The 144,179-nt window shown below is 31.1% G+C and overlaps 6 protein-coding genes and 1 long non-coding RNA gene across 21 annotated transcripts; 3 read left to right on the forward strand and 4 right to left on the reverse strand.

The window, feature by feature from the left end:
- Positions 1–68,750: 68,750 nt before the first annotated feature.
- On the forward strand, positions 68,751–69,531 carry LOC112295810 (low temperature-induced protein lt101.2). The gene is made up of 2 exons (XM_024547783.3): positions 68,751–68,913; positions 69,060–69,531. The coding sequence occupies exons 1-2, from the start codon at positions 68,833–68,835 to the stop codon at positions 69,141–69,143; spliced, it is 165 nt and encodes a 54-aa protein (XP_024403551.1). The 5' UTR covers positions 68,751–68,832; the 3' UTR covers positions 69,144–69,531.
- A 5,342-nt stretch (positions 69,532–74,873) lies between these two features.
- LOC112272758 (uncharacterized) lies at positions 74,874–75,887 on the reverse strand. The gene is made up of 2 exons (XR_002966788.3): positions 75,598–75,887; positions 74,874–75,302 (listed from the first exon to the last, which is right to left on the reverse strand). It is a non-coding gene; the product is annotated as an uncharacterized LOC112272758 (long non-coding RNA).
- A 1,124-nt stretch (positions 75,888–77,011) lies between these two features.
- Positions 77,012–80,795, forward strand: LOC112296120 (metal tolerance protein C2). Its single transcript, XM_024548310.2, has 10 exons — positions 77,012–77,918; positions 78,050–78,158; positions 78,430–78,469; positions 78,782–78,858; positions 78,985–79,073; positions 79,337–79,406; positions 79,699–79,737; positions 79,986–80,136; positions 80,389–80,478; positions 80,590–80,795. The coding sequence occupies exons 1-10, from the start codon at positions 77,207–77,209 to the stop codon at positions 80,692–80,694; spliced, it is 1,482 nt and encodes a 493-aa protein (XP_024404078.1). The 5' UTR covers positions 77,012–77,206; the 3' UTR covers positions 80,695–80,795.
- Positions 80,796–81,302: 507 nt separating this feature from the next.
- On the reverse strand, positions 81,303–88,658 carry LOC112296118 (4-hydroxy-3-methylbut-2-en-1-yl diphosphate synthase (ferredoxin), chloroplastic). The gene is made up of 19 exons (XM_024548307.3): positions 88,129–88,658; positions 87,230–87,387; positions 86,983–87,089; positions 86,689–86,789; positions 86,264–86,340; positions 86,017–86,136; positions 85,437–85,667; positions 85,133–85,249; positions 84,736–84,810; positions 84,387–84,464; positions 84,131–84,190; positions 83,875–83,937; positions 83,593–83,737; positions 83,272–83,410; positions 82,950–83,027; positions 82,619–82,778; positions 82,179–82,277; positions 81,846–81,950; positions 81,303–81,752 (listed from the first exon to the last, which is right to left on the reverse strand). The coding sequence occupies exons 1-19, from the start codon at positions 88,364–88,366 to the stop codon at positions 81,648–81,650; spliced, it is 2,256 nt and encodes a 751-aa protein (XP_024404075.1). The 5' UTR covers positions 88,367–88,658; the 3' UTR covers positions 81,303–81,647.
- Positions 88,659–92,610: 3,952 nt separating this feature from the next.
- On the reverse strand, positions 92,611–96,127 carry LOC112296119 (putative monogalactosyldiacylglycerol synthase, chloroplastic). Its single transcript, XM_024548308.3, has 8 exons — positions 95,185–96,127; positions 94,678–94,850; positions 94,364–94,525; positions 94,044–94,185; positions 93,700–93,924; positions 93,384–93,446; positions 93,084–93,158; positions 92,611–92,945 (listed from the first exon to the last, which is right to left on the reverse strand). Exons 1-8 carry the CDS (start codon positions 95,764–95,766, stop codon positions 92,694–92,696), a joined length of 1,674 nt encoding a protein of 557 aa, XP_024404076.1. The 5' UTR covers positions 95,767–96,127; the 3' UTR covers positions 92,611–92,693.
- Positions 96,128–109,430: 13,303 nt separating this feature from the next.
- On the forward strand, positions 109,431–112,771 carry LOC112296115 (uncharacterized). Of its 13 annotated transcripts, none has more exons than XM_024548296.3 (4): positions 109,477–109,695; positions 110,257–110,376; positions 110,745–110,800; positions 110,915–112,771. In XM_024548296.3, the coding sequence occupies exon 4, from the start codon at positions 110,938–110,940 to the stop codon at positions 112,246–112,248; it is 1,311 nt and encodes a 436-aa protein (XP_024404064.1). In that variant the 5' UTR covers positions 109,477–109,695; positions 110,257–110,376; positions 110,745–110,800; positions 110,915–110,937; the 3' UTR covers positions 112,249–112,771. The 13 variants fall into 13 exon arrangements, with proteins under 13 accessions (XP_073385095.1, XP_024404064.1, XP_024404067.1 ...); XM_024548299.3 differs by having other exon boundaries at positions 109,485–109,559; XM_090244567.1 differs by having other exon boundaries at positions 109,487–109,559; positions 110,247–110,376.
- A 300-nt stretch (positions 112,772–113,071) lies between these two features.
- On the reverse strand, positions 113,072–116,334 carry LOC112296116 (histone acetyltransferase MCC1). 3 transcript variants are annotated; one of them, XM_024548304.3, is made up of 6 exons: positions 115,853–116,334; positions 114,748–115,010; positions 114,423–114,567; positions 114,124–114,223; positions 113,625–113,850; positions 113,072–113,471 (listed from the first exon to the last, which is right to left on the reverse strand). In XM_024548304.3, the coding sequence occupies exons 1-6, from the start codon at positions 115,865–115,867 to the stop codon at positions 113,402–113,404; spliced, it is 819 nt and encodes a 272-aa protein (XP_024404072.1). In that variant the 5' UTR covers positions 115,868–116,334; the 3' UTR covers positions 113,072–113,401. The 3 variants fall into 3 exon arrangements, with proteins under 3 accessions (XP_024404072.1, XP_024404071.1, XP_024404073.1); XM_024548303.3 differs by having other exon boundaries at positions 114,748–115,013; positions 115,853–116,276; XM_024548305.3 differs by lacking the exon at positions 113,625–113,850 and having other exon boundaries at positions 114,748–115,013; positions 115,853–116,262.
- Between the last annotated feature and the right edge of the window lie 27,845 nt (positions 116,335–144,179).

Consider the following 144,179-nt stretch of genomic DNA (forward strand, 5'->3'; position numbering starts at 1 on the left):
GAATGGAAATGTGATTGGTATTATTTGAGAAGAAGAAAGATTGAATGTTGAAATCTGATTGTAGTTTAGCAGAGAGAATGAGTTTGTGTTTGTGTGAAACACCGTATTGTGAATGGTAATTCTGTGTGAAGAATTCCAGTAATTGGAATGAGAGTAATTGTGTGCTGAAAGTTGTGAGGGCGTAGTATTACAATTAGAGATTATGAGGGTGAATATATTAGTGGAAATAGCAGTTATTGATATGACTGAATTGCTGTAAAGAAGAGACTGATAAGGTGAAGGAAGAGATTATAGTTTCTTTGTGTATTCAGATATTAGAAATAGAAACAATACATTCAGGAGGTAATTGATTGTGTGACCTTAATGTGAACGCTTAAGCAACTAGTCATTCTCCGTGTTTGAATCCCCCTATACGGATTTATTCTGGGAGGTTTCTTCTGGAATAAGTAAAACGAGCAATCACATCACCTCTCTTATATTAAAAACTAGTGCCTATAAAAGAGTTAATAATGAAATTTTATTGAAGGATCCAAATGAGGCTTTGTTGTTAAGTTTGACAAAAAAGATGGATGAATTGGTTGTTAATTTGATAAAAGATAAAGAAAAGAGGCATAAATCAACCAATATGCATTCCAATATTTGATGCAATAATTGTAAAGGATAAAGCCATATGATAACAAAATATTCTTTACCACCCCAAATGATTGTGCAATGTACATTTTGTAGGGATAAGCATGCCACCACCAATTGTTAGAATTTATAAAAATAACAATAATTCAGTAATCAAACCATGATTCAACTCACTTTGTCGCATGTTAATTAAATCCAGATAGAAAATAGGTTTGGCTAGAGTGAGAATTGTTTGAATAAACAAAATAGGAATTTTTTTAATTTTTAAAATTTTGGATATAACCAAGAATATGGACCCAATTTTCAATGTATTGAGCAAAATGAGTAAGGATATCCTTAATATCCATCCATTTCAAAACAAATTTTAGATTCTACAATACCAATTGGATGGTCGAGATCATTTATCCATGCAATCTATAATTAGTCCAACTGATATATATCTGTAAAAACATCCAATATTCTTGATGGAGTTGGAAGAAGACCACTTCAATGTTATTATTACAAGTAGATAGGATATTATGCTAGTGAATGTCTCAATCCAAGGGCCAGTAATGAATATGTTTTAGTATGTGGAAATTGTAAGCAGTCGAGACATACATATCAGCACTGCAATGCTCCGTTTAATTTTAATATATGAGACTAATAAATCCAACTACATAATAAGAGAGAAGAAAATAATCATAGGCCATAAGAGTTTCTTATAAATTGGGTGGAATGCGTTCATGTAATTCTTATGAGAGGCTAGCAAAAAAAAAAAGATGCAATTTCATAATTGGATGTATCAGTTGTATAGAACTATTTCAATTCAATTATGGAAACTCCAGATCCAATACCTATACCGGAAATATTATCAATGTTGAGACTTAGTCCGTCTATGCAATCTAATAATATTCTTAGGATTGAGGTATTAGAATATTATTAGATAATCTTAAACCAATATCATTATCTGGGAAGTTTTAGAAGCCAACTTATATATTACAGGATCTTCTCATAGATAAATATTGTGACAAAGTTCATTTAGCTATTCTACATTTGAATTCCATAAAAAAAGATATATTATCTCAAGGAGTTAAATTGAGACCTGTGAAAAAGAAGAAGACTTTGGAAATCACTACCAATATAGAACAGTATGATATTTTGAAAGATTTGGATGCAATTCAGTCCTCTATTACAGTGAAGCAATTTTTGGCAATAGCCCTAGAATGTTATTTTATATTAAATTCCTCATTAATTAGATATAGATCTCGTAATAGAAAAATTTATGAAGTTAGTTTAAATCTTGATCCGAAAGTACCAACTATTGATGTATCAATTGATGGTGTTTTAATTTCTAGTTTTCAAGTAGATGGTGGCTTTAGTGTGAATCTAATGAATGTAGATACAATGGAGGACTTGGACTTAAAACAATTATTATCTATGACATTGATATTAAGAATGACAAATCATAATCGCATGAAATTTATAAATATCCTACACAATATTGTGACTATAATTATTAGAATCTTATATAAGATGGATAATATTATTTTTTGATTACAAAGTTCCACATTATCATATCCAATCTTATTGGATAGATTATGATTATATCAAGCCAAAGCTAGGAATGACTGAAACTTTAGAATGTTGATTATTAGAAAAAAGAAAGATAAGATTGTAATACAAATATAACCAGTTTAATATCATGGAGAGTCTTAAATTCTAGATTCAGAGGCAACATTTGATGATGAGGGTCAATTTGATGTAGAATATGATGAAATTATTAATACAATGCAAGTTGATGATGATCCACTTCACCTGCAAAAGCAAGGCGTGTTATACCAATATAGAGGATCTAGAGAATATTTAGTATATTTGGAGGATACAACAAACTTTGATCATACTATTACCAATTGGATGAATAATTCCGCAGTTAATGAAGTCAGTATATTGAAATCCGAATTGGATAGTTCCAATTTGTTGGATTATATGAGAGATTATGAACCAAAGAAGAACATCAAATCAGATGTTGTTGAAGAACCTATGTGCCAATCCCTCAACTTAGGCACTAATAAAATATCAAAGATTATCAAAGTATACAATGAGATTATGGATATCAAGTTGAAAAACTAAAAGGCTTTCTTCCTAAATCATAAATCTTCATTTGCATAGTCATATGTGGATTTGAAAGGCATTCCTGCTGAAGTTTGTCAATGTTGAATTATTTTGGAGGAGAATGCTACACCAGTTCATTAAAGACAACATCAACTCAATCCAAAATATTTCTTTATAGTGAAAGAAGAATTAGACAAACTTCTTGATGTGGATTTTATTTATTCAGTTCTATATAGTGAATGGATTTCATCAATTATAATGGTGCCAAAGAAGAATGAAAAAATCCAAATCTTTCAAGATTTCCATAAATTAAACGTGGCTACCAAAAAGGATTATTTTTCTTTACCTTTTATGGATAGTATCCTAAATATGATAGCCAAGCATGAATGTTATTCTTTTTTGGATGGATTTTTGGATTATAATTAAATTAATATTACAGAAAAAGATCAATTAAAGACTACTTTCACTATGGATTGAGAGACCTTTGCTTATAAAGTTATGCCATTTGGATTATGTAATGCCTCAGCCACATTTCAGAGGGTAATGATATAAGCTTTTTAGGCTCATTTATGATATTTAATGGAGATATTTTTAGATGATTTTTACACATTTAGTACAAAGGCCAATCATTTGGAATCTCTTAGTAAGTATTTGGAATGTTGTGGCCATTATGGGATCTCATTGAATTCAAAGAAATATCAATTTGGGATATCATCTGATAAATTATTAAGTCACATAGTCTCATTGGCTAGTATTGCTACTGATTCATATAAAGTTACTCGTATATTGGCTTTACCAAAGCCTGAAACAATATCAGATGTTCGTAATTTCATCAACCATGTCAGTTATTATTGATGATTTATTCATTCATTTATAATCATATATCAGCTTTTAAGTAATTTCTCAAAGAAATCCATGATGGATGGATCTAGTTCAATTTGGATTGAAGAATATATAATTACGTTTGAGGAATTGAAATAAAAATTGGTGTCTATACTAGCTTTAGTTGCACCTTGTTAGATGAAAATTTTTCATATTTATATTGATGCATCCAATATTGCTATAGGATCTGTGTTGAATCAGAAAGATGAAAAGGGTTTTGATCATCCAATATATTATTTTAATCAACAATTGGTTGCAATTAAATGAAATTATACTATGACTAAACGAGAAGCTTTGAGAATGATGTATTTTGTTCAAAATTTTTGGCATTATTTGCTTGGTTATGACTTTGTATTTGATGTCAATTATGATGCTTTTAAATATATGGTTAATAGACCTCAATTGAGTGGATGCATTACTCGATGGCTGTTACTACTTCAAGAATTTAACTTTACTATCAATATCATATTAGAAAATAAATATGCCAATGCGGATGACATGTCCCATTTATCCAATGTATTGGATAATGAGCCTATCAATGATGCCCTATATGATACGGAATTATTTGCCTTCGACACGATTACACCCGAATATAGTGAACTAATTCAGTATTTGAAATTTTAAATATTTCCACCTACTTACAGTGAGAAATTTAAGAAATGCTTAATTTAAAAAGTGTGTCATATACAATGATTATCAATGCCTTGTATAGGTAAGATTAGGATGGAATTTTACATCACTATATCTTTCAAAGTGAAATGCATACTATATTGGAAGGCTGCCATTTGGATAGTTGTGGTGGACATTTTGGAGGTAATAGTATTACTTATAAAGCTTTGATGGGTGGTTACTAGTGGCCAATAATATTTTTGGATATACACCAATATGTCTAATGTTGTGATCCTTGTCAATGAATTGATTGACCTACTAAAACTTTTGTCATATCATTGTGTAGAATAAGTAGTTATTTTCAAAATGTAGATATCTAGTGTATAGTATAAACAGAGATAGATAACTGCTGAAAAGGTGGTTCAGTAGGTAGAATGGATGAATAGTGAAGAAAAGTAATTATCATCTATAGTGTAGGAGTTGATATCTTGAGGTAGTATAAGGAGGATAGGAGAGAGGAAGAAAGTGTCAAACTGTGATAGTCATGAGCCGAGATAAGCTTGGTACTATCTCTTCTTCTTAGTTTTTTTGTTTCTTTTGTGTTAGTGTTGATTCTAGTGAAGAAAATCGATTTAAATGAATTTGATTTACGAATTTATTTATGGATCACTATTTATTAATTGTTGTGAAAGATTGATGATGTATGGAAGTTTTCAATCACTATTTATAGTAAAGTTGTGAGTTCAGTGGAGAGGAATTGTAATCAAAGAAATTATCTCGATCAGATTCTGTAGATTGGAAGTTATTCATTCCATGGTTTGGATTATGCTTGTGTGTTTGTGAATTACACAGGGTAGTGAAATTGATGTCGTGGTTGTTATCGTATTGATATGAGAGAGTAGACAGTAGGAGAAAAAGTTAAGTATTCTTCGGTATTGTAAGCATTCAACAGTAGCGGTTAATTGTGTGATCCTAACAATTAGAGCTCATATACATGGTCTTTCCTTGTATTTGAATTCTCCTATACAGATTTATTCTGGGAGGTTTCTTTTGGAATAAGTAAAATGACAATCACATTTTGGCACCACTGCCCAGGATTGACAACACTATTGAGTGTTAGGAATAAACTACCAAAGCAATAAATGAGATTAGGAAGCAAACTCAGTAGAAATAATGAAAGAGTATAGTTATTAAAAATGAGAATTTAATAGTAAAAAAAATAAAGCAATCAAAGGAAAAAAAAAAAGAGATCGCAAGCAAGAAATTTGTTGCGTAATGAGCAAGATCATAAATTAAAAAAGAAGCATCAACAAAGTTGGATTAAGCAGTGGTTGCATGCCTATTGGCATATTCAATCGTATTTAGAAGACGATCGACCTCTAATATTTAACAAGTACATACTGTTAACAAAATTACCAAGAGCACTCGCAAGGAGCGTTGCTAATAGTCCAACATACCTCTCAAAGTTGTTAACGGAAAGTGAGGAAGGCACAGAGGAATTAGGTATCCTATTGAGTATTTTCCAAATTGGAAATACATTCGATTCTAACAAGACTGGTTCTAAAGATCGGCATAAATTACTTGCCAATAAAGACCAATTCAGAGTATATCAAAACCCGTCATTTTCACCTCATATTCAATCAGTAAAATTATTTGGAGATAATAATAGTCAATCAAAAAGGCCTGGAAGTCCAAAAAAGACTTTTGCAAGAAATAGTTTTTATTTTAATAAGGAATTGAGCACAACACCGGCATCTTTAATGGTGTCGAAAGGACCAGCAGTTCTAATTGCAGTCCAAATGGGTGCGGCGGGAGATCGCACAACTAATGTGGCTCCATTACCTACTTTTAGAGGTGTATCAGGAGTCGATCCAGATCAATATTTATCACAATTCTTGACTGCATGTATAGCCAATAATGGCAGAACTGAAGATATTTGGTTAAGATGGCTGCCAACAATATTAAAAGACACAGCATTTGAATGGTATAATCGCTAGCCCGTCGGTCAATTTCCTACTTGGGAGGCATTAAAAAATACATTTTTAACCCATTTTCGACAAATTGGATTTGAAGAGCGACTTAGGGAAAGATTGATGAATAGTAGAATGGTACCAGGAGAAGCGATACAATCATATTATGGCTGAGTAGCAGATATTCTTAGTAAATGGCCAAATAATCAAATGCCTAATTCGTTTATTTTGTCCATATTAGTTAACGGACTTTATCCAGCAGAATTAAAGTTATTCATGAAGGAGGTCCAACCGACCACTGTTGCTTCCTCACTAGCACGAGTAAAGAAGTGGAAAGAATGTCACTATGACCAATTCTTAACCACTGGAGCTACAATGATTCCATTTCAAGCAAGTTATCCAATACCAACTTCGAGTGAAACTGGGAGCAGTTATCCAAGAATGCTGGATTATGGTACAAATCTTAGTGTTAATCCACAAGGAACAGTGAATGCTATTCCATTATATAACATACGACTAATAACTGCAGTTTAGTATTCTCCATACTCTCCATATCAAAAAGTAGTACTTGTAAAAGAGTTATCAAGTGAAACTGGACCAAAAGATCCAAATGAGGCTTTGTTGATAACTTTGACAAAGAAAATGGAGGAACTGGCTGTCAACTTAGCAAAAGACAAGGAAAAGAGGCATAAATCAACCAATATACATCCCAATGTCTAGTGCAGTAATTGTAAGGGGCAAGGTCATTTAGTAATAGAATGTCCTTCACCACCCCAAATGACTGTACAATGTATCTTTTGTGGGGGCAAGCATATTACTACCAATTGTTGGAATTTATGGAAGCAACAACTCAGTAGCCAGATAATGACCCAACTGACTTCGTGGGACGTTAACCAAATTCAGATAGAAAATAGGTTTGACTAGAATGGAAATCGTTCCAATAAGCCGAATAGAAATTTTTCCAAATTTCAAAATTCGGTATACAATCAGGAATATGGAACCAATGTTCAAAAAATGGTACAAAACCACTAAGGATATTCCTAATATCAACCCTTTCAGCAATCAAATTCAGATTCTGTAGTACCAACTAGACAATTGGGATCATTTACCCATCTGACCTGGAACAGGCCAAGCTTGTACATTCGAGTAGATATCCCCAATATTCTTAATGGTGTTGAAAAGAGATCACTTTGATGTTATCATTGTAGACAGATTGGACATTATGCTAGTGAATGTTCCAATTCAAGAGCAAGCGATGACTATGCTCCCATGTGTGGAAATTGTAAGCAATCAAGACATACTTATCAACAGTACAATGCTCCATTTAATTTCAATAACCAAAACCAGTAAGTTCAATTGTAGAGTAAACCAGAAGAGAATTATTGAGGTCTACAAGATTCACTGGTAAACTAGGTAAAATGCATGCATATCGTGCTTATAAGAGCCTAGCAAAAAGAAAAAAGACCCAATTCCACAATTAGAGGAATCAATTTCTAAGCGACAATTAAATTCAAATCCAATAATCGTACCTGGATCATCATCAATATTGGGACTTGAATCATCAAAACAGCCCAATGATGGTTCTAACACAAGACTATTGACCCAACATGAACTAGTTCTATTACCCTCAAAGGACAAGGAGCAGCCTTACTCACTGAAAGACCCTCTCAGGGTGAAATAGTACGAAATAGCTTATTTAGCTATTTCGATGTCAAACTTTGTGAAGCAAGATAAGCTATTGATAAGGGTTTAAGTGAAGCCCATGAAAAAAAAAAGGGCTTTGAAAATCACTACAAATATGGAACCGTATGATATATTGAAGGATTTGGATGAAATCAAACTGTCAATCTCAATGAAGCAACTATTAGCGGTTGTGCCAGAATGTTGTTCTACGTTGAATTCTTTGTTAATACAACAAAGAACTCAGTTTAAAGAAGTTTGAAAAGTCAGTTTGAACCCTGATCTAGGAACACCGATTATTGATGTATCCATCGATGGAGTTCTTATTTCTGGAGTTCAAGTGGATGGAGGCTCAAGTATAAATTTAATAATGACGAAAACAATGGAAAATCTGGGTTTAGCTCAGTTGTTACCCATGTCGTTGGTATTAAGAATGGCTGACCACAGTCGAGTCAAGCCTATGGGTATTCTTCGCAGTATTGACATTGCTATAGCAAGGATTGTGTATAAAATTGATTATATTGTTTTTAGGTTACAAAGTTCCACATTATCATATCCAATTTTATTGGGATGGCCATAGTTATACCAAGCTAAAGCTAAAAATGACTAGGCCTGTGGAACGCTAACTATCGAAAAGGAAAGAAAAATAATTGTTTTACAAATGTATCCAGTTCAATATCATGGAAAATCTCAAATTCCAAGCTCAGAAGTGACATCTGATGAGGAGGATCAATTTGAGGATAACCATGATGAAATTATTACTGCAATGCAAGTCAACAATAACCCAATTTGCATACGTAAGGAAGAATTATCCTACCAATATCGAGGACTCAAAGAATATTTTGTTCATCTGAAGGATGCAGCAAACTCCGATCATGCTATTGTCGAATGGATGAACAATCCCGCAGTCAATAGAGCTAGTACATTGAAACTAGAATTGAATAGTTTCTATATGTCGGATAATATAAGATATTGAGATCAAGAGAAGACAATTAAATTAGAGGTTGTAGAAGACCCTCTGTGTCAATCTATTACCCTGGGCACCAACAAAATGCCACAGCTAATTAAAATATATGCCGATATTATAGGTACAGAATTGGATGCTTGAAAATAATTTTTTGTCCATCACAAATCTACCTTTGCGTGGTCATATGCAGATTTGAAAGAGATTCCAGCCGATGTGTATGAGCACCAGATTATTTTGGAGGAAGGTGTTATGCCAGTTCGTCAAAGACAACACCGGCTTAACCCAAAATATTTCCTTTTAGTGAAAGAAGAATTGAATAAACTTCTCGACGTGGGTTTTATTTATCTTATTCCGCATAGTGCATGGGTGTCGCTAATCGTGATGGTATTGAAGAAGAATGGAAAAATCAAGATATGTCAAGATTTTTGAAAGTTAAATGTGGCTACTAAGAAGGACTATTTTCCGTTACCATTTACAGACATTATTTTAGACGCAGTGGCCAGATATGAATGTTACTCATTTTTGGACGGATTTTTGGGGTATAAATAATTAAAATTACCAAAGAGGACTAAGTGAAGACTATGTTTATCACAGATTGAGGTACATTCACCTATGACGTAATGCCATTTGGGTTATATAATGCCCCGGCTACTTTTCAACGAGTAATTACACAAGTGTTTCAAGATTACCTACGTTTATCAATGGAGATATTTTTGGACGATTTTTGCACCTTTAGCACAACGGCTAAACATCTAGCATGTCTTGATAACTATTTGAATCAATGCGGCAAGTTTGGGATATCTCTAAATTCGAAGAAGTGTCAATTTGGCATATCATCGGGAAAGCTATTGGGACACATTGTCTCTATTGAAGGTATCGCTATGGACTCTGATAAAGTTACTCATATATTGGATTTACCAAAGCCAGATACAGTATCGGGCGTGTGCAGTTTCATCGGCCATGTCAGCTACTATCAACATTTTATTGAATCCTTTGCGGTTATCTGTCAACCATTAATCAACTTATTAAAGAAATCCCTGTTAGACGAATCTAGCCCAACATGGACTGAAGACTGTACTTTTGCATTCAACGAATTGAAACGGTGTCGTGTTGTGGTTCGGCTACTATATGAAAATAATATAATTATGTACTTAATATATAATTTATTAAGTAACATGGTGAGAGCCATGTTAGTAGATTTTAGTTGGTTGTAGAATATAATTTGATTATTACTTTGAAAAGAGGTTGTTTAAAAAGATTACTATAGAATTTGTATAACTTTAATTTCTTTTTGATAGTGGGTTTTAAGATTGGTTTTGGTTGATAGTAACTTCTAAATATTTAGAGTCACCTTTGTTAGACATTGGTAATATTTGAAAACTTATTTTGGTTCTTTTATTTGGTGTTTAAAGCATACATTATGTAAATCTCATAAGAAAAAGGATTGAAGAAGGATTTTGGTAGCAAAAGGAGGAATTAGGACACCAATACAGATGATTGGAGATGAAAAATAAAAATCTCCATTCCTATTGGTCAAAAATCATGACCAATGGGCTTTGAGGAGGCTGCCCAAGGCCATATTAGGGATTAGGGTTAGTTTCTCAAGGCCATTCGAACTTTGAAGGCTAGGATCAGAAGGTCTAGGATAATGGTTAAGGTTTTGGTGCAAGTTTTGTATCATTTGGGGTTTTTATGAAGAAGTTATAGGCGCTCAAAGTTAAGATGTTAGTTTTAGACCTACTGTCACTCTTTTGGGCATAACGCACGCGTACGGATGGCAATTGAGGATCGGCGACTGCGACTGGAGAGAGCACTTTTGTGGCTATACTTTTCGCTTACTGGATTCTAAGTTGGGATGAAGGAGTTATTGGATTTTGAAGTCAGCACATGCAATCTAAGGGTAGTAAGTAAACCTATTTACTAGTATTTGTCTCTTGAGCAATATCTTGAGCAATTTTGTGAGGTTTTGGCTCAAAATTTCAAGGAATTTGTAATTTCATGTTAGTAAACTTTTTGCATGAGTTTTATGATATTTGGAGTTCGGGTTTTTGAGATATAAGGAAAATAGTTTTCGGATGCTTATAAATTAGGGTTTGGAGTGTATGCTAGGGTTTCTTAGATGCCAGAAGATCGGAAGTGAATTTGCGGTTGGTTTTTTTTGTAGTAAAAGTTAAGGGTAAATTCTACCTATCTTGTAAATTTGAAACAAACTGAACGGTTAGATCAATAGTTATGATTTTCTAAAGTTCGAGGCGAGAAAACCCTTCGCGGGAAAAATATGTTTTGAAGGGATTTTGTTATATTTGTAGTTTTATACAAAAATAAAGGAGTTTTGGAAGCCAAGAAAAGAATCATATAAAGGTTTAAGGTACACTCTCTACAGCTAGATACCCAATGTATTCCCAGATAGCAAATCACGCCATACGACAACGGAAATTGGTATCTGTCCCAATTCTTTTAACACCTTGTTAGACAAAACCATTTCATGTCTATGTGGACGCGTCCAATGTTGCTATTGGATCCATTCTCAGTCAAAAAGATGAAAAAGGATTAGATCATTCCATATATTATGCTAGCTGATAATTTGTTGCTGCAGAACAAAATTATAATACTACCGAGTAAGAAGCCCTCGGCATGATCTACTCTGTATAGAAATTCTGCCACTATCTACTTGGATATCCATTTGTGTTCCATGTTGATCATGATGCGCTTAAGTACATGATAAATAAACCTCAATTGAGCAAACGAATTGCTCGATAAATGTTACTTCTCCAAGAATTCAACTTTACGATTAACGTTCAACCTGGCAAGAAACATGCCAATGTGGATCAATTATCCCATTTATCTACTATACTGGGTAATGAGCTGATAAACGATACTTTTTTGGATGCACAATTATTCGTTGTAGATGTCACTACACCCGAATATGGTGAATTGATCCAATATCTAACGTTTCAGACTTTTCTAATTTCTTATAATGAAAAATTAAAAAAACGTCTGATTTTAAAAAGTGCATCATATACTATGATTGGAGATTCCTTGTACAAATAAGGGTGGGATGAAATTTTACCTGATTGCATCTTTCAAAGTGAAGTTCGTATAATTTTGGAAAGATGTCATTTGAACAGTTGTGGAGGACATTTTGCGGGTGATAGCACCACACATAAGGCTTTAATGGCTGGATATTGGTGGCCAACAATATTTTTGGATGCACACCAATATGTTTGTGATTGTGATCCTTGCCAACGAATTAGTCGCCCTATTGGAACTTCTGCAATGCCATTAGTACCAATTTTGGCACAGGTACCATTCAAAAAATGGGATATTGACTTTGTAGGACCCCATTGCTCTTGCCTCTCGAAATAGACATAAACATTATATTCTAATAGCCACCGATTATGTCACCAAATAGGCAAAGGCCATGGCAACGAAAACTGATAATGCCACTACCGTCGCAATATTTTTATATGAAAATATTATCACTCGTTTTGGCTGTCCAAAAGAATTGGTTAGTGATTACGGAACACATTTTATTAATGCAACAATTGAAGCATTAACAACGAAGTATGAGATCAAGCACTACAAAACTATACCTTATCATCCACCAATCAATGGGCAGATAGAAAAGACCAACGGTATCCTATGTAAGATCTTAACAAAGACTATTTCAGGAGTGGGAATCGATTGGGACACTAAATTTTTTGCAGCTTTATGGGCGTACCATACTGTGTATAAAGTAACTACCAATTCTACTCCATTTCAATTGGTATACGATGAAGAGGTAATTCTACCAATTGAATTGGAGGTCCAAACTTTACGAATTACGTTGGATGAACGTATGGCAGATAGAGAATCTCTTCAATATAGGTTAGTCTAATTGGAGAAATTGAATGAAGCTCGAACTATGGCTCTCTTGATCATGGAAGCTGCACAGCGCTGTAGAAAGAGTTATTACGACAATAAGTTATGGTCAAAATATTTTATACCCAATGATCTGGTGCTACTTTATGATAGTCGCTTTAACAACTTTTTTGGTAAATTTCAAGTACAATGGCATGGACCATATCAGATGGTGGAAGGTTTCTCTAATGGTTCCATTCAATTGGAAGATTTTTTGGGAATCCACTTCACAACACGCGTTAATGGGAACTGGTTACGTCTGTATTATACGTAAACCCAAGACAGATTTACTCAGTGGTGAGAGTGAGTCTCCGTAATAATGATTATCCGACAAGATTGGAAAGGTTATAATAGCTAAGAAATGATTGATGGTTAGTTTTGGATACTGAAACTGACTAGTCAAGAAATTAGACATTCTTGATTAGACGTGAGATTAAGATACATTGGATTAGACATTCTTGATTCGGACCCCGAGTAAGCAATTAGGAGTGGGGCACTCATAGAAGGTTTCATTGTTGTAAATTTCAGACATTGTGCTTTGAACTGTAAGCTTTACAATAATAATCAGCAATGGTGTAAGCGCAAGGAAGTATTGAGAGTTTGATTTTTACAATGTTGATAGAAAGAGCAAAGAGAGCACCGAAACGATTGGAAAGTCACTGCAATCTTAGGTCTAAGTGTGATCTAAGATCGCTGTCTCTTGTAGTTATCACCAATATAGAATCGATGAAGTTAGATATCCGTTGGTCATTGAAAAGGCAAAAAGATTTTAAAAATACATAATTATTTACGTTTTTGTGAGGATCAGATAAACTATCACCAATTGATATAGAATGAGTGGCAGAATATATAAAAAATTATGATCCAGAGGATGGTTCGAGTGTGGTAAGAGGAGTCTTGATTGGGATAGATGAGAATATCTTACACAAGGTCTTGCATTTACTAATCGGAGAGCTTGAGGTGAGAAGAGACGCGTCAAATGACTTCAGATCAAGAAGCTACTTCAAAGGAAGAATGTCGTCTCTTGAGCGAAATCAAGGATGGAAGGTATAGGAGGCATTTATGCCCAAACTTATAGAATGGATGCAGTTCGTTCAGAAGTGGTTAGCATTGAAATGGCATATCACCTACATGACAAAGTGATTATTATTTTCTGCGATAGGAACACTGGAAGGCATGGTATTCAATTGGACAACTTATGTGGCCACAAGGATACATATAGAAATGGAAGCTAAGTGGAAGACGGGGAAGTTTGCTTCACTATTATATTCCAATCATGTAAACTCTGTGATTGAATATACATTGAAACAGGAATCTCAACCAATAATTTCAAGTTTACAAATAGAAACAGTTAGTCTAGGGATAATAGTGTATGAAGTGGGAGAATCTAGTAGAGCGGCAGAACGGGAAGGAAGACCAATATCTATACTAGAATGAGTTCCAATTTGGTCGACTATAGAGATGACAACACCAATACCAGTTCCAAGGAAAATCAATCAATTAGGATTTCAATGAGATGTAACGGAAGGGTGGAATCTTAAGGAAGTTATATTGGGTCAAATTTTCCAGTTGCAACTTACGGTGAGTAAGCTCGAAGATGAAAGTAGCTTAAAAAGTCAAGTGGAAGCAAGTAAGAAAATAATATTGGAACAAAATTATAAAATCAGGGAACAGGAACAAGTCATCAAGGTAGAATGAGAATCCAAGATGCAAGTGAAGCATGAATGGGATGAGAAAGTGGAAAATTGGTCAAAGGAGAAACAGAGGATTCAGCAAATCCTGGAAAATAAAAAGGAAGAATTACTACAAACTTATAAATCATATAGATTGAAAGAGGAGAAGATGAATGTTCAGTTGAAGATGAAAGAAGAAAAGAAGGAGGCAATGGAGCATGAAAAGAAACAATTGGGTGACCAATATCAAAACAAAACAGATAAGCTACATGCAAAAATTGTTGTTTTGAAGAAAACAGTAATGAAATTGGAGAGTGATTTGGTCAGTATTGGTCAGTCACAGACATCTACCTCAACGGGAGTAAGAATTGGAAAATTGGAGGAGAAATTGCAACAACAGTAGCAACAACTAAAAGCTAAAGATGCTAGAATACTCCAATTGGAAGCTTAGGTTCAAAAATTGGGAGCGTATAATAAAGATTTAAGAGCTCAATTAAGGATAGAGATTCAGTACAAGTCAGAGGAAGAAGATATAGTGTTGGAACAAGACCAAATGGAGCAAGCGCTAGAAATTGAAGAGATTGAACAATCCAATTAAAAAAAAAAGAAGAAGATTGATTTTTGTTTTTCAATACTGTGTTTGCAGGGACATTGCACAGTTAGGAGTGGGGCTATGTAAAATAAGTAGTTATTTTTAAAATGTAGATATCTAGTGTATAGTATAAACAGAGATAGATAATTGCTGAAAAGGTGGTTCAGTAGGTAGAATGGATGAATAGTCAGGAAAAGTAATTAACATTCATAGTATAGAAGTTGATATCTCGGGGTAGTATAAAGAGGATAGGAGAGAGGAAGAAAGTGTCAGACTGTGATAGTCATGAGCCGAGATAAGCTTGGTACTATCTCTTCTTCTTAATTTTCTTGTTACTTTTGTGTTAGTGTTGATTCTAGTGAAGAAAATCGATTTAATGAATCAATGTTTGATTTACGAAGTTGTTTATGGATTACTGTTTATCAATTATTCTAAAAGATTGATGATGTATGGAAGTTTTTAGTCACTATTTTATTCCAAGGTTGTGAGTTCAGTAGAGAAGAATTGTAATCGTAGGAATTGTCTTGATCAAATTCTGTAGATTGGAAGTTATTCATTCCAAGGTTTGGATTATGCTTTTTTGTTTGTGAATTATATTGGGTACTAAAATTGATTTCGTAGTTGTTATCGTATTAATATGAGAGAGTAGACAATAGGATGAAAAGTTAAGTGTTCTTCGGTATTGTAAGCATTCAGCAGTAGCGGTTAATTGTGTGACCCTAACAATTGGAGCTCATATACATGGTCTTTCCTTGTCTTCAAATTCTTCTATACAAGTTTATTCTGAGAGGTTTCTTCCAGAATAAGTAAAACGACAATTACACATTAGTATCATTTTCGGTACAAGCATCATTTAAAAAATGGGATATTGATTTTGTAGGACCAATCGCTCCAGCCTCACAAAACAGATAGAAAAGATATATTTTGGTAGTGACCGACTATGTAAAAAAATGAACTAAAGCAGAGACAACAAAAATTCATAATGCCAATATAGTAGCTACATTTTTATATGAAAACATTATCACTCATTTTGGGTGTTTCAAAGAATTGATTAGTAATTGAGGCATCCATTTTATTAATTCTATAATTGCTGCATTGATGGATAAATATGACATCAAATATTAGAAAACAATCCCATATCATCCTTGAGCCAATGGACAGACTAAAAAGACCAACAATATTTTGTGCAAAATTTTAACTAAGACAATGTCTAGTGTAAGAATGGATTGGGATACTAAGTTGTTTATTACATTGTGAACGTATTGTATTGCGTATAGAGTGACTACCAATTCTACACCATTCCAATTGATGTACGGGTAAGAAAAAATAGTACTAATTAAATTAGAAGTACAGAGTTTGGTAATTGCATTGGATGAGTGTCTTGGCAATAAGGATTTACTTCAATTTTGGTTTGCAAAATTCAAAAAATTAGATGAAGTTAGGACTACAATTCTTCTGACTATAGAAGCTATATAGCATTGATGTAAGCGTTATTATGATATTAAATTATGTCTCAAAGCATTTCTATCCAATAATCTAGTCCTTCTTTATAATAGCTGATTTAACAATTTTTCTGGAAAATTTCAAGTCCGTTGGCATAGACTGTATCATATAATAGAAAGTTTTCTTAATGATTTAGTTCAATTGGAAGATCTTATGTATATCCAATTTACTACACATATCAATAGATATCAATTATAACTTTATTATATATAAAATCAAGATATATTTTAAAAATTGAATTTAAAAAAAAAAAAAAAAAAAAAAAAAACTTATTTGTTAATGATAGATTATCTTTAATCATAGATGTATAATGAATAGTAAAGATCACTGATGGTTAGTTTTGGATCTTATTATCAATTAGTAAAAAAAATCAAAAGTGGAATTACAATACACAAGATTAGGGATTCTTGATCCATACCCAGAGTAAAAAGTTAGGAGTAGGGCACATAATGGCAGTTGTCTTCAACATTTTGTATATTATGGTTTGAAGCATACCAGTTTAGAATGTAGGATTTTCTTCAATAAATAAGAACTTAGTGATAGTATGAGCATGGAGTGATAAGCAAGTATTCCATAATATCAATGGAAAGAGTAAAGAGAGCTATAGATAGAGAGGAAAGCTGCCATAATATTAGAAATAAGAGCAGTTTGAAGTTGTCGTCTCTAGTGGTTCTTACCAATATGAAACCAATGAAGTTGGAATTTTGTTGGAACTCAAAAAGACAAAGAGATTTTTGAAATGTGTAGTTATATCAATTTTTGCAATAGTCTGATGATTTGCCACCAATTTATGTAGAATTATTAGAAGAACACATAATCAATTATGATTTGGAGGATGGTTCAAGTATTGTTAAGGAAAGCATTATTGGGATCAATGAGACTACCTTACATAAGGTACTACACCTCCCAATTAGAGAGCTTATGGTGGATATTAAAGTATCCAGTAATTTCAGATCAAGAAGCTATTTCAAAGGTGGCATGTCATCATTCCAGAGGAATCAAGGTTGGCAAATGACAGAGATACTTACCCCAGAGCTTATGGAGTGGAAATATTTTGTTCATAAGTGATTAGGCTTAAATTGACATACCACGTATATGTCCAAATCGCTATTGTTTGCTACAATAGGAATATTGGAAGGTATGATGTTTAATTGGGTAGCTTTTGTAGCAACTAGAATCCATGCAAAAATGAGAGCTAAGTAGAAGACAAGAAAATTTATAGCTTTGTTTTGGTCTAATTATATATACTCTGTAATTACTTATATGTTGAGTCAAACATTACTAGTAAAGGCAAACAATATGCCCTTTCCAATGTCTCAACAAAGTGTTTGAAGTTTAACGGTACTAACAATTAGTTTTGGGGTCGTGGATATTAAATTGAAGAATCAAATAACTTGTTGAGATAAGACGCTATACTAGAGATTCTACTAGAGCAGTATCATGTTGTAACATGACTATATGGTGAAAGATGATAATATGGATCTTATTATAGAAGAGCCAAGATAAAAAAAAAAAAAGGTAGAAAAATATGGATAAAAGATAGAAAGGTAGTAAAACTTTTAGTAGTAATGTTGTCCTTTTAGAAAAAAAATAGCTTCTACTTAATTTGTAGAACCAAAAATAAAACAAAATAAAATAGATTCAAAAAATAAATGATATAGACATCTTTAGGAGAAAATTAAGAGTAAATTTTAGTAAAAATTACTTAAAAAAACTAGATGTTGATACCTAGAGAGGGCCGGTTATGAATCAGGGTCGAAATCAAACCCTGAGGCACAAAACCGAGTCTCGACGACGACTCTCGAAATCTTTGGCAAATCAAAATATGAGGTTTGATAGAAGATTGGATAGGATTTTTATGAGCATTGCTTTTGGGTGATTTAGAGTTGTTATGACTTTGTAAGAGCTTTGCAAAGTCAAGGTTTGTTTCGAATGACTTGGATTTTATGAAATAAAATAGGATTTACGTTTTGGATGATTTCAAGAGTTTTGTAATAGATCTATAAGTGAAATTTTGTAGATTTATGGTTATAGTTGTGTTTATTACGTTTTGTGAATTTGAGCTTGATCTAACAATTGAATTGAAGGATATTGAGGTTTAAGTTGGTTAAGGTCTCAGAAAGTAGAATTTTAGGTCCAATGAGGGTTTTTAAGATTTCTAGCAATCTACTAGTTGGATTGGAGTGAAAGTTATGTGAGAGGATATAAGACTTGTTTTTCTATATGTATAAGAATATTCACATCAATCAAATAGTGCAAAAGAGAGATATCACCTTAGTTAGACATTGGTGACCTTTGAAAATTTATTTTGGTTTTGTTATTTGGTATTTAGAGCATAAATTATATAAATCCTATAAGAAAAAAGGTTGAAAAAGGATTTTAGTAGCAAAGAGAGTTTAGGCATCCATATAGATGAATGGAGATGGATGATGAAAATCTCCATTTCTATTGGTCAAAAATCATGACCAATAGGCTTTGAGGAAGCTGCCTGAGGCCATATTAGAGATTAAGGTTAGTTTTTCGGGCCCATTTGAGCTTTGAAGGCTAAGGTTAGCAAGTTTAGATTTTTGACTATGATTTTGGTACAAATCTTATATGATTTGGAATTTATATGAAAGAGATATAGGCACTCAAAGTTAAGGTGTTGATTTGGGAGCTACTGTCACTAATTTTGACATAATGCACGCATACAGAGAGCAATTAACGATCGGCGATTGCAATTAGAGAGAATACTTTTGGACTATACTTTTTGTATATTGGTTGCTGGATTCTAAGTTAAAGTGAAGGAGTTATTGGATTTTGAAATCAGCACATGTAATCTAAGGATAGTAAGTGATCCAATTTACTAGTGGTTGTGTCTTGAGTTATATCTTGAGCAATTTGACAAGGTTTTGGCTCAAAATTTCAGGAAAAGTATAAATTCATGTTAATAAACTTTATACATAAGTTTGATGACATTTGAGTATTAGGTTATTGAGATATTAAGAAAATAGTGCTCGAGTGCTTGTAAATTAGGGTTTAGAGCATCTGCTAGGATTTCTTAGATGCCAAAAGTTCAAGAATAAATTTGCAGTTGGTTTTTTTTGTGGTAAAATTTAAAGATGAATTCTACCTACTTTCCAAGTTTAAGATAAATTCAAGAGTTATGAATTTCTAAAGTTCAAGAAGAAAAAATCCTTTGCGGAAAAAATATATTTTGAAGGAATTTTATTATATTTAGAGTTTTATGCAAATTAAAGGAGTTTTGGAAGCTAAGACAAGATTCATATAAGAGTTTAAGCTAAACTCTCTACAAGAAGATATCTAGTATATTTTAGATAGCAAATCATGCTATACGATAGACCTGGTGAACTTGATGTGAACTCAACGTGAAAATCTCCATTACAACTTAATCTTCCTACAACTCAAATATTTCAAGCATTTATACATTTTATGCACTAACAACAACAAGCAATGGAATGTAAGGAAGCAATGGCTACTAGAGCCTTATAATCTATTGTTGATTTATTGGATCAATTTGATGGTAGAAATATTTTCAAGTATCTTAAGTATTATTTTTAGGAGATAGAGCTCAATAAAGTGGCGGAGAAAGATATGATGCTAACATTTGAGCTTGCAGTTGTACCAGAGCTTTGTGAGTATATAAGAGAGATTATTCAAACTCATGGAGAAAAATGAGAGGATTTTATCCTTCAACTAAAAGAGGAGTATTCTTCGAAAGATGCAAAAAGAGTGATAAGAAAATTGTTTATAGAATGGGTCAATAAATCCAACAAGGGATTGGTTGCAAGAAAGTTATTCCAAGAATTTGAAAGATAATTTCTTTAATTATCTCGAGTGAAAAAGCTTACACTTGAAAATGATAAAGTAGAATTATTTCTTCAATCAGCTAGCAATGATTTACAAAGGAAGTTGGAATTACTATTTGAGGATAATACAGAAGACAATGGACTTACTATTGATTGGAAGAAAGTCTCTGAAGCTCTGGACATACTTCCTAAAAGAGAGTATTGGAGGAGTAAGATGGTAATAAAGCAAGAGACTAGACCTCTACCAACTACAATATCTTGTAGGCAACTATCAAAACCTGCTATACCAATAAGTACTATTTCAATTCTTATATCTATAGTTGTACCACAGAAAGGTGTAATTGATGAGTTGGTGAAAAGAATGAGACTTACAAATCAAACTGGCAAAGCTAGAAAAAAAAGAAAGATTACATAAAATCAAACTTGTATTAAAACAAGGATATATACAAAGATGTATTTAGTGTGATAGTATTGAGCATCCTTACAAGGAATGTGGAGATTTTGGTGATATTCTATAATAAGAAATAATTTTATGGAAAGATGGAAAAATTGTGTTGCGAGATACATGTGAGTTTCTCAAAACCAATTTTGGAAAAAGAGAGATGCAGAAGAATTTGGAAGAGCATTTATCTCAACAGGCTATGGCATCAAAAGAGGCTATTACTTATGGCATTGATGTTGTAAGAGAGAAAGAAGTTGTTTTTGATAAGGATGTAGATACATGGGATTTATAGAGCCATCCTATGATCTATATGGATAAAAAAAAACAACAAGGAAAGAATTACTCAAGACAGCCACAGTGATTAGGAATGCCACAGGATGGGATGGCCATATAGATACTATGTTTATACATGCTTATTTGGCAAAATTCCAACATGAAGCTCTAATGGAAGTAAAAAGGGGAAGAAAATTTTCAAGAGCCAACCAACAAGAAGAGATCTCAAAGGCATGCAAAAACAATACAAAATAAAGAAGTACCTATACCACAGGCTAATAGACCATCCAAGGCTTGGCCATCAACATTGTACCTTGAAAAATGTACCATTGCCAAAAGAAAAATGGAAAGAAAATATGGAGGTTAATAAAGACAAAAAGAAGAATAAACATGTTCTTTATAAACTACAATCACATATTGAGGCAGCCACAGATTTGGAAGGAATATTGGAAGAAAGAGTATTGAATGCCAAAATTGAATTTACTTTATGAGAGATTTTGAGCATTGCAAAGAGAGAGTTTTATGATGTCATCATCGACACCATTAAGTAAAAGACGCAATTGATAGGAGAATCTGTTGTATCTGATGCTTTAGATATAATATTGATTAAAGAAGAGGAACATAAATTGGTAGAATGTTGTACCAATAAAAAGATACAATTTGATTTGGATGAATACAAGGATGATGAAAAAGGCCTTGGATACTATATTAGGGGACATTAGACCAGAGCCACCAAAGAGACTTGAGTAAAAATGGAAGACTTGGTCAAACCAATAATTACTCTTATTGACCATAGATCTGAAATAAATATTATATCAAAAGAAGTCTACAAATGTAGAAGGTAGCCTATTAATATTAACCATGGTTAGGTGATTTGAGCATCAAATAATACACGAGGAAATCTTTATGGTGCTTGCCCAAATGTGAAGGTAAAAGTTAGAGATGTGACCACAGAACAAAAATTTTTTTATTCAAGATACTACTTCATACCTAGTGATTCTTGGTCAACCATATATTACAATTGTGAAGATGGAGACCAAGGTTTTGGATGACGAATCAGCATGTGTCCATATTAGAAATCAAGATGGAAAAAAAGCAATGTAATTTCTAACAGTACCTGTAATCCATGAGCGCAATCAGGATTATTTATAAAGTGATTTATTACTAAGGGTTAATGAAGAGTTTATAGATTTTTTCAGGGTACTACTATAGAGCAGAAATGTAGTGGTACATCAAAAAAGGTACTCTCGCATGAAAAAAAAATAACTTTTATATAGGTGTTGTAAAATTATCTAATAATAGATTTTTTATCTATACACAACTTAACGATCTACCAAAGTGGAAAAAAAAACTTTGCAAAGAACAAAAAAAGACCTAAAAGAAAGGGTGTGCTTGATGAAGATGATAAGATAGTAGAAGTATATATAGAGACTAGTTTAGAAGATTTTATGGAAGAAATTTTAGAGGTTGAACAAGGAAATGAAGATCAAGTGATACAAGTATATTTAAGAGAGCTCTACTCAGCTATACAAGCATTTCAAGATTATGAAGTCAAAGTTGAAACTAGGTACAAAACCTTAGAGAGAAAAATAAAACTTGTAGCTATACCATTGCCTAGTGATTCCAATCATCAAGTTCAACAAGCTTTGAAAGAGAAGGGCTTATGAGATCCTAAACAAATTGGCCACAAGTTTACTAAGATCACATTCCATGAGTTGAAAGTAGGATCTATAAATTTTCTATTACATGTTCAAAAAATAAAATTTAGAAATATGTTAAGTACACATAAAGATGCTTTTGCTTTTGAACCTTCAAAAATTAGATGTGTCTATCCAAGTGTTGTGGCAATTATGATTATATTTATAGTTCCACAAGTTCTTTGAGATTTAAGACCAATTTCGGTGCCTGAAGTACATCTATCTAAACTTATGGAGCTTTTGAAAGAAAAGATGTAAATGAAGATCCTAGAACCATCATTTGGACCATATTCTAGTCATTGGTTTATAATACCAAAAGAAAATGGAATATTATAGTTCATTCAAGATATGCAACCAGTGAATCAATTGACCATTAGAAATACCGGAGTTGGACCAATTGTTGGAGAATTTACTAAGGCATTTGCTGGTAGAGTTATTTACTCTATTAGAGATCTTTATTCTAGATATGATCAATTTTAACTAGTTGAAGGAAGCAAAGATAACAGTACTATGAGGACACCTTTAAGGTTGGTTGAGATGTGTACATTGCCATAAGAAGCAACAAACTCTGTAGCTCACATGATGAATGGAATGAATAAGGTTCTTCATGATTATATTCCAGAAAAATCTATGTCCTTCTTGGATGATATTCCAATAAAAAGATGTGTGGAAGAAGAAAAAAATGAAATAATAGATGAGAAGGGATGTCGTAAATTTGTATCTAATCATATTTCAGACTCTGATAAAATTTTATCTCGACTTGAAGAGATTCACTTGACACTATCATGAACTAAATCTACTTTTGGAATTTGAGAAGTTATTATTGTAGACCATTTGTGTGGATGGTTTGGTGACAAAGCTAATCCTAATAAAATACATGCCATACAATGGATGAAGGATATTTGTAGCTCACAAACAGAGGTACAAAGGATTTTAGGAAATTACATATTTTATTGTGTATGGATTCTTCATTATGCACATATAATTGATCCTCTTTATAGTTTGCTACAAAAAGTAAAAAGATTTAAATGGAAGAAGAAGCTTACAAAAAAAATTCAAAAGCTAAAGCAGTTATTATCTTCTTTTTATGTATTGTGAAGGACAAGTTATGAGGATGGCAAATCAGTGATACTTATAGTTGATACTAGTCCAATAGCTGTTGGTTAGGCTTTAAGACAAAACAGTGAAGAAAATAACAAGTTTGCTATTAGATTTGGAGCTAAAGTATTAAGTGAACGACAAAGAAACTATCCATAGGTGAAATGGGAGCTATGGAAAATAGTTATAGCTATGAAAAATGAAAGACATTATTTAATTGAGGCACCAATGATAGTCGAAATAGATTGTTTGCCACTATTAGAAATGATTACCAACTGTAACACCCCTGATATTGCTATGCTAAGATGGATTGCATATATTAAATCTTTGAATCTTGAATTTAGGCATATAGCAAGGAAAGATAATCTTGTAGCAGATATGCTATCCCGAGCTAGATATGAATAAGAAGAAGATTTGATTGAAGATATTGAAGATATAGGTACTACCTTCTATTCTAAGACACAACAAAGAGAGGATGAATATCTAAGACTATTTATAGAAGAATTATATAAAGAAGAATGGATTGATATTGGATGCTATTTAAGCACATTATCAAGAAAATCAAGATGGAATGATATTCATTTCAAACAGATTAGATGGAAGGCTTACAACTATCTTTTATAAGGTGATTGCCTATGGAACAATGCAAACAAGATAGTAGAATGCCACAGAGAATAGTTTGCAAGAAAGAGATGGAAGAACAATTAATCCATGAATTCCATGATAGTTTGTGGGCTAGACACAGATGTATTTATGCCACCTTTAACAAGCTCAAAGAAAAATATTGATGGCGTAATATATATAAAGATGTGGTGAAGTTTGTAGAATCATGCCACACTTGTCAAATATACTCAGAGATTCGACATAGAGATGGATTGCATCCTACATATCTACTTGTAATACATTATAAATGGGTTGTGGATCTAGTTATTATGCCTATAGAGATATGGCAAATGCGGTACTTGGCTTTGGTATGAGAAGATTTATCTAACCAAGTAGAAGGAAGAATTCTACAAATAAAATCCACTGAAAGAGTTTGTAGATTTTTACTAGAAGATGTGATTTGTAGATATGGATGTATTGAAAAAATTATCACTAATCATGGAGAATTGGATGCACATGAGGCTAGATAGTTGTTTGAGAGATGTGGAGTCAAGCTAGCACTTACTACATCTTATAATCCAGAAGGCAATGCTAAGAGTGAGCAAGGTCATCCTCCTATTATAAGGGCCATTGTTAAAGCTTGCAAAAGAAGAGTAAGAGAATGGTTAAGATTATTACCATTTACTCTTTGGACTGATCATACTACTCATACTTCAATGACAGGATATATGTCCGTAAAGTTACTGCAAGGACAAAAGCTCATTATTCCAATTGAAGAACAAATACCCACTTAGAATATCTTGCCTTGGTAAGACAATATATCTAAAAAAGAACTTCTTGTACTTCGAATTCGTCAACTATAGAGAAGCCCCGAAGATGTAAAAAAAGCAATTATAAGCCTGAGGAAGTTGTGATTGAAGAATAAAGATAGATTTGATAAGCGATACATATTGTGACCAAAAGATATTCAAGAAGGTGATTGGATTTTGATATATAACAACAGCTTGGATAACTAACATAGTCCTCTTAAAAAATTCTCTAAGCGTTGCTTTGGACCTTATGTAGTTGTATATGTTTTGGATAATGTTTTATATGCATTAAAGAAATTAGATGGAACAAGATTCAAACTTCTAATTGTAGAAAAAACGTAAAAAACTTTTCAAATAATAGGATTAAGTGCAAGTTTTTAAAGATGTTGAAGAAGAGTTTGATCTATTTAGGTATGAGGAAGAAGAATTAGATTTTAAAGAAGATATTATTTAGGAAGTAATATGATGCCAACCACAATTTGGTTCTTTTTGGTGCATACTGGAAGATGCACAAGTTTAGAGGAGGTGGATGTCATATTGTGGTTTGGCTACTATATGAAAATACTTACTATATAATTTACTAAGTAATATGATGAGAGCCATATTAGTAGATTTTAGTTGGTTGTAGAATATAATTTGATTATTACCTTGAAAAGACGTTGTTTAAAAAGTTTATTATATAATTTGTATAACTTTAATTTCTTTTGATAGTGGTTTTTAAGATCAGTTTTGATTGATAGTAACTTCTAAATATTTAGAGTCACCTTTGTTAGACATTGGTGACCTTTGAAAATTTATTTTGGTTTTGTTATTTGGTATTTAGAGCATAAATTATATAAATCCTATAAGAAAAAAGGTTAAAAAAGGATTTTAGTAGCAAAGAGAGTTTAGGCATCCATATAGATGAATGGAGATGGATGATGAAAATCTCCATTCCTATTGGTCAAAAATCATGACCAATAGGCTTTGAGGAGGCTACCTGAGGCCATATTAGAGATTAAGGTTATTTTTTCGGGCCCATTTGAGCTTTGAAGGCTAAGGTCAGTAAGTTTAGATTTTTGACTATGATTTTGGTACAAATCTTATATGATTTGGAATTTATATGAAAGAGATATAGGCGCTCAAAGTTAAGGTGTTGATTTGGGAGCTACTGTCACTAATTTTGACATAATACACGCATACAGAGAGAAATTAAGGATCGGCGATTGCAATTAGAGAGAATACTTTTGCGGCTATACTTTTTGTATATTGGTTGCTAGATTCTAAGTTAAAGTGAAGGAGTTATTGGATTTTGAAAACAGCACATGTAATCTAAGGATAGTAAGTAATCCAATTTACTAGTGGTTGTGTCTTGAGTTATATCTTGAGCAATTTGACAAGGTTTTGGCTCAAAATTTCAAGAAAAGTATAAATTCATGCTAATAAACTTTATACATAAGTTTGATGACATTTGAGTATTAGGTTATTGAGATATTAAGAAAATAGTGCTCGGGTGCTTGTAAATTAGGGTTTAGAGCATCTACTAGGATTTCTTAGATGCCAAAAGATCGGGAGTAAATTTGCAGTTGGTTTTTTTTGTGGTAAAATTTAAGGATGAATTCTACCTACTTTACAAGTTTAAGACAAATTGAACAATGAGATCAAGAGTTATGAATTTCTAAAGTTCAAGAAGAGAAAATCCTTTGCGAGAAAAATATGTTTTGAATGAATTTTGTTATATTTAGAGTTTTATGCAAATTAAAGGAATTTTGGAAGCTAAGACAAGATTCATATAAAGATTTAAGCTAAATTCTCTATAGAAAGATATCTAGTATATTTTTAGATAGCAAATCATGCTATACGATAGTAGATTCTAATTTGTTTAGAGATTGAGGTGGAAGTTGAAGTTTATGTTTCGATGGACATAAACTGGTTAGTATTTCTACAAGATAAAACACCAAAAATAGTGAATCTCAAAGATGTCATATTGGCCCAAATATCTCAATTACAGCTCACGGTGTCGAAGTAGAGAGAGTTTGCCTCAAGAAAATGCTGGGCTTCTTGTTGTTACTAATTATTCAATCAAGATTGAAAATAAGAGAAGCCCTAATTTTATATATAATTTTTCCCTTTTTGAGTAATTACACCAAATACTTAATCCTCAAGGAACCCACAACTTCCAAAATATGATAAAATCTTCTAAAACCTTGTATATTCTTATGTGGAGATTTTTCCGAACTTCAACTCCTCATATCTCTTAATCCGACCATCCAAACAAACTCAAATTTTACATAAAGTACTGATGTATTCTTATTAACTTCTATAACAATTTTCAATTGCAAATTTGTTGCAGATCTTGAGATATCTTGAAAATCCTAACAATCACTTCAAACCCTTATCTTTATACAACCGCATGCAATTTTCTTCATATCTCACAAAATATAAGCTCAAATGCCACGAAATTTGTATATATAGCTTTTTAACACAAACTTTTACATTCTCCAAAAAATTTGAGCTAAAAATTCGTCCGAAAACTCAAGTTATGGCTCCAACCATTACTACAAACAAATCCGCTTACTTACTGCTTTTGATTTGGAAGTGCCATTGTCAACTCCTTACAACTCCTTCATATGAACTCCAAAAGTAATAATTCTTTCATAAAAGATGTAGGCCTTGAAATCGCTGTTCCAGTCGCACCTTCCGATCTTCAAAAGCTATGGTAAAACTCCTCGTATCCTCAAAAGAGTAATAGTATATCTTAAATAAATACCTTAACTTCAAATGGCTATAACGTTTTCACCCTAACTCCAAATCCTCTAATTTTTGTACACAAATTGTACCTCAAATCCTAAACTTTACAATCTTAGCTTGTTATCTCCGAATGCCTTTCTTTAAAGTCTCCGAAATCCTTCTTAAGATCGCAGACAGCCTCCTCAAAGCCCATTGGGCATGGTATTCGACCAATAGAGATGAAGTTCCCCATTCCTTGCCTTCATCCGACCATGTCTTGCTTTCATCCCTCCTAATTAGCCTCCTACTAGTTTAGATTTTCATCCTTAGGTTTCCACCTTCTTCCAAGGCTTCATACTAAACATTTAGATCCTATATATATATATATATATATATATATATATATTTTAATGTCAAAATCAAAAGAAGTAAAAAAATAAAGTAAAGTTTCTTATATCAACTCCTTTTAATTTAATTTACTAGCCACTCTAATACACATCTAGATTTATCAATATATAATATATTTTAACTAATTTTTACATATTGTAAGCATTTGCAGTATGACAACGGTGAATAAATTGGATGAAAAATGACACTTAAGGCAACAATTAGAGGTGAACAGATAAGAGCTATTGGATAAAAGTTACCAAATTAAAAAACATGATCAAATTATCTAGGAAAATACGGAATCCAAGTTGATATTAGAGCATAGATTTGGGGAGAAATAAGAAGTTTGGAAAAAACAAAAAAAAAAAAAAAAAAAAAAAAATCAATATATCATAGAAGGCAAAAGGCAAGACCTAATCTAGATTCGTAGTACATCAATGTTGGAATAAGAAAAAGTGACATATTAGTTGGAAATGGAATGAGAAAAGATAGCATGACTGGAACAAGAAAAGCAGACATTGGGTGACTAATATAAAATTGAAACAAAAAAATTATGGACATAAATTAAAACCTTGAAGGCTGTAGTCACAAAATTGGAGGTTTAACTAAGAGATATGTGGCAATATTTTATAGGTCCTCCAACATGTGTTTAATTTGTAAAATATATATCTAATTTGTGAGATAAATTTCATATATGTATACTATATGGTAAGCTTATTTTATAAGCTATTAATACTTATAATATATGGGTAATTTATTAGCCAAGTTTCTAATCTATCAATCAATTACAAACATGTCTAAAGTCAAATATGTGTCTATAAAGCTTATAAGAAGCTATGCTATAAAATAATATCAAATCTATTTATACTTATCTTTTATTTAATACTTCTTATTTTGATAAATATATATATATATATATATCAATGATATTTTTTTGATAAATTTATTATTTTTTAATTAGATAATATTTTAGTCTATTCTAAGAGTACAAAAAAAATATAAACTTTATATTTTTCTTGTATTACAACAACTTAAAAATATAAGATTATATACCAAGATAAAAATATATATATTTTACACTATTTAAGTTGGTTTTTTGGAATATATTATTTTAAATAATAGACTTATAATAGATCCTAAAAACATTCAAACTTATATAGATTAGAAGATTTCAAAAATAATAAAAGATGTTTAATATTTTTTGAGATTTGGCAATTACTATCAAATCTTTATTAAGAACTTTTTTCCAATTGTAGTTTCACTTAAATATTTGATTTGTAAAGACAAACTTAAATAGAATAAAGAAGTAGAAGCAATATTTAAAGATTTAATGACAACTTTTGTTTCTGTACTAATCTTATATTACTTCAACTTTTTTAAGGCATTTTTTATAGAAATAGATGCATTAAACTTTGTCTTAGATGTTGTGTTATCATAAATAGGAGTAAATAATAAACTTCACCTTGTTTCTTTTTATTTAAGAAAATTTTTAGCACCCAAGATCAACTACGAGATGCATAATAAAAAATGGCATCATTATTAAGAAAGTACTTTCAATCCAATTATTATATATATATATTACAAAAATCTCAAGTATTTTTTATTAGCATGTATTTTGAATTGTTGCTAAACTTATTGGAATATGTCTTTGTAAAGATTCAAATTCAAAATCACTTATTAATAAAAAAAATATAAGGTTTTTAAAATATTCTTTTTAAATTATCTTATCTTCTACCAAAAGAAAGAAATGTATCTTTTGATTAAAAAAAAAAAAAAAAAAAAAAAAAAAAAAAAATCTTTTGAAGTCAAATTATTTTTATTTTTGAGCAATGAAATCAACATTAATAGCTAATTCAACTTTTTTTAAGTAAGTTCAAACAAATATGTCTTCTTATCTTCTTATTCATAATATTAAGAAAATTTCTTCAAAATTTCATGATACTTTCAAGTTTGAATTCAAAAATAATCTATTCTATTTTGAAAGATACTTACATGTTCAAAAATGAAGCACAAGTAAATATTCTTCAAGCTTATCATGACTTTTTAGAAGAAAGATATTTTAAATACAACAAGACTTTGAAGCTAATATTTAGAGATTTTTGGTAGCCCTAAATGTGGAAGGCGGTTTAAGGCTTTGTACTATAATGAGACATTTTTTCAAGATCAAAAATTCCTTATAATTAATTGTATAGACTTCTTCAATAATTACCTATTATAGAACAATCACAGTCTTTTATTTCTATGAATTTTATTACAAATCTTCTTTTCTCAAATTCTTATGATTTTATATTTGTCATAGTAAATTATTTTACCAAGATGACATATTTTGTACTATGTATAAAATCTATCATAAGTGAAGAAAAAACTAAGTTTTTTCTTAATAATATCTATTATTACCATGGATTATTTAAGAATATTATATCTAATAGGAAGACTTAATTTATATCAAGATTTTAAAATTTTCTTTTTAAAATTTTAAACATAGACATAAAACCATTTTTAGCTTTTTATCTTCAAATTAATGGACAAAATAGCATGTAAATCAAGTTTTGGAGAAGTATTTGAGATATACCATCAATTATCAACATGATAATTGGACAATTTTTTTACCATTAATAAAATTTACTTATAACAACATGGTACATTCTTCAACTTAAAAAACATCTTTCTATACTAATTATGATTATTATCTATAATTTGATACTTTTGATTTTTCAAAAGTTGATAATTTTATGGCAAAAAATTTGGAAAATTGTTTATTTGGACTACATACAACAATAAGAGTATAATTAAAGGCAGCTCAAGGATGACAAAAGATCAATGCAGATATCTATTACAAAGAAAAATCTCAATTCTACATTAGTAATAAGATATAATTATTTTGTTATAATATCAAGACCATTTGTTTTTGTGACAAGTTGGATTATCATAAATTTGAATCATTTTTTATTTGTAAATAAATCAATCTAATTATTCATTGATTACATCTATCAAAGTTTATGAAGATCCAAGTATCTCTTCAAGTATATTTCATATGTCTTTTCTTAAACCATATAAGACAGTGGATATTTTGAGAAGAAGATAAATGCCACTGCCTCCCATAGAAGTAGAAAATAATTAAAAATATAAGGTAGAAGATCTCTTAGATTGAAAGTGATGCCAACTTAGGTTAAAGTATCTTATTCATTGGCATAGATATGATATTAGTGAATGCACACGGAAGCCAATAATAATCTTGTAAATACAACAAAGAAGATCAAAGATTTTCATCAACAACATCCATTAAAATTAAGATGAAGAGTCAAGTAAATCTTTGCTATAAAAGAAAGAATGTTCTATAAAGATTGTATTTCATCTTCTATCTTTTATTATAATTTTTTTATATTACTAATTCTAAAGAGATGGATAATCAGCAATTAGGAAATTCAAGTCAAGAACTATCATTTTTTAACTTATCAGATGACACATTGTAATTGATATAGTCTTCAACATGATATAATAGAGATGAAGACTTTTAAAAATGACATTTTTTTCAAATAGATGATAACATATAATGTGTTTGATATCACAATCTTAAAAGAAAGTTTCCATGTTTGATGATTTTATTGAAAGTAAGAATGGCTCTCGATGGTATTATAAATATTTTTTTTGAAGTTAAAAAGCCCTTAATAATATCAAATATCATAGTAATCTTTCTGCCTTAGAATATAATATTATTAATGATCGAAAAGACCTATCAATTACCTTCAAAACAAAAAAAAATTAGAGTATGAAGCAAATATAATTTATCACATCTTGGAATTTTTTAACATGTGATTATTGTTGTCACAGACATACATAAGTATTCTAGTAAATAATTATATGATTAGGTAAGAATAGGTAAAAATAGATAAAAGTAGATTAATTTCATAAGACCTTTTAGAAAAGCTTTCTAGAAGCTTCATAGATGTTGCTTGACTTAACATGTATTTATAATTGATTGATAGGTTAGTAACTTGGTCAATAAGTTAATCACATGTTGATAGCTTGTGGAACAAGCTAATTATGTGGCGCACATACAGAAAACTTGCCTTGTAAGTTAAGATACATATCTTGTAAAGTCAGCAAGTTTTGGAGGTCCTATAGAACAACATCACATAGCTCCTAGTTAAGAATATATATAGAGACAAAAGTGTATCTAGGATTTTCTTTCTTTGAGATTCATATCCTTGACAATTTTTTCTTGTAGAACTTGTATTTAGAAAGGAGAGTGAATCCATAGACATATACATTTATTTTAATAATTACATAAATAATATAAATAAAAAGAAGTTAATAAGAATAGATTAATTTGGTAATATCTTATAGAAAAGTTTCTTAAAAGCTTAATAGACTCAATTTCATCTTTAAATGTATCTATAGGTGATTGATAGGTTGAATACTTGGCCAACAAATTAGCCACATGTTGCACTTATTGATAACTTGTAGTACAAGCTAATATATATATATATATATATATATATATATATATATATATATATATATATATATATATATATATATATATAACTTATCTTTCAAGTTAAGTTACATGTCTTTAAATTAGACATATATTGGAGATGCTATAAAATATTGCCACATAGCTCTAAGTGAGATGGTATATATATAAACAAGAATGAAACCTTCTTCACTTTTAATAATTCTTTTCTTACTTCTAATCTAGTTTCAAAGATCTCTAGTTTTTTTATATTTTGGACATAGCCATTTTAATTTTTTTTAAATAAATATATTTTCTTATTTTTATTTTATCTTCTTTGAAAAAAGTCTTATTTTTTTATTTACATTCATCAACTTTTTTTTCTTTATACGATTTATAAACCAATAATAATAAAATAAAATAAAACATAAAAGTATAAAAACATAAGGTGTTTAAAAATATTTTGGTAATTTTGAATAAATTTTAAAAAATCTTAAAAAATAATTCTAAATAAATCCAAAAGAAAAATTATTTAAATATAAAATAAATATTAAATAAATCCCATATAAATTCTAAAGAATTCTAAAGAGATCTAAAAAATCTAAAAACTATTTTTAAAAAATCTAACTAAAGTAATAATCATATTCTAAGTAATTACTAGAGCAATTTCAAGCCTAAATAAATTTTATATTGAGCATTCATTTTAATTCAAATTTTTTTAATTATTTTAATTTATAAGTTAAAAATGTGAATATTTTTTTAAAAGTATATAATCTAAAAATTATAAGAAATGATTCATAGTTCACTTTTATGCAACTGTCATCCTTATCCAAAGCTTAATCAAAATCTTTTTACTTAAATATTTCTTTTCTAAATTATTTATTATTTTTTTAAATTAGTAAATTATTAACATATAAAAAAATTATACTAATCTAATTAAAAGATTATTTGAAATCTAAAAAATCTTAATTAACCTTCAAAATCTAATTTCTAAAATTCAAACTTATTATAATCTCAATTAGTTTTGATATGATTGTCCAAAATAGTTCAAATTTATAATATAAATTTAGTAATAAAATATTCATAAACTCACAAGATTTTATTAATAAATTTTCTAAAAAACTTATAAATTTTACTAAAATATATTCTTCTTTTTATTCAATACAAATCTCAGTCATTCAAAATAACCTTAACTTTGTAAAGCTCGACAAAGTCAATATGCATTCAAATCACTCAAAAAAAATGCTCATAGAAATTCTATTAAGTTTTCTTTCAAAATTTACTTTCCAATTATCAAAAAATACTCTCACTTGCCATAAGCATGCAACTTTGTCCCTCAAGATCTAATATTGACCTTGATTAATAATTGGTATTCCATAAATATCAATCTAAGATTGATCTAAGTAATTTTTACTCATTACTATTCTTTACTTTTATCTAAAGATGCCCATAATATTATTTTTCTTATTTATGGCTGTACAAAATAAACAAGAATCTTTGTTATGAGAAAATGACATTAATACTTATTAGTTTTATTACTTCTTTAAATTTTATCTATTTTTTAATTAATTTATTATTATATTTTTAAAAATCCTTGTTTATATTATGATACTTTTTTTTTCTTTAATTCAATAGTTGTATTAGAACAAAACAACAATATATTTAACTTAAAGATAATCTTAGCAATATTAAGCATTCAAAATTGAGAACATAATATTGAGATGTAGATTAAGATATGAAAAAAAATAAAAATCAAAATTTCAATTAAACACGTTATATCTTGCCATCTATTTGAAGAAGTACATGTCATTGTTGACAATCTTCATCTCAAATACATCATCTTAAGGATTGTGATAATTGCAATGTCTTGTTTGATAAGTTAATAAGTGAAAGCTCTTGGCTTGATATCTTTTGGTTGTTGGTTTTTCATCTCCTTAGCATTATAAATACAAAAAAGCTATAAAGAAGGATAGAAGGTAGAATGTTATCTTCTTTGGAACTTATTTCTTTTATGGCAAAGATAAGCTATTCTTCATCTTAATTTTGATGGATGTGGTCAATGAAAAGCCTTAAGTCTCTTTGCTATATTTGCAAGATCTTTTTCTAGCTCTCATGTGCATTCACTAATATCATATTTGTGCCAATGAACAAGCTATTCTAATCTTTTTTTGGCATGGCCTTAAATCTAAAACTTCTACTACTTCAAATTCTTGATTATTATCCACTTCTATATGAAGAGGTGGCATTTGTCTTCTTCTTGAAATTTTCACTATTTTATATGGCTCAAGAAGAGACATGTTGTTGTGTTGTAATATGACTACTATGTGAAAATGATGCACATAAATATTTAATGTATAATTTATTATACAATGTGATAAGATCCACATTATTAGATTTTAATTAGTTACAAAACATAATTAGATTACTACTTTGAAGTAATTAATTTAAAAGGGCTATTATTGAAGTTTATTTTATGTTGATAATAGTTTATATATTTAGAGCCATCTTTATTAGACATTGGTGATTCTTTAAATCTTATTTTATTTCTTTTATTTGGTGTTTAAAACATATGTTATGTTAATCTTATAAAAAAAAGGAATTGAAGAGGAATTTTGATAATAAAAAGAATAATTAAGGCATCTATATGGATGAATGGAGATAGATGATAAAAACCTCCATTACTATTAACCAAAGGACATGTTCAATGAGCTTCAAGGAGGCTATCTCAAGCCTTATTAGGAATTAGGATTATTCTTTCAAAAAATTTAACTTAAGAGGCTAAAATCAAAGAGTTTAGGATTTTTTTCTATGTTTTTGGTCTAAATTTTATATGATTTGGAATTTTTATGAAAGAGATATAGGTGCTCAAAGTTAAGGTAATGGTTTTGTATCTACTATCATTCTTTTGGATATAACGTATACATGCTAAGAACAAAAAAGTATTAGAGATTAGAATTAAAGAGCACGTTTTATTAGCTATACTTTTTATATATTTTTTAATGAATTCTAAGCTAAAATGAAGGAGTTATAAGAAGTTGAAGTTAGCACTTGTAATCTAAGGGCAGTAAGTAATCCGATTTATTAGTGGTTGTGTTTTGAGTTATATCTTAAGCAATTTGACAAGATTTTGGTTAAATATTATGAATAATGTGTGTTATTATGTTAATAAACTTTATACATAAATTTTTTTATATTTAGAATTTGGATTTTTGAAATATAAAAAAAATAGTATTCAACTACTTATAAATTAGAGTTTAAAGCATCTGCTAGAATTTCTAAGATGCTAGATAATTTATAGTAAATTTATGGTATTTTTTTTTTATAGTAAAGATTAAGCATAAAGTCTAAATTATCTAAAAATTAGAAAAAAAATGAATAGTAGGATTAAGAGATATAATTTTCTAAAGTTCAATGAAAAAAATCTTTTGTGAGAGAAAAATGTTTTGAAAGGATTTTGCTACAATTTGGGCATTTTATGCAAAATAAAGGAGTTTTTGGGAGCCAAGACTTTACATATGTATTGAAAATAGAAATATGGAGCTATGGAAAATTTTTAATATAAAGATGGATTTTTGTAAGAAGATTATGGATTTTCTTTGAACTTATGGAAAATCAAACTTACTAACAAATAGTTAGTTATAATTTGGTATAACAAAAGATATTAGGGAATATCTAATTGCTTAAAAAAGCCTTATATATAAAAATCTTTAAATATTAAAGGATTTTATTAATAGAATATCTTTTAATACTATTATATTTCTTATATTTCTATAATAAGAATACATTACTTATTAGAATTTGTCCAATAAATTAAAGCTAAATTATCTATAGCTAGGTATTTGGTGTATTTTCAAATATAAAATCACACCACACAATAATGTGAAATATAGAGTGGATCTTCATAGACTCCAGTAGATATAGTCAATAAAGAACAAGATTGATTTGTTCATTAATAGAAAAAGGTCCAAGCCTATGATATTCCAACTTATCTTAAGGACAAATAGTCTTAAAATTAGGATGAAGTAATCATACCTTTTCACCCTCATTGAATTGTGGTTGTTCCTTGCAACAGGCATCTATATTAATCATTTGTTGATCTTGAACTCCATTAAACTATGCCTTCATTGTTGCATGTAGCCTTGACAAATCATTTGCTAAAACTTTTGCTAAGGGATTATTAACTTTTAAAAAGTCAAAAATATCAAGTCATAGATAATAACTGTGATTGCTTATTTTACTTATTTCAAATTAATCTAATAGAAATAAATCCATATAGGGGAATTCGAACACAAGGAAAGACCATGTATATGAGCTCCAATTGTTAGGGTCACGCAATCAATTACCTCCTGAATGTATCGTCCCTATTTTCAATATCTGAACATACAAAGAAACTATAATCTCCTTCACCTTATCGGTCTCTTCTTTACAGCAATTTAGTCATACCAATAACTGCTATTTCTACCAATATATTCACCCTCATAATCTCCAACTATAATATTGCGCCCTCACAACTTTCAGCACACAATTACCCTCATTCCAATCACTGGAATTCTTCACACAGAATTGCTATTCACATTACTGTGTTTCACACAAACATAGACTCATTCTCTTTGCTGAACTACAATTAGATTTCAACATTCAATCTTTCTTCTTCTCAAATAATACCAATCACATTTCCATTCCATAATTCACTTCACAATATTCAAAAACTCTCAATCCTCTTATTCAAAGAAAATAACAAACAAAAGAAAAGACGTAGCACCAAGCTTACCTTAGCTCAGTACTATCACAGTCTGGCAATTTCTTCCCCTCTCCTATCCTCCGTATACTACCTCGAGATATCAATTCCTATACTACAGATGATAACTACTTTTCCTGACTATTCATCCATTCTACTTGTTGAACCACCTTTTCAGTAGTTATCTATCCCTGCTTACACTATACACTAGGTATCTATATTCTAAAAATAACTACTTATTCTACATAGCCCCACTCCTAACTAAACAGCATCCCCGCAAACACAATGTTGATAAACAAAAACCAATTCTTTCTTTCTTTCCTTTTTTTTTAACTGGATTATTTAATCTCTTCGATTTCTGGCGCTAGTTCCATTTGGTCTTGTTCCAATACTACATCTTCTTCCTCCTACTCGTCCTAAATCTCTATCCTTAATTGAGCTATTAAATCTTCATTATACACTCCCAATTCTCGAACTTGAGCTTCCAATTTGAAGATTTTGGCATCTTTAACTTCCAGTTGTTGCTGCTGCTCTTGCAATTTCTCCTCCAATTTTCTACTTCTTACTCCCGTTGAGGCAGATATCTGTGACTAACCAATACTGACTAAATCACTCTCCAATTTCATTATTGTTTCCTTCAAAACAATAATTTTTGTCTGTAGCTCATCCGTTTTGTTTCGATATTGGTCACCCAATTGTTTCTTTTCAAGCTCCAATGCATCTTTCTTCTCTCGTTCCATCTTCAACTGAGCGTTCATCTTCTCTTATTCCAATCTATACAATTTGCAAATTTGTAGTAATTCTTGCTTTTGATTTTTCAGGATATGTTGAATCCTCTGTTTCTCCTTTGACTAGTTTTCTACTTTTTCATCCAATTCATGCTTCACTCATATCTTGGATTTTGATTCTACCTTGATGACTTGTTTCTGTTCCCTGATTTTATAATTTTGTTCCAATATTATTTTCTTACTCGCTTCTACTTGCCTTTTTAAGCTACCCTCATCTTTGAGCTTATTCATTGTAAGTTGCAGTTGGAAAATTTGACCCAATATAACTTTTTTAAGATTCCACCCTTCCGTTACACCTCGTTGAAATCCTAATTGGTTGCTTTTCCTTGGAACTAGTATTGGTGTCGTCATCTCTATTGTCGGCCAAATTGGAACTGGCTCTGATGTAGATATTGATCTTGCTTCCCGTTCTACTACTCTGCTGGATTCTTCCACTTCATACACCATTACCCCTGGACTAACTATTCTCATTTGTAAATTTGGAACTATTGGTTGAGATTCTTGTTTCAATGTATACTTAATCATTGAGTTTACATAATTGGAACATAATAGTGAAGTAAACTTCCCCGTCTTCCATTTAGCTCCCATTTCTGCATGTATCTTTGTGGCGACATAAGCTGTCCAATTGAATACCATGCCTTCCAGTGTTCTTATCGTAGAAAACAGTAATCTCTTTGCCATATAGGTGGTATGCCGATTCAATGCTAACTGCTTCTGAACGAACCACATCCATTCCATAAGTTTGGGTGTAAGTGCCTCCTATACCTTCCATCCTTGATTTCGCTTGAGAGATGACATTCCTCCTTTGAAGTAGCTTCCTGGCTTGAAATCATTTAACGCGTCTCTTCCCACTTCAAGCTCTCTAGTTGATAAATACAAGACCTTGTATAAGATAATCTCATCTATCCCAATCAGGACTCATCTTACCACACTCGAACCATCCTCTGGATCATAATTTTTTATATATTCTGCCATTTGTTTTACATCAATTGGTGGTAGTTTATGCGATCCTCATAAAAACGTAAATAACTGTGCATTTCTAAAATCTTTTTGCCTTTTCAATGACCAACATATATCTAACTTCATCGGCTCCATGTTGATAATAACTACAAGAGACGGTGTCGAAATGTGTGAAGTCTTGCTTGAAAATACTCCGGGCACCTAGCTGTAGAAGAAAGAATAGAAATTGTGATAACAAAATCTTAATTCTAATAGAATACTAACAATGCTCTAATTAGACTATAATAATGGTAAACAAACGTAATCAAATTCAAAACAACTCAAAGAAATTTCAAACAAACAATAAAATTCTTAAAAAAATATTAGAATGATCACAAATATTACTCAAATATATGTCAATTCAACCTTAATTTAATTCTAGTTAAAATCCTATTGAATTTTACTCAAACTTTAGACCAAACCTAATTAAAACTTAAATCCTAATAAATCCTAAACCCTAAGTCAAATCCTAAACAAATCTTAAATTAAACCCTAAATCAAACCCTATTTCAAACCCTAAAGCCTAAACCAAATCCTAAATCAACCCTAAACTCTAATCCAAACTCTAAATCCTAAACCAAAACTTAAATCAAATCCTAATCAAATCCTAATCCAAACCCTAAATCAAACCCTAACCAAATCCTAAACCCTAATCCAAACCCTAAATCAAATCCTAACCAAATCCTAAATCCTAATCAAATCCTAAACCCTAATCCAAACCCTAATCCAACCCTAAATCCTAACCAAACCCTAATCCAAATCCTAAATCAAACCCTAACCAAATCCTAAATCCTAATCTAAACCCTAATCCAATCCTAAACCCTAACCAAACCCTAAATCCTAATCCAAAACCTAATCCAAACCCTAAATCAAACCCTAACCAAACCCTAAACTCTAAATCAAATCCTAAATCGAACCCTAGCCGAACCCTAATCCAAATCCTAGTAATTCCTATGACAGATTTAAACCTCAATATCTAAAGAATAAACCGTTGATCTCAATTCAAAATTTGCACACTTCTTAAAAATCAAGTTTTAAATAAGCAAAAAAAATTTGAAAAGGATCGGAGTTACTAAATTGACAAAAACCTCAAAAATGTGTTCGCGTGTTAGCTAGCCTCCTTCTCCAATCTTGATGCCAACCTTCCAGAGCCAATTTCTCTTCTTTGCACCGTTCGATTGGTTTCAAATTTCTCATGGACATAGAAAAACAAGTCTTATACCCTCTTACATAAGTTTTATTCCAATCCAACTAGAAGATAGCATGAAATCTTAAAAACCCTCACTGTATCTAAAATTCTACTTTCTGAGACCTTGATCCACTTAAACCTCAATATCTCTCACTTTAACCGTTAGATCGAGCTCAAATTTACAACATGTATTAAATACAACTATAATCATGAATCCAAAAAATTTCACCTGTAGATCTGCAACAAAACTCTCGAAATCACTCAAAACATAAACCTATTTTATTTCATAAAATCCAAGTCATCCAAAACAAACTTCCCCTTTGCAAAGCTTTTACAAATTCATATCAACTCCAAATCACCCAAAATCAATGCCCATAGAAACCCTATCTAATCTTCTATCAAATCCTACTCTCCGATCTACCAAAGAGTCCCGGAGTCGTCGTCAAGACTCGGTTTTGTGCCCCATGGTCTGATTTCGACCCTGGTTCATAACCAGCCCTCTCCGGATATCAATATCTAGTTTTTCTAAGTAACTTTTTTCTAGAATTTACTCTTAACTTTCTTCTAAAGATTCCTATATCATTTATTTTTCCAATCTACTTTGATTTGCCTTACTTATGGTACTACAAAGTAAGTAGAAGTCACCTTTCTAAAAGGCAGCATTAGTACCTTTTAATTTTTCTACCCCTTTGACTATTAACTATATTTCTAAGATAATTTGTTCTAATACTTTGAACTAAGATCTCCTAAATTATAATAATCTCCATACTCTTTCATCTATTAATCATGTTACATCATGACAACGGCGATCCCAGATTGCACTTAGACCTCATATTGCGGCAACTTTTCGATTGTTCCTATGCTCTCTTCGCTCTTTCCATCAACATTGTGAAAATCAAACTCTCAATACTTCCTCGCACTAACACTATTACTGATTACTATCGTAAAGCTTACAGTTCAAAGCACAATGTCTGAAATTTGCAACAATGAAACCTTCTATGAGTGCCCCGCTCCTAACTACTTACTCGGGGTCCGAATCAAGAACATCTTATCCAGTGTATCTTAATCTCACGTCTAATCAAGAATGTCTAATTTCCTGACTAGTCAATTTCAGTACCCAAAATTAACCATCAATTATTTCCTAATTATCACAACCTTTCCAATCCTGTCGATAATCATTATTATGGAGACTCCCTCCTTCCACTGAGTAAACTCGTCTCGGGAACGTATAATACAGATGTAACCGGTTCCCATTAATGCATGTTGTGAAGTGGATTCCCAGAAAATCTTCCAATTAAACAGAACCATTAGGGTAACCTTCCACCACTTGATATGGCCCATGCCATCATACTTGAAATTTATCGAGAAAGTTGTTAAAGCGGCTATCATAAAGTAGCACCAGATCATTGGATATAAAATATTTCAGCCGTAACTTATTCTCGTAATAACTCTTTTTGCGGTGCTATATAGCTTCCATGATCAAGAGAGCCGTAGCCCTAGCTTCATCCAATTTCTCCAATTAGACTAACCTATATTGAAGAGATTTTTTGTCTCCCATATATTCATCCAACATAATTCATAAACTTTGGACTTCCAATTCAATTGGTAGAATTACCTCCTGATCATATATCAATTGAAATGGGATAGAATTGGTAGTTACTTTATATGCAATACGGTATGCCCACAATTTTGCAAACAATTTAGTATCTCAATCGATTCCCGCGCCCGAAATTATTTTAGATAAAATCTTACATAGAATACGATTGGTCTTTTTTGTCTATCCATTGGCCCGAAGATGATATGGTGTTGTTTTCTTGTGCTTGATTTCGTATGTATTCGTCAAGGCTGCTATGGTAGCATTTATGAAATAGGTACCGCGATTGCTAATCAATTCCTTCAGACACCCAAATCGAGTAATAATATTCTCGTATAGAAAAGTGGCCACCGTATTAGCATTATCATTGCGGGTAGTAATAGCCTCTGCCCATTTGGTTACATAGTCCGTGGCGACTAAAATATACCGCTTTTGTCTATGTCTCGATACTGGTGCAATGGATCCAACAAAATCAATTTCTCATTTCTCAAATGGTGCCTGTGCCAAGATTGGTACTAATGACATCGCTGAAGTACCCGTGGGTCGACCATTTTGTTGACAGGGATCACAACGACAAACAAATTGGTATGTATCAAAAAACATTGTGGGCTACTAATATCCGACCATTAAAGCCTTGCGAGCAGTACTGTCTCCCGCGAAATGCCCACCACAACTATCCAAATGACAACCCTCTAGTATCGATTGTACTTTACTGGGAAAGATGCAACGGCGTAGAATTCCATCCCGACCTTGCTTATATAAGGCATCTTCCATCATCGTATATGGTGCACTTTTTAAAATCAGTTGTTTTTTGAGTTTCTCACTATATGTAGGTGGGAATGTCTGAAATGTCAAATATTGAATCAATTCACTATAGTCAGTTGTAATCACTTTGACGGCAAATAACTGTGCGTCAAGAAGTGCATCATTAATAGGCTCATTATCCATGATATTGGACAATCGGGACAAGTGATCCGCATTGGCATGTTTCTTTTCTAGTCGTACATTGATAGTAAAATTAAATTCTTGAAGTAATAACACCCATCGAGCAATACGTCCACTCAATTGAGGCTTATTAATCATATATTTGAGGGCATCATGATCCACATAAAAGACAAATGGATATCCAAGTAAATAGTGCTGAAATTTTTGAACCGAGTATATCATACCCAATACTTGTCGTTCAGTAGTAGTGTAATTACGTTCGACAATCACCAATTACCGACTAGCATAATAGATAGGATGATCCAGACCTTAGTCATCCTTCTGACTAAGCACCAATCCAATAGCCACATTGGATGCATCAACATACACATGAAAGGACTCGGTCCAACGAGGGGCCACTAATATTGGTACAGAGACCAATTTTGATTTCAATGCTTCAAAGGCCATGGTACACTCCATGGTCCAGATGGGACTAGTCCCATCTGACGGAAGTTTCTTCAGTAAGTTTGTTAAAAGTTGACAAATAACTGCAAATGAAAAAATAAATCGTCGATAATAACTGACATGGCCGACGAACCCTCGAACACCGCAGACTGTCTCTGGTCTTGGCAAGTTTATTATATATGTCACTTTGTCTAGATCCATAGCAATACCACAGCTAGAGACAATATGTCCTAATAATTTTCCTGACGGAACATCGAATTGACACTTATCCGAGTTCAATGATATCCCAAACTTAGCGCACTAAGCCAAGCATTTGCCGAGACAATTAAGATGAACTTGTTTTATACTAAATGCACAGAAGTCATCTAAAAAGATCTCCATAAACAGCCGGAGATAGTCTTGGAAGGTTTGAGTCATCACTCTCTGAAACGTGGCTAGGATGTTACATAACTCAAAAGGCATCACGCGATAAGCAAATGTGCCCTAATCCATAGTAAAGGTCGTCTTGAGTTGGTCTTTCTTGCAATTTGAACTTGATTATATACAAAAAATCCATCTAAGAATGAATAACATTCATGACCTGCTACAGCGTCCAATATACTATCTGTGAATGATAACGAAAAATAGTCCTTCTTAGTAGCCGTATTTAACTTTCAAAAATCTTGACATATTCTGATTTTTTCATTCTTCTTCGGTACCATCATGATTGGTGATACCCATGCACTATGCGAAACAGGATAAATAAAATCCACGTCGAGAAGTTTATCCAATTCCTCTTTCACTAAAATGGAATATTTTGGGTTAAGCCCATGTTGTCTTTGACGAACTGGCGTAACACCCTCTTCCAGAATAATATGGTGCTCACACGTTGGCTAGAATCCCTCTCAAATCCGCATACGACCATGCAAAGGCAGATTTGTGATGGACAAAAAACTGTTTCTAAGCATCCAATTCTGTAGTGATAATACCAGCATATATTTTAATTAGCTGTGGCATTTCGTTGGTGCCCAAGTTAATAGATTGACACACAGGGTCTTCAACAACCTCTGATTTAATTGTCTTCTCTTGATCTAAATATCTTGTATTATCGGACATATGTACACCATCCAAATCTGGTTCCAATGTACTGACTCTATTGACTATGGGATTGTTCATCCATTCGGCAATAGCATGATCCGAGTTGTTCGCATCCTCTTGATGTAGTAAATATTCGCCGAGACTTTTCATTGGTAGACTCCTACCTTTGCTATTGAAGTGTTTTGTCCTACCCCAAATTGTGGTGAACATATAGCATCGTCATTTGCCTCAATCGATTGACTCTCGTTGTCCGATGTAAATTTTGATTCTGGCAATTGAGATTCTCCATGATATTGTACAGGGTACATCTGTAAAACAATCTGGTCACGACCTTTTCCAATTGTCAATGTACCTCGGTTCCAATAATTCTTAGCTTTGGCTTGATAAAGCCAAGGTTTGCCCAATAAAATAGGATACGATAATGTAGAACTCTGTAAGCGGAATACAATATAATCAATTTTGTATGTCAATTCTATGATTACGGTGGCAATATTGCATAAGATTCCCATTGGCTTTACTCGACTATGATCTGTCATTCGTAAGACCAATGTCGTAGGTAGCAATTGCTTTAGATCCAAGTCCTCCATTGTATCCACGTTCATTAAATTCACATTGGAGCCACCATCGACTTATATCCCTGGAATTAAAACGCCATCGATTGATATATCGATTATTGGTGCTCCCGGATATGGGTTTAAGTTAACTTCATGAATTTCTTTAGTGCGAGATCTTTGTCATATTAGCACTGAATTCAATATAGATCGACATTTTGGTACTACAGCCAAAAGTTGCTTCATTGTAATTGAAGGCTGAATAACATCCAAATCCTTTAGAATGTCATAGGATTCCATATTGAGAGTAATTTCTAATGCTCTTTTGCATTTCATTGGTTTCGATTTTACTCCATTTGGCAGCAATTTCTTCCTAGCGATTGGGATTGCCGCTAATAACTTTGCCAACTTTTCTACCACTAAAGGTTCCTTTAATGAGTAAGATCTTTTATTGGGTTGTACAAATATTGGTAGTTGGTCAGTTGGGATCGTTCTTGATGGTCTCGGCAAATTTGCATGTGGAACCAAATTAGGTTCCTCAATCTGTTGAGGTCTCAATATTGGGATACGTCCCAATATTGATATTGGTTTGTTTAGCCCTGTGGACAGCACTACTTGCTCTTTTTGTTGGCCTTTGTTAAGCACTGCGTTGACCACCTCGACACGATGTATTGGTGAGTCTCGTTGAACAAGACCTTTGTCCTCCGCTGGTTGGTTTGTTTGCATTTGCTGGTCCCGATTATTATAATTAAAGGGCGCATTACACTACTGATAAGTGTGACCAGACTGCTTACAATTTCTACATATTGGAGCATAGTCATCATTGGCCCTTGGATTAGGACATTCACTTGCATAATGTCTAATTTGTCTGCAACGATAGCAACAAAGTGGTCTCCTGCCAACTCCTTCAGGAATAATGGGTGTCTCTACTAGTATATAACGGCTAGGTCTGTTCCATGTCGGATGAATAAAGGGTCCTGGTTGACCCATTGTTACTGTAGAGTTTGGCATTGGCTTGGTCATGGGTGGATATTCATAGTATCCTGGTTGGTTCATCACCAATCCATGAGTATTAGATACACCTTCTTGGTCAAATTCAGAGTTTAGAAAATTAGAATAATTCTTATTTTTTTTATTCACTCAATTTCTATTCCAGCCAAACCTATTATTTGTTTGTACTTGATTGACATCCCACGAAGTTGGTTGAGTCTTTATCTGGTTACTGAGTTGTTGTTGCTTCCGTAAATTCCAACAATTGGTGGTAATATGCTTGCTTTTGTAAAAGATACATTATATAGTTATTTGGGGAGGTGAAGGACATTCTGTTACTAAATGACCTTGCCCCTTTCAATTGCTGCACAAGACATTGGAATGCACATTGGTTGATTTATACCTTTTTTTTTTTATCCTTGGCCAGATTCACAACCAATTTATCCATTTTTTTCATCAATATTAACAACAATGACTCATTGAGATCCCATGATAGTAATACATTTGACAATTCCTTCGTAGGTATTGGTTTTTGATATGCGAAATAAGGTGCATACAGTTGTGATGATGATGGTGGTACAGCTTGCAATGGAACGACATCTACTATTCCCTGTGGAATTGTACCATAATTGTTCCTTCCCAGATAACTTTCCGATGCATCATTCTAATTTGTCATTTGATAATCTCTTTGAGATGGAATCATCGTGGCTCCAACTCTTAAGTTCTAGTCATAGTGACATTCCTCCCATACTTTTGCTCACTCAAGAAATGATGCAATAGTGGCTGATTGGGCCTCCTTTACAAACATCTTCAATTCTGGTGGATGTAGTCCATTAACCAATATGGACACCACAAACGATTCCGACATTTGGTTATTTGGCCATTTTCGAAGTATATCTACTATACGACCATAATATGACTATACCGCTTTCTCTGGTACTATTCTGCTGTTCATAATTTTTTTTCTAAGATGTCCTTCAAAACCAATTGGTCAAAAATGGGCTAAAAATGCATTTTTCAATGCCTCCCAATTGATAAATTGTCCCACAGGTTGGCAGTTATACCACTCAAATGTTGTGTCTTTCAATGTCATTGGCAACCATCTTAACCAAATATCTTTAATTCTGCCATTATTAGCTATACATATCATCAAGAATTGAGACAAATGTTGATCTGGATCCGCACCTGGCAAACCCCAAAAAATAGGTAATGGCACGATGCTAGTCGTTCAATCGCCCACTGCATCCATTTGAACTGTAATCAGAACTGCTGGTCCTCCGGACATCATTAAAGATGCAGGTGTTCTGCTCAATTTCTTATTAAAATAAAAATTGTCTCCCGCAAAAGCCTTTTTCGGACTTCCAAGCCTTCCCGATTGACTATTATTATCCCCAAATAATTTTATTGGTTGAATATGAGGTGAAAACAACAGATTTTGATATACTCTGAATTGGTCTTTCTTGGCAAGTGATTTATGCCAATCTTCAAAACTAGTCTTGTTAGATTCGGACGTATTTCCAATTGAAAAAATACCCAGTGGGGTACCTAATTCCTCTGTACCTTCCTCGTTTTCCGTTAAGGACTTCGAGAGGTATGCTGGACTATTAGCAGCACTTCTTGCGAGTGTTCTTGGTAATTTCTTTAACGGTATGTATTTCTGAAATATTAGAAGTCGATCGTCTTCTGGGTACAATCAAATATGCCGACAGGCATGCAACCACGGCTTAATCTAACTTTGTCGATGCTTCTTTTTTAATTTACGATCTCGCTCATTACGTAACAAATTTCTTGCTTGTGATCGCTCTATTCTTTCTTTTGATTGCTTTATTCTCTTTGCTGTTAAATTCTCATTCTTAATAACCATACTCTTTCATTATTTCTACTGAGTTTGCTTCCTAATCTTCTTTACTGCTTTGACAGTTAATTCCTAACACTCAATAATGTTGTCAATCCCCGGTAGTGGTGCCAAAATGTGATTGCTCATTTTACTTATTCCAAATTAATCTAATGGAAATAAATCCATATAGGAGAATTCGAACACAAGGAAAGACCATGTATATGAGCTCCAATTGTTAGGATCATGCAATCAATTACCTCCTGAATGTATCATCTCTATTTCTAATATCTGAACGCACAAAGAAACTATAATCTCCTCCTTCACCTTATCGGTCTCTTCCTTACAGCAATTCAGTCATACCAATAACTGCTATTTTCACCAATATATTCACCCTCATAATCTCCAACTGTAATATTGTGCCCTCACAGCTTTAAGCATACAATTACCCTCATTCCAATCACTGGAATTCTTCACACAGAACTGCTATTTACATTACTGTGTTTCACACAAACACAAACTCATTCTCTCTACTGAACTACAATCAGATTTCAGCATTCAATCTTTCTTCTTCTCAAATAATATCAATCACATTTCCATTCCATAATTCACTTCACAATATTCAGAAACTCTCAATCCTCTTATTCAAAGAAAATAACAAACAAAAAAAAAGATGTAGCACCAAGCTTACCCCTGCTCAATACTATCGCAATCTGGCATTTTCTTCCCCTCTCCCATCCTCTTTATATTGCCTTAAGATACCAACTCCTATACTATAGATGATAACTACTTTTCCTGACTATTCATCCATTCTACTTGCTGAACCACCTTTTCAGTAGTTATCTATCCATGTTTACATTATACACTAGGTATCTACATTCTAAAAATAACTACTTATTTTATAATAACCATAATTAATAAAGAAAGGTATTTGTTGAGTAGAAGAATGTATCGAATTATTGTACACAAACTTTTTTAATGATAAAAGAATTGTGCAATCATCTTGATGATAGTTGATGGTACACCTGAAGTATTGCTCCAAAATTTTATTCATTTCTTTTATTTGCATATTAATTTGACGATAAAAATCCAAAGAGAGTTTTATATCTACCTTTAAAATCTTCAAAAGAGTTTTCTAAAGCTTAATATAAATTGAATCTTCTTATTTAATATAATATCTTTAATAATCTGTGATAGCAATAGATATTATTAAAAAAAAAACTTAGCTATTCATTCACTTGCAATAGATTTTTTATATAATAAAAAATATGATAAATATTTTTGAAACAATCTATTACCAAAAATATAGAATCATATGAATTTGAGACTAAAAGATCTATAATAAAATCAATAGAAATTGAAACCATGATTGTTCAAGAATAAATAATGGCAGAAGAAGTCTATAAGGTTGATGGTGAGGAATTTTGAATCTTGAACAAATATCACCTAATTATACAAAGTCTTTGACTTCCTTCTATATTTGAGGCTATCAAAAGTTTTTTGATATTAGCTCCAAAATCTTGTTGTATCTAAAATATTTGGTTGCTAAAAAGACATGGCGAGTTTAAAAAATACATAATTATGCTCTATCGTTTGAAATATATAATTGTTCTTCAAAATAGAATAGGTTTTTTTTGAACTCAAACTTAGAAATATCATGAAACTTGAAAGAATTATTCTTAAAATCATAGAGAAGAGGATCAAAGGACATATTTGATTTAATTTTCTCTATAAAAGTTGAATCAACAATCAATGTTGATTTTATTGCTTGAAGGTGAAAATTCTTTGGCTTTAAAAAGAATTATTCTTTATTGATGAAAATATGCATCTTTTCCTTTTGATACAAGATAAAAATGTCTAAAAAGAGTGTACAAAAAATCTTGTAATTTTTTGAATCAATAAATAATCTTGAAATCAAATCTTGATAAAAATATGCTCCAACGAGCTTGGTGATAATTCAAAACATGTGTCAACATGAAGTACTTGACATTCTTATGATCTATATATATAGTAATTGAATTCAAGGCACCTTCTAAATAATGATGCTATTCTTAAAATGAATCCATGATTGCTAAGTGCTTTTTCTTGAAGATCTCATAATTAATCTCAGTTGTTAAAAAAATTTTGGAATAAAAAGCTATTCAATAGAATTTATCATTTGCTCCTTTTTGTAACAATATTGCACTCAAGGTAAAGTTTGATGTATCTGTTTCTATGAAAAATACCTTAAAAAAGTCAATATAATCTAATATAAGAATAGTACAAAAATAAATTCTTTTTTTAAAATAACAAATGATACTTTGACTTCTTTACTCTACTTAATTCTATCCTTATAACTCAAACATATAAGTGGTACTACAACTTGAAAAAAATTCTTAATGTAAGTCCAATATTAATTAACAAAGTCTAAAAAGCATTGCATGTTTTTTATTGCTCTTAGAATCTTTCAATCCATGATAGTTTGGACCTTCTTCAGATCAATCATTAGTCCTTCATTGAAAATGGTGTATCCTAGGAAGTCAACTTAAGTAGTATAGAATACACACTTTTCTAATTTGGCATATAATCTTGTATCTCTAAATTTTTGTAACACACGACAAATATGAACTTCATATTTTTCTATGTTCTTAGATTAAATTAAGATGTCATCCAAATAATAGATGATAAAATCATCAAAAAACTCACAAAAGATATCATTCATTAGATGTTGAAAAGTAGCTGGTCTATTTGTGAGTCCAAAAGGCATGACATTATATTAAAATGCCAATACCTGATTCAAAATGTAGTTTTTCATTCATCTCTTTCTTTAATGTATATCAAATTATATGTTCTTTATAGATCTATTTTTGAATAGATCTTTGCTTAATTAAATTGATCAAGAAGTCTTAAAATCAAAGATAAAAGATACCTATTCTTAATGGTGATATTTAATTCTTAATAATTTATACACATTTATAGAGATCCATCTTTTTTCTTCACAAATAAGTTAAAAGCCCCATTTAGAGATTTAAAATAGCATATGAAATTCTCAGCCAAGTTTTCATTAATGTACTCTTTAAATATAGCCAACTTATTTTGTAATAATCTGTAGATTGGTCCAAATGGTGGTTGAGGTTATTTGTGAAGATTATTGGAACAATCATAAAGACGATGCTTCAAAAGATTATTTATATTTTTCTTTTAAAAAATATCTTAGAAATCTTAATAATAGCTAGAAATACTACTTGATATCTTGTCACCATCAAAAATAGATGTCGCATATAAAACAAAAGATAATTTGTTCCAAAGAAGTTGAAATTTACTAGGTTGAAATTGAGTAAGTCAAATACATACTCAAAAACCTCAAGGCAAGGAGATATATATCAATAGTTCTTCAGCATGTGACAATACCTCCAATTATTTGGAACAAATATCAATAAAAAAATTATATATGCCTCCAATTATTTGAGAGATGCAGTAGCAATTTGGTGATGACATCAAGTTCAAAGCTATAGAGCTTAAGACGGATTTGGTGACTAGGAGGAATTTGATACCAAGCTTTGGAATCAATTTTGGTCTATCAATGCAGAAAAGTTAGCATGTGATCAACTAGCTAACCTTACTTAATCTAGATCAGTGCAAGATTATGTTTCTTAATTTAAGTTTCTATGTCTTCAAATTGACAATGTCTCAAAAATAAAGATCATAGATCAATTTATATAAGGGTTGAAACCTGTGGTCTAGTGAGAGATGTAATTAAAGGATCCATAAATATTTGAGGAGGCAGTTAGAATTACAGAGAGGGTCAATGCTATAGATTTCAAAAATTGTGAAGTTCGCCCTATAGCACAGAATCTTATGCCACTAGTTAATAGTATGGCACAACAACCAATACTATTGTGATATACCATGACTAATAGGTGAAAAGAGTGAAGGAATTATTATATCATAGAAGATCTTACTTCAAATATTATAACACATTATTTTAGAGAATATACAATAGTTAAAAAAAAAAAAAAAATTAAAGATGTGAAACCTATCTTTTTACAAAGTAGGCTTGTAATTACTTTATAAAGCCACAAATAAGACAAAATAAGATAGAATAGAAAAATAAAAGATATGAGCATATGTAGGAAGAAGTTAAGAATTGATTTTAGTTAAAATTAATTCAAAAAGGCAAAATTTGATATCCAGAGAGGAGTAATTATCAACCTGGGTTGAAATCAAATTCCAAGGTACAAAATTGGATACCAACGACATCTATAGGATTTTTTCTACAAATCAAAGAGCAAGGTTTGAAAGAAAAATTAATAAAGTTTCTTTAAATATTGATTTGGAGTGATTTAAGTACGTAATGACTTTGTAAGAGCTTTGCAAAGTCATGATTTTTTTGAGTGACTCTAAAATTTGTGAAATAAAAAGGATATTATATTTTGGAGAAATTTGTAAGTTTATTAATAAATCTATTATTCAAATTTTGAGAACTTATGAAAATAATTATTTGAAGCATATGTTGTAAGTTTGAGCTTGATCAAATCGTTGAATGGAAGGTTATTGAATTTCAAGTAGGATGAAGGTCTCAAAAATTGGACTTTGAGGAATAATTAGGATTTCTAAGATCTTCAGCAATCTACTAGTTGGATTAGAATAAAATTTATGTATAAAGATAGTAGAATTGATTTACTATATATGTGTAAAATTTAAAAATAATTGAACAATTTGAAAAGGAGATACTGGCATTAGAAGTTCAACATTTAGATTGAAGTAGGAGGCATGGCCAATATGCAAGTGGATTTTAGGATTTTTCTTTTATTTGGTATATGCAATTACCTTCAAATTTTGTGTACTTATTTCCAACTTAGTTATTGAAGAGTGTATAAAATTTTAAGTAAGATTAATAGTTTAATTGATAAATATTCAAGTTCAAAACTATATTAGAATTTGATTTAGGATTTTCTTAGGATTTAGGATTTAGGATTTACTTAGGATTTAGGATTTATAATTTATTTAGGACTTAAGAATTACTTAGGATTTAGGATTGGATTAGATTTTAAGGTTTGATTTTGGAATTAGGATTTAGAATTTATCTAAGATTTAGAATTTAGGCTTTGCTTAGGATTTAGGATTGGATTAGGATTTAGGATTTATTTAGAATTTAAGATTTGGTTTAAGGTTTGGTTTAGATTTAGGATTTGCTTAAGATTTAATATTTACTTAGGATTTAGGATTTGGCCTAGGATTTAATTGAAATCCATTAGGGTTTCAATTAATATAAAATTATGACTTAGTTGAGATTTCTTTAAAATATATTTTTAATTATTCTAATATTTCTTTAGGATTTTTTAATATTTCTTTTAAGATTATTATAGATTTCTTTTGAATTCTTTTAAGATTTCTTATTTTTTTTTTTATAATTTCTTTAAGATTTCTTTTAAATTTGATTAAATTTTATTTAATATTATTAAGATTTAATTAGAATTTATTTAATATTCTTTTAGAATTAGGATTTATTCTTGAAATTTCTATTCTACCTTCTATAGCCATGTACTTAATACATTTTCGAGCAAAACTTCATGTAATATAACAACGTCAATAGAGATTGATGCTTTGCAAGGACTATTGATACTACAAAGATGATAAATATTGGTGCAAAAGAGATTGTGCTTTTACTATCAAGAGTTAGACCATCATATTAGAGAATATCTAAAATATCAAAGTTCAAGCACCAATAAATCATGATGAATTCACAATCTCAAAGGCCACTAAGCTAATGAAGAAATGGAGTAGAAAAATGAGACTCTCCAATAAAAGCACCAAGGGCCAGTGTTTGAGATAGTTGTTATTTCTTAAAGATAAATAGCATAGCCATGGACAACTATCAGAAGGATCAACTGGTGTATCTAATGGATCAATTTAAGAAGACGATCTTATTGAATGCTTATAGATTGCAACTCTACAAAAAATTATATCTTGATTGCAATAGCCAACCAACTTGGAATTAAAATAAAAGTAATAAAAGAGAGAGTATATACCAAATAGATAATTAAGAGAACATGTTGGATGAGATAAGTGAAGAAAAAATCCTAAGGCTAAGTGATACATATGCCTTGAGTGAAGAGTTTAGAGTAACAAAGCTTAGGTATAATGTTATCTTTGGTATGCCATGATTAAAGGTGGAAAATAAATAAGTCTATTGGCTAACAAGGACAATCTCTTTCAAGGATAGAAGATACATAGTGACTCTTTGTGCCCCTGTATTAACTGGGATAGCAAAACAATCTATAGCTAAAAGCTTATGCATAGGAATGACCTTTTTAACGAAAAAAAATATGGCATAAGTAATTGATATATATAATGGTTTTGAATCTTATCTCAGTGGTAAGAAAGATAGCCAAAAGAGTAAAAGGGATAGAATAACTCATACATGAATATTGAAATGTCTTTCCAATTGACTTACCTAGTAGCATGCCACTTGATTGAAGTACTTTCTTCCAAATAGACCTAGTGACTGAGGCCAATCCAACAAGTCTGCCAATTTATCGTCCAACTTCAAATGAATTTGAAGAATTGTAAAAGTCATTAAATAAATTGTTAGAGAAGGGCCTCATTTATGAAAGCACATCACCATTAAAAGCACATATATTCTTTATATCCAAAAAAAGATAAAAAAAACTTTGATATATATCTACTTCCACGTATGGATGATCTTCTTGACCAACTTAAAGATGGAACCATCTTTAGCAAATTGGACCTTCGGAGTGGTTATTTGCAAATCTCTATTGCCAAAGAAGATATAGGAAAGATGGCATTTTGTACATACAATGGATATTTTGAATGGCTTGTATTACTTTTTGGCCTCTCCAATACTTTAGCCTCTTTTATAGGTTACATGAACAGATTATTTTGAAACTTTTTAGATAAGTATGTAATTGTCTTTATTAATGATATCTTAGTCTATAGTAAAATCTTTGAGAAGCATGAGCAATATCTATAGGACATATTGTATTCGCTAAATGATAATTATTTCTATTATAAGTAATCTTAGTGTAAACTTTGGAAGTTGGAGGTCACCTTTTTGGAGCATATAGTATTATTCAAAGGCAAACATATAAAGCAAAATAAGATAGAAGTAATAGAAGATTGGCCAATTCTCTAGAATGCTTTTAAAGTTCACTTAATTTTTAGCTTTTTTGGATATTATTGCTATTTTGTTTGGAAGTTTGTATATATTGCTACCTCACTAACAAGTTTATTAAAAAAAAGTGCCACATTTGATTGAAAATAAGAATAAAAAATCACCTTCAAGGAGTTGAAGAAAGCACTAATTACTACATATATTGCAATTGTATAATTCCAATATTCTATGTACACTTGATATTGATGCTTTTGACTTTGCTATTCATTCAGTTCTTTAATAAGACTTTGTATCACGGATATATATATATTTACCTCAATATTTACTTATACGATGAGATAGAAGTATATAAATATAGATTAATTTCATAAAATCTTCTAAAAAAACTTCTTAGAAGCTTTATAGATGCGGTTTTGACTTTAGATATATTTGTAAGATAGAAACTTGGCTAATAAGTCAACTACGTGTTGATAGCTTGTAGAACAAGTTAACTCTATGTAATAGCTATAGAACAAGTTAACTATGTGATGCATACATAGATAATTTGCCTTGCAAGTTAAGACATGTTGCTAGCAAAGTCAGTACATGTTGGAGGTCCTATATAATATTGCCACATAGCTCCTAGTTAGAGAGTATATATGGAGGCAAGAATAAAGCCTTTTTCACTCTTTTCAATGCCTTTCTAGTCCTTAGTCTTGTTTCAAGACTTTTTAGTCTTCTTGTTTTTAGTAATAGCCATTCTACTTCAATATTATATCATCCTTGAATGACTTTTTAGTTCTTTTCAGTGATACAAGAGTATATTGAGGATTTTCTTTCTTCAAGCTTCATGTCCTTAAAAATTTGACAAGAGTTCTAACATATTATTTCTATCTTGTTTTAGAAGTGAGTGAATTATTCCACTTCTATTATTGTAATTTAAAGGTTACAAACTACCTACCTTTAAATAAAAAAATCTTATTTTCTAACATTGATCTTTTTCCTAAAGAGAGTAGATTATTCCTCTTTGTAAAAATCTTTATTAAAGATTACAGATTATCCTCCTCTAATTTAAGTTTTTGAATTTTTTTGAGTTATCTAAAAAAAGAAAGATTATGGATGCTACTCTTAATAGAAGTGAGAATAGATTTATAACTATTGTAGATCTTCATGAGCTTGTCAACACTCTAAGAATGGAAATCTCACTTATTTCTAATGTGAATCATAAAGGTATTATGCCTATGTCTATGAAAGAAATTTAGAATCTACAACAAAAAATTGTGTAGTTGAAAGAAGCAAATAGATTGACCTTACAACCAAATCTAAGGAATTTTGCTTCTACAAGTATGAAAAGAATAAGGATTAATATACCTTAGAAGTTTAATGGAACAATATCAAAATTTTAAGGATTTTTGCAACAAATCAAGCTTTATCTAAGATTGCATCATTTTCAATACCCCAATGGATTTATTCAAGTTGGATTCATAGGTGCACTTCTATCAAGAAGTGTTCTTTTTTTGTTTACACCTTTAATGGAAAAAAATTTGTAACTCCTTTATGATTTAAATTCATTCTTAGAAGTGTTTACAGCCACATTTAGAGAAAGTGATCAAAAAAAAGTAGTAGAGATCAAGCTCTTATCTTTATAGAAAGGATCATGATCAGCCACTATATATGCTATTAAATTCCAAAACCATGTTTGCAATTGGGACTAAAATGATGAAGCCCTTATCAATCAATTTTGATATGGATTAAAAGATAATATCAAAGACTTGTTACTGACCATGCCAAAGGCAAAATCTTTGAAAGAATTCATTCTTCAAATCATTGCATATGTCAATTAATTATTTGAAAGATGTCAAGAACAAAGATTTGGCTAGAGAGAAATAAATCAAATAATGACAGCATCTCTTAAGTTTTAAAAAACTTATTTATCAAAGCCAAAATCAATGCAAATTCATACAATATATTTTAAATCCCTCAAAGAGAAAAAAAAGAGTCAACAACATCAAGAGGGTTTATGCTTATATTATAGAAAAGTTAAACATACTGCTCAATATTATCCAAAAAAACAACTCAATTACAAAATTAAAAGCATGATTGCTAAAGAAGATAATGTATCAAAAAATAAATTGCTTCAGCTATAATAAGAATCGTATAGCTAGAATCATATATAGTATCTAACAAAGGTCCTATTTTCTCCTCTGATCCCTCACATTTTTTATAATAGAAGTATATTTAGGATAAAAAAAATCACAAAGTCTTAGCTTTGTTAGATTTAGATAGAATGGATTTTGACAATAGAGTAGATTTCTCGCAATTTTAATTTTTTCCATAGTTAAATCTAAAGTCCTACTAGGCAAGTAGAAATTCATATGTTTAGTATATCCAAATCTTTATTGGTAGATGCAAAAGCTTTTTTGTATGCCACAAATAAAGGATCATTTTTTGCTATATATATCATATCCATTTTTTATGGTGAAAAGATATCAAGTGGTATTCCTTGCCAATATCAAGATTTTTAGGACATTTTTAAAAAGCAGAATGCAAGTATTCTACCAAAGCATTATCCTTATAATTTTACCATTGATCTTCAAAAAGAAACTCAACCTCTATTTGGATCAATCTATAGCCTATCACAAAATGAATTGACTACACTTAAAGAGTACATTGATTAAAACTTGGCTAAGAACTTTATATATCATTTTAAATCTCCAATTGGAGCTCCAATTTATTTGTGAAGAAAAAAGATGGAACTTTACAGATGTTTGTCGACTATCGATGACTTAACAAGATTATCATCAAGAGCAAGTATCTTCTACTTTTGATTTCAGGACTTTTTGATCAACTAAATCAAGCAAAGATCTATACAAAAATATATCTACAAGAAGTATATAACTTAGTCTGCATCAAAGAAGGAGATAAATAGAAGACTGTTTTTTGAACTAGATATAAACATTTCAAATGTAATGTCATATATTCTGGACTCATGAATGCTATGAATGGATTTTTCTCCCCTCACTTAAATTTGATTTAATTAGATCATAACTTACATCAAAGTCCAATACTAATTAATGTGAAGATGCAAATCATCAATAAGATAGGAAAACCGAAATATAGTAATAATCAAGATCAATCCAACAACACAACAAGTTAGTAACACTTTTTTATGATTTAATTTTTAGTATTTGTATTTCATTTAGTTAAGTGCCTTATAAGACTTATTCTATCAAACTTAAACTATGAAAATTATGAATTAGAATAAAATAAAATAAAAATAATGAATACCATGCTAAAGTGCTAGTTTAAGGCTTTTCAAAGTAGGATTAATCATATAAATTGGAGTTCTATATAGTAAGTTATCTACGAATGAAGTTTTTATGAAAAAACTTCATATAGAATTAGAAATTCAATAATAAACAGCTTTAAATATTTAAGTTCAGCACTAACATGATATTAAGATTTTTTTTAAGATAAAAGATGAAAGTTGGAAGATTAAAAAATTAAAATAAATTAAATAAATTAAATTAAATTAAATTAAAATTTAAGTTAGAATTAATAATTTAAATTTAAATTTAAATTTAAAAGTAATAAAAGTAAAAGTTGAAGGTTAAAAATAAAAGTTGAAAGTTGAAAGTTAAAAATTAAAGTTAAAAGGTTAAAATTAAAAGAAATAGAAAAAAATTAAAAGATTAATTTCTATTTATTTATTTATTTATTTATTTTTATTTTATCTTTAAGGGTAAGAATAGATGGAAAGATAAGAATTTAAGATTAATTTCCAAATGAGATAAAAGTCCTTTGAAATTATTAAATAATATTAATTGATGGTAATAAGACGAATGAGTGATAATATAGCAATTTAGGTGCTAAGGGATGTGATTAGAGGGTGATTAGGGAAGAAAAACTTACTTAGAGTATGTCAAGTTGAGAGCAGCAGATCCCTTGCCATTCAAAAATTTTCTAACAATTCCACACAGCTCCTATATACTTGAAATTTTTTGTGGTTAAGGTTGACATAGAGTTGCTCCTATCTACCAAATTTCATGATGATCCGAGGTTTGACGTTCAAGATGTGTGTTTTCAAAGCAAGGTGACTTGAGCTGCCTAGGCAGCAGACCCCCTTCTACTTAAAAATTCACTAAAAATCAGTTAATAGTTTAAAATTGACAAGTATAATTTTTCCTAAAACCAAAAATAATAGAATTCTTTTTTCAACAAATTTCAGAAAAAAATAAAAAAATAAAAAAAATGTAAGTAAGTATTAAGATACAATTTTTCAAAGCTGATTGTTCAACACTACCAAGGCAGCAGATTCCTTTGCATTTAAAAATTCATTAAAAATCTGATATAGATTGGGAATTAGTGATTTAAATTTTTTAGTAAACTAAATTTTAGAGTGCATTCATTTCAATAATCCACAACAAATTTGAGTCAAAGGCCACCGAGTTATAGATTTTTTAAGCTGATGCTCCTACACTGCCAAGGTAGTAGACCCCTACCACCTTGAAAACTCGCCAAAAATTCATCACAACTTCAAATCGGGCCTGCCTTATGCCATTACAAAGCTAAGGGTGAGTAGAATCTGCTTACAAAGTTTCACAAAAAGAAAATAAAATGAAATATACTGAGCGAGTTAAAATTGAGGCCATACAAGTTTAAAGAAGAAAATTTGCATTCACAAGATGGCTGAACATTTTGCCATGGCTTCGCCACAAGAAGATGGAGAGAGAGAGAGGGAGCTCAGTCATCCAAGCCCTCTTAACCAGGTGGGAGGAGGCCCAAAAGTAGAGGACACATCTCTACCATCAAAATCAGAAAATTCCTAACTAAGATCAAGGGTCCTCAATAACTCTCAGCCCAAATCCGATTATAAGGCTGGAAATGCCTAGAACTCAAAAACCAACACCTTTTTGGTGAAACTAACACTACCAATGTCTCTAAAACATATTTTTATCCAAAGATTAACTATTCACAAGCCCAAATCTGAGTTCTAAATCATAAAAATCAATTAATTTGCTAATTTAGTTGTAAATTTCAACTACAATTCTAATTCTAATTAGCTTACTTGGAAATCAGCAAGGATTCTTGCCATCAAAGCCTTCATAATCACCATTCTTCAATTTAAACTCCCTTAAGCATGAATTCTTGGCAAACCCAAAACCTAATTGCAAATTGGCCTTGAATTTATGATTTTTTCCAATTTTTCCTTTTTTTCAACTTCAAGTAGTGATTAAAATCACTGTGAGAGGAAACTCCACTAAAAATTTAGCTTATCTCCATATTTTTAATATCATCATTAATTTAACAATTAGACTTTATATTTTTAATCCAATTAAATTAAAAAATAAAATTTAAGCCTAAAAATCTTCAAAATTAATTAAGAAGATAGAACAATTAGGTTTAAGGGACTTTCTAACCATAATCAAATTAGAAATTAGCTTTTGGATTGAAAATTAAGATTATGGATTAATTTAAGATATAATTCCTAAGAATTAAAAGAGAAATTTTACTAAAATTGTAGTTTTATCACTAAAAAAAGATTTAAAGTAATTCAAAAAAAGAAAATTATAGACCTTCTAAATTTACTATTTTTTCTTTTGAGTTTTAAAATAATCAATCAATCTACTAATTAGAAGTATCTATCTAATTAACAACGTAAAGATATGATCAAAGTTATAATTAACCAAAAATAACTAATTTAGATTCATTAATTATTTATATTAACATTAAAATTAATAAAAATATATTAAAAATTATAAAATAAATTGTAACTAACCATTGGAGCTTTTAATTATGCTCACAAATGCACCAATTGTTTTTCAACATCTAATGAATGATATCTTTTATGAGCTTCTTGATGATTTTGTTGTCTGCTATTTGGACAATATTTTAATCTATTCTAAGAATATAAAAGAACATAAAATTTATGTTTGTTGTATTTTACAAAAACTACAAGATGTAGGATTATACACAAAGATTAAAAAAAAAAAAAAAAAAAAAAAAAAAAATGTGTATTCTACATTACTCAAGTTGATTTTTTAGCATATATCATTTCCAATGAAGGCCTTATGATAGATCCAAAGAAAGTCTAAACTATCATATATTAGAAGATCCCAAGAATAATAAGAGATGTATAATGCTTTTTGGACTTTGTCAATTATTACCAAATCTTTATCAAGAATTTTTCTCAAGTTACAACTCCACTTATACGTTTGACTTGTAAAGACAAACTTGAGTGGAATAAAGAAACTAAAGCATCATTTGTTGCTTTAAAGAAGGAATTTACTTCTGCATCAACTTTGTATCACATCAACTTTTCTAAGGTATTTTTTATAAAAACAAATGCATCACACTTTGCCTTGAGTGGAATATTGTAATAAATAGGAACATATCACAAACTCCATCTAGAAGCTTTATATTCCAAGAAATTTTCAGCAATAGAGATTAACTATGAGATCCACAGCAAAGAACTTCTTGTAATTATGGATTTATTAGAAGAATGGTGTTTTTATCTTAAAGGCACTTCAAATCCAGTCACAATATATACAAATCACAAGAACCTCAAATATTTCATGTCGACACGTGTTTTGAACCATTGCCAAGACTGTTGGAACATGTCATTATCAAGATTTAATTTCAAGATCACATATTGACCTCAAAAACAACAAGGCTTATTAGATGTTCTTTCTAGACACTCTTATCTTGCACCAAAAGAAAGAGACGTATCTTTTGATCAATAAAGAACAATCATCTTGAAGTTAGAGCATTTTTATCTTCAAGTAATAAAATCAACATTGATTATTGATTCAACCTTTGTTAAACAAATTTAATCAAGTATGTCCTTTAATCCTCTTATTCATGATATCAAGAATCTTTCTTTTAAGTCTCATGATGTTTCAAAGTTCAAGTTCAAGAACAACCTTCTCTATTTCAAAAAATGCCTATATGTTCTAAAAGAAGAAGTACGTTTATTTATTCTTCAAGCACATTTATTTGTTCTTCAAGTACGTCATGACTTTCTAGCAACAAAATATTTTAGATATAATAAAGCTTTAGAACTTATATCTAGAGGTTTTTGGTGGCCTCAAATATAAAAGGCAGTAAAAGTCTTTGTCTAGTCATGTGACATTTGTTGAAGATCAAAAACTCCTTGTCATCGATCCTATGGACTTTTTCAGCCATTGCTTATATCTGAACAACCATGGTCTTATATTTCTATGGATTTTATTACAGATCTTCCAAATTTAAGTTTATATGACTCTATATTCATAATCTTAGATTGCTTCATCAAAATGGTATATTTTGTATTGTGTACAAAATCTATTTCAGATAAAGAAATAGTTAAATTTTTCATTGATAATATTATTTGCTATCATGGATTGCCAAAGGATAGGAGGATTCAATTTGTATATTATTATATTGGATAGGAAGACTCAATTTGTATCAAGATTTTGGAGAATCCTATTTAAAATTCTAAAGATAGATATAAAGTTTTTTTTAGCTTTTCATCTCTAAATTGATAGGCAAACAGAATAAGTGAATTAAGTTCTAGAGGAATATTTGAGTTATATCATCAACTATCATCAACTATCATCAAGATGATTGGACAATTTTTTTGCCATTGGTAAAGTTTGCATATAATAATTTGGTACATTCTTCTATTCAACAAACACCTTTCTTTACCAATTATGGTAATCATCTATAACTTGATATTTTTGACTTTTCAAAAGTTGATAATCCTACGCCAAAAGATTTAGTAAATTACTTGTCAAAGCTATATGCAACAATGAAGATACAATTAAAGAAAGCTCAAGAATGGCAAAGGATCAATGCTGATATCTATTGCAAGGAGCAACCACAATTCAATATAGGTGACAATGTATGGTTACTTCATCATAATATCAGGACTATTTGTTCTTATAATAAGTTGGACTATTGTAGGTTGGGACCTTTTCTTATTTGTAAATAAATCAATTTTGTTGCTTATCAATTATATCTATCGAAGTCTATGAAGATCCACCTTGTATTTCACATGTCTCTTCTTGAACCCGTATAGATAATAAAATACCTAGGAAGAAGTCAAATGCCACCTCTTCTTATAGAAGTAGATAATAATCAAAAGTTTGACGTAGAAGAAGTATTAGACTCAAGGCAACACCAAAATAGGTTGAAATATCTTATTCATTGGCATGGATATGATATTAGCAAAGAATCTTGCAAATACAATAAAGAAGGTTGATGCCTTTCATCAATGATATCCATCAAAATGAAGATGAAAAATTACAAAGATCCATCAAAGATGATAACCACTCCTCGTGAAACTTGTTCCTAGAATGAGAGGTAATGTCATGGACATATACATTTATCTCAATAGTTACTTATATGATTAGATAGAAATATGTAATTATAGATGAATTTCATAAATTCTTCTAGAATCTTTTTGGTAGCTTCATAGATGCGATTTTGACTTTACATATATTTATAAGATAAAAACTTGGCCAACAAATTAACCACAAGTTGATAGCTTGTGGAATAAGTTAACTATGTGGTACATATATAGATAACTTGCCTTGTAAGTTAAGACATGTTGCTAGCAAAGTCAATACATATTGGAGGTCCTATAGAATATTTTTTTGTTAAAAAAGCAAATAATTATTTGAACTGACCATTGACCTTTGCTATATGATTTGCATCTAGAAAATAAAAAATTACATCATTATCATTGAGAAGAGCAATTGTAGTTCTTTGATATTCAGCTTAAATATGAACAAAGGTGACAACATATTGTATCGGATACCTTATCATACAAATCTAACTTAAAATCAAATCAAATGACAAGGCAAAGATTGCTACCATTAGTAGTATTATTTCAAAATTAATGAAAGGAGTAGAATGAAATGAAGCTATACATCACAATATTTATTTCAAGATGGTTATCGATCAATCAAAGATGGACAATGTACAATATTAAAATTATCATTTCAATGATGGCTTGTTTTATTTTAATAAGCAAATTTATGTACCTGACAATGTTATACTTTTGACGCCTATATTTCAAAAAGGACACAACATTCTAATATCTAAATACCTAAGGTGTAAAAAGACTTTAGAATAGATATCAAGAATATAATTTTAGGCAAGTTTCGATCATAGTACTTGAACTTTTGTGCATTCTTGTGAATCATGCTAATATAACAAAGCACATAATATAGCATCTTCTGAGTTATTATAGCTGATTCTACTACCTATAGCACATTGAAAGTAGGTGATTATAGATCTCATAATGTGTTTGCCGCAAACGCCTCACAATTATACTGCGCTTACTATCTTTGTGGACTAACTCTTGAAATAACTTTATTTAGTTGCAATGCACTCTGATATTGATGCTTCATCACTTACATGAATCTTCTATGACATTATTTTTTGTTATCGTAGATTATCTTATATCATCGTTTCAGTTTGAGATCCGCACTTTATGAAAAAAAATTGACAAGACTTATTCAAGCTATTAAATATATGACTTGCTACATCTACGACCTTTCATCTTCAAATAGATGGACAAATAAAGTGTACAAATTGGATCTTAGAAGATATACTATAGACATTAGTGACAATTCACTATAATGACTAGAATGAATATTTAATGTCCTTAGAATTTGCTTACAATGATAGTATTCAAGCAAGTACTAGTTGTTCACCATTTTTTTTTAATATTGATTAACATTTGATTATGCCGACAACTCTCTAATATTCTATTGACATGAATAATCTAACAATGGAGGAATTTATACAATAGCTTACAACGGCCTTGTAAGATGCATAATACCATCTCCTTATTGCACATAATCAAGAGATGCAATATGCAAATAATCATCAATAATTTAAGACCTTTCGAGAAAGTGATCAAGTATTACTTTCCAATGCCAACCTTTTATTTGCTACATCAATTCAAGTTCGTAAGCTAGCACCTCAATGGCTTAGACTTTTTTATATTTTTATAGTAATTTTTAATGTTGCATATTACCTCAAGCTTTCGCCACATATTCGGCTCCATTAGGTCTTTCATGTTTTACAGCTCAAGGAGTTTCACATTGAATCAAGGCTCTTTTCATATCGACATCAACCACCATCACTACCACTGGTTGTGATTAATGACCAACAAAAATATAAAGTAGATAATATTTTGAACCATCGCTACCTTTGTCATGGCAATAGATATCTACAACTTCAGTACAAAGTCCTCTGAAAAGATTATCTCATCCACGATGTAATGTAGGAACCTGCACATAACATCATTCATTGTCAAAAAGCCATTTTAAATTACCACAGGAAGCAAAACAAGGATGTTCTGTATTAGTAGAAGAAAATTAGTTGTAATAAGGCACAAATAGAATATTTTTATTATTTTTATATAGAAATATGTAGTTAAAGTCGTTTTTGAAAAGTTTCTAAAATTTAAGTTAAAATGGTGGTTCATATAGAACCTACCATGGAATCTTCTAGAAAGACTTAAGGCAATTATCATGATGGAACTCACTTCTATAATCTTCTAGAAAAGTGATTATTTTGGTGGAGCCTACCATTAGAAATATTTTACAAAGTTTTAAGATAATTGAACAAAGTATGAATAGGACTCATTGAAGACATTTGGACATTTAGTCAGGTATAGTTTTAGACCTTTTTTCTTAGTAAAGTTTGATTTTCTTGTTTCATTCTATTTGATTCTATTTGCTTCTATTTCTTTCTACTCAGTCTTGTCTTTTAGGTTCCATTCTATTTAGTTACTTTCAACTTTACTCTACTGTGCTTGGTCTTGAAACAAGACTAAAGACTAAAAAGACGTTGACAAGAATGAAGAAGATTTCACTCTTACCACTATATATACTCTTAACTAGGAGTTATATGACAATGTCCTATAGGACCTCCAAAACATGTTGACTTTGCAAGATACGTATCTTAACTTGCAAGGCAAATTTTTTATATGTATACCATACAAATAGATTGTTCCGCAAGCTACAAACACATGGTTAAATTATTGACCAAGTTTCTAACCTATTAATCAATTACAAACACATATAAAGTCAAAGCAACATTTATAAAGTTTTTATAGAAGGTATTCTAAAATTAACTTATTTTTATCTATTTTTATCTATTTCTACCTAATCATATAGATATTTATCAAAGTACATATATATACATATATATATCCATGACACACATTTGGCCAAGTAGAGATTACTTAACAAAACTATATTTCTTGTCAAGTAATCTTATTTCTAATAACTTAAACTACTATATATATATATATATATATATAATTATATTTTTTGACTTTCGTTATTAGAAATCAAAGTCAATAAGTTTTTTTTTAACAAAGATTTAAGTGGATAATGAATTTATAAAAGCTTTAAAAACAGAAGGTTTTTTTAGGTGATTCTTAATTTTATAAGGAATTTCATGAATTTAATGATAGATTCATAAGTGAATTTTTTTGAATTATAAAAAATATTGTTTTAAATGTAAATTATAAAATTGATTTCAATTCGATGATTATAAAAAAAATTATTGAAATCCAAATAGATTAGGATTTTCGAAATTAAATTTTGATGGTTAATTAGGATTTTTATGATTTTAAGCAATTATTCGGTTGAATTAAAATGATCTTTTTTTATAATTATATTTGACTTAGATTCTAATATTTATAAAATTTTAGAAATTAATTGAATAATGAAAAAAAGAGCTATTTTTGCTTTTAGATTGATATTAGGATTGAAGAAGGAGGACAACCTATACCTAAGTAGTTTAAGAGCTTTTTCTTCCAATTTATAACTTTAATTTTCTTCAAATCATATGTACTTATTTTTAATTAAAAAATTAAGAAGTGTATAAATTTTAAATTAATATCAATAGATTTATTAGGTTTAAATAGGACTTAATGAGTGTTTCATTAGTATTTACTAAGGATATCTTTATGATTATTTAAGATTTATTTAGAATTTATTTAAGATTAAATTAAAAAAAAAAATAGGATTTACTTATAATTTGGTTAGATTCAATTAAGATTTATTTGGAATTTCTTTAAGATTCATACCTTACAATGTCATATTAATTAACATAACAATTAGAATGCAATAAGTTAGAAACATATCTTGTAAAAATATAAAATATAGATATTGGATGTTAAATTCTAATTTGTTGCATACCTTCTATATAAAGAAGTCAAGTACCAAAGTCTTTTAGCAATCAAAAAATATCATAAATAATTTATAATAATTACTCATTTTTAAGTAAGTAATTAAAGATTTATTTAAGAATTTACTTACTAAATTAATTTTAAGTAGAAATACTATTGCTATGAATAGAATAAACTTTTTTTTGACTCAAAATAGCAAAAAGACAAGGCATTGTATTTAGAACAATCTAATCAAATATATAATTTTTAGTTGGAATTTTGATTAGATTGCAATGAAACAAATTGTATTATTTTTAGAGTAACATATTAATAAATAAATAAATAAACACATTTTAACAATAAGAGGATTAAAAAAGTGCAATTATAATAGATAAATATATATTTTTAAAATATTAATAATTACAACAATCAAAATTTAATTTATTTTTTCTTTAATTTTGAACCATGCATTGCTTGTCTATACATTAATATATAAGTTTATATGACTTATCAATACTAAAATACAAGTACACATTTAAATCAAATGGGATTTTGGGATTTATAAAAATATGTGCATATTCCATTAATTTCAACAATATAAGTTATCAATCTTGTCTATTTTTTCTATTAACATCTTGATTAGCTAAAGTTATTGCTTTTATTTTAAAAAAAATAGAATATTGATCATTTTCATTCTATATTGCTTTAAAAAATCTACTTCAATTTTTTTACATCACAAATAAACTTCACCATTTCTCTAAACTAATAAATAAATAAATAAATAAATAAAGTCCACCAAGCTTTAATAGACTGTTTTTTCTTTTCTTTTTTCTTTTTAGATTTATTTTTGGTTTTCTGACCAATTTTCATTGACTATTTCTCTAACTTTGATGCCAATAATGTAAGGTTTTAATTCAAAAACAATGAAAATCAATTTGTGTATCAATGAAATGTTACTAACTAAACACTAAATAAGCAACTAAAAAAATAAATGTGATTAAGATTAAAATAATAATAACAAGTGAAAAAACTACATGACTCGATATCATAATAAGGAAAACACACTTATCATATTCAAAAATGTCACACGTCCACACAAACAAAACCATAATTTTAGTGTTGACTTCATTTCAGTTCTGACCAATTCAAAGAAATGGCGGCGCTCCCGAGACGCCTGAAATCCTTCCCCCAATCCACAGCTGCCACCGCACCCCAACTCCAAATGACACGTGGAATTCTCGCAACCAATATCCCGGCAGGTTCCCGCAACAACTTATCCACGTGTCGCAACGTATCTAGGACACCAGCGCATCACCAGCTCAACCTGGTTCGGAGTCAGGGGTGCACTCCACGAGTCAGTCGTAGGTGTCGCACCTACTACCGACCCCCTCGGGAACGATGAAGATCCTGGGAAATGTACCTTCCAGCTTGAATATCTTTCTCTTTTGAGGATTTGAAACAACACGACCGTTCACGCCCTGGGCTGTGTCTGCGGGGAATCCCATAAGGTTGTTATACGTCGGCAACCTCTGTGCTGCGTAGTGCTCACAAGCGATCGAGACAGTCTTCGCTTGCGATTCTGTGACGTGAGAGAGAGAAAGAGATCAGTTTGGTTTTGTGGGTAGTTCCGCAACTATGGCCGCTGCGACGTTTATCGAGATCTTGCTCGCAATCTTGTTGCCTCCCTTGGGAGTCTTTTTGAGATATGCCATCGGGGTAAGTGATTCACTTATTGTGGACGGAGTAACGATTTCTTTGGTGTTGTAGCAGCTGTCTGTCTTCGACCTCTTGTGTTCATAGTTGCAACTGTGAAATGTTGTCTTGTGTGAGTGCTTATACTCTTTGAATCGGTTCCTCTGCAGATCGAGTTCTGGATTTGCCTTATTTTGACTATCCTGGGATACATCCCTGGAATTTTGTACGCGCTTTATGTTCTCTTGGTGTAGTCCCATGAGCAGAAGATCAACGACATGGAGTTTGTCAACGTCGTAGCCTGAGGTGGTCTTGTTTTCTATCGTGTGAACTGCTACTCACAGGTTCAGTCTGGTTCTGTGTAGCCATTACTCCTCGGGTTGTTTTTTTTAGTTTACATTACTGTGTAGAAGAAAACAAGAAGTTTTAAGGCATATTCCCGCCCCTAGAACACTCCATAGCTTGGTTAATCATCTAGTTATTTGCAGCGTAACTATGATGCGAGAGATGACTGAGAGGTTTTTGTGTAGAAATTGGGTGTGATCCACATCATGGTTGTTTCTTCTGCATCATGCACTGCTATATTCATCGGCACTGTGACATACATCTGTTTGTGAAATAAATCTTTGAACTTGAGATCAAGTGAAATGGACACAGTCTCGTAGACCATCCCATCCACTTTTGTGCACATTTATATGTAAATGCTTCTTAAGCCTGCCCACCGACATGTGCTGTTTCGTTACCTCGTACACTCGGTACCCACTGAAATGGGTCGCTAAATTCAGTACTATTGAAATCAGCATTGAAGTGTTTTATACTTTACACCATGGAATGAGATTCAGTGATTCGTGATACCAACTTTTTAGGCTAAGTCTTTGTATTCTTAAACTTCTTAATAGGTGAGTGTCGAATGATGTTTCTTAACCGCAATTATTGTTTGGTTTCATTTAATTCAGCGTTATTGTCTGTTAAATTGCTCGAGGTTGATTCCAGGCACAGGTGGTGGGGATAGACAGGCATGCATGCTTGTATATCATGAATTGTAGATTTGATTTGAAAAACATTCTTGTAAAAACGCGACTGAGACGAGGTGAGAATACTTTCTGAATTTGGACAAATATTTCATTTAAGGAAATTTCTTTATTAAAATTTATATACGCGGTGTCTTGTTTCGTATTTGTGATGTTGCAGCAATGGCTTAGTCTGACCAGTAGCCCGCAAAGCCGTATTGTTCATCGACCACAGAGATGAGCTCCCATTGTTAACGGAAGTGAAGTGAGAAGATTAGAAGACATGGGAGCTGGAATTTGGGTTGGGGTTGTGTCCGAGGTGCAGGCTCCCGTCTCTAGAGCGTGTTCGAGCCCGCTGGCAATACTTCAGGTGGGCACTTGGAGTAAGGCACAGTTGCGAAGAGATTGCGGCCAAATGTCAATGCTGTAGTGCTTGCGGGAAAATGATGCCTAAGGATGGTAGCGGAGCGCCGCAGCCACATTGAGCAGGTCCAGCGGCGATCGCTGCGGTTGGTCTGGGCCTGAAGCGGTTTTCGTGGTGCAGTTGATCATCACAACCAGAGTAAAATACTCATGTAATAACCATTGACGCAGCCAATGGCCATGTAAACCAGTATCAGGGCAGAACCCGCGATCTTCGCGCCCATAACGCCGGGTGTGATAGACTGGTTATCACACCGGTCTGTCTCAGTGCCGGTCCCGGGTTCAGACCCGGTTGAAACTCAAGCGGGGACAGCTCAGTTGGGAGATGTTTTTTTTCTTCTGTTTTTTTTTTTTTTTTTTTTTTGTCCTTTTAAAATTGTTTCATGGCAAAGTTTTTGTGAGCCCACATTGACAGTATAAGAATGTGAAGTGTAACTTGAAAGAGGGTTGGGTGACGAGAGAGGTGTTGCCCATGGAAGTTTTCACGATGTCTTATGGTATCAATTGTAACTTACAAAATGTTGTAGTAATTGTTTTTCAATCCAAAGTATCATAATTTGTAACTCATCATTAAAAAAATTGTTATAAGATTCAACTTCAATGATGCTTTGAAAAGTTGAAAGATAGTATGTTCAATAAACAATAATATCAAAACCATATGAAAAAAAAAAAAACAAAAAACAAAAAACAAAATGATTCAATATTTCAGATTTTTATTATTCTAATAAAAAGCATAAAATATAGTAAATTAAGCATGAGTCAAGAGTTACAAATCAAATATGAAATATATTAACAAGGTTGATAATAATTTAAAATGGTTAAAAATAAAACTATTTAAAACTTGGAATAAATATCAAAACCTTTAATCCTGAAGTATTACATTGATTTGAAAAAACAGAAAGAAAAAATGCATAAGTAATTAAATTCAATTGAATTCAAAATCGTACTTAATATTTCAATTCAATATTTTTCAAAAATACTAAAATTGTATATATAATAGTACAATCTTTTTTAAACACTACATATAAGAGGTATAATTTTATTTAAGAAGTTCCTTATTCTATTAATAAAAAAATAGTTTGTAGTAACCTCATATTTTAATATTATTTCTCAAATATCAAATTAATTTTTCAAATTTACAATTATGATAAAGTTTTAAAGAGTTGGTATAACTAATTTAAGAATATATACATATGGAGTTATTAAAGAGATACCTCCATATTGTTAACGCAACACTTTGTAATCAATTGCAATTCTCTACACAAAGAGATTCTTCTTTGTTTGAAGTTGTGGAGGAGAAGAAAAGATAATGTAAGGCATGTGGCCAAGATGGACATAACATTAGGATATGTCTAAGTCAACATGAGTAACAAGATAAACGTGACATGTATCCACTTGGATAGATTGAATAGATGAAAATAGAGTCCAAAGAGCAATGAGTATAAAATAGGGAAATGAAGAGTGGAAGAGTGTATATTTATACAAGTTGAACATTATTATCTTTGTACTGTGAGTAAAAAAAGATGAACATTGATATGTGTGTTATAGCAGCAATGTTCACAACAATCATATGCTTATATCATTATGTTGTGTTAACAATATGGAAGAATCTTTTTAATAACATTATATTTATATTTATATATATATATATATATATAAGTGATCCATAATTTTACTAAATCAATCCATCCATTATGAAAAAACATATAGACTATCAGCCTTATCTACATCATGATTACTCTAATCTAGTTTTGAACAGATACAATAATGATTTTTTCAAAATAAAACTAGTACAATGATGGTCATGTAGCTGGTAATAATAACTATTTTTAATAAGATTATGGATATTACTTGTATTTCATATTATATATTAAGCTAATTTATTATTCACTTTCTATTATCTTATTATAATATGTCTATTATTGGATTTAGTGTTTAAAGAGAGAAAAGTGTCATTTAAGGTTATTTAGATTTTATAATAGATACTATCTCTTTTATGTCTCTTCTATTTGAGGATATTTTTAAGTGTTTTGAAGATATGAAAGAGAAGACAGATGAAGTTGCTTATAGCCAGAAGCATGCTGTTTGTAAGCACATGTCTAATAAAGATTGCATTCATTTTAAATATGATTAGAAAAAAATTTATATTGGATGATCATATCTCATTTGTCAACAAGATATAGTGAGCCAATTAATAGGATGTGCTTTAGGATTGCATACAAAGTATTTTCAAGATACTAAATAGTGGCACTTAATAGTACAAAATCATGAACACAACGATAAACATTATCATCTCTTATAGAATATGCATTTGCAAAATAACTTCAATATGTAGAGAAGGAGATGATAGCTTGTATGATTTCAATAGGTATACTACCAAAAAATATTTTGATTGCCATATGTCAAAAGAATGCTATAAGTCAAATAATTGCTTGTATTATATACAATAAGTGTCAAAAATTGTATGAAAGTGCACTTGATAGTCATACTCCTATCATCTCTCTTATAGATGCCTTACAGGATAATGTTTATTAATTAATTTATTAATATGATGATTAAAATAAGATAACTTCTCTTTTCTTTGCACATATAAAATGCGTTAATTTATCAAAGAGATACATATCTTTTTTTTGTCATGGACTGCATTTATAAAATAAATTGATTTAAAATGCTAAAGTTCCATGGAATAGAGATAATGAGTTTTAATACCTCCTTTACAATTTTTGTTTTTTCCTAAGAAGAGATATTTATTTATTTATTTATTTATTTATTTTAGACGTTGACTCAATTATTCCATTTGTATATAAATATTAGACATATATACATTAGATTTAATAGAGATTTGTAATTAATAAATACTATTAAAATTATTTTTCTACTTCTAATATTATACTTTGCATATAATATATTCAAAAAAATATTTTAACAAATTGTAAGAAGTACTTTGCTTCAAATATAGAAGCAGATTAGTCTACATTTCTAGAAAATTAAAACAATGTCTTAAATGCTTCTTTTGAAGTACTTTATAATAAATAGTGGACTATTCTTTCTACCAAGTATACTCCTACAATAATTAATGCGACTATCAAGTGCATGTAAAATACTTAGATATGATTAAAAAAAAAAAAAAAAAAAAAAAAAAAAAAACTTGTTTAAAGCTTGAACAAATGAATATCTTTATTTTAGAAGTGTTACAATTTCTAGAATCAAAGCTCAACATTCTACTCTTAAATCATATTTAAGAATTTCTACTAAAGTCTTAAGAAATGTACAATTTTTTTTTTATCTCAATTTTTTGAAAACACAATAAAGGAGATTAATTCACAAAAAAAATCAAAAAAGACTAATATATGCTACCAACATACCATTCTTTTTTTTTATGAGTGTTGTAAAAAGAATATCAATGTATGCTCTTATTCTTACCTTTGAATAGCTCAAGTCTACATTAGAGATTTTTGAAGTTAATTCCTACATAAGTACATTATCAAAGAAGTTAGGATTAATATGTAAGCATAAAATTTAAAATATGCAAGAGACTAGAGGAATTTTTTCTATGGCTAATTTTCATACTCAATATCATCTAGTACACACTATTAGTTTATTATTCCCTCTACTACTCCAAAATATATTTGTAAGTTGAAAAGACCTTCACATTGTCTTTAATGTTGAAAAATCTTTTAAATTATTACCTCTTTACTAATAGAAGAGAGTGCAAGCTCAATTATTGGAATTAGCATCTATAAATGTGCAATTAGAAAATCTAGCAATAAGTCAACTAAACAGCCAACCATGCATAGCACCTAACAATATAAGATACAATGAATGTACTATCAAGTAAGTGCTTCATAGTTTGAAGTTCTTGAAGCAATAGCTAATACTTGCAAGAATTGACAATGACAAGATTACAATGTACACATTCATTCTATTCAAAATCTAACTTTGTCACAAGTCTCTACCAATAAAACTCATTTATAATGAAATATATGTTATCCATGTATTATTAATTATTTAAAAATTAATTGATATGAAGGTGGTGACAAATTGATTTATTAACATGTAAAGAGGTAATGATTATAATTAAGTAAGATATAATCATTTGATTATTACACAAATTCAAGGATACATACATATATTTGACAAATTCATTTGAAGAATCATAAATACATATAAAGTAACTAAATGAAGCAAAATATTACAAAAACAACTTGTCTGTCATAAAATGCACACTCTTCATTCAAGTGATTTTACAAGATGTACAAGTATGCTTTCTGGTGGCTTGTAACCCACGCTTCCTCATCAAAGATTGTTTGTACATAAAAACAAAACTAAAATAAATAAACAGATAATAGCTAACATATCATTTTTACAATTAGTTTCTCATGGATAAACACTTGTTCATTGTAAGGCATTCGTTCATACATATCTGTCTATCCATTTATCTATCTATATACGTGTGTGTTTAAATTTGTATTCTACAACTACAAGTTTATTTGATGTTACAAAAATATATATGGAACAATGTTTTGTTTTTGAAGGTATAGGATGTGTATGTTCAAGCTTCAAAAGACTACGTATCTTATAAAAATGCTGAAAACACAGTGCCGTATGCATCCCCTGGTGTTTTACGTGGCTAACCCAACATTGCGTGACTTGAATTACTCTACGTAACATTCTAAGTTCAAAAGAAAATCGTAATCTATTGTGGCAGCCCAAAGAAGCGACTGCTTTGTTGTGACAACCCAATGGAGTGAATGTGCTTCTTCATTGTGGCAGCCCAAGCTTCCTCATTAAAGACTTTGTACGATACGTTTACAGTGTTCAGTTACATAGCAGTAAAAAAAAAAAAAAAAAAAAAAAAAAGTTTTAGTGCTCGTGCAAACAATGGGTGTGACAAATTCATAGTACCTCTTTCTGTACCCGTCTTCGGTTGAGATCCAACGTTGTGTGTTCGAGTTCTCACCCAAGACGCTCTTTCAGTGACTGCACAAGATCGCAATTAATGATGTTAAGCTATGCACCACGAGGATGAGATTGGATTTAGAGAGAATGTCGCAGCGATGGCTGCCACAACAAAGAAGCAACTGCTGCTCACCTATACTTATTTGATTGTCTACGTTCTACTCTCTAGTAGTCAATCTTCTTCAACAATGAAAGCACTCAAACCAAAACCACACACGCCAAAAATTATCCTCCCGATGACACACTAACGAGCTAGTTAAACCAAAATTGATCATCATTGCAGAAAGATGTATTGTCGAAGGGTACAAGATCTTACCAAGACAACAAACACACCGCCCTCCTTGAGCGCAAATGGCTAATCCTTCATCGACCTCCGCCTCTTCAGTACACAAAAAAAAACAACAACAATTTCAAACAACGACCACCGCATCCAGAGCCACGGCATTTACACTATGTCAGAGCTGGGAGCACGAAAATGGCACTGAATCACCCCAACGACGAGCCATGGGTGAAAAGCGAGAATCATAGTGTGAAGCCAGAAACAGAGCGCGACGCAATAGGGAGATGGACGGTGAGATGGGAAGACAAAATCTACACTGGTCTCTGGCTACATTTTGAACACAAAAACTACGGTTTTCCAACGGGAGGCAAGAAATAGTGCCGACACCATCATTATAGCAATAAAGAAAATTAGGATAATGAATGTGGTTGATTTTCATGCAGTTCCAGTAGTAGATTAATAAATCCAACAGTCATTTTGTTTTCATGATGGTTAGAATGGGTGGGTCAATTTAGTAAAACCTTGGGTAACTTTAACATTTTTCTATATGTATATAATTACTTTTTACATGTATATAATTACTTTTTACATGTATAAATTTACTTTTTTATCTTTTTAATTTTTTGACATCCAATTGTATATTAATGATAAGAGTTTAATTATCAAAAAAAGCATATTTGGCTTTCATTTATGTGTATTTTAAAACAATGATTGAAAGATACATGTAATAAAATTTTACTTACATTCATTATGTGTGTAACTATATTTTTATCTATGAAATATTATAAAATTATTTATCTATTATTTTTATGACGAATAGATTGTAAAAATCTAGCTGGTTACTTATATATATATATGAAGTATATTCTAATATGATTTGAATTTTTATTTTATTTAAAATTATAAAAATTTAAAGAAATACAAACTTTAATATGTATTTTGATATTTATTTATTAATCAATTGGCAGCATTTTTATTATCATTAGTTACAAATATTTTTTCAAAATATTAAAAACATGAAATCTGAAAATAATATTTGTATAAAATTTATTTTCATTATCACAACCATGGCTCTATTGTTATTATTATTATTATGCAATATATGTTCAAGTGTAATTCAGAAATTGAGAACCGTAAATATTTTAAAATTAAATTTAAAACATGTCCCGAATGAACTATACAACCCACACCCTAAAATGTGTCCATCAGTTAAATTTACTATCACACTCCATATCATTATGTGAATCAGCAATAGAGTAATTTTAATGGAAAAAACATAAAGAAACAAGGAGTTGAGGTGTGGTCAAAATATACTTGAGGAGGGTCAGCCCTAAACGACTCACGTGAAAAAGAAAAAAAGAAACGAAAAGAAAAGAAAAGAAGAGGATGAGCCGCAGAAAGAGGAAGACGAATCCCATAAAGAGAAAGGCGAATCAAAGAATGAAAAGTAAAAGTAGAGCGCGTCTTGTCCATCGCAGGGAGCCGAGTTGTGGCGATGGCGATGGTGGCTTCGACGTCTCAAGCGCCCGTCAAACTTGCGCACGACGCTTGGTCCCCACCAATTGTGGTGACAGCGCAGCGACGTGCGTGTGCACGAGTGGAATGGTAACCTAGCTGGGTTTGCGTCTGATCGAGCTGTGTTGCCATGTTCACGGAGAAGGAGCGCATCGAGACAGAGATGGCGTTGCGGGGAGCCTCTGAGACAACGATCCCGGCGGGCCTCGCTTTCGTCTCGCTCCCTCTTACGCCCCCAGGTAATCCCCCGAGTGCGATGCATCATCGCGATTTTGGCTACGACGAGGCTGCGTCGTCTGTTTCCGCGGCTGGGTTGTTGTCGTCGTCCTCTTCGGTGGACCCTTCATACCCTCTGCCGTTGTTGTCAACAGCTTCCCATTCCGAGTCGGGATTACCTGCTTATGGGAGCGATCCTTCCGCTTTGGCTATGGAATCCCCGCGCTTTCAGTTTATTTCGGAGAAGCAGCAGAGCCGGATTTTGTCGCCTCACCCGACGCTCCTGCGTAAGCCATCTTTTCTGTCTCGGAGTCTTGCGCTTGTGACCCCGCGGGATGCCGCTTCTCCGCACCCGTTTAGTCGAATGTATGGCGGTGTCAATTCCACGGGTGGTGGGCTCGGAACTCCTAACGTGAAGAGAGAGGAGGCTGTGTATGGAGAGGACGGTAAAAGTTTGTGGAAGAATTCTGATAATTCGAATTATCAAGATGTGGGGTTTCGGGGGCTCTTGGCTCGCATTATGAAACCTGGGAACAAGCCATTGAAGAAGGTTTTCGTGCTTATCATTCTCAACTTGGCGTATTCTGCGACTGAGTTTGTCATCGGTCTTCTCACGGGCCGCGTGGGTGGGCACTCAATTCACAACTTGAGTTAGTTGGATTTCAATGTTGTTTGTTTCTGTCAATGTCAATATCTTTGTGCATTGGCCTCTTACATTTGCTGATCATCATGGCTTCTGACTTTCTGTGTTTCGCAGGATTAGTATCGGATGCGTTTCATTTATCCTTTGGATGTGGTGTGCTCACATTTTCTCTCTTTGCCATGACGATGTCCGACCGTCCACCTGACAAGGCATACACATTCGGGTACATTGTTTAGCCGTATTTCTGTTCTCTAGTTTGTGATCTGGGCTTACAGATTCCACAAATCCCCTCCTTTATTCCTATTATATTGAAGTTCTAAGCATGGGAAACTGGTTCAGGGTAGTATTTCGTATGATGCAAGCTGTCTAGGGTAGGTGTTGACACAGTCCTCTATGTTCCTCGTTTGCCGCAGCAGATAGAATAAACTTTGAAATTGAAGGGTAAGCATTCTTGAAAGAGTATAAGTTGCATTTACTCCTTGACGGTGGTGCAGGCACGAGAGGTTAGAAGTCTTGGCAGCTCTTACTAATGCGGTAAGTTTGACTCGCGCTAGCTTCTATTCTTATTGTCTCGTTTCATTAAGAAACTTCGCATAAATGTTTTCAAAATTCAGCATAAAGTCAGCATATTGAGTTTTTGTGAGGACGCTAGTATGGCTGGAGTGAAGATTACTTAAAGGAAAGAATTTGCATGTCTATATGCTTTCAGAAGTCTCGAACAAACTATTTCAGATTTCTTTTATAGCTAGAATTTATTGAATGGTCGTGACAGTGAGGTTCATGAGGCAGGTCCCTTGGTGGCAGGGTGGTTCAGGATAACAGCATGCTGTCTGTGTGCGTGGGCAGCTTTTCCTGCTTTTCCTCTCTTTCTCTCTTGCTGTGGAAGCGCTGCACGCATTTGTTCAAGATGAAGCGGAGCACAAGTAAATACACTTGACCTAACGCTCCTCTTGTTGAAGTCACTGAGGGCTGCTGGGACTGAAGCCGCTAATGCCTCAACCTATGTTTATATTCTGTTCGTCATCCTTTTTCTCTTTGGCAATTGGCAGGCATTATTTGATAGTTTCAGCAGTATCAAATCTTGTGGTCAATCTATTGGGGGTATGGTTCTTCCGAAGATATGCGCGACGAAGATTTGGTGAGTTATTGTCTTCGGAGTTCTTTCTTCACGTGGATCCTTTGAAGTTTTATTGAAGATTCTGGTTGCAAGTTTGTGCTGGGTATCTATTGGTGCGACTCTTCTCTTGCCTTTGAGGGCAGCTTCGAAGTCGTTTGCTGATGAAACATTTTGTTTGCTGAGAATCTGCCCACATGTTCCATTTATGTAGAACCGCAGTCTAACCTCCTTTCCTCGCGCAAGTGCTGACAGTAGCCACGATTGTGTGCTTAACTTTTGTGTAGCGTATAGAAGAGCGCAAGACATCAATTTACACTCAATATGTCTCCACGTGCTTTCTGATTCTTTCCGAAGGTGGGTTTAGGGTGTTACTACGTAATTGCTGATACCTGATCCGATGATTTAACACACTGAATGGCGTGGACCTTTTAGCAGCTTTCCTTCCCCGTACTAAAGAACATGGAAACTTTATGATATCATGACGGCTGTCTCTATGTTCCAACATGCAATTATATACGTTAGAAGACTTCTACAATTTGATTTCAGCATCTTCCAACTTTTCATCTAGATTTATTTTAACGTCTGAATTGTATGTAGTATGCTCCTAGTTAGTCTTATAATGTCATTTCTACTGGTGTTTTGGCAGTGCGGGAGTCATCTTAGCATCTTGGCTTCTAGCATTAGGGTGAGATCTTTCAACCCTCAATTGTTTTGCATGCCATAGAGTTGAGCTATAGTTTGTAGAGTATTCATTAAAGGCCCAAACATTTTCATTTCCACAATCCCATCTTTTATTCTATTTTATTGGTATACTCTACAGTTAGGGAAGGGAAGGTCGATAAATGTATATGTATTATTGGAGTTCAACGAAATGAGACGAATATTTAGTATCCTTGTATCAACCCCCATCATTATTCTTCTCTACAATGACAGGGTAACGTATGCCGAAACACTGTGCCACGGATTAGTCGCAGCAGTCGTCTTTTATACGGCGATGCCACTCTTTCAGGCATCTGGAGCTATACTTTCACAGATGGCTCCTTCTGGCACCACAGCTGCTGCATTGAATAAGTGTCTCCGTCAGGTGGGATTTTCTGTTTCCACGTTTTCAGTGCATGCAATGATCATTTGTATCATGAGGATTAGCCTATCTTGTATATTCTAGTATGTATATATATATCCACTGAGGGCTAGTGTGTCATGCAGTGTCGTCAAGGGGCTTGAAGTGAATAGCTCAACCGAAATTATCTTCTACTTACATTGCGATTGTCATCTTTGGATTAAGATATGTTTGTTCATAGTCTCATGTATTAAGACTGGTTTTGGACGGTACCAGGTTAGGATGCTGGATGACGTGATGCAGTGCTACAATGCTCGATTTTGGGACTTGGTGCCGGGCTCTATTGTAGGGACGTTAGTAATGCAGGTAAATTTAGGACTCTAATAGAGTGTTAATATGAAATGCTTAGATACTTATTGATGCTTTGTGCACAATTTTTTTTGTTTACCTGAGTATGACTACAACTCTCTTTTCCAGGTGAGAGAAGGAGCAGACGAGCAGAGTATACTGTCTACTGTACATAGCATCTACAATGATATCGGAGTCAAGGACCTTACTGTGGAGATCGAGATTTATGATTAGAAATGATATTTGACACTAATCTTGGTATGTGCTGTACATCATTGGAAGTAAATGAATGACAATAGAATTGACCTGACTATTGTCACTATTGCTTTTTCCCATTTCATGTTCATAACATGAGGCTGGATATTTTCAATGGTTTAGAAATTGGGGAATTGGCGCTTATGACAAAGCGAGTCACCTGTTTCTGGGCATTTTACTCTTTGAATCAATTCCACTCAATTCAAGGTTTTTAGTTCCGTTTTTGTGCCACGTAGGTGGTTATACGAATCAGACTCAAGGCCTAATGCACAACCCTTGTTAGTGTGTTGTTCCACTAGCATGCTTTATCGTCATTTCTTAAATGAACTTTTTAAGAGGGTTAAAGACATGTATGGATATACAAATCAGAACAGTGGATGGAACTTGTTTCGTATTGATATAAACCAACATCGCAATTTCGTTCCACTTCGTTGCAAAGTTCAATTGTGGTTTTGCTCAATTTAGAACTCAGTCTGTTGACGTCCCCTAAATTAGATGGTCAATCAGGCAACATCCGTGTTAACAGTCAAAAACTATGACACTTATCAAGTCCAACAAACTCAAGAAACTAAAAGGTTCTCTCTCCGTTTACAACATAGGTGTCAAGTTTGCATTAATTTTTTTGTCAGCAAATGTAGATTGTCATGTAGATTGTCTGCAAATTCACCAGACATGATAAGGCTATTAAGTGTTGAATACATTAAGGGTTTTAGTTCTCAACCTACTCTGGGCCGACTTATCGTCTCCACACAGCAACTCTATCTATTCTTCTGACTCGGAATAAACTACGTGATGTAGAAATTGATTATGTAGAACAGACCATTCCTCTAAGAAGAAACCAAGGGCACATTTGCTGTGTGTTTGACTTAAATAAATGCATCTACTAAAAGCTGTGAACTCCTTCCCTCACCATCAACGTAAAATTTCCTTACTTAAACTTCCGATGGTTCAGGATCTACCCAACGACCATGCTCCTTGATGAGCCCAATAAGTTCATTAGTAGCTTTCTCCATGGCGATCCCTCTCCTGACCACTTCCTGCAAATTCAAATAATCTCCAGGTATGATTTCAAGCTAGTTAAGGTGATGGGCCAAAAAAATCGCATTGAAAAGTGAAAAAGTATATTATACCTTGCCGACGTAGAGGTCAATTTTTCCAGGAGCGCCACCGACATATCCAAAGTCCGCATCTGCCATTTCTCCAGGACCATTCACAATGCAACCCATAATGGCAATCTGCAAAAGAGATGTTACAACTAGAATGTGAGTAAAAACCTAGAGTGAAACAAGAATCAAGATCGGTACAGAGGGTTACCTAGTCATTGTGATTGAAAGATAATGATTGTAAGAGAAAACTATTAAGACTAAAATGCTTAATTGTTATGAATGCAGAACACGTATTCCCTGAATTCGTTTTTTAAAAATCAGATATGAGTCTAACAAGTGCAGTTAAACTTCGCGTACCGAAACACCAGGTAAGTGGTCCGTCTTTTCCCTAATTTCCGCGCTTACATCCTGAAGATCGAAGAGCGTCCTTCCGCAAGATGGGCACGACACATATTCCTGTGTCCAACAATTCATGCTATCAGAAAAGATCGAAGTCAAACAGAAATTCACATTTATGCACGCGCAACCAGAGTATAGAATTAGACCAATGGCTTAAAAAGTACCTAACCCAGTGCTAAATAAAATTAGTTCTTTTGTTTGATTTCAATTAGCAGACACCTGCGCTTTCATCTTGATTAACATGTTCAATTTAGTGCTCAGCTTGATCAAATAATATTAAATACTTCGCGATGATGGGGATCATAGTTGGTTGCATTAAAACAAAATCGTAAGGGAAAAACTGCTCGACAGAATATTTTGACTCCAGGGTCCTCCTAACAGGAAGTTTGAGAGCTTACTGTCTTTGTGTTCCGCATCCGGCATCCCTGAAGCATGCCAAACGATGTATTCCTCAGGAAATCGAAGTCCAAATCAGCTGCCTCTAACAATACCCCGTCTCCTAGGCCGTCCACAAGCATAGCACCAGCTTCACTGCCTGACTTGATGACCAAATCGTCCCTGCAAAATGTAGAATTGTATAAGAACCAGATTTGAGGGGATAATTAACCCCGGAAATTGTGGTAGACTTTGTTAATGGAAGTTCCCTGTGAACTTTTTAAAAACAAATCAAATTAAAATTGATAAATCAGCATTCTGGTGACTAATTTTAGTTCAATCCACGTGGAATACCTGTGAGTATTTGCAGGGAATTTAAGATGATGAATGACTGGGAAATTTATATCATTCGTTTGTAAATATTCAAATAACCTGCATAGAAACAACAGAAAACTAAAGATGGGTACATGTGTGAAGTGCTTCACAAATCCATACTAGTGCATTCTTCATAGTAATCCATACAAATCCAATAGAACCAATGGCATCCGCAGTATAATACATATAGCTCAACGCCAAATTAGCAATAATAAAAGCTATCGGTTTAAATAAATAGGCAGGCGTTGCACGGAAATGAGGCATGACATGTTTCCAAAGTACACGTAGGGCTAGAACTTGCCTTCGTGACGCATGTACACGACTTGACTTCTCATCACCTTCTGGAATGTACAGTAGCAACATGATGAGATCCAAATCCTTCAGTTTAGCAAGCTGTTCTTCAGGTTCATCTCCACGAAGAGTCACTGCAAGACGAGTACCTGAAGACGTATATGAACGAATTAGTGAAGACATGCAATTCACGAGATTCAACTACTCTTAATCTTGCCACTCCTGCATGCAACTAGTATTTATCTTTCGCCTTGTGTTATAATCAACAGGTACAAACCATGGATTAATTTTGATTGTAAAGCATAGGACCAAATGAAACTTTATCGACTACCTGCAGGCAGGTTTTCATGAGCTCCAGAAATAATTTCATCGAGAGTAGCGAGAGCCATAGCATGTGGAAGAGGGTTAGCAAGTTGCTCAGCTAGGGGAGTCAGCACGCCTATTCCGACATCTGTCAATCTCTTCACAGCGAGTCTCTGCATCACATGAGAAGAGCGAACATATAAACAGAGTGTTGTAGGTCGCAAAGCACCATCAGCACTTGAATGAACAGCCCAATAGCAAACGGACTGCCTACAATACGAAGGCATTAACTGAAAGTTGCTGCACTGACCGAGGCCCTGTCAGCAACCTCTGGCAGCTTATTCAAGAGTATCGTGTCCACAGTAGCTAAATCCTGCACATCAAAGGCAAACATTTTGTTCACACTTAGCAATACTATGAGACAGGTTGTGTTCCAAGCGAGATCTAAAGCACCAAAATAGCTCAAGAATGCATTCCAAGAGTGTAACAATGTCAACATAAAACATGAGATATTGGATCGCCATCTCATTCACGGACCATAATTTCACATATGTTTATAGCCATACCTTATAAGGCATACCGATGATCAACTTTGTAGCCAGGTCTCTATATAGAACTTCTGGATTCTGCATTAAGGGGAACAACCGCTTGATTAAGAAATATAGACACAGCCATACCCAGATGAGTTAAATCCACTCCACAACTACCATATTTTTCTTCTCCAGATCAATGTAGGATTTCACTAAGAAGGACCTAAAAACATCTTCATGTGAGCAGTTACTAGCGCATTCTGTAAAACGCTATTTCAAGAAAGAAACATACCTTCAACTGATCTAACGTGACTGACATCAGAACAGAGCCATCACGGTGCAGAACGTTTCTGTAGTCCACCAACTCTCCCTGTTCAGGATCAAACCAACAGATTTCCGGTAAACGACTCATCGAATATTAATTAACGAATCTTTTTTCAACGCTTTTTCATGTTCTTCAATCGAAGGTGGTCCTAAGAATCAGAACATTGCCGATTACGAATTATAAAAAGGAAACTTTAAAGAACACACAATCAATTAACCAACTGCAAAAACTGCATAAATCATCACGCAAGAAATCACCACTGTTGAATTATCTGACGTCAAAGCACAGCCTATAGCAGCACAAGGTCTTGACTAACCTCCCTCTGCAGTGGAAGTTGGCCGGTCCTTCGTTGGAAGTCAAAGTATCGCCGGTGCTTCTCTTCGAATTCAGCCTAAAATAGAAAACTTGAGCATTCAATACCAACTATTTTCACTGAGGATCACAGCATTCTATAACATATTGCGCTACAAATGAATAATAAACCATATAAAAGTAACAAATTTACAGTCCGACTCTACTAAGAGACCATCAGCTTCGAAACATGACTTTTGCGTTCAGGTTAAATTTTTAAATACGAAATGCCAACATCCCCTAAGTATCTATAACCTTAAGCCTGAAAACAATGCAGGAAGAGGAAATTGAAATAACCTTCAAAAAGTAAATTGCATCCAAATTCTCAAACACATTACATTAGAAATACGATTTAGACTCACCACCCCCTTCTGTTCTGCAGAAATCTTCATGCCAAGGTTTGCAAGCTTTGTGCAAGGATCAATTTCTTCTTCAGGAGCTTCCGTCAATGAAACACGTATGGTGTCACCGAGACCATCCTAAATGACAAACTTTCATCAAAATTACTAAAAGTGGCACCTCAGAATAGATGTGCTTAAGTAGAGGTAGTCAAGCAAAAAAGTTAAGGCTCACAATCAAGAATATCCACAAGTGAGAAAACAGTTAAATCTTTGAAAAGAAAATCGCTGGCATACAGGAATGTCACTAAAGAGATAAAGGTTAAACCTGAAGTAAAGCACCAATGCCGATAGCTGACTTCATGCGACCATCCTCTCCCTCTCCAGCCTCAGTAACACCAAGATGTAATGGGTAGTCCCAGTTGTTCACATACATCTCAGATACTAAAAGCCGATATGCTTGAACCATTACGACCGGATTGCTTGCTTTCATAGAAAACAAGAAATTGTGGTAGTCATGTTTGCGGCAGATACGTGCAAACTCAAAGGCTGATTCTACCTGCGAAGCGCACATTTGATGAATTAGCTATTAATATCTCTACAATTTCATGTCAATCAACCCTTTACCCTGTCGATTGCACCGTTGTGAATGTGCGCAGAGAGGACATTATCTAGATTTCACCAAAAACTGAGGTCATGAGGGATCGAAGAATTCATTAAAAATCTAAAAGGATCATGTGGTTTCATGGATGAAGTTCTCCTGAATAACAGCATTACACTCTACAATTAATTCACAACCCATAACAAGACACCGATTTATTTTATTTGCATTTGTAAAGAGACTAAAACTCAAGTTACCCATGACATCCTCAGCTCAAAGCAGATTGCAATGAAATTGTGAAACTAACCATGCCCCTTGGAGAGTCACCATAGTAGCTCATGATGCGATCAGAAAGACTTCCATGGTTTGTGCCTATGCGCATAGCCCTTCCAAGCTTCTTGCATTTCTCTACAAGAGGTGTAAATACCTGATGTACATAAACCCCACACAAAGAGATTAAGTACTAGCAATAAAGCACTTGAATTTCACCACCGCCTCCCCATAAAGTGATAATAAGAAAAAAAATCATCGCCAAAACTGCGATTCTTAGATACCTCTTCAATGTGGCGTAGTTCCTCCTGATAGTCAGCTTCTGTATACTCCAATATCTCAAACTGAGCGCGCCGATCAGCTACAAGAAAGCGAGAGATATTCTCAGATACAAATCTATAGTAAAACCAGAACGTCAAACAAGATTAAAAACTAATTTCTTTTAAAAATGATGAAATTTCTGCGTCAAACTTAACGAAATTTATCAGAGATTTTTAAGCTTTCTAAGTTTTAATCTTAAATTAATGAAATAATAAAAAGAACACATAATAAGTAGTTAAAAGTGACCTTAATAAGACCTTAGTCATCGAGCTTTCCTACTTTGCCGTTGCTTCATGGGCTCTGAAGGAATTAACAGGCAAAGTCGTGAACATAAGAAAGTGTTTTACTGACACACGAACCAAGGCAAATCACTAGAAAACATGCTCACCAAAGTTGCCGGGATTGATACGAATCTTGTCAAAGCAATCCGCAACTTTCATCGCGATAGAAGGCGCAAAATGAATGTCAGCAACCAAAGGTATATTGTACCTGCATCCCTCAACAAGATCAGTGGCAAGCTATCAAGCAAATTCATTGGTTCAGAGAATGGCACGATCGTAAAGTTTCAACATTGCAACTAATTGTCTCACTCCAGAGCTATCCAAGGATAGAATGCTTCCAAGTTACAGAAAAACACTAGTAAAGTGCGCCGATGGCCAAGATGGCATTGGCGAAGTAGTACCCTTTCTGCACAAGAGTGTTCTTGATCTCATAGCAAGCATCGGCCTCTTTCTTCCCTTGAACCGTAATCCGCACAATATCACATCCTCTGTCTGCAATCCTCATTACCTGAGAGGTTCCCGATCAAACAACTTGTCGCGTCAGGACGTGTCATGAAATTAGATCTACTTCTGCTTCAAAATTTCCCCGATATGCTTTACTATATGCACACTAGTAAATTGATGCAAGCTGAATTTCCTGATAAGAACCTGCTCCACAGTGCCCTTCACGTCTTTTGTGTCTGTGGTGGTCATGGTTTGCACTCGAATGGGATGCTCGCTGCCAACGGTCACACCACCGATGCTCACGGTTCTGGTCTTCCTCCTCACAGGCTTGTGAATTGATTCACAATACTTTTGCCGAGGAACTGCTCACACAAAACAATAGAACCGCCAGATGTAGGAACATTTACAGATGAATGATTGAGCACGGACATTTAGTCACAATACCATCTCAATAAATGTGCCCAGGAACATTCCAAAAAAATTACATGAATATATACTGATCCAAATGGTTATGCTTGTAGCATGCTGACAGCATCCAACTTAAAATTCTTGACATAGTTTGTGAACCTGGAATCAGTGGAATGGCAATCCGACATCTCCAGCCTAGAAACTCAATAAATAAACAAAATCGCAAAAATCCACTGATTTCCTAAATGATTTCGACATGCATTCTACAAGTGCCTCCATTAGATATTGTCCTGTTCAAGAGAACAAGTGGTACCAAAGACTATCTTCACCTTTATTAAACCTAATCCCTCCTCGAGCAACACTAGGTTGAAAGTACGCATGCGCACACTGCATTCACTATGAGCATTAAGAGTCCGTTAATTGCGATATAAGAACATCTCGACCTGTATTACGAAGATAAGGATTATCTAAAGCATTCTATTCAAATCTAGCCACAAAAGTTTTGTCACGTATTCATAATTTCGCACGACTCCGAACCGGAGGGAAGGGAGACTATCCAAAGGGACGCTATTACACATTCCACCTAGGTCGCGGGACTTGATGAAATTATGAAAAGAGGTGAAAAGAAGAGGTTTGCGCAACATTTGGATAAACAAAACCCGGTGTTCATGCAAAGATGAGACCCGAATTGTCACCTAAAAGCTGGCTGCCTTGAGACGCAGGTTCCATTTCCACTACTTCGGGTGCCATATTCCGCACCCCAGCAACGCGCACCCTCTGAGCCCGCGACGTCCGACTCCTCTGCACCTTCACCTTCCCTTTCAATTCCACCGCCATAGGTTGCTGCAAACTCCCCGGCAACGAGTCCATCTTCTTTAAGCTCGAAAACGAGCCCGGAATACCAGTAGACATCGTGAGATTCGTGGCAGACATTGCTCCAAACTCAACGAGTTTAAAAAATTCCAAACCTCACCTTCCAACCTCCTCACTACAACCAAAAGCTACTCTCTCTGTCCCCCTCACGCTCTCTCTCTCTCTCTGAACCGCTATCCTACCTAAATGCGACACTCTCCTTCAGAAAAAAGAAAACGAAATATCGCTCCGGAACCGCGACCAAACTTGAGCTCGAAACCAACCACAATGCGAACCGCCACTGCGAAGCCACAACCCCAGGCGCGTCACAGAAAAGCGCTAGACGCAGCCAACGGAGAAAAAGCGTAGCCCGAGCGACTACTTCGCAAAACAGATTTTAAAAGGCTGGTTATAAAGTGATCGCCATCGATAGTAACGAGATTACGGCACCCGTCCTGGCACTGCAAAACCTCGTGAGATGAGGAGGCCAGGCCAGGGCCACTATCATCCGAAATCACCAAACCGTCCACTCAATCATTCCTCTACAATCCGAGACCGTAGCCTAATTGACTGATGTGGTCTTGTCCGGTGTCGACTCGTCTCGTCTTGGCTCGTCTGTTCAGCTGAAGAAAACAGAGACAACCACGCGGGGGGAGCTTCCAGGGTTGGCTGCAATCGAGAGGCCTACGTCCAACGCAGCGCCAACACAGGGATTACGAGATGCGCATCTCGTAATCCCTTACCCGGGCTCTCATTTCCATGTTCCCGAGTATTAACGGAGAGTTGGATAAAAGCGGGCCGGGTGAGAGGGCCCGTTCTGAGTTGCAAAGGATATTCTGAGGGGGATCTGGCGTGGCCCGTGGGGTTCGTTGGGGTTTCGGGGATTAGGCTTTTCTCACTGGGTGGCGCCTTACTGGCCCTGCTCTTGTTATTCTGTGGATAATGTGCCAGCTAGGATCGAACCCCTGATTGGTTGGATGTGAGCCTCTGCTTTCCCTTCCCTTCCCTTCACGGAATGTTTGTGAAAATTGCATCCAGTTGATAACGAATTGCAGAGTTTGGCGTTTGGACATATTGTTGCATGTGTTCTATTAGGCCACCTCTCAGAGCATCTTTTCAATTTTTAATTCTCTTACATTTATTTTTAATTCTCTTATAATATAAATAATAGCTTCAATTAGTGTGACTACAAGAAACTACACGGTAAAGTTCTTTTGTAGATATTGAACTTGTACATATACAAATAAATACTTTTGATATTTTGTCATGAAAATTGATTAGTTTTTTCTTTTATGTACTAAATAAATATAAATACATTCAAAATGAAATTTGAAACTTTTATAAAGAAAAAATAAAAGCCATTTTATAATTATTACTATGTATATTATTCTTTATTTATGCACATTAAAATAGATACACCTATTTTTTAAAAAAAGTGGCACAATTAGTAATGAGCTTCACAACAAGTAACTTTCATATAATTGTAAGTTATTGTAAAGTTGGAAAGTACTTCAAAACAAACTGAGCTTTGATTATTAAGAACTTATCTTAATACTAAGTTCCCTTGAACTTTTTTACTTCTGAACCAAAAACAACTACAATATAGTTTAGTGAAATTGTGTAGTCATTGTGAACAAACAATTAGTGGGTTGGTAATAAGATTCAATATTGACACACACACACACACACATATATATATATATATATATATATATATAATACTACCTTTAACCACCTATCATCCATTCATATGTATGTATGTATATATATATATATATATATATATTAGATTGATTACATATACATATTACTAAAATATGGTAGAAATTCATGAAAATTTTGAAAAACGATTTTTTAGATCTCCAAAAAGAAAAGAAAAAAAAAAAAGAAAAGAAAAAAAAGTCAGTATATTATAATAGACCTTTAGTAAATTATGGTGTAAATTATATTTTTTCTATAAATTCTTTTATGACAGTATTTCTACTTAAGAGATATATTTTCATTTAATTGCTTTTATATTATTTTCCTATATATTTTTCTTTTTTCTTTTTTACAATTCAATGTTTAAATGTTTTTTCTAGTGTGTGTTGGTTGATTGTTATATTGAAAATTAAATTTTCAAAGTGTAAATATCATATTGTTTACGAGAGATTTCATTTAATTAAGTTTGCCCTTATTTAAATTTTTTTTCTGAAACAAGCATAAGTAATATCAAAGATGGTCTGGTAATTATTTTTTTATTAATTTTTGTTTATTTACTTTCAAATACTTGTACCAAAACGATAACAAAATCTTCAAAATAACAAACATTGATACTTTAACTTGGTTTATTATACACATAAAAATACCTGATTTCATTTTTTTTTTTTCTCAAAAATATTATAAATAATTAACTTTTTCTTTAAGGTTACTACTATGTTTTGGATATTGTTTACAAAAATTATTATTTATTTAAATATTTTGTCCTGGGGTTATTTAAATTATATAATATACAAATTATTTAGAAATTCCTAACTATATTATTTAAAGTACATATTTTCAATTCATCTTTTAATATACATTTTTTTATTAAAATTTAGAGGATAAATCATGTATTTGTTACTTTGTGATTGAAGTTCAGATGCATTAAGAAGTGATTCTGTATGGAGATCTTGAATAGCAACATAAATTTGCTTACCTAATTTTTTAAAAATTAGTAATTGCATAAGTAAACAATAGTTAAAAAACATATAGTATTTAAATAAATAAAGTAGGGTTGTTGAATTGACATAAAAATTGTGCATTTTAATTTTTATAGAATTAATATCAATGTGTTTAAAATAAACTCAAAATAATCTTAGCAATATTTGTAACATTCATTCATATAAAATGGTTTGTTTTACACATTTTATATAATTTTACACATCTTACATGTTATATATTTATATTATATTAGAAATAAATATAAATCATATTATTTTATATTCTAAAATTATGGATTAATATATAAGTTATTTTTCTAAAGGTCTTTGATATTTTGTAGAAAAAAACCTTGAACTACCAAAAGAAAGACCAATAAATCATAGTGCTATGATTGTGTTAATTGTATCATATGTTTATTAATTTTAGTAGATATAAGTTTTGTTTTTTTTCATTAATATAACAAGAATAAATTTATCATAAAATTTTTTGAAAGTATTTTTTTTATAATTTTAAATATTAAGTGTAAAAAAAAAATTAAATATAAAAAATAAAATTCAAGAATGGTAGTTGAAATAGTTGTTTGAAGAAGGTCAATCAATCCCAACATATCAAGTCTATTACTTTAATTTGAGAATTGATAATTTCTTTGAATATATATATATATATATATATATATATATATAATATAATATAATATAATATATTGTAACTTTTTTGCATAACTCTCAATAATTTCATTATTTTATGGCAAATTTTATAAAGAATTGAGAAGAACTATTTTAATTTTCAATTAATAGAATAAATTACCATGAAATCTTCAAGTAAAACCTGCTATTGAAATACAGTTTTTTGATTCTAAGAAATGTTAAGCAAGCATAAAATTGTGGTGGGAAGAAATTCAAATAAGGTGGAGCAATTACATAAAAAGAGAAATAAAAGGATAAACGAAATTTTTATCAGACTAAGCTGTCTTTAATGTATTCAGTACCAACATATTAAAAGAGATATTTTGTTGTAAAATAATACTATTAATGTATATTTGTGTGTATGTTTGTGTACGTGTATATATATATATATATATATATACATACATGCACACCCGTGGTCGTTAAATCAAGTTCTCAGGCACAATTATTCTTTTGTCACAATACTTAGGATATAAAAAATTCCAAGCAAGACTAGATTGTATTGAAACCATCTTTCATTTTCTTTAAAACTTGAGAAACTATACAAGGTTCAGAATATAAAAAGTTTAGGTCTATACTCAAAAGTTTCAATTCTTTTGACACATTCTCGATGCATTCTGAAGACCCTCAAGTATGTTGTTATTCAAATAAGCACATCTATGTTCAAAGTGATTTTCTAAGCAATCAAAAAAGTTTCAATGAACCTTCACAACTCATCCGAATCAATTTTCCCTTTTTTGAATGCTTCCCAAACATTCAAATAACAACCAATTAGCATCAAGTTCTCTGATCATCCAATCAAGTATACACTAAAGAATATCAACAATTTGTATGAATCACTAAAATCACTCAAATCTTACTTGATCACCAACTAGAATGTTCCTAGAACTGCACGCCAGCTTCAAGTTTCACATTGAAAATCAGGTATCTGGGTCACAAGACGAGTAGCAAAAGTAGTGAGTTGCAAAAGCTATTTGTTGGATTAAGAATGAGACGACGAATGCGATGATTTCGATCACAAAGACCTAAAAGAATTCCTCTCAGATCAGACCCCTGTACTTGATTTTCAGGTGGTCTTGGTACATGTGCTTGTTTCGGATCATATCATCTAGATCATGCACTATCTTGAAAACAGCGTCAGGCTGGCCTAACATTTTACACTTCTCCGTCATCTCCTTCAACTTGCTAGAGCTTGCACCAAACCAATCTGCAATAATCTTCGATATTACTTTGGGCTTGTCGCAGAAAGCACCTGCGCCGTTGTCCACAACAAACGAGACGTTTCCAACTTCCTGCAGATGTGAAGAATGGCCACTGTCATGGTTTTGCTTGTACGCAGAGTTCATCAGCTTTTGATCCTACTTGATATGAACAGGACAAGGATGGAGTAGCTTATAATAAACAGAATGAGGGAGACACTAGAAATTGACCTGTCCGGCGATGAAGTCGAATAAAACCATCGGCAGCCCTCGTATCAATGCCTCGGCTATGGTACCAGGCCCTGCCTGCAAGTAGTGTAAAAAAAGGTTCAATTTTACGGTGTAGATTTCGTGACACTAGAAATTCCAGAACACAGCAGGCGGTTTTCCAGGTTGTAGGTGAAGGAGACAATTGAAACACAAAAGTTGCAATAGCCAAGGTTATGACTTGTAAGTCCGAATGCACAAACGTTAGGAAAGCTTAACTAGAGCTCAAGCTAGTCTATTCCGTGGTCAAACACGAGATACTACCTTGGTTATGATGCAGTCGCAAGCTGCCATCCATTCAGACATATTCGTCACAAAGCCATTGATCTGCATATGAAAGTAACAGAGCAACAAACACACAGACTCAGGAAGAAATTTCACAACTGTTTGCAATAGGAATCAAGGCTTGAGTGCGTCTATATTGAATGATGTCATCCTCAGACTCGTTAATAGACAAACTGTTTCCCTTGAGCAAGGGAAACCTATGAACTTTCTCAGGAATAATGGCTAGTGTATTGTACAAGTATGGATAGACTATTGCAGAGAAACAGAAGTTTGAAGCGTTCAGGAGATTCAGTACCTTTACGGGAATGTTCCACTGGATCTTCTGAAGCTTCTTGACAAGGCCTTTGTTACGACCACAGACAACCACAAGTTGACCAAGGGCTTTTCCAGTATTGGCGTCATAAAGTGACTCCCCAAGAGCACGAGCAGTTTGTTCCACCGGGCCCATGCCTTCTCCTCCCCCCACCAACAGCACGGCAGGCAGGTCCTTGTCCATCTCGAGCTCCTTCAGCAATTCATCCTAGAGCAAGAGATATTCAAGCATTTTAGAAGATACGCAATCTAACTAGCATTGTGGACCATGACACGAGTAAAACGTTATCTGAGCTCAAATTCAACGACAGGGTTTAGACTTCAAACCTTGGAGCGAGAGAATGTAGCGAAGGAGGGCCGAATAGGAAGCCCGTGCACACGAATCTGAGACCGACGAAGACCAGCCTCTAGAGCTCTCTTTGCTACTTCCTCTGTGGGACAGAAACAGGCGGTCACAAGCTGATGAAACCTGCCACACATATCTAGTTTTAGAAAAGGCATTTGGAATAATGTTTTGCCGAGGCAGAAGCAAGAACGGTATTTCTGCCCATGCGAGAAGGGTGTTTAGCATATCGTTTAAAACAAGGTGGAATACTGTCGAATTTTCTAAAACATTGCACATGCGACTTCGTAAAAACTTGACTTACCATGTAGGATGGCAAGTGCCTAGATCTGTGATGATAGTTGTGAAGGGGATTTTGTCGAGTAAGCCTCGTAATCGTAGTACTCTTAACGGAACGTGTTGCATCAGGGGGTGCACGCTTACGATAACGTCAGGTTGGTACTTAGCCAAGCCGTTTGCCACCTCTCTGATAACCACACCTTGGGGTAAATTCAGTATCAGAACGACAAATATTCATTCAAGATAAGCACAAGCCATAAGACCAGTCAGATGAAGACTAGCAGTGCAGCTCTTGTAGAAAGTCGTGAGAACAATACCCAATTTCCTTGAACCAAATACCTTGAGATAAACAGAGATGTTGCGCGCATTTCTGATTGATGTACTATTTTGGGCGCGGTGCTGTAAAACGCGAACTTCCATAGAATCTCGTGTTTGACGAAAAAGCTGTAAAGTCGTGGAACTTGGTTGAAAGGCCAGGGAGTGTGCTCCTTCCATAAATCAACAACGTGTACCTGAATAATTTGAACGCAACTAAGACTTAGATTTGGGATCTTGACAATGATCTCAATAAATATAGCATGAACATATTTGTTCATTGAGTAGACTTTATCAAAACGAACATTGCCAGGTGTGACCAGATCATTAAAAAAAAAAAAAAAAAAAAAAAAAAAAACCTAGCGTGTAAACCACTAGTTCTGCAAAAGCGGTCTTTCTTTTCTGAGATACGTTAAGATCCATGAGTAGCAGAAACGGGGAATTCAACGCCAAGACAAAGATTCCTTCGAAAATCGGAAACGGTGAGTGGATGGAAAGAAATTTTTTAAGAAAGAAAAGAGAACCACACACCTTGTATTTGTCTCCATACTCAAGCTCGAAAGTAGCTTTAATAGCTTCGGCAGACGCACGATGGCCCCCTCCCGTGTCACTCATCAGAATCAGCACATTCTTTTGCTTCCTCTTATCCTGGCCCACGGACTGCGTAGTCTCATCCCCGACCTCTTCCATGCGCGCCCCAATACCCTTCCCGTCCGCACCTTCACACAGTTTCCCACCGGACTGACTGATGGATGCCCACGACAACGACGGCACCCTATCACAATGTCTACGAATTGAAGCATTGAAATGCCGAAAAAAGCTCTCCTGAACCCTCTTGCTCGTGGACTGCAAATCGCCAACTGTCACTGTGGCCACGCAGTAACAACCACTGCCGAATTCCTGACGCGGCTGCCTCTCCCGAGAAGCTGGCATCCAACCATCACGACCCTGCGCACATTCAGCTGAAGACCCTACACGTCCATGCCCGCAGCTCCTCGCAGAAACGCTCCCAACGTCACGCAGGGACGAACTCACGGTAGCATGCACAAACCAGGGACTGAGCCTCACAACACTAGCATCGCCAATCCCCGCCAATTCTGCAGGGTACTCCATTGCTCGCGATTTTTCTGTTGCGTAGACAATCCACAGCTCGAGGACCACTCAGAATAGATAGTCCGACAATCTCCGCTCCATGAACTCTACCAGTTCAGACGACAAAGGCGAGCTGACCAAACGCACTGCGGAACTCGCCACGAATCGTACGAGGGACATGTGCGAGGCGAAACACCACCCGACACCTCCGTCACCTTCGTATGCGGTGACAGACAGTGTCCAAGTCCGTCGATGGACGCACCCAGAAACCTTAGGGGAGCGAGATAGCGAGGTGTGGAGGAGGCAGCGCGAGCAGCAGAAAACCGGGGGCAAGAGGGAATTGCGAGCAGGGTGGAGAAGGATTGGCGAGCACCTAATCCAGAGTCAACAACTGGATTGCTGGACAGCAGTACGTCTTTCCCTTCCGGACGAACCCCCGCCGCGCCTCGCTCTCTCGCACGCCCGCGCTGCCTCCCTTCCACGACGGCTGACCTGGCAGCCACGGGGGCATGGGATTGCCAGCGTGGCTCCCTCTGTGTGACACTCTAGTTTCTATCATTCAGTTCGCTTGGCTTGGACCTTCGCCGTCGACAGGGAATTGGGTGTGACCTTTCGGCAGCAGCTTGAGTCGTCTTCACTTCGTTCATTATCCACCTTATTTGTTGATTTTGGAATTTAAGTGAAAATAATAATAATAATAAATAAAAAATCCAAGTGTTTCCAAGTCAAAGCTTACAGTGTCGTGCAGCTTAGTTTTAAATAGTCGTGGACATTCTTTGATTTAGTCTTTGTGTTTTAGAAATGGTTGGCACTTTTGGTTCGTGGTGGACTGCTACTTGTTTGGAGATTTTAACAGGACTCTGATCGTCGGATGCCTTGTTATTATTTTGAAATTTTGGAAAAATCTTAACTTTGATGCCCAGAATGAAACAATAATAATAGTAACATTAGTAATTTTGTTGAAAAAATATGATTGAAGTACGCTACTCAACTTAGTCTGAAACAACTTTAGCCTGCGATTGTTGATTGAAATGGGTTAAAACTGTAGCAATTTTGGAAATATATATTGCATCACATACAAACACCTAACTAAATTGTTCCATCTTATTTTAAAATTTAATCACTAAGTTATCAAATCTTGGCAGTAGGAATGTTTTAAATGTCTTGTTGTAGATATAAATTTTAAACTAGCGCCATTGGCCACAAAAAATATTTTCAGAAAAAATATTTATTAAAAATTACAATCGGAAGCTTGTGAGCTCCATGCATATTAATCTTGGAGTATTATGCTTGGCAATCTACACTAACAATATGCAAATTCTAATCTTTGATTGATCAAAAGTTGAGTCATTGCTTCACTTATACTTCACTTTTGATGAAAAAAAATGAAAAATGCAACCAATTAGAGATGGTTTTTGTCTCTTCTAGTTTATCCCATTGGTTTATCATCCCATGAACTATTCTATATAAGAGATATGACATGCAAATTTTGATGAGAAGCATGTTATGTTTAACTTTAATTGTTGTTAGTCTTTGATATTCATCCTAATATTATATTAGACCTAATTAATTATATTACATTCAATTATACTTATCAATTTAATTTCTCTTTGGAATGCAATTTGGACATATCCTACTTGTAAATACAAGATGGCTTATTGAATATTATGTTGATATATTTGTTGATTGCATGAAAGAAATTATAATAATAAAATTTTAAAAATATTTCCTTTTGTTTAAGAATGTTGAATCACAATGATTAGTTTCAAAAGTGAATAATTATTACATGATACCATATTTTATGATTAAAAATTAATATTTTCTATCTTCATTTAAAATTTAAAATGTCAAAAAAAAATTTATATTGTGATTACTACCTTTAAGTATGAAAACATTTTTGCATCTAAATAAATGAATATACAACTATTCATAATATAATATCAAGAATATAAATATTAAAAATAAAAATATTTGAATTATATGAGTTTGAACAGTGGTTAATGCTACCATCAAACTCTAGCATTGTCATGTGTTATTGATCCTATATATAGTATACATATATCAGTACTATGGATAATATCAATGTCAATAAATTTTAGTAAAAGCCATGATATTGAAGGATGTCAATATAATAAAATAAAATAAAATAAAAAAACTATTACTAACTAGTTGTAGCATCATCACAAATTTAAGATAGAAGGAATGATTAGAAAAAATTTATGCATTATAAACAACTTTGAAAGGATATACTCTCTTTCTTTTTTTCAAAATTTGGATGTTGAGCCATTAATATTGTAAAATACAACAAGTTTGTTTGTCACATTTTGTAAGCATTCTAGCTTGGTAGAATTATTTCATATTTTGTACTCAAATGAATAAAAGAAAGAACATTAGTTCATTGAGATTGACATCCTTGTAAATTTAATTGTATTGTGTAGAAGTACCATATCAAAGGAAGTATTTATATCTTGGATGCATTAGTCTATTATTATTATTATTATTATTATTCCGCAATATGCCATTAGCTAGCATAACTCATAGACAAATATTTTGGCAATCATATTGAAGATGGTTATTTCATTTAAGACAATAGATGCAATGAATGATAGACATGGCTATTTACTTAGAGGTATAACTCAATAAACCACCAATATTATAGAGTATGGCTTCAAAAGAAGATATTTCTATAAAAAAAGATTATAAAAGAAAATTACTTCTCAACCTTATAAAATTATTAAAAAAAGCTTAGAAGAAGAAGAAGAAGAGTTTAATAGGAATCTTTTGAAATAGATAAAATACCAAATTTTGTTTTGAATGTTACAAATGCAGATATGGATGCAAAGATCTAAGAACTAGTAGTAATTGGTTCTAAGAAGATTTATAAACTTTACTTCAAGAAGGATTAATTTTATATGCATGTCACTTCATTACACAAAATAGTAGATGTTACTATACAAATTTTTAAAGGACTAAGTGATATTATTAGTCAAAATATAGGGCCACTAAAGTTGATACAACAACTGCCTATGTGTAATATATGCAATTATCAGCATCAACTGCTTTGTAGATGGGATCTTTAAAATCCAAATAATTACCTTGCAAAAAAAATATCAAACAAAATAATAGTATTATAGCCAAATGAAATTTATTACAATGCCTTTGAATAAAATTAATAACTGCATACAAACAATGGTTGTTAAAACTATGAATCCACTCAACATTACCTTAAAAATTATCCAACATAGAAATCACAATAGTTGCCATTTCTAGCAAGAAACAAATTTTACAGAGACAATGTTATAAATTCTAAGTTGAAGGATATAAATACAAGCATTTAACTATTTTTATGATAATAAACTGATAACAAAAAGACTAAGATTTGAAAACATTAAAATATTAAGTAGAATTTTGAAAACCTTTTTTTGTAATATTGAGAGAGACTACATTGTTGTAATATGTGAAGTCTTACTCAACAATGCATCGGACACCTGACTGTGGAAGATAGAATAGAAATTGCAACAAAAAAAATCTTAACTCTAATAGAACACTAAATAAATTCTAATTAAACTATAACAATACTAAGTAAGCTTTAATCAAATTCAAAAGAAACCTTAAAGAAATTACAAATGAAATAATAAGAAATCTTAAAAGAATTAAAAAAAAAATCTACAATAAACCTTAAAAATATCCTTAAGAAATTCTAAAGAAATATAAGAATAATCACAAATATATCTTAAATAGATCACAATCAAATCCTAGTTTAATCTAAATTAAAATGCTAATGGACTTCAATCAAATCCTAAACTCTAAACCAAATCTTAAATAAATCTTAAATCCTAAACTCAACCCTAATCAAATCTTAAAGCTTAAATCAAATCCTAAATAAATACTAAATCTTAAACCAAATCCTAACCAAATCCTAGACAAATCCCAAATCCTAACCAAACTCTAGTCAAATCCTAAATTCTAAACCAAATCCTAATCAAATTTTAAATACTAAATCAAATCTTAATTAAATCTTAAATCTTAAATCAAATCTTAATCAACTTCTAAATCCTAAATCAAATCCTAAACCAAATCCTAGACAAACCCTAAATCTTAAATCAAATTCTAACCAAATCCTAACTTTAAACCAAACCTTAATCAAATCCTAACCAAATCCTATACAAATTTAAAACCCTAAAAAAATCCTAGTCAAATCCTAAATCCTAAATCAAATCGTATCCAAATCCTAAGGTAGTTTAGAACCTCAATATCTTTTGATTAAACTATTGATCTTGTTTAAAAATTTACATACCTGTCAATCTCTTAGTTATAAGTAAGTACAATAAATTTGAAGATAATCGTACTTACAAAATGGAAGAAAAAATCCTAAAATCTGCACAAATGTTGGCCGGCCTCCTTCTCCAACCTTGATGCTGATCTTCTAGTACTAACATCTTCCTTTTGTATCATTTAATTGATTTTAAAATTTTCATATACATAGAAAAATAAGTCTACTAACTACATATATAACTTTTATTCTAATCCAATTGATAGATTGCAAGAAATTTTAGAAATTCTTATTGAACCTAAAATTCTACTTTTCAAGATCTCAACCTACTTAAATCTTAATAATCTTGAATTCAATAGTTAGATCAAGCTAAAATTCGTAATACATATTAAATACAATTATAATCATTAATCTACAAAGTTTTAGCAATAGATTTGCTACAAAACTCCTGCAATTGTCCAAAATGTCAATCCTATTTTATTTCATAAAATCCCAAGTCATCTGAAACAAACTTGATTTTGTAAAGCTCTTACAAAGTCATTAAAAATCCAATTTATACAAAACCAATGCTCATAAAAATCCTATCAAGACTACTATCAAATTCCACTCTTCAATCTACAAAAGAATCCCGAGGTCAGTGTGGATGTGCAGTTTTGTGCCTCAGGGTCTAATTTCAATCCAAGTTAACAATTGGTCCTTTTAAGGTATCAATTTTTGGCTTTTTGAGATAATTTTTACTAAAATCTATTCTTAATTCTCTCTTACACATGCTTATATCATTTAATTTTCTAATTTACTTTATTTTTTCTTATTTATGGCCCTAAAAAGTAAATAGAAGTCTATTTTATAAAAGGCAATATTAATACTTTTTACTTTTACTACCCTTTTTACTATTATTTATATTTCTAAGATAATTTACTATAATATTTTGAACTAAGATCTTCTATAATATAATAATTTTTACACTCTTTCATCTATTAGCCATATTACATTATGACAATGTAACTTTAGAATAATAATATAAGAAGAATTTAAAACAGTACAATTGAGTATTCAAAATTGGGACAAAATCTTAGATATTACAAAAGTTACTATAAAATTGGATAAATTATTTAAACTCAGTCTTAATTTCTAAATACATTTATAATAGCTACACAAATCAATTATTAAAATCCAAAATTTATTGATATTAATATTGTGACTATTGACCTAAATACTGCAATAATTTATATTCAATTAGGATAACACAATTTAATCAATATTTTAGTTGATAGAAGTATTGAAGTAAATATTATGGCCAACCACATTCAACAATACCTCCAACTTCTAAAGCCAAAAAAAACGTGGTTTATACTTATGATTGGAATAAGAATTGTCTAACCTTAACTAAAGAAATATAAGAATCAATAATTATTTCAATCAAAAATATAAGAATCAATAATATGTGCTACTTATGATTGGAATAAGAATTGCTTAATCTTAAGTAAAGAGCATAGACATGAAGTAATTCTAATAGAAAATTCCATTACATGCAAAAAAAAAAAACAAAAAAAAACAAAAACAAAAAAAAAAAAAAAACAAAAAAAACAAAAACAAAAACAAAATAAAAAAAAGAAAAAAAGAAAATTAACTAAAATACAATGGAGTCACAAATTAATAAAAAATTAAGAAGTATTTCATTTACATATTAACAAAAATCTAGTTCTATTAACAAAAATCTATTCAGCAATATTATTGATTCAAACTAAAAAACGTCTAGATATTCTATTACATTTTTCAAAGAAAATCCTAAGTACAAAAATATTGAATAAGGCTCTAGCTTGCCTAGTATTACAAGACATACTATCTTATTACATGTGTTCTTGCTTGATAATGCACTAGATACTTAGTTGTAGAAGATAAGTAGAAATGCAACAATAATCCTACCAAGTCTAATAGAATCTTAAATAGACTTTAAATAAAAATTAATAATCCTAATCAAACTTTCATTAATCCAAAATAAATTTAAAATAAATTACAAAAGAAGCACAAAGAAGTCCTAAACTAATCTCAAAGAACAATAGCAAGAAATCTTAAAGAAATAAAAAATAAATCTAAAAAAATAAAAAAAAATTATTAAAAATTATTAGAAATAATTTTTAAAAAAATATTTAAAAATAATAAAAATAAAAATCCTATTTGAATCTTAATAAATTTTTAGATCAAATCCTAATTAAAACCCTAATTAAACCTCAATCGAATACTAGGTTAAATCCTAATAAAATCTTAATAAAACTTAAATCCTAAAAAAATCCTAAAAAAATCCAAATCAATTTTTAGTCATGTTTTAAACCAAATCTCAAGAAAATCCTAATCCTAAACCAAATCCTAAGCCCTAATCAAACTATAGACAAACTCTTAGTAAATCCTATAGCAAAATAGAACCTGAATAACTAATAATAAAACTATTTATATCAACTCAAAATTTACAAATTTTTTAATATCTTAGTTAGAAACAAGCACAAGAAAGATAAAATCAATTGCACTTACCAATTGAGAAAAATATAAGATAATCCAATCAAGTATTGGGCGGTCTCTTATTCCAATATGAATGCTAAACTTCTAGCACCAATACTCCCTTCTTGAACTATTGAATTGCACTCAAATTTTATTTAAACATTGGAAATTGAGTCTAATATCCTTAAAAAAAAAATTGACTTCAATCCACTCAATGAATTGCCAAAGAACTTAGAAATACTAACTAACCTTCAAACTCCAATTTTTGAGACTTTAATCCACAAAAACCTTCACACTTTGTTTTAACTATTTAATTGACTTTAAAATTTTTACACACATTCACAACTAGCACATAAACATATTATCCAAAATTTACATGTATTTATACTACAAAACTTAAGAAACTCCCAAATTTATAAATATATTTTTATTTTTAAAATCTAAATCAATCAAAAACATCACTAACTTTGAAAATACTTCAAAAACTTAGTGTTGATTTAATTGATATAAATTTTAACATCCAAAAATCTCTTCTTAAGTTTCTCTCATATTCTATTCTTTGATTTATCAAAGAATTCCAAAGTCATCATATGGCCGTGGTTTTATGCCTCAAGATTTGATTTTGATCCAAATTGACAATTGGTCCTCTTTGAGCATCAATTTTTTGTAATTTGAAATAAGTTTTATTTTATCTTATTTTTAACTCTCTCTTTATTATGATTATATAAATTTCTTATATTATTTACTTTGATTTGGCTCATTTATGCCTCTACAAAGTAAATAAAAGTCCTTTCTATAAAAAAGAAGTATTAAGACTAAATCTTTTATTACCTTTCTATCTTTTATTTTTATTTTTCTATTATATCTTTTTGCTATATAGTTGTGTTATTACACAACTATGTCAATTACAAGATGGTCATATAATATCACTAAACATATTCAATTGATTAATTTGAGAACCATAAAGAATCAAAGAATGCCAAAATCAATGCAGATGCATCTAAAGAATTGTAAACAATAGCAATCTTTTTATTTGAAGAATTCAAAGATACCTTTGTTAGATTACATGAAGACCTTAAAAGAATATCGATAAAAATTACCAAACATATTATTGATTTTTTATTACACATAACTTTGATTCAATAATGACATCATAGCATGAATTCCAATTAGACCATAACAATATGCATTGACTTAGATAAACTATTGAAAATCAAATTCACATCACTTATTAATTTGGTGTTGTAGCTCTCACCTATGGTCATCATTTTTAAGAAAAATAACAAATTTTGTTTTTGTGTTGACTTTAGGAAATTCAATACTCTAACATTGAAGAACCATAATCTACTTTCTTATATAAAAAATATAATTGATGAAGTTGCAAGACATAGAATATATTCTTTTTTAGATTCTTTTTTAGAATATTATGAAGTATCAATGGCAGGAGCTAATAAAAATAAAAATAATATTTTTAATAGAGTAGAGATATTTTTAATTCAAATAAATTCTATTAATAGCCAAAAATATATTAATGACTTTTTAACAAGTAATAGAATTAATATTTTGATCTTTTTTGAATAAGTTCTTTCAAATCTTTCTTAATGACAAAATAATAGATTGTGATGCCATCAACCACATCCACTATTTACAAAATATTTTTCAAGCATTTCATATCCAAAATTTCAATTTTAATGCATATAAATGTATGCTTTTATTCTTTTCATAAATAATATTATATTATATTATATGTAAAAAAGGTAAATTTTTTAATTCTCTCAAAATTAAAGACATTATCAATATGCAACTACTATAAGATTAAATAAAGATACAATAATGTTTTTGCATGGCCCAATTCAATCACATCTACATTAAATACTTTGCACATATTACTGCACCCATTAATACTCTAAATTGTACAAACTATTATTTATGTGATTCATTAGAGAGTGGAGGCACAATAAGCTTTTGAAGCAATTAAAAAGGTGTATATCAATACACCAATATTATTAGTCTTTGATTGACCTTTATGGCTTTGGATCCATATAAATATTTCTAATATTGCAATCAAAGTAATAATTTTTCAAAATTCTACTAAGAAGATAAACTAAATAATAGCCTATGCAAGTCAATTATTAAATTATGCAAAATACAACTATCTGACTATTGAAGAAGAAGAACTTATTATGATATACATGGTTAAAAACTTTTTCTATTATTTATTTGATAAAAAATTGTAATTTGTCATGAATCACTACAATTTATTGTATTTAGTAAATCAATCATTAATTACTAGTTGTATTGCACACTAGATCATGATCCTTTTAAAATATGACTTTGAAGTAGTCCATGTTGTAAGGAAAAACCACATAGTTGCTGATTATTTATTCCAAGATACAACAACCATTAAATTAGTCAAGATTTAAAATATCTTTAATAATTTATATATTCAGACAACCATTACTTAAATCATAATAATAAATAATAATTATTGTTTTCCATGCATAAAGTATCTTACAATTGAATAAACAAAAGAAGTTTTCATTGGTACATGCCACATTAACTTCATTTACTAAGCCTTATCATATGTTTACATATACCAACACTATCTCAAATATGATATAGATACCATGGCACAACTTTGTATTCATTAGAAACAAAACCAAGGTATTATAAAAGAACTATATAAGGATATACCAAAAAGGCACTAGGTACTAAAAACAACTATCCAAAATATCTTTTTAATAGGATATTGGTGGCCAATTCTATACAACAACATATACTATTATATCAAGTATTACTATCCATATAAAATATCCACTACAAATTTTGTGTATCAAAAAAAGATTCTATTGGATTCTTTTTCATTGCTTGGATCATTTATATATTGAAACTTAGATTTTATTACTAGTATCAAACTAACAATATGCCAAAGGTATAAAGATATCTTAGCAACCATAAATTATATGACCAAATAGGTAAAAGCTAAGGCTTAATATACCAATTCGAGTATTATCATAACAACCTTTCTCTTCAAACAAATATTATATAGGCCTATTGATTTACATACAATAATGCAACAAGTTTATTGATATATCTTGATGATTGACAATATTGAAACACTTCATCATGAAAAATCAAGTAGATTGGAATATATATTTACAAGTAATTATATAGGCCTATTGATTTACATACAATAATGCAACAAAAACCAACTTCAATTTTTACCAATTTTTTTTAATTATACCTTATAAATTATATTAAATTTATTATTTTATCTTTTAAATTATATTGAATGGTTTAAGAATTAAAATTATTTTTAAGGATAATTCTAAAGTTAAAACTATTATAAACATAATGCATCACCTTGACTAAGGTCCATAGTTGAGACATATAAAGTATTATGCTAGACCTACAATTAATACAAGATATAGAGACATCAGATCAACACAAAGAATTACACCAAACTTATAAAAGTAAGAGGTAGAGACATTGAATCAATCCAAAATAAAGAAACCAATGATGGTCTAGGTATTGGTGGTCTACACTAAGCCATTGTTGTAATAATCATCCAAAATAGCTTATTATTTTTAAAAATAGATAAACAAATATCTAACAAAATTATTGTGAACAATGACCAATTTAATATCTTTTGTTGAATACAACAAAGATTATACAATACAACCAATAGTAGCAAATGAAGCCATAATATAATGCTTATAAAATATAATCGATTGTGCTTCAAATTTTTTCATATTGTGTATTTGGATCAAGGATCAATAATGTACCATAAATCAATACAAATATACCATGACTTTTAGAAATCTTTAATCAATAGTAGAAACATGCTTAAAATGATCTAAGCCACGATTGTCACCTATAAAGCCACCCTCTACATCTTATATCAATAGGTTGCAACATTAGGAACTACCAAAAAAATAACTATATAATACCACAATAAACTTCTTGCTACAAACATTCAATTGTGATGAAAGATATGTTAAGTTGAAGAATAAGAAGATGTGATTTCTAAAGAATTCAAATAAAATATTCAATGAATAAAATAAAAATACCTTGTTACACAAATGTTCCAACAAAATTTTGAAGCCAATTATCTTGGATGGATTCAAGAGGTAGTATACATCATTGCCTTCAATGCAACTTAACTAGTAAAATAAAGTCTTAATATTTAGCAAGAAGAAAAGAAGAATTCATACAATAATATAATATAAACACAATGAATAAGTTGGAATTACCAAACAAAGATAAAGAATTGAAACTAGATAATATGTGATGAAGAATTGAAGTTGTAAATGCACTAGAGAAAAATTGAAGCACTAATATAGGAAACCTTAGAATTCCAAGATACAAATCAAAGTCAATGGTCACATCTTCTTAGCCAAAAAATTTAATATTGAAAACTTAGATTAATACAATCAATGTGGAAATAGACATTGTTTCTATAGTTTTATTCTTTGGTTTTAGAATATGCAAGATCAACTATTACAAAAATGAGCTATAGATATTGGGCAAAGAATTTTAGGAAGATAATGATAACAAGAAAAGTGAAGCCGCAAATTAAAAGTTGTGAACTATATCTTATTAACATACTTTCAAAAAAAATTGTATTGCACCTATTTGTATGAAGATTCAGATGTAAATGCAGAATGCCTAATATTCAACTGCTTGTTGGAAAAAAAGGTCTTTGATGTATATAAATATGCAAAAAAAATCAAAAACAAAAATTATTGCATATACTACATTTTTCCTAAAGCCATTACTACATTATACAAATATATATATATATATATATATATATATATCCTTAATGCTTAGTAAAACATTCCAATGAATTTAAAAAATTCTATTCCTCGACATATAGATACCCTCAAAAATAAGAAAGAATAATATATGAACACACATGAGAATAAAATGCAAGCTTGCAAAAAGAATAAAATATTAGTGCTATGGATGACGTCAATAAGTTTTAGCAAAAGCTATAATATTGAAAGATGTCAATACAATAATAAGATTGTATAAAGACATGTAATCATTTTACCAAGGAAGAACTATATAATGTTTTGTACTCAAATAAATATAAGAGAGAGAATTGATTCATTAAGTTTAAAATACTTGTAAATTCAAAGATGTTGCACAAAAGTATTGTATCAAAGGAAGTATTTACGTCTTTGGTGGGCTAGTATATTACTTTTATTATTCTATTGTATGCCACTAATTAGTACAAATCATAAGCAAATAGTAGATATATATATATATATATATATATATGCATATGCAAAAGTTGTTCTCATTTAATAATAATTCTACATCATTTTTTTTATCTAAAATAAATTTAGTCTTTAATAGTTATTATAACATCTTAATTACTTTTTATATGATCACATCATTTGATTTGCATTTAAATTTTTTAATTGATGCTACTTTATTTTGTAGCTTAATGATATATGATGGTATTACTACCCCTCTATTAATTATTTTTTGTGACTTTATCATCCACTTCAATCAATCCACAAATATTTATCTTATAGTTTTATTTATTATTTTTTTAAAATTTTATCTTTAAAAATCCAATTAATATTTTTTAAGCTCCAATAGAAAGAATTGGAATTTAATCTTGTCAAAAATCTTTCCTGAAATTATTTGTGCAAAGCTTTGTAATATTTATATTTTAGATCTTCTTTATATAAAGAAATTTATTCATAATTAAAATATAAGATATTTTTGTTGAAAAATATTTTGCTAAAACTACTAACTATTTATCAAGACTTACATAACTTTCATTTGCATTTGTTTACCTCTATTAATTTATTGATATAAAAGAATTAATGGTGATTAAGTTTATACACTATCTAAAACTAATGTTTCTATTACTTGAATAAATAAAAGTATGTAGGAATATATTAGATGAATAATATATTCCTTGTGAAATATTATATATATATATATATATATATATATATATTAGATATACAAATTCTTTTAGATATATGTTGTAGTTATCAAAACTTCTACAAATTTTGTACCCTTAAGGAGTCACTATGGTAGTTATTTACTTCTTAGATGCTTCAATCACAAGCTTTGTGGTCCTTAGAAAGCTCTCACAAGACCTTTTTGGTAACTAATATGTATAGAGGAAAAACGAAAACCATTTCTAGTCTTCTCAAGGTTTTTTTGCACACATTAATCTTGGTTCAAGACTCTCTAGTTTCAATATATTTGGCAATAGCCATAATAACAATTATATTATATATATATATATATATATATATATATATTTAATTTCCAAATAATATATGTGTATTGTTCCTGTAGAAGTTGGTTTAGATTCTTTTTCTTGTTGTATTTTAAAACAATATTTTATTTTAAAACATGTTGAGTTTTAAAATAATATTCTTACATAAAAGGAATGACTTAAAATAATATTAAAAAATGAAAAATATAATACACATTTCTTACAGACATTTTTCTAGATTCAAATATTTCACTTTCAGGATCTCAGTTGTAATGACTGTTGAAAGAAATTAAGCAAAAAGTTCCTTAAACCATGTCAACTGCAACAATTTAATTTTGGAAGAAAATAAAAAGTCATCCTAAAACATCAAGTCAGAACCTCATATCAGAAACCACTTTGATGAAACAAACCATGTACAGAATTTTAATAGAGTGTGATTAAACTACACCACAAAGAGGTCACATCACCAAACCATTCTTAAGTATAATGTCCCACTCGTTGACTTTTCCAGCAGACACAAACAGATAAAGCGATTCATCCGAGGTTTCGATGCAATTTACGTGTCTGCAGGTCAACGAATAGCGTCCACTAAAGCACCGATTTTCATTCCTCATACGAACAGAACGAAGCCACAATGGAGGACCGGGATGTACTGAGCGGACGGTGGGGGCATTACGGTAGACGTAATGCCCGGCTCGGGGGGCCATTCCGCGGGATGGAACCGGACGGTGGGCGAGCTGCAGGCATTTTTCCGTGGCAGTGAGGTCTGCCGACGGAAATGGTCGTCCCCACCGAGTGAGTTTACCACCAAAGTGAACAGAATTGTCCGACATAGGAGTTAAATGGCTTGCGGTCTACATATTGGATATCTCCTGGTCTTGCATGCAATTTTGGTCGCGTGCTCTGAGTCCCTCTCCGCTGTGAACTGATGGTGGGTACGCGGTAAACTCCCCAGCAAATTATCAGAAATAGGTTTCTCTAGATTGTATAAATCAATGCTTTTCCGCCGAATTGTGGAGAAAACTCGGGAGTGGACGAGATTGTGGACCTGCCGCGATGGGACAAACCCATTTGTCGGATGTGCCTGTAATCTGCTGTTGCGTTTTTTGCACCAATATTTCTGAGAAATCATGTCTCTTGCAAAGGCCCTTGCTTCTGAAGGATTGACTTGTCTGCATGATGTGGAGAGTTTGTCCTCTAGTTTCCTTCTCACCGAAATCCCCAGTACATGAGGGCTAAGGACATTCACGATGGTTTGCTTTTGGTTTGTGTGAATTATCTGTCATCCGTTGTCATCCGTTGGAGTGTTTTCGTGTGATATCGGGGTAGGTGTTTTATGCTTCTGGCGGTGGTGTTGTTGTTGCTTGGGATGTGTGATGTATGATGTGTAAAGTTGCTCTAGTCTAGTCTAGTGTCTCTCACCAGAATCTCGGAGAGAGAAGTGGTTTAGGCCTCTGGTGGTGTCTGACTTTTGTGTGGAAGTTATTTGTAGGGTTTCTCAAGCTGCCGGGTGGTCTGCAGCGGCTGGATGGTGCGCGTAGCCTGCTGCCATTTGAATTGCATGGGTGATGGAACATGGTGAAGCGTCTTCGATGTGCTGGAAGAGTTCAAGGTCAGTTCTGGAACCCCTTTAACAATAGATGAATGGTTGGATGATGAGATTTAATCCTTGAATAATCCGGTGCAGACCTGTGCGGACCTGTGCAGACAAAATGAGTTCAGTGTAGTTCAGTTCAATTGTTAACAATTCATAGTTTGTCAGACTATCACTTTTGTTTCAATTGGCAATCGATCTTTCTGGAGGGGGCTTCCGAATGATGAATGTTGTTTTGATTTGTGATTCATTTGTATTGTTGGAGCTGTGAGAAATTAGTGCATGGCAAATTGTTAGGACAGGTGTACGTGTAAATGCTTGGGAATATTTCGATTTAGGGTCTGTGAATTAGGGTTGCACTACTTCAACGCTTGCGGGTCTTGCAGCAAGATTGTATCTTTTGAGGAGCTCGTGAGCTATTCGTAGCAGAATTTAGTAATCGGTAAGCCCTGTGGTTTCTTTCCTAGTTGTTACATTTTTTTTCGTTACACATTGCTTGATGATCACTGAATAAGCTCACATCCAACACTAATGGGGTCTGGTGATTGATTTCAAGGTTGGAGACAGATCCTTTGGAGGATGGAAGGGGCACAGGTCGTGTGGTACGGTGGCCGTGACAAAGGTCAAGATGTTTCTGTTCGCTTGGTACACCCTGGTTCAGGTTGCGGAAAAGATGAGCATCACCTTGTTACGGTAGCAGAACTGAAAATGCATTCTAGTCACTTGAACAAGTGCAGCAAGTACTTCGAGACTCTCATGAGCGAGAGATGGAAAAAGCTGAGCACGCCATCTCTGGAATTCGTTCTGGAGGTCCAGGCGGATACTGAGTGCTATAAAGATTGCTTCTCGCGGATGTACTCACCACTCCGTAAGGGCTTCAAAAAGGATGTCAAATATAGTCTTGCACTTCTCAAAGTCGCTTCGCAGATTGAGTTCCACGACCTGATGGTCTCTGTGTCGCAGTATGTTTCAACGATTAAGTGGTCTGAGGCGGATGAAATTAGGATTAGAGAGTACTCGTCTTCCCCAGATTTTCCTAGAAATCACGCAGAAGATTTGGTTGCCCGGTTGGGGTTGGACGTGAGCGAAGAGGATTGTCACAAGCAATTGTGCGACAAAATACATCAGTGTACTCGTGCTGCATTGTGTCTCGACGGTACTGCTGTTTCTGCCAGTTCTCCCGCTCGCGCTTTTCTACAAGAGTTGCTGATGGGCATTGGATCCAGCATATCTTCCGATTTCGGGAAGACTGTGGTCATGATTGTTAGCAGGGAGGCAAAAGACATGTTTGTCAATGTTGGAAAGGAGTGTTTTGAGAAGGATTTTCATGATGTTCCTAACATAACAGATAAGCTCTTGGCACTCAGTTGGGTACTCGAGACTCTATTGAAAGCGGAAGTGGCCGAAGAGCTGGTTCAATGCATTGCGCATTTGGACATTTTTTCCAAAATTTTAGGAACCCAAACTACTTTTCAGAGTAAGGCCTTCAAGAGCGCAGCATTTGGAATGTCGAGGCTTGTAGACTTGATGTACTCACAGCTGGTTGCTGGACGTTTGTTATTGAAAATACAAGATCGAGTGGCTCTTTTGAAGAACTGGAACTTGCTTCTCCGGACGCACATGAAAAAGGAGGGTGTTCGTTCAACTACAAAAACTCTTTTTTCAACTTTTCCCTTAAAGCAGCAGTTGGAACTCATTAATTTCCAGAGAGAAACGAACGAGGAATTTATCGCCCCAAGTTCTTTCGCAACATTAGTGAAGAAGAGCTGGCCAGTTATGGGATCGAAGCGTTCTGCATTCCAACCTATCGCCGAGCTCACAAACACAAGCTGCGACAGCACACCCTCGGTCACAACTAGAAGCTCCAAGAGGAACAAACCTTCTCTATGATATGTCAGTAAGTCTGTGCCAACTATGGGGAAGGAGCTCAGAAGATTGTGTCCTCTCTTGTCCCATAATCTGCCAAAGTGATGACAGGGTATGATCTTTTTTTGTCCTGTAGCCGCTCTCTTTCTGACCTTACAGACCTCTTCGTGTACATTTGGAAGCTTAAAATTTGAGAATTTCCTTGAAATCAAATTCAAGAACGAAAAAAGAAGCAGATAGGAGACTTGTACAAACAGTAGTAGCACACTAAGTCAAAGGGTGCTACAATCAGCAGGTACAGAAATGCACCAATCTGTGGTTCATTATACAGCGATGGGTTAATTTTGTCTCGTTAATAAATGTTGGGAGGCAAATCAGGTGCAATCATGATTTTTTTTTATAGCATGCGTATTTCTTTCGGACATGTTCAAACTTAGGTTGGAGACGCAATCCATCAATTGTATAAAGCAGTATATCTGACTCGTTGAAGATCATGTACCCAATATGTGGAAAATACTTCATTTTATTGATAAAAGGATTGGTGTTGTTTGTGGTTCCAAATGTGTTGGGAGTGAATGAGTGCTACTCACAGCACCTTCTACCTTCAGCCGTGAGAGCAAACATAGTTACTCTATTAAGATTCGATTCACCTTGCATTCAAATACCACTATCTTTTCTGTACACTGTTCAAAGTTTGTATATCCACAACAAGAGTCGTGTAGGTTGTGAGGAATGATAAAAATGAGTGATGGATCTTGTTATCAAATAAATTTGACAATGTATTGTAGGTTTGTGATGAAGTTCATTCCAACCCAACTTCATGCCATTAACACCATCGGAAAGGGAGTAATCACGTGAAAAACTTCTTAAAATTGGAACCACCCAATCTCTGCTAGTACTCAAAGTCCCCAGAAACAAAAGAGTTGAACTAAAAAGATAATATTCAAGCCAGCAGCTCTAGAAACACTCTCTTCTTGTACTTAACTCGTGTCTCACGAAAGAAAAAAAGATAACTAAATACATGTAGGTCCTAGCTCTACAGGTCCTGTTCATACCAGTAGCTGATGTAAATGACCCTACCAATCATCCTCTCAGATAACTAATATACACAACAATATATTGTATTCAAATTTCGCTCAAATGAATGAAAACCTCCTCTGGATGTCGTCCATGATCCTCAAAATAGCTTGGCCATCAGTGACGTGAAGCCTCCCCTTAAATAAGCATAGACTGCTTTTAAACCATCTCTGCGAAACCGAACTTTTTAATCAGAATTCTTGACCTCACAGCAGACTGGCATCAACCTTAATAAGAACCACGTATTAACACGTTAACTTTTTATAAAATCTCCTTGAATCAAGAGCTTTCCAGCAAATAGTAAGGAATTTGGCGACAGGTACATGGTTGTGCACGGGGAGCGGCTTCCATTCACATAGAAGACGTAGAGATAAGCGTCATGATGTTGTCCTTCAATAAAATAAAAATTATGGAGCCTACGCAAACACTGAAACATGTTCTTCTGGTAGAACGTAATGGCGGGACGATTATACGCTATCACGTGCAGATAGAGAGATCTGCATGCCATTTGGTTGGCGTATTCTATCACCTCCCTAAGCAATGCCGAAGCTGCAATACAAGCCACGTTACGATGTCTTACATTATCATCCCAGCCTTTGACAACACATGCTTCACGAGGTTTAACGCGTAGAATGCTTATCATAACCATGGGAGCGGGTATTTACATCGCAGTATTAGATAAGATCCAGTGAATACTTGAAGAGAAGATCACTTGAAAACATAACAAGAGTTAACCTTGGTCATGGCAAACTTCTAAACCGTACTACCATGAATAAAATTGTACAACTGCAACTTTGATGAAAGGGGCCAGATTAATAATACCAATTCCAGAGTTTCTGTATGGCGGGATGACACCCAAGGTTAAGATGTAAATGAGCGACCTCTCGGATTTGGATATTTCATAGCCTAGCATATCCAGCTCCTGCAGAATACAGGCTAAGTGAAACAAGCTCACGATTAAAATTCATAATGAGAACTCAAGTCTCATTACAAATAGGGGAAAAGGCTCAAATCAGCACAAACGAACTCTCCAATTTAACAAACATTCTGATCAGCTAAGAGAAGTTGTCGAGGATTTCTATTATTTTGAAAAGCTGCTGGTCACCAAATGGAGGACTCACCTCACCCACTGAAGGAGAGATAACACGCGATGTGACAAACCCAATAAGTTCGTCACAATATGGGTCTGACCTGCTTGTGTCCACAGCTGCCCAAGATATAATTCCTCGTCCATGTACAGCATTCATGTAAAAATCAGCTTCATATCTGCACAAGCGAATCTTCATCAAGATCGTCCTCAATGTCCATCTGCAAGTGATGTCGAGGCTAACTTACTGGCTTGTGTACAAATAGCTGACCGATATCTCTTCCGCAAAACCATTCTCAAAAATATGTCGTATTCAATCAAAAGCTCTAAAACATTAAGATTCATCCAGAGCGTCTTACTTAATAGGAAACAAAGCTTCATGAATCTCCTTTAACACCACTAAATCTGATGGACGAATTTTTCGATATAGGATGGTTGGACGGTGATTTATAACGAGCACTCTGGGTGGCACAGTCGCCGGCGCGCATCCTGCAACGTCTGGTATTTCCAAATATCCCGAGGATGTACTTGCCACGGAAACTACTTGGTTTGCATTAATGTGGGCTTTGCCGCTCTGGTGTAGCAGTTGTGGATTGAAGTCACAAAAGGGGTGAATCTTGTTCTGCTGCCCAACCATACATCCACACCCCTAGTCAGACTGGCTAAAAACTAGTTAGTGTCCTTACATCATTGTTGTGCTAAGCAAATACACTGTCCACAAAAAAGAGAAAATGTAAATAATCCACTACGGACGAGACAGTCTTCATTACAGTCTTGACAGCTGACTCTCTTAACTAGCAGTTAGCTACAGTGCTTGCAAACGATCTTCCAGCGACAGAACTCGACCAATCAACTTCGCTACTGTCCCTTTAGGACGAAGATTCTGACCTAGATTCGTTAAGAGAGCAAACACTACATTTCTCAATATCAGAGATTACTTTCTACAATTGAAGTCCGTTAACTTACTCTACAAACATCCACGATCACACTATATCTACAATTCGCAAACAGACGCTGGAGCCACCTTGCTATTGACAATCCAGCTTCGACATTACTCCCACCGCTTTTCATAATAATACTCGCATACCCATGTAGCTGAATCAATACAGCAGACATGCAGCACTGAATAGGAGTGCAGAACATCCGCCTCAGCACGCGTAGTACTCATCGACCCTAACCAGAGCCTCAGACACTCATCCAATACAAGCAAACTCACCAAATTCCTTCACCCTTCACAACCACACCTATCCCGACTCTCCAACCACCCACTCGCCCTTCATTCCATGAAACACACTACACGTTTGATCTCCCCACCCAAATCAAAACCCACCAACACAAAACAAAAACACAACAAAAGACAAAAAAAAAGAAAAGAAAAAGGGTATGCTCCTGACTCCCCATCCATCACAGAACTCAAATCCATGTGATTGCAGTACACGGATTGCCAACGAATTGGCAACACACCTGAGTCCCATCCATAGCTGTCCATCAATACGTCACGCCAGCAGCATCGCCTACACTCCAGTACCGACAAAGCCACCACTCGGAATATCACAACAAATATCACAACCCAAAACTCCAACCCACAACACCTCGACGCCGATACCCTAAACAGAAGCCCATCACGGGGGAAGAATTGTTGCTGATTCCGTTGATGCGAGGGGTAGCACCACGTTGACTGCAATCTCCAGCACCTTCATCAGCAACTGGCTGTTTGGCCGACTGTTGGACATCCCGCACAAGCCACCGACGCACTGCAGTTCGAGATCGCGACTTGAAGCGGTGATGTTTGGGGTGGAAAACGCAGCACCGACAAGGATGTGAGGATTGTTCGTTTGTTCCAGTTGTGCGATCTCGGCATCCAGTGTCGGTCGGCGATGGATTAAGTGAGAGTCGTATGGCCAGGCACACCCTCGCCCATCCATCCCGTCCCCGTTGCCGTTGCCGCGGGTCTGGTCGTGTCGAGATGGAACGGCTCCGCTCCATTTCGCAGTAGCTTCGTATCGGTCTTAGGCAACTTGGTTATAGGATCCGCGTTGAGTTGGCTATATGGGGCTGCTCCCTGCGTCCACGTTGGTCTATGACCACGGGTGAGGTGGCAGCTCTATCTTGGACAAAGGCTCACGCATTAACTCCGTTCAATTTCCATGGAAAGCATTACAACAAAGTAGATACTGATTAATCATTTTACTAATCATTTTTCTCAATTTTAATTGTTTGTTAAATTAATTTAATCTCCTTGATTTTGCATTCTTAAGCACTTCAAAGTGAGAGCTGATTCAAATTTTGATATGATGAAATACAGACCAGCTTGTAAAAATCCACCATGTAGCTTATTAAGAACTAAAAAGATAATATATATAGAATTTATATTCAATTAAACCTATATCTATATATTTAATTTTTTAAGTATTGAAAACTTTAGAGACATATGAAGAAGCCAAAATTTAATTTGTGTTGTGTACATATTTTAATTTTTTTATTTACTTATCACTTTTTTTAAAATTTCTATGAAGGAAATGATATGCTTGATACACAAGTAATTTTAATGGTGTATTATATTGTAATGAGAATAGCACATTATCATATTTGTAAAGTTTAGATGGTTTAGAATAGTTTTAAAAAGATTCTTATGTATAAAATCAATAATTGAAGTATTGGAGTAAAGTTTAGATGGATTAGAATAGTTTTAAATAGATTCTTATATATAAAATCAATAATTGAAGTATTGGAATGAATAATTATTTTACTTAATAAATAAGTAGGTTTTTTTAAAAATTATTTTTTCTATTTAGCATATTTTTATATTAAAAATAGCATATCAAGTTAAATAAAAATATTTAATAAAATAGTTAAAAATAGTAGCATTAGATGAAGTTGAATTTCAAATTTGCATTCATAGATGCAAATTTTTTGAATATGGTTTGAAGAATAAAGAGGTGAGACATGAAACTATATATAAAAAAATAAAGACAAAAATTAAATATTTTTTATCTAAATAAAAAGAAACTATCACATAGAATGAAGGACATAACAATTTTTTATAACTATGCTCATTGGTGTTGCAACAAATATTGTCATCACTGTTGCAATTACAAAGGATCTCAACTTCTAGTGCTAATCAACTTTAGATGGTTGTATGACACTTTGGCATTGTAACGTTTATGGATTTCTTCAATCCAATTGAAAAAATTGCTTACTTTTTAAGACTGAGAAATGCTCCTATTAAAAAAAAATATTGTAACAACAATTTTAGGTTAAATCACACTTATCATTCATTTAGTGTTAGCATATGTTTTAAATCTATATCCTTTCAAGAATCATCTAAGTATAAAAATGTAATTCTTCACTCTAATAAATAAAGTAGTACATGAATAAGTTGTATATTTTAACATTGAATTTATGAGTTTTTGTATATGGATTCTCTCATGATATCAAAGTGTAGGTTATATAGTTCCTTTTCTTGATATTCTTATCTATTCTATGAAGCATTAGTATTCTTTTTTTTGAAGGTCTATCTCTTATTTTTTAAGCAAACTAAAGAGTACATCTTCGTCCATATAATCTCCTTCATTCAATCCCTAATTTAATACTCCAACTTAAACTTGCTCTTTCTTTCTTTCTATTTATCTTTTGACCAATCTAGTCACATCTCTAATTCATTGGCTATACTAGTATTTATTCAATATCTGTTCCTTATACAAGATAGATTAGATAATTTTTTTTAAATCAATAGTAAGATCACAAAATAACTCAATAATATAATTAATGAAAAGAGCTTACTTAATAGACATAACTACAAACAATAGGCTTCAATAATGCAAAGTATATTCTAGTAAGAAAATCTATGGCGTATTATCTATACATGATGAATAATACAAAAAGTACAACAATCATCACCAAATAATAAGAAAAAATCAATTGAAGATGTCAATGAACTAACAACTAGTGAACTTGATACTTAAAGAATAAAAAACAAGAAAGGAATAGCTTACCTTAGTCTTGCTATTAATGACTCCATCTACCTCCACATCAAAAACCTAAAAGACCCTAAAGAGACAAAGCAATATTTACAAAAAGTTTTTCAAACTAGTATCATCACTAATATAATGAATGTTTTGAACAAATAAGAATCTCTATATATGCATGAAAGTTAAGAAGTAGCCAACTTTATGTGATCAATATATTTGATCATGAGAGAGATAAGAAAGATAGAACAACCACAAAATAACATTGTTATTATTTACTTGACTATTTGTTAGATTTGCAAACTTTACATAAATATTATTAAATAAAAAATATAAAGAGTAGATAAAATTAGTAATTAAATAATGATAGAAGAGACTAATTTAAAATTACGTAATTAGTTTAATTTGACAAGAGAAAAAGCACTTATCATGCTCTTGAGATTTGCTATCAACAAGAACTAATTTTGAAAAAATTATAATAAATCAAATAGTCATTCATATCCAACAAACAACATACAATATTATGGAAGTGGTATAAGAACTAGAGACTAACAAGGCATATTTAACAATCAATTCTTATACATGATCATTTGTCATTGGTGCAAATAATGGAGCCATATGTTTAAGGATTGTTCCATGCCAACCTCTATATATACAATAAATATCAACCTAAGATATTTACGAGTCCACTATATCATTGAATTAGGGTCAATCTACTCACAATAATACCATCATCTACAACCAATAACATACTGAGAAATCACTCAATCCTTTCAATTTGAATTCATGTTCTTATATTATGTGAAATCTTGCTTGGAAATGTGCCAGACACTTGGCTGTAGAAGATAAAAGAAAATTACAATATGTCCTAATAACTATAATAGAATCATATATAAATTGTAATTAAAGCTTAATAAATAGTATCAAATATTGATTAAGTCCAATTAAATTTTTGAATAAATCATAAAAGAAATATAAAGAAATCATAAAAACAAAATACTACTTATTTTTGATATTGCAAATTGAGACATTTAACTATTAAGATCTCATCTAGTTCAATTCTCAATTATTAGCAACAAACTTACCTAAATTGAAATATGTTAAGAAGATGTGCTTAATATGTATAAAAGTCAAACAATTGCATGCTAATATCCAAAGTAATCTACTCTTAAAGCTATAAGACAACTAAAACTTATTTGTTTTGACTTCTATAGATCTATGCCAACAACATCTTTAAACCATAATCTGAAAATTGAATATATCATAGCATAGACAAAGAATCTAAAGACTATTACATATCAAAATCTTAACTTTATAAAATTCAAATAACTAAAAATATGGTATTTGATAAAATTAATTTTTATAGAAATGATACTCAAAACTTGATCTTTAAAGATTCATCTTTATCATCACTATTTACTAAGCCAGTTGACAACAAATATAATGAAGAAAATAACAACAAAAAAAAATCTTTAATTAGTTATTTAGAAATTCAATTGCTAGAATATTTTTTAGTACCACATAAAACAAAAGATGAAAGAGGTATCAATCTTCTACTTCCAACCACCAAAACAATGTAAATATTTGATTATCAAAAAAGTGATAAAATAAAAGAATGGTCAATAATGGATGCATTTAATAAGACGACCTTGTTCAATATACGAGATGCATTTATTGATGCTCTAAGATTTTGTAAACTAAACAGCAATTTAATATAAATAAATAAATAAATAAATGATGACAAGCAAAGATTCTTGCACCAAATTAAGATAAGTTTTAAAGGTATCAGCTTAGCTATTTGATTAATTTATTGGCATGATTGATTTGCAAAATGAACCTTCCAACTCTAAAGAAGTTGCTCAATACAAACATTGGAGAGATGCAATATAAGAAGATGTGGACTTGATTAACAAAAATCATATTAGAGAACATTACAAACTTCTACTTGACAAAATCTTAATATCTACAAAATAGATATAAAAAATAAAACAACAATTGAATAGAAACATATAAAAATATAAAGCCAAGCTAATAGCTTGAGGATTCAAATAACAAGAAAGAATCAACTTTAAAGAATCTTATACACATATAATAAAATTGACTACTATTAGATTCTTTATTATATTTATAACACAAAATACTTAACAGCTAATCCATATGAATATTAACATGAATTTTTTGTATAAAAAATTATATGTCATAGACATATAATTACTGTAATTATTATATAGATAATATGAATAGATAAAAGTAGATAAAAATAGATTAATTTCATAATATCTTCAAAAAAATCTTCTTAGAAGCTTTATAGATGCTGCTTTGACTTTATATGTATGAAGTTTATTAGTAAGTTAGAAACTTAGTCAACAAATTAATCACATGAAAATTTAAAATGTATGAAGTTAAATGAATTTATACATATTGATAACTTGCAAAACAATCTAATTAGGTGGCACCCTTATAAAAAACTTACCTTATTAATTAAGATACGTGTTATACAAAGTCAACATATTTTGGAGGTCCTATAAAATGTTGCCATTTAGCTCCTAAGTAGATAATATATAAAGAGGCAAGAATGAAGCCTTCTTCATTCTTGTCAAGTTCTTTCTTGCTTTTAATCTAGTTTCAAGAAGTCTCTAGTTTTTTTGTCTTTTTGTCATGGACATACTCATGTAAGCTAGTAATTACATATACAAATATGTGGAAGTAAGTAAAAGTAGATAAAAATAAGTTAATTCTATATTATTTAATATGGAAGCTTCCTAGAAGCTTTATAGATGCTGCTTTGACTTCATAGGTATCTTTAATTGACTTTTTGGATTAGAAACATGGTCAATAAGTTGGCCATGTGCCACAGATGTTGTTAGCTTGAAGATCAAGCTAACTATGTGGCCGACACGTAGAAAAACTTGCCTTGTAAGTCAAGGCATGTGTCCTACAAAGTCAACACATATTGGAGGTCCTATAGAACGTTGCTACGTAGCCCTTAGTTAGATAGTATATATAGAGACAAGAATGAAGCCTTCTTCACTCTTGTCAACTCCTTTCTTACTTCCAGTCTAGTTTCAAGGGTCTCTAGTTTTTTTGTCTTTTGGCAATAGCCATTCTAGTTTCTCTTTCAATATAAATACTTATTTATTTATATTTTGTTACCTTTCTTTGAGTGAAGGCTCATTTGTCTAAATTGATTTTTCATCGAATTCTTGTTCTTGACACTTTTGATAATAGTCATTTCAATTATTTTTTAAAATACATACTTTCTTATTTTTATTTTGTTATATTTCTTTAAAAAATCTGACTTATTTATTTGTTTTTATTAACTTCTTGTTCCTAACAAAAAGTCTCATTTATATATTTGCTTTCATTGAGTTCTTGTCCTTAATAAATTAACAAAAGTACACTTATAATATAAGAGCTTCTTTTTTTCTTGATTAAGAGTGAATTATTCCTTTTTCTTGATAAGACACAAGTAAATTAGAAATTATAGATTATCTTCTTTTAAATTAATATTATTTTAAATATTTTCTTTATTTTCAAGTTTTTTAATTTTACTTATCTTAAGCAATATTAGACATTTTTTTTCTTCTAAGTATTATTATAACAGAGCTTATCAAAATGAAGAGAAGAATGACACAAATGTAAGAATAATTGAGGGAATTAATGCTTGCAATGCATCAACTCATTTTATCACCACAAGAAGAAATAAGAATGATAGAAAGTAGAGATATAGAGATGACTGAAGTTGTTTCAACATCCATACTAAATCATGTCTCTTTTCCTATAGTGGAGCACGATTCTAGTACTAAAAAATCAAGAATTGTCTTATTTGAGAAGTTTGATGGTATAAGATCAAAGTTTCAAGGATTTATCAATCAAGTATAATTGGCAATTGAACTTTAACTTCAAAGCTATCTAACTCGAGCATCATAAGTGAGGTTTATTATAATATTACTTTTTAATTCTGAGTTATCATGGTAAAAAAAATAAAAATAAAAAGATAATATTCAGCTACAATAGGGACTGTGTGGCTGAAACCTTACATAACATCTAATAAAGGTCCTATTTTCTCTTCAAAACCTTTTTCTTGTTTTACAATAGATGTTAGTTTAGGACCTAAATATCACAAAGCTTTTACCTTGCTAGATTTAAGTACCATATCTTGGTTTTTAGATGAAGAGTTTGTTAAAAGATATAATATATTTTTAATAAAGAAATCAAAATCTGTTCATGTAGAAATCATAAATGATCATTTATTCTCCTCTAGAAACATTATTCATAAACAAATTTCTTTAAAAGTAATAATTAATAGTCATAGTAGCTTTGACATATTTAATATCATTAGATTTTTTTAATCTAATTATTTTAGATTTATTGTAGTTAAAAAAATATAATCCTTAAATAAATTGGAATTTTTAGAATCTTAAATTTTCTAAAAATATAACTAAGAGTGTAGTTAATCAAATAGAAAGTTATAAGTTTAGTACAACCAAACTTATATTTGTAGATGCAAGAGCTTTTTTGCATGCTGCAAAAGAAAGATCACCTTGTGTCATTTATGCCATATCTATTTTCAATGATAAAAAGAATTCAAATATTATTCCTAGCTAATATCAAGATTTTTAAGATATATTTGAAAAGAAGAATGTAAATATTTTTTTAGAACATCATTCTTATGACTACTCAATTGATCTTTAAAAAAGAGCTCAACTTCCATTTGAATCAATATACAATTTATCACAAAATAAGTTGGCTGAACTTAAAGAGTATATTGAAGAAAATTTGATTAAGAACTTCATACACCATTCCAAATTTCTAGTAGGAACTCTAATATTATTTGTGAAGAAAAAAGATGAATCATTGCAAATGTATATTAATTATCAAGAATTCAATAAGATCACCATCAAAAATAAGTACTCGCTATTTTTGATATCTAGACTTCTTGATTAGTTGATTTAAGCTAAGATCTATGCACAAATAAATCTATAAGGGGTATACAATTTGGTATGCATTAAAAAAGAGATGAATGAAAAAATACATTTTAAACTAAATATAGATATTTTGAATATAATATCATACTTTTTAGATTTATAAATGTACCAACAATATTTTAATATCTAATGAATGATGTCTTTTGAAAGTTTTTAGATGATTTTATTATTTGTTATCTAGACAACATCTTAATCTATTCTAAGAATATAGAATATTATAAACTTTCTATTTATCATTTGTTATAAAAACTAAGAGATGTAAGATTCTATACTAAAATAGAATAGTATATATTTTATATTACTTAAGTTGATTTTTTAAGATACATTATTTTAAATAATGAATTTATGATGGATCTTAAAAAAATTCAAACTATTATGGATTGAAAGATCTTAAAAATAATAAGAGATGTTCAATACTATTGGATGCTAACTACTATTAGATCTTTATCACAAACTTCTTTCGAAAATGATAAGAGATGTCCAATAAATCTTTAAGTTATTTTTTATGAAAATAGATGCATCAAACTTTACTTTGAGTATTGTATTGTTCCAAATAAAAATAAATGATAAATTTCATCCAATAGCTTTTTATTTCAAAAAAGTTTTAGCAATCAAGATTAACTATAAGATCCACAACAAAGAACTATTTGCAATCATAGATTTGTATAAAAAATGGTGCCATCATCTATAAGATGTTCGTAATTCACTCATTATGTATAAAAATCACAAAAATCTTTAATATTTAATAATAGCTTATTTTTTGAATCATTGCCAATTATGTTAGAGCATGTTCTTATCAAGATTCAAATTCAAGATCAATTATCAACCAAAAAAATAACAAGATTTTTTAGACATACTTTTTAAACAATCTTACCTTGTACCAAAGGAAAAAAATGCTACTTTTAATCAATAATAGATAATTGTCTTGAAGCTAAAGCATCTTCATTTTTAAGCAATGAAATTAATACTAACTATTGATTTAACTTATATTAAGCAAGTTCACTCAAGTATATCTTCTGATCCTCTTATTCATGATATTAAAGAAAATCCTTCAAAGACTTATGATATTTCCAAATTTGAATTCAAGAACAATCTATTATATTTTAGAGGGTGCTTATATGTTCGAGAAGATGAAGCTTGATTACGTGATCTTCAAGCTTATTATGACTTTCTAATAGCAAGATATTTTGGATATAAAAAGACTTTTAAGTTATATCTAAGAATTTTTGGTGGCATCAAATATAGAAGGTGATCAAAGATTTTATACAATCTTGTGATATTTTCTCAAGATTAAAAACTCATCATCATCAATCTTATGGACTTCTTAAACTATTATTCATTTTGAAACAACCATGGTCTTCTATTTTTATAAATTTTATCACGAATCTTCTAATCTTAGGTTCTTATGATTTTATATTCGTGATTGTAGTTCATTTTATTAAGATGGCATATTTTATATTATATACAAAATCTATCACAAGTAAAAAAATAACTAAACTTTTCCTTGACAACAGCTATTCTTTTTATAGATTACTTAAGGATATTATATTGGACAAGAAAACTCAATTAATATCAAGATTTTAGAGAGCACTTTTCAAGATTTTAAAGATGAATATAAAATTATCTTTGGCTTTCTAATTCCAAACCAATGTACAAAAAAAGCATGTAAATCAAGTTTTGAAGTAGTATTTGAGGTGTACCATCAATTATCAATAAGATGATTAAGCAACTTTTTTGCCATTGGCAAAGTTTGCTTATAATAATACAACATATTTTTTTATGTAACAAATATCTTTCTTTGTTAATTATGATTATCATCCATGACTTGATGCTTTTGATTTTTCAATAGTTTATAAAGTTGGAGCAAAAGATTTAACAAATCATTTATTTGAGCTACATATAATAATAAAGGCATGACTAAAAGAGACTCAAAAACAACAAAAGAGCAATGCGGATGCCTATCATAAAAAATAACTTCATTTTATTGTTGATAACAAGGTATGATTACTTTGTGATAATATTAAAACTATTTGCCTTTGTGATAAGTTGGATTAATTATAGAATTAAACCATTTCTTATTTAAAAATAAATCAATCTAGTTGCTTATCAATTACATTTAACAAAGTCTATGAAAATCCATCATATATTTCATGTATCTCTTTTAGAGCCATATAAGATAATAAATATGTTGAAAAAAAGACAAATACCATTATGTCTTATGGAAGTGGATAAAAAATAAAAATTTTAGATCAAAGAAGTCTTAGATTCAAGGTTGTGTCATATTATAATTGCTTATAGTATGTAAAAATTAATTAAAACATATAATATATATATATATATAAGTCTTAGTGTGTGTTAGAATGGTTAATAAATTAATTTAAAGAGATTGAATATAAGAAACTTTATTTTGAGTTTTATCTATTTTGATTATGGCATTTAAAAAATTATAAGACCTTAATGTTTAGTATGAAGCCTTGAAAGGAGATTAGAGCCTAAAGATGAAAATCTAAACTAGCAGGAGGCTTATTGGGAGAGACGAAAATAAGACATGGTTGGATGAAGGCAAAGAATGGAGATCTTCATTTCTATTGGTAGAAGGCCATATCCAATCGGCTTCAAGGAGGCTGCTTGAGGCCTTATTAGGGATTAAGGTTTTTTTCCGAGGTCATTCAAGCTTTGGAGGCTAGGATCAGCAAGTTTGGGTTTTTGGATATGGATTGAGTATAAATTTTGTGTGATTTGGAGTTTTTACGAAGGAATTATTGGTGCTCAAAGTTAAGGTATCAAGTTCATACCTACTATCACTCTTTAGAGCATAACATATATTTATGGAGAACAACAAAGAATTGGCAATTAGGTTTGAAGAAAACACTTTTTTTGATATATTTTTTATATATTATATGATGAACTTAGAGTTCAAATGAAGAAATTATAGAGAGTTGAAGTCAGTGCATCTAAATCAAAGGTAGTAAGTAAGTGATTTGGTTCATAGTAATGGTTGGAGCCATTTCTTGAATTTTTGGATGAATTTTTGGCTCAAATCTTTTAGAAAAGATAGATTATTGTGTTAAAAAGCTATATATATATATAAATTTTGTCGCATTTAAGTGCTTAGTTTGTGAGGTATGAAGAAAATTATACATGGGTATATAAAAACTAGGGTTTGAAGCTATTGTTAGGATTTTGGTGATATCTTAAAATACGCAATGAATTTGTCGTTGAAATATATTGTGGTAGTTTTTAGAAGTATATCAATACTTCATATAAAATTTGAATATGTTTGAACAGTCCAATTGGAAGATATGAATTGTTGAAGTTTGGAAATAATATCCCATAAGGATATATAAGGATTTAGAATTTTAATCATATTTTGGATATTTTTGGAAACTCAAGACTTATATATTTGGTGTAATTGTTCCTATAAGTGATATATATATAAACTTGGCCTTTCTTATCTCAAGTCTTGATTAAGCAATTAGTGACAGCCATGAGCCCAATGCTTTCTTGTGGAAAACTCTCTCTATTTTGACAACAATGTTGCCTTAGATTGAAATATCTTATTTATTGGTGTGGATACAATATTAGCAAATGTACATAAGAATCAATAAAAAATCTTACAAATCCAATAGAGAAAGTTATTTTTTTTTGTCAATGACATCCATCAAAACCAAGATGAAGAATAATAAATCTTTGCTATAAAAAAAAATACAATTTAAGAAAGATTGCATTCTATCTTCTATTTTTATTTTTGATTTCTATATAATTATGGCATTAAAGAGTTGGAGAACCAAAAATCAATAGATTCAATTCAAGAGCCATTATTTGTTGGCTTATTGGACAAGATATTATAATTATCATAGATTTTAAGATGATGTAATAAGAATAAAGATTTTCAAGAATAACATATTTATCCTTGAATAAATGACAAGATACAATGCATTTGATATCACAACTTGGAAAGAGAGTCTCAATGTTTGGTGATTTTATTAGAAGTAGGAATAATTCCTAATGGTATTACAAATATTTTGTTTGAAGGAAATTACAAAGATCTTAATGATGATTAAATAAAAGGATCGACTTTTTGCTTTAGAAAAAGACATTATCAATGGCTAAAAAGATCTATCAACTACCTTCAAAAGAAACAAAGATTAAAATACAATCTTTTTTAAATTTGTAGCAAAGAGAGATAATATCATGAATATAAATCTACTATAATTATTATCTAGGTAATATGAATAGATAAAAGTAAGTAAAATTAGATTAATTTCATAATATCTATTAGAGAAGCTTCTTAAAAGCTTCATAGATGTTGCTTTGTTTTTATATGTATTTGTAATTGATTGATAAGTTTGAAACTTGGTCAACAAGTTAACCACATGTCACACATATTAGTAGTTTGCTGAATAAGCTAAATATATGGCATCCATAAAAAATTATCTTGCAAGTTAAAATATGTATTGTACAAAGTCAACAAATTTTGAAGGTCTTATAGAACATCGTCGTATTATGTAGCGTTTGGCTTAAAAATGCATTGGGTACCTGACTATAGAAGTTAAAAGAAAAATTACAATAACAAGTCTCAACAACTCTAATAGATTCTTAAACAAATTAAAATTAAAGATTAGGAAATATAATCAAATATCAAATCAAATTGTATCAAAATTTCAAAGGATTTATATAAGAAATATAAAGTATTCTTAAAAAATCTTTAAAAAAAATATAAAGAAATAATATAGAATTCAAAAATATATTAAAATAAAAATCTTAATAAAATATTAAAATATAACCTTAATCAAATCTTACTCAAATCCTAATAAATCTTAACCAAATCTTAATCAAATTCTAACCAAATCCTAAATAAATCCTAGTCAAACCTTAAACAAATCCTAATCAAATCCTAAAAAAATCTTAGTCAAATACTAATAATATTAAATAAATCCTAGTCAAATTGTAACAAATCTTAATCAAATCCTAATCAAATCTTAACCAAATCCTAATCAAACCCTAAATAAATCTTTAAAAAATCTAAAACAAATCTTAATCAAATCTTAAATAAATCCTAGTCAAATCCTAGTCATATCTTAAAAAATTCTAGCCAAATCCTAATCAAATCCTAAAATTTTTTTATCCAAATCCTAATCAAATCCTAAATAATCCCAAGTAATTCCTATAGCAAGTTTAAACCTCAATAATTAATGAATGAACCATTAATTTTAATTTAAAATTTTCAAAACTCTTTAAAATTAAGTTGAAAACAAGCACAAAGTTTTTGAAGAAGATCGAATTCACCAAAACAAAGATCAATCCTAATATTTGCTCGGGTATTGATTAGCCTCCTTCTTCAATCTAAATGTTGAATTTCTAGCTTCAATATCTCCTTATTAAACCATTTGATTAATTTAAAATTTTTCATATATGTAGAAAAATAATTCTATTACCTATACACATAATTTTCACTCCAATCCAACTAATAGATTGCAAGAAATGTTAGAAACCCTCATTGGACCTAAAACTCTACTTCTTGAGACCTTGACTCACTTAAACTTCAATAACCCTTGATCCAATCTTTCGATTAAGCTCAAATTCACAACATATATTGAACACATATATATCCACAAATTCTAAAAATTTCACTTGTAGATCTATTGCGAAACTTATGAAATTCTCTAAAAATTATCACCCACTTTATTTCACAAATTTAGAGTCATCCAAAACAAACTCTAACTTTGCAAAGCTCTTACAAAGTCAATACACACTCAAATAACCTCAAATCAATACTAAAAAATACTTATTAAGTCAGCTCTCAGACCTTATCCTTTGATCTTTAGAAGAACCACCAAATTATCATTAGAGCTTGGTTTTGTGCCTCGAGATTTGATTTCGATCTTGGTTCATAACCAACCCTCTTCGGGTATCAATATCTAGTTTTTTAAAATAATTTTTATTGGAAACTACTCTTAATTTCTTTTTAAAGATGTCTATATTGTTTATATTTTTAGTCTACCTTATTTTGCTCTTTTTGTGGTCCTACAAAGTGAGTAGAAGCCTATTTTGTAAAAAGGCAATATTAGCACTTTTAATTTTTCTACCCCTTGACTATTATCTATTTTTCTAAGATAATTTGTTACAATATATTTGAAATAAGATCTTCAAAAATATGATATTTTCTTCATCTTTTTACCTATTAGCCATTTTATATCACGAAAACATTGCTATATAGCTCTTAGATAGATAGTATATATATAAGCAAAAGTGAAGCCTTTTTTATTCTTGTCAATTTTTTTTCTACTTCTAGTTTAGTTTCAAGAAGTTTCTAATTTTCTTGTCTTTTGGCAATAGCCATTCTAGTTTTCTTTCAATATATATACTTTCTTATTTCTATTTTTTCATATTCTTTAAAAAAGTCTCACTTATTTATTTGCTTTTATTGAATTCTTATCTTTGATACTATAAGAAGAAGTTTATATTTTATAACTACAAGAATTCCTAGAAAAAGATAAAGAATACATGGATTATAAATTTCAAAAGACATTATGTATTTCAAAACAAGCACCAAAAATATAGTACTAAAAAATAGACTCCTACCTAAAAAATTAAGGCTTTTAAAAGAGAATCACAAACTATAATTTTTATGTAATTTGCTACAATAACAAAATCTTGCTTTTGATATCATATGTTAATGATTTATTTTATATTAACAATTGCAAAAAGTAGAAATAATGGTTTAGAAAAAAATTTAAAATAATTCAAAATGTCAACAATGAATAATGGTGCAGTAGCTCTAGACCTCAAAATTGAACGTATTTAAGTTTTGGATGGCATTTTTTTTAACATATAGAGCTTATGTTCTCCAAACACTAATCTTATTTGATTCTAAAAAATTATATCTTATGCTCCATACTAATAGTGCAATGCATAAAATTGACCACTAATATGTTTGAATTAATGGTTGATTTTGCAAAATAAAAATTCTTTCTTAGAAAACTTATACATCTTTGCTACATTCAACTTCATATTTAATATGCAACAAAATAAGTAAGTAGCTAAATGACTTAATTACAAGTTTTTCATCTCAAGGCAACACAAAGAATTGTACAATACCTCAAAAAAACATAGACCTATAAAATATTATACAAGAAGTCAAACTCACCTTGGATATCAAGTTCTATAGATAGTGATTGAGCATGCAATATTGAAGGTATCCACTTTATTATGAAATTTTTCTTTTATCTTAGAAATGGCCTAATAATATGGATGTAAAAAAAAATCTAGTATAACATTATTTCCTACAATAGCCAAATACATGGCTATGTCTTTAGTTTCAAAAAAAAGTTCCTTGTAAAGAAGGCTAGGCAATGTTCTTAGGATGATCATTGATAAACCAACCATTACACACAGCAAGAACAAAGCATCAATAAATATAGCAACAAATCCTAAAATTAATCCACATAACAAACATATTTCAGAGTATTTTTATTATACAAGAGTGAAATTGAACAAAAAAAATACAATTAAACTACATACCAACAACAAAACAAGTCACTAATTTGTTTATAAAATTTTTGGCAAAATATTTAATTAAAAAAATTTAAATATAAAAAGCATCAAAAAAATCTCAAGAAACAAAAATCAAATATCTAACTATTTACTAGATTGTATTATTTATATAATAAAAATATTTCTACTTATCTAGTCTCATATATCAACTTATACAAAATCTAATCCAAGCTTCTTAAAGGAGAAGAAAATTCTATCATACTCAAAAAATTTAAATACTTCTCAGCTTTTTCAAATGTTTTGATACTCCTAAACTTTGTGCCACTAAAGCTCTTTGCATGGGATGTGCATTTTTCAAAAGAGAAATAAATACTAAGCTGATAATCTTGTTGGACACTGTAGAACTTTATGACAATGAAAAAAAAAATTTGGTACTTTGTTGTGAAAATCATATAATTGAAGTTGATGCATCAATCAATACATATATGTTAACATTAACCTTTGATTCACCAACCATAGCAACAAAATTATCACGGCAACTTGAAAATGCTCTTCCATAACAAAAGCAAACATACCAAGTAAGAAACAAACAAGACAATGACACAGATGACAAACAATAATGAAAAGAAGTCACAAAATAAGAAACAAGATCTCCACCTGCAAAAACCCCAAACAAAGAAAATTAACTAAACTTTATTAAGATATCACAACAAGACATTTGAAATAGAAATAGAAGGAAATATACCACAATTAGAAAGTTCAATTGCTGCTGCAGATTACTTATCAATTGAGCAGGAACAAATCCTACTTGCTATATTACTCAAGAAACAAAATAAATCTGTAGCAAATAAGACAAGAGAGAAAACCAAAAACAAACAAGACAAAGATTCTCACGCTCTAGAACAAGTTTAAAACTTTAATTTGTTATACAATGAGAGGGGGAATTGGAAGACAACACTGTAGCAACAATTTTAGGTTAACTCGCAGTTATCATCCATTCAGTATTAGCGTACATTTTGGATCTACGCCCACTCAGGGATCATCCGAGTATAAGTATGTAGTTCTTCACTCTAATAAACAAAGTAATATATGAGTAAGTTGTATAACTTAACATTGAGCCCAGGAGCTCTTGTGTGTGGATTCTCTCAGCCATCAAACAAAAATGCTAGTTAACAAACATGAGCATGATACTGGCGGGTAACAAACTCTGGAACAAGTACACTGCAGATTCTACATCTGATTCGACTTTTCTTTTACTCCCGAGATTTGTACAGCTTGTTTCACAAAGCCCCTCGTACTTGCGGTTTGATTACAGTCATGTGCACTGCGCCATTCACACGTATGCCAAGGTAACCTTCCAGCTGGGTTATTGGTTGATAGTACTGTATTCTTTATGGTGGGGCTAACAGAATTGATAGTTTGATATTGATTTGGTTAAATTTGTGCGATTGTATGTCAATTGCACTTAGGAGGAGCGTCTGGTTAACGGATACCTGAACTGCATGGAACTCTCGAGAGAATTGTGCGCAACCACTGATTAAAGCAATGTGATGGTGATGCTTCGTAACGTGGAAGTCATGTTCATGCAACTCCACGCTCTTATGCCTCTCCGCCAGAAAAACAATCTACCATAGCACCTGTAAGTATTCCCGATTTTCCTTCAGATTAGTGCGATTTTCCTTCCCCCACAACCATATCTGTATTGATGCTCTTGTGTAGAGAGCGATTTAAAACGGTTTTGCGATGAAAGAGATCGAAAGCTGCGCCTACCGGACGGTGGTGTTTCCCCGAAGATCGATCATCAGGACTTCGACAGCAGGTTGCAGAGCTTAGAATCGACCCCAAGTAAGATCAGCAAGGCACTCATGCAGTACATGGCAGAAAGCCAGATCTAAGATGTAGTTTTTCGGCAAATAGTTTCAACTGCTTCCTCAGGTCATCACTTGATAAAACTAATCACTCAAGCTACAGCAAAGAGTTTGAAACTACCCCAGAAACACCACGCACATAGTTCAGTATCGCAACCTGATTTCTTTTCCTCGGCATAAGCGAGTGGTATGGAAAATCTTGTGAATAGTTCTTGTTCATGAAAGCCAATCACGAAAGTAACAAGAGAATAGCAATTTAACCCGCCACTTGTTTTCTCTAGTGGCTAGGGTATTCTCTTTCTTGAACGATGTCAATGACCTCCTTTATTTTGAGCATAGTTACAAAAAGCTTCACCACCAATGAATGGCCAAAATTTGATGGCTCTTAGTATTTTGTCTACAGGAAAAAAAAAAAAAAAAAAAAAAAATAGAAATGAAATTTGAGATGGAAGAAATATTGAAGTTATTCTCTGACATAGAAAAAGTACCAACACCTATTCTAAAATTAAATGCAAAATTACAAACATCACCAACAAAGCAAGCTATAATTATTACTTGGATAAAAAAATCATGTTATTTTAATAGTAATATTGGATTATGTAAACAACTCCATTTTTTTTCATATTAGAGCATACAAAACAACCAATGAAGCATGGTTAGCTTTAAAAAATATATATTCAGCAAGAAAACTTACAAGAAAAATTTATTATATAAAAAATAAGAGTAGAAGAATCTATAAAGCAATACTTACACAATTGTAAGACTTTAATCTAATAATGTCACTCTGTTGGAATAATTATTTCATCTTAAATACAAATCTTCATACTTGTGAAGTCTATGCCATCACAATATGACACAATCATTCAAATCATGCATCTAATAAAAACTTCAACACTTTTAAAGCTAATTGCAATCTTCTTTCAAGAAGAGACAACCATGAAAGGCTTATCTTCAAAATTCCAAGCAATATTTGCAAGATGCAAAAACAAAGGCAAGTGACAACCAAGATCTATAATAAAAAAACCAACAAAAGACTATAAGAACTTTAAAAAAAAATCCAATTCAATAATCTTATATCCACATTACAAAAAAATTGTGCATTTGGATTTAGAACTTTTAAAAAATAATAAATCTAAAATTATTGCAAATACAACAACAATATTTTATAATAATAAGAAGTTAAAATTAACATAGAAGTCAAAAAATATTAAGAAAATATCTCTCGTATTTTCTGTTCATGTATATCTTATATAAGATTTTTTTGCTTCAAAAAATTATTTCAATCAAAAGTAATGAAAGATGAATAATAGTTCATTAATACATAAACTACATATCAAATACATATCAAACACCCACATAGTACTCCAATTTGTTTCACATATGCCATCCTTATACCATTTGATTATAGATTAATAGTTGCTTATTGAGACAACACTTTTGGAATAAGTTGACTCATACTGTAATGCCAAAAATTTAGATACATTTTAGTATGCAAACTTATTCCAACTTAATAGTCGTCCAAAAGCACCTCAATATCATTAAGTTAATCCAAAGGCATGGCATTAGCCATCTTATTTCTTCATCTTAATTAACCTCTACTGTAGTAGTTTGGAACCTTATCCATATCTTCTACAATCACTATTCAACACTATTATATTAGGTTGCCAACCAAAAACATGTAGTCCGCCAATTTTTTTTAATTTTTTCAAATAATTTCTTGCTATCAATTCTATTATCAACCTAAAAAAAACTCTCATCTTTCACATCAATATTAGCATTCCATAAATACAAATCAACTCAATTAACTTACTCAAAGCAATGCTAATACAAGATTATTAGTTAAATAATTTTTTTCCAAGATATACTCCACATGTCTCTATAACAAACAAATAAATAACTCGTAAGTCTTCCAAAGTAGGAACAGCTTATACTATTCACCTTCTTGAATTATTTTAATTTGATTCTAGTGATATGATTGCATCATTAATATTATTTAGGTTTAAATACTATATTACCTTTATCAATAATATCTTTTGCTACATTGTATATTATTTTCTTCAATGAAAAAGATAATACTTCTATATATTCAAAATCTTTTATATTTAGGCCAAAATTCAAATGCAATACAAACTCCAAGTTTTTCACTCCAATTGAGGAAGAAAATAGCTCTTTTTCAACTTCAATCTATACTTTGAAGCCAATGGAATTCACCACCAATTCACCACCACCTATACTCAATGCCAAAATAACACATATGAAAGAAAAAATTAAATACTTTTTATTATAATTCAATGTATCCTTCATGAAGCTAAATTATCTAAACTTTAGGAAGGAGAGGCGGTCATATATGCTACCAATCTATAAAATTGGTGTCCGACCTAAGTTATTTTTTGAAACACAATATTGATTAAAATGTGGCACAATTGAAAATTAAATATTGCTTACCTCCTAGTGTTTGGCAATAAATGATTTGATAAGTTTTTTGAAGTTCTTTAAATTAAACTTAATGCTAAAATACATAAGTGTATTTTTCTTGGCTACAACTCTATCAACAAAATTTATAAGCTTTAAAATATTAGCAATAGCAAAATGTTGATCTTCCATAATGTTATATTTTTTAAAAAATAATTCATATACATATTAATTACCATACAAATAATAAGCCTCATTGATTCAAAATTCTAAGTTGATCCATTATTCTATCAATCAAGTGAAATGATTTAATTTGACTTATCAATTCTTACTCTACCATCTTATTAATTAATGATTCAATCTTCTAAAACTTTCCTTCTCATGGCTTTATTCCTAAATTCTTTGCTTATCTTTGCTCAACTTAAAGTAGTATTGCAATTAGATTTATTTTCATTGTAGTATTGTACTATAAATGCTTATAGTATGTAAAAATTAGTTAAAACATATTTTATGTTCATAAGTCTTGATGTGTGTTAGAATGGCTAAAAATTAATATAAAGAGAGTTGATATAAAAACTTTATTTTGAATTTTATCTATTTTTATTATAGTATTTAAATTATATAAGATTTAGATGTTTAGTATAGAGCTTTAAGAGAAGGTAGAAGCCTAAGGATAAAAATCTAAACTACTAGGAGACTTATGGAGAGAGATGAAATCAAGGTATGGTCGGGTGAAGGCAAAAGATAAAGATCTTTATCTCTATTGGTTCAAGGCCATGCTCAATGGACATTCAGCAAGCTGTCTATACCTATAACAAGAATTTTGGTGACTTTAAAAGAGGCATTTGAAAATTAGAAGCTAGAATTATAAGGTTTAGGATTTAGACTATAGTTTGGATACAAAAATTAGTGAATTTGGAATTAGAGTGAAGAAATTATAGCCGTTTGAAGTTAAGGTATCATTTTAAGATATATTGTTGCTCTTTTGAGCATAAAAGGATTTTTACAATAATTTTTGGAGATTGGAAGGTGCAATTTAAATGGAAATTTTAAGACTTATATCTTTTATGAAATAATTTTTATATTTTGAGTTTAAATAAAGATGTTATAGAGTGTTGAAGTGAGCACATCCAAATCAAATGCATTAAGTGAGTGATTTTGTTCATAGTAATGGTTGGAGCCATATCTTAAATTTTTAGACAAATTTTTGGCTCAAATATTTTCAAGAAGATAGATTAATTTATTAAAAAGCTATATATACATATTTTTTGGTATTTGAGTGCTTAGTTTGTGAGATATGAAGAAAATTACGTGCATATGTGTAAAAACTAGGGTTTGAAGCTACTGTTAGGATTTTGGCAATATCTTAAAATCCGCAATGAATTTGCAATTTAAATTTGTTGTGATAGTTGTTAGAAGTACATCAATACTTCATGTAAAATTTGGGTATATTTGAACAATACAATTGAGAGATATGAGTTGTTGAAATTTGGAAATAATACTTTATAAGGATATATAAAGATTTAGAGTTTTTTTAATCATATTTGGATGTTTAGGGAAACTTAAGACTTATATGTTTGGTGTGATTGCTCCTGAAAGAGACTTATATATATATATATATATATAAACTTGGTCTTTCTTATCTCAAGTCTTGATTGAGCAATTAGTGACAAATAGGAGCCCAATGCTTTTTTGAGGCAAATTCTTTCTACTCCAACAACGGTTGGAGTCTTTGTCCACTAGCAATGTGATAGACACTCTATCATCTTTAGTTCAACATGAATAGTCTTAAATTAATTCTTCTATTAATAATTCTTCAATACCAATTTACTAATTAATTTTTAATTCTTCTTTTGTACATCACCAACTTTTAGATCCATAGTTGGGCCTAGAGCTCATGTTGCATGTTAACCACCATGCCATGCACTCTCAGGCAACTTTATATTGTTCATATTCCAAAGTCTCTAATGAAGCCTCTCTTTCTTTAGCAAATCCTCATAGATGACAAATCCTCATAGATGTCAATCTTCTTACACTATCAAAGAAGTCCTTCATCTCCAAGATCTCTTAGAAAACTATGATTAAAAATCACTCAATCTCTATATCAAATTCAACAATCATTTTTACAATAAATGAACTATTGTCACTATTGCAGACATGCCATAAGAGTCTACAACATATATCAAAGTCGTCAATTTTTTCAAAGCTTCTTAGTGGCAAAATGTAATAGCAAAAGAATAAATTTTTCATGCGGCAAATGCCACTTAATTATATATGAAATTAACTCCTTATTAAAAATCAATCACATATAAGTAAATATTCAAAATCAAATTAAAAAAATTTGAGGTAGTTGACCGCTATCATATAACAAGAATTCTTACTTAAAAATACATTGAGTATTTTATTGCAGAAGGTAAATAGAAAATGCACCAATAAGATCCTACCAAGTCATATTGAATATTAGATAAATTCTAAGTAATTCTTAATAATCTTAATAAAACTTTAAATAATTTAAAAGAAATTCAAAAGAAATTACAAAAAAAACATAAAAAAAGTCATGAATTAATTTCAAAAAAATAATAATAAAGACATCTTAAAAAATATAATTTTTTAAAAAAAAAATAAAAATATCTTTAAAAAATATTAAAAATAAAATTCTAAACACATCTTATATAAATCCTAATCAAATCTTAATATAGCCCTAATTAAATCTAATTAAATTTTAAACAAATCTTAATCAAATCCTAATTAAATCCTAAATCCTATATCAAATCTTAATTAAATCCTAAATCTTATATCAAATCCTAAATTTTAAATAAAATCCTAATTAAATCTTAATCAGATCCTAAATCTTAAATCAAATCTTAATTAAATCCTAATTAAATCTTAATCAAATCCTAAATCTTAAATCAAATCTTAATCAAATCCTAAATCCTAAATCAAATCTTTAACAAATCTTAAATAATCCAAAAAAATCCTAAATAAATCTTAATTACTTCTTAAAATTATCTTAAAATCTCAATAAATAATAATCAAAATATTGATCTTGATTAAGATTTTATTGAAAAATCTATCTATAATTAATTAATAATAATACAAAATTTGAAGAAAATTGATCTCATCAATTGAAAAAAGCTCTCAAAATCTCTTGGATGTTGGAGGCCCTCCTTTTCTAACTTAAATGTTGATCTTCTAATAGTGTTTTTTTCCTAATAAACTATCAAATTGATTCAAAAATTAGCTGATGTCTAGATTTTTAAGTCTAAATTGCTCTCACCAATTTTTTCTTTAATCAAATTGGCAGACATTGCGAGATTACACAAATCATTATTAATTGTAATTTCAATTGTCTTAGACCATAATTCACAAAAACTCTAATAACTATTAATCTAACCATTTGATTAATATCAAATATCTTTAAAATATTTTAAAAAAATATAATTTCAAAATAAGAAAATTTTACTTGGAAATGTGCTACTACACTCTCATAATCCTTAAAATTTTGAACTTCTTCTTAATATTTAAAATCTAAATCTACTAGATACATCTTTCAATTTGAAAAGCCTTCAAAATCTCATTATATCTTCAAATTACAAAAAATAAACTTTTAAAAATACTTTTCTCTCACCATTTTGATCTCAAATTCCAATCTTTGATCAACCAAAGAATCCCAAAGTCACCATAAGTGCACAATTTAAGCCTCAGGGTTTGATTTCAACATTGGTTCATAATTGGTAATCTTTGGATATTAATTCTTTATATTTTGAGGTGATTTTTTATTAAAACCTATTATTAATTCTTTTCTAAAAATATTTATATTAATTATTTATTTCATTTATTTTGATTTGGCTTATTTATACTTCTACAAAGTAAATAAAAGTCTCTTCTTCAAGAAGATAGTATTAGCATTTATTAATTTTTATTACTTCTTTTTTTATTAATAAGAATTTATATAATCTATATTTGTATAATTTATATTTTTAAGTTAATTTTTTTAAGTATTTTTATTTAAGTTCTTCTATAATGTAATATTTTCTTTCATCTTCTACTATATAATTTTGTTATTATACAACACCACTTCAAAGCACAAATTATGGCGCATGGCTTCAACCTTTACCTTGATTATAATCAAAAAATTGGTCATGTAGTTTGCATTCAATCTATTAGACTTACCTTTACTCTTGTACTTTAATTTAATCTTCAAATGCATCATATAAATATTAAAATTTAATTTTTTAATACCTCTCTTTTAGAAGAAATATATGATGGCTTAAGTGCTCTTACTTTCATCCCACTCTCATTTTATCCATTGTTATTCATTCAAATCCATATGTATTAATAATAGTGGATATTTTTTTATATTTATTTTGATGCTTCTTTATGTACATTACTAAATAAAATGGTATTCTAATCAATTAAGTAGTTCAATATGATATTAGAGTATTTTTCTTCTCATAGATATTAATCTTGAAGGTCTAGAATCTATAGCCAAGTTTGGTGATTGATTCCTTAGTGGATCCACCTCTCAAGTATGTCTTTTCTTTGAACTCTTTAATAGCCTCAAGATTAGACTTCATGTGATCATTGAACTTTTGATTTAATAAAGTAGCCATCTTATGAGACTTATTAGATGTTGTGTGAGATAGTATTTTGGCAATGGAAATAATAGCTGGTGACTTAGTGGAAGTAAAGCTCTTCTTACATCCTTGATGTGGAGTCTAGATATTGAAATCATTTAAATATGTGTTCATATATATAATTCTAAAGAAACAAAATATTTTTTCAAGACTACTTGCAAAAATATGCAATTTATAGAGTGAGAGAAGTCATGACAACATATGAATGATAATAATATTGTTCTTCTTATGATCAAGCTATCAACAATATACTCATTTTAAATGAACGCTATTCTTTGTATAAAAGTCTTCTAAACAATATAAATATCAATCACCATAGAAAATCATAAAAATTATAGTAGCATAATAATATAAAAAGCAAAGAAGTTGATAGGCAACAAGAATTACTACATATGACAACTTAAAATAAAACCCATTTTCAAAAGGTAGAATATTGGAGATTTAATTGAATATTATGTTTAGCCTGCTAAATTCTTTATAATAATACATAAGAATCAATACAATAAATAATAAATGAAAAAATAATAAATCTAATATTATTAAGAATATAATTATTTAAAGAAAATAACTTATTTTATTATGTTTTTATATTTATAGATCTTACATTAGCATGAAAAATACTAAGATTCAAATTTACTTTAAGCAATCAATCACAACTTCTTATGCTTATAAGCTAATTAAACTTACTTAAGATATTAAAAAGAAGCTCAATTGAAGAATATATGAACAAAGTAACTGATATAAAAAAAAAAGATGTTATCCATAGGTGAAATCATTTAAAATTGACCTATATATCAATTCTTACTAAATGGCCTATTAAAAAGTTATGAGAGCATAGTTCAAATATTAAGCAATATTAATACAATATTAATATTTGATTAGCTAAAATCCAAGTTATTTATTGAAGCAGCAAGGCAAGAATAGAGAAATTTTTAACTTTAAGATGAAGAAGCCTTGGCTATACATTTTAATAAAGCAACTACTTTTGAACCTCAATATTATAATTCATCTCAATCTCGAGGACTCTCATCTTAAGAAAGACTTTGTTTTACTTATTATCCACATAGTTGTCATATATTAACATGACTATTAGGTGAAAGAAGAAAGAAAATATTTTATTATAGCAGAGCCTAATTAAAAATATATAATAAAAAAATATAGATAAATAATTGGCAAGTAATAAAATCTATTAGTGTTAAAACTACTTTTCATAAAATTAGATTCTATTTACTTTGTAGAACCATGAATAAGAAAAAATAAGATAGATTCAAAACATAAAAATATAGGCATATGTAGGAAGGAGTTAGGAGTTAATTTTAGCAAAAATTACCTCAAAAAGTCAAGAATTGATATCTTCTTAGAGGATCAATTGTCAACTACGGTCAAAATCAAACCTCAAGGTACAAAACTAAGCATCTACAGCAACTCCAAGGTTCTTATGCAAATCTTAGAGTAAAATTGAAGAAAGATTTTTGAGTATTAATTTTATGTTCTTTGGATCAATAGTGAAATTTTGAAGGATTTTCAAAGTTAATAATATATCCAGTAGGTTTAGATTTTGAGAAATAAAAATATGTCTACAAATTTGAGGATTTTTTTAATTTTATAGCTTGTGTAAGGATAAAAATTAGGCAATTTGTTGTTGTGCTTGTTGTAAATATGTTTAAGAAATTTGAAGTCAATCGAATAGTTAGATTGAAGCATATGAGGGCTTTATGGATTATGGTTGGAAATTTGAGATTTAGGGTCATTGAGTCATTCTAAGATCTATCAATATATGCTAATTGGATTGAAGCAAAATTTGGTAAAAGAAATAAGACTTAAATGTCTACAAATAATCTAAGTTTTGAAACAATTGAATAATTCAGCAACAAGAAATGGATGTTGAAAGATCAACATTTAAGTCGGAAAAAGAAGAAAGCCAACATTTTAGAAGTTTTGGGAATTTTTCTTACAATTGGTAAGTCTGCTTCTTCTCAAATTTTGTATACTTGTTAATTGCTTGTTGATTGAAGCTTAGATGAAATTTTATTTAAGATCTATGATTTAATTAATATTTATTGAAGTTTTAAATAGGTATAGTAATAGATTGAAATTTACTTGAAATGTTCTTAGGATTGTTTAGGATTTAAGAATTCATTAGATTTTAATTTAAGATTAAGGTTTAGAATTTATTCAATATTTTATTAGGATATATTTAGATTTTAATTAGGATTTTTTTAGGATTTAATAGGATTTGATTAAGATTTAGGATTTTATTAGAATTTGATTTAGAATTAGGATTTAAGATTTGATTAAGATTTGGCCTAAAATTAGAAATCAAGATTTTTTTAGGATTTAGGATTTAGGATTTAATTAAGTTTTGATTGAAATTGATTTAGGATTTTATTAGGATTTATTGAAGGTTACATCAGAATTTTATTAGGATTTAATTAAGATTCCTATTTTTGATATTTCTTTAATATTTCTTTATTGAATATATTTTATTAAGATTAATTTATGATTTCTTTATGTTTCTTTTGTTAATTCTTAAGAATTCTTTGGATTCAATTAAATATTGATTAACATTGTTATAATTTAATAGAAGTTTGTTTATGATTCTATTAGAGTTGTTAGGTCATCTTATTGCAAGTTCTATTTTTTCTTCCACAACTAGGTATCAATTATATTCTTAAGCAAACTTCACATAATATAATATCATAACTACTATTATTGAAGATGATAAGGTTTATAAAATAAAAGCTCTCTAGAAGTATATGTCATTTATTATAATTGCAAATAGCTAAGTCTTACTAGAGCAAAATGCACATTCCAACCAAACAAACCGCTGCCACTATACATTAACAAAGATTAATTCAATTCCATAGCTAATGCTAAAATTATCAATCATAAATAAACTTCTATTAAATTATAAAATCTTGATATAGCCTTGAAAAAAATCTCAGCACATATAAAATATTAGTATCTTTGATATATAGATAGCAGTGCTCCAATACATGTTACAAGTATACATCAAAATGTTAGTCAAATTAGTTCAAGATGCACTATTGATACTGTAGGATGAGAGATTCATAATATACAAGGCATTGGCTCATCCATTGTAAAGATTGATTTTAGTGAAATAAATTTAACCAATATTCTCTATGTTCTAACCTTTTGCAAAAGTCTTTTTGTAAGGATTCTAGCTAATACAAGAAACATAGTCATATTTTCAATACATACTATTTGATTTTAGATAACCTTACAAATAGAAATATTATTTTGATAGGATTTTGTGATCTAAATAATGAATATTAGAAGTTTTAATTTAAGAATGAGATCAACAATCTCAAAACTATAGATAAAAATAAACTATGGTATTATTGTTATGGACTCAATTATCTAATTAGATACAATCAAATTATAGAATTACTTCAAATCATTGCAATATTGATATTATGTGAAAGTTTCCTTGTTGATATACAATATAAAGAAGGCTTTTTACAACATTTTGATAATCGTGCATCTATCTCTATAAAGCTTATATATTTAGATTTAATAGGTGTACTTCCTACAATTTCTTTAGAAAGATCCAAATATTTTCTTTTCTTTATTAACAACTATTTGTACAAAAGCTAGATTTACTTTATGAGGTCAAAAGCTAAAATATTAAATAAATTTAAGATATTTAAACATCAAATAAAAAGCAAGATCAATATAACTATTAAACTACAAACAAAAAAAGTATAATCTAGAGATGTATAAGTAGATTACGTATCAACAACTTCACACCAAATAGACTTCTTAACCAAACTAATAACCCATCTATACTTTGCTATCAACAAAGAAGAAATAGGTATAAAATCTCTACTTAATTCATACACATTTACTTGAGCTTGAATTTGCTCTTCTATTAAGAAACAACTTAACTTCTTTACAAGACCAAAAATTCTTGTGCTCAATCCTTCTAAATTCATTCATCTAGTACTTACATTCTTCATACAAAGTGTAAATATTAGATCTAAATTCCTTTCAAATTGCACACAACTTGTTTCTTCTTAAGACTAGAAATTCAATGGATTGTCCTACCTTATCACTTAAATTCTTACTCAGTAGCCTTATTGTATCTTTTTTTTTAATTGATATTTGATATATTCCATTAAATTCTAACTCTTGTAATTTATCAATTTGATGTCCTTTAATTAAAGTTCCTACAACCTGATTAGAAGATTCTTCATCAGCTCAAACAAGCCACAAATATATTGCATCAAATATACTTTTGCAAAAATGCCAACTAACAACCACCAACGGCTATAACATCAATAATACAATTTCTAGCTGCAATCCATTTCATAATTATTATAGCAATGAAGATAATTGCAAAAACATAACAACATCCAAAAATTATAAAAATACAACAACATCTAATAGCTTACAAATAA

Source organism: Physcomitrium patens, chromosome 19, assembly GCF_059467195.1.
Source record: "Physcomitrium patens ecotype Gransden chromosome 19, ASM5946719v1, whole genome shotgun sequence".
Taxonomy (NCBI): Eukaryota; Viridiplantae; Streptophyta; class Bryopsida; order Funariales; family Funariaceae; genus Physcomitrium; species Physcomitrium patens.

Excerpts from the sequence above, each read along its gene's own strand:
- LOC112296120 (XM_024548310.2), top strand. The coding sequence starts at position 77,207 with ATGTTCACGGAGAAGGAGCGCATCGAGACAGAGATGGCGTTGCGGGGA. Across the intron at positions 79,407-79,698 it reads CTTTCTGATTCTTTCCGAAG|TGCGGGAGTCATCTTAGCAT; the intron begins GTGGGTTTAGGG and ends GTGTTTTGGCAG. Across the intron at positions 79,738-79,985 it reads TCTTGGCTTCTAGCATTAGG|GGTAACGTATGCCGAAACAC; the intron begins GTGAGATCTTTC and ends CTACAATGACAG.
- LOC112296116 (XM_024548303.3), bottom strand. Across the intron at positions 114,568-114,747 it reads GAAGCTTTGTTTCCTATTAA|ATATGAAGCTGATTTTTACA; the intron begins GTAAGACGCTCT and ends TCGCTTGTGCAG. Across the intron at positions 113,472-113,624 it reads CGCTCCCCGTGCACAACCAT|AGATGGTTTAAAAGCAGTCT; the intron begins GTACCTGTCGCC and ends TCGGTTTCGCAG.
- LOC112296118 (XM_024548307.3), bottom strand. The coding sequence starts at position 88,366 with ATGTCTGCCACGAATCTCACGATGTCTACTGGTATTCCGGGCTCGTTT. Across the intron at positions 83,938-84,130 it reads TCATCGGTATGCCTTATAAG|GATTTAGCTACTGTGGACAC; the intron begins GTATGGCTATAA and ends TTTGATGTGCAG. Across the intron at positions 82,278-82,618 it reads GGATGCGGAACACAAAGACA|GAATATGTGTCGTGCCCATC; the intron begins GTAAGCTCTCAA and ends TGTTGGACACAG.
- LOC112296119 (XM_024548308.3), bottom strand. The coding sequence starts at position 95,766 with ATGGAGTACCCTGCAGAATTGGCGGGGATTGGCGATGCTAGTGTTGTG. Across the intron at positions 94,851-95,184 it reads AGTATGGAGACAAATACAAG|GTACACGTTGTTGATTTATG; the intron begins GTGTGTGGTTCT and ends CAAATTATTCAG. Across the intron at positions 93,925-94,043 it reads CTACATTCTCTCGCTCCAAG|GATGAATTGCTGAAGGAGCT; the intron begins GTTTGAAGTCTA and ends CTCTTGCTCTAG.
- LOC112296115 (XM_073528994.2), top strand. The coding sequence starts at position 110,340 with ATGGTGAAGCGTCTTCGATGTGCTGGAAGAGTTCAAG. Across the intron at positions 110,377-110,914 it reads ATGTGCTGGAAGAGTTCAAG|GTTGGAGACAGATCCTTTGG; the intron begins GTCAGTTCTGGA and ends ATTGATTTCAAG.
- LOC112295810 (XM_024547783.3), top strand. The coding sequence starts at position 68,833 with ATGGCCGCTGCGACGTTTATCGAGATCTTGCTCGCAATCTTGTTGCCT. Across the intron at positions 68,914-69,059 it reads TTTTGAGATATGCCATCGGG|ATCGAGTTCTGGATTTGCCT; the intron begins GTAAGTGATTCA and ends GTTCCTCTGCAG.